Here is a 136,428-nt window from a genome sequence, read left to right as displayed (position 1 = left end):
GTCTTGATTACTCTTCCATGTGGACACACAGTCACCTACAGAGACCACAGACATTTAGATGCTGCTACTACTTTTCTAGTCCATGAGGAGTCCACTTGGAGGGCTCTGTTCCATACATGTATAGTAGGTTTGTATCTGAATATTTCCATACATGTGCACTATTGCCCTTTTGTAGTGTAGACACCACTTGGACACAAAGTTTGGGACATGGGAAGACGGCAAATTTTACGTCACAGAGGCCCTGGCAGACCCTCACACCTGCAGAAAGTGCCTTACCTGCCTTAAGTGTTGAATGTCTGTATTTTGTTTTCATTTGGAATACACAGATTATTTGTTTGGTCAATTATCAGATCAAATTTTCAATATTTTTACAAGAATTAATACCTATCTTTTTTGTCTTTTTAACCCGCCTATTACGTTTGGGATCAATCTGACCCCATTTAATGTTTAACGTCTCTAAATAAATGAGTGACATCACTTTTCTTTGCTTCATATTTAATGACTTTTCCTAATTTACTGAGGACAACGGGGTAAACATAAAATAAACATGATAATATGATTTCAATGTCCTGTACTCAGCTTGTATGCATCAGTGTTCTTTGAGGCTTTCAGCTGGAGAAAACAGGTAAGAAATATCAACATTTCACACAATTTTGTTTTGGTTGTTTTGAATGAAACTGAGGTCACTATAACATGCAATTTCATAGTCTTCAAAAAATTTTATGGCCCTAAACGTTTTGAAATTTTGCTCGTTTTTTTCTGGGGTCAAATTGACCCCAAACATAATACATGTTACTATTCTTGATAACAGAAATAGTTTTTCATTGCAAATGTTATAGATAACAAAAATATGTACTTTGAAAGAATATAAAGTCATTCAAATGCGAAAAAGAGATCTATTTCCTATTCTAGGTCAGTCAGTGGGATTTTACTGTGATCTGCAAATGTCTCAATAGTCACGTACGAAGTATTCTGGATGTATAAGGGGAGTGGGTGGGGGGTTGTTTTATTGAAAGGGTGTTTTCAATTAAACAAACAGACTTAGCGTACCGAAGACATAAACTTGAGGAACAATTTTAATTAATTTTCTGGATGTTTAAATTGCTGGGGTCAAGCTGACCCCAAGGATAAAACATGTTAGTAAATTTAAAGGTAAGAGGAGGGTTAAACTGATTTTCAAATTTAAAGAAGTCAGTTTTGAAAAGTGGTACTTTGGCTCTCATGCAGCTGCCTGTCTGTCTGTAATCACTCTGGTCTTGAGCCATGTCCCACCCTCAGCATGATATGATTTGTTACATGTCATAACAACGACAAATAAATGCTGGAAAGTTATTTTTTATATTAAACATGTTACACATAAATCGTGAAAGTCATTGCAACTAATTTTTGTGTTAGAGTTTATTTTATTCAGACTTTTAACACCAAGACTTTCAATTTTTGTATAAGGTTCAAATATTAGTTATTGATCCAGTTACTAATAATCAGCCCTGACAAAACATGCTGGTTTACCCCTTTTTTTTGATGATCTGTGACCACTGATGCTGAGCAGAATTTGTTTTAAACCCTGCCTCTGCTCACACAGAAAAGCAGACTGCAGTAGCAGTTGTGCATTAGGTTTTACAGACATATCAATAAAAAAGCCAGATGATATAAGAAACCAAGGTACAAAAGTTACTGGAGGACAGGCAATCTAAGTGACTTTACTGACTTTCTGCAGGTCAAAGGTGGGGCAGGCCATTCCAGTTCAGCTGAAAGTCATTTCTGGTCAGAGCCTGGGTCTGAATGGAGAGCATCAGGCCAGCAGGTTTGACCGGCTTCGGCCTTTACATTTAGTCGGTCAGACATAGTCCTGTCTGCCACAGCAGTCAGCTAGTGTGGGTTTATGCATTTGCAGAGAACAGAAAAATGAAGATGCACACCAGGTATTAGATTACTGACTGAGCCCTGACACTGAAACAAAAGACTAAGCCAGCCAGCTTTCGTAATCCAAGCAGGAAAATAACGCTAAACACACAAACGGCTAAAGTTAGCTAACATTAACAGAATACCACAACATTTGTGTGTTAGCTGCATCAGCAGCTGTGGCCTCAACTCAACTGGGAGACATGGCTCAGGTTAGCTCGCTGTTAGCACACCGCAAACTTGTAAAAACGATTCACCAAACGTCTAACATTACATTAATTCACCATGTTAAGCTGCCGTTCCTGCTTCGTTTTTAGAAAGAAATAGCTGATATCTAACCGCCTTAGCAAACAAGTTCAGTCGTACACGTTAACCGAACCCAGCTAACAGCGGCGACTCCCGTTAGCCAGCTTCGTAAAATATTAACAGGCAACTTTAACTGTACTAAACGTTCAAGTTAGCTGCCTTAGTTACTTATTTAATGCTGTGAAACGCTAAGGGTCAACTCACCCGAGTCTTCCCTCCTGTAACCGCTTTAATCAGCAGCCGTCGGTGTCGGTGTTGTCGGGTCTGTCCTCGGTGTCTCAGCCCATCTCCCCCTCTGATCCAGGACACACAGCTCAGACTGCTGCTGCTCGGCGCACCGCAGATCCTGTATCAGGAAGATGATTACTCTGAGCGGAAAAGGGTGGTCGATTGTGATAGATAGATAGATAGATAGATAGATAGATAGATAGATAGATAGATAGATAGATAGATAGATAGATAGATAGATAGATAGATAGATAGATAGATAGATAGATAGATAGATAGATAGATGCACATTTTTTTTTTTTAGTTTTGAATAGTAGTGTAGCAATATTTATACCAGTGATTTTGTAAAATAAATTAAAATATATACATTTTGACAGAAGCTATAGAAGTCCCTCAATGGACAACAATATTTTTTGACTTTTGATAAATTATGTACAATAACATAATAACTGGACAAGCTATCTAGCTTGAAGTTATCACTACTGCAGACTTATCATTCCTGGTGATTTCACATAATTTTTATGCCAGGAATTTAAATAAAGTTATGACAAAGTTATAACTTTAATCCTAGCAACACATGTTTTCAATTAACTGGCAATAATCAAGCTGTTACATGTTAAGGTAATAATGTTACAATGTGTTAGCTTGTAGCACTAGCTAGCTAACTTGAAGTCGTCACGACTGCAGGCTCGTCATTCCAGGTGATTTCACATTATTTTCGTGTCAGGAATTTAAATAAAGTTATACGAAAGTTATAACTTGTATCCTAAAACTATCAGTTTTTAATTATTTGGCAGTAATTTAGCCATCGTATATTGAGCTAATAATGTTGTGCTGTATTAGCTTGCTGTAGCACTAGCCAACTAGTTTGAAGTCCTACCTACTGCAAGTAATTACAGAAAATAAATGTAGCGATAATCAGGAAAATGCTGGCTATTGGATCCAACAATTTACTCAGGCCAACAACTGGTTAATCCCAAATGCTGATTTTTCAGTTGTATATATTTTGATCCTAATACTACTGCACGTTTACCTATATCAGAGTATTTTTGACTGTGGAATTGCTAGGTTTACTGAAGTACAAAATCAATGTACTTCTTCCACCACTGTATTTTACTATAAATCCTTTCATGTTATGATTATACTCTGCTACATCTTAATGAGAAATGTTGTACACATTATTTAACTAGTAAGTTACCCTATAGATAAGGAGTACAAAGTAAAATACTTCCTTCTAAAATGTAGTGGTGTAGAAGTAGCATTAATAGCAGTGGAAATACTCCAGTGAAGTACATGGGGTGGCATGGCTCAGTGGATAGAGTGGCCGTCTTGTAACTGGAAGGTTGCTGGTTCGATCCTTGGCCCATCGAGCTCATGTCAAGGTGTCCCTGAGCAAGACACCGAACCCCTAATTGCTCCTGGTTAGCGCCTTGCATGGCAGCTTCTGCCATCAGTGTGTGAATGTGATGTATCTTGTAAAGCGCTTTGGCTACCTTGCAGGTATAGTAGAGTGCTATATAAAATTACATCTACCTTAAAACTGTACAAGCACATTACAATAAGCAGTGTTTAGTTATGAGACCACACGCAAAAAAACTGTCAACATATTTTGGAAGACTCGACACAATGGACTGGCCTGATCCTGATATTTAATTTGGATCAAACCAGTTAGTTGTTTTTTTTTTTTTCTTTTTCTTTTAATTGCTCTGGATGCATAACAAACATTACCATTTTAAAAAGTTTGTCCAAATATTTCTGCTGCCTGGAAAAGGAGCTCAGAGTGAGGTTTCCTTTCTTTTATCCCCTCTCGGTGTAAAGTATGAAAGGAGCACTGGGTGTCAACCTGGTGTCAACAGAAGATGGAAAGCAGAAAATTCATGCCAGAGTGGTAATTTAGCGACATCTAATGTTTAAAAGCTGCAGCCACTTAGGCCCATTCATTTTCCATGATGCTACAGTGGCATTTTGTAATTGCGTAACTTTTATTTGGCAATCCACCTAACAAAGGAACTCTTTCTTCAAGGAAGCACCTTATTTTGCCTATTTATATATATTACCAAGATCATATTGTGATTGCTGCCTGTCCATAACATGACAAATATTCAATCTGACTCTGATTCTAAACACACTACTACATACTTTATTCTGATTTGGCTATGGGTATATGTAGCTTCTTTCTACTTTTTGGGCGGCGGGAGTTCTTAGAAAAAATACAGGCAACATGCCCAGCATTAAACATTTTACTTGTGTAGCAGAATTGTTGCAAATGTTCTTACTTCCTCAAGATTATACTTCTGCACAAAACAGATTAAAACATTGTATCAGAGATCTAGAATTTCTATTTAAAATTCACAAAAGGTATTCTTTTTGCATGCAAACAAAGCAGAAGTTGCAGCCAAGGCCTCTGTGATGCAAAATCACATTCATTTGAGGTTAAATCAGATCTTTGCAGCACTAATAAGGCTGTTTCTGTGCAAGTATAGATGCTTATATCCCACTTTATATTCCCAGAAATGTTAGAAACAGGTTTAGCAGTCAGCCAGACAATGGACATGTTGCTGCTACTGCCTGTCACAGTCTTTGTCAGGTCACATTTCAATCTGCCTTTCAGTGGCGGTGGGCGTCATCAACGACAGGAACACACACATGCAGCGTGTGTCTGCTGCAGAAGAAAAGTTTGCAGTGGAGGAGGAGGAGGGACGGCAGGCTGCTCTGATGAGGTTCATTTGAAGTTTCTTATCTTCTCGTCACTGTGACTCTGCTGTGACTCCTGTCCTGGCGACCATGGAAGAGGAGGAGGACACCCACCCAGAGATGAGGTCCTTTGCTCAGCTGTGGGCTCTCCCCAGGCTCCGCTCTCACAGTGACACCTCAGGATTTCGCTCCAGAGTGTTGTTCAGGCTCCGGGGAGCTCGATCAGGTAGGAGAAGGCACCACAAGAACACTTATTTATAGCGTCTGAAATCCAGCCAAAGTATCTTCACTGTGAGTAAGTTATGATGCTGCCTATATTAAATGAATACTCTCCTGCAGTATATTGTAATAACATCTGCTCTATCACTGACAGTATAAGCTTCCCATCTTTGCTTTTGGTTTTACAAGTTATACCAGTTGCTCCTTGCCAGACAGTATCTTCAAATGACTAATAACATGAGAGTGGCTTCCTGTCCTCCTACACAAAGAAGTCCTCCTCTCACTTTTTGCTCTTCATATCTCAAAGAGCAAACACACAAACCTCTTTTCTTCCTCTTTAAATTTTCATCTATGTCTAACCATATTGCCTTTACATTAAAGTTAATCATATAACACAATAATCCCACCAACAATAACTGCCTCATTATGACACCTCATTCATCTTTGGTGGTTTTTCAGTCAGTTGAATGGAGATCACTTGTGTGTAATTAAAGTGTCACAAGTGAGGTTAAATGTATCAAACTGTGCAGGAAACCTGTATGGTAGATTAGGTGTCTAGAGGTCTATGCACATTAACTGAAGGTGTAAAACAATGAAGCCAGGCTCCAGGAGGAGGGTGTAAATGATTTTTTTTGTATAAAGCATGCAGGCGCTGTGTGACCTCAGCCATTGTGTTAACCAACTATGCGTCCTCGGCGTCTTTTTGAAATGTCAGAGTCACAGTTTTTGCTGCCTGTAGCCCCTCGCTGCAGGCTTGTTTCAGTGGTTGGAACCGCATCCTATCAGACGTCCTCTGTGTTTTAGCCGTGTATTCAGCCTGCAGCTTTGCTCTCTGCCCGGTTCACACGCCTACGTCTACTCTGAACACAGACATGAAGTTTATTAATGCCCCGTCTTTTTCATGAGGGTGGTCACGTTCCACTAGTTTGATAAATTTATCATCAAATTACAGTAGTTCTTGAAGTTTCGGTTATTTTTCTTGTCTTCAGTTGCTACAGGAAATGTTCTGTGTTTGTGGGTATGTTGTAATTACAGGAAATGATTGTGGAGTGCAGCAGTTAGAAAAGTGGACGTTTAGGGTTATTTATGTCTCTTGCCAGTTTGGATTTTGGACCTCATGGCTTGTTTAAGAATATCTGGACTTGGAGTGAAAATTAAATACAAGAACTAACTGTTTGATCAGTGCTGTCAGGCAGAATCCTCACCTTTCTCTGTTGTTAAATGTGTTGTATGTCATTTGGATTGAGACTATAATTCTAGATTCTATGTAGATTCACTTTAATTTATGCTGTGATGCTCTGTTAACTGAACAATTTGTAAAGTCAGCAACAGGGGGAGCCGTTTCACTTTTCTAACAGAGATCCTAATGTATTTTAAAATAGCACCTCACACATATGACGTCACATTTTCAGCTCAGCTTCAAAAGCGCTGAGATGCAGCCCGAGTTAGAACATCTGAAAAAAAGACAGACAGTATGCCGCATTGAAATAATATCAGAATTTCAGGAGTGTTCTTTTTTAACTAGATGGGATAAAGTTGACTGCGCCGATGAGAAATATCTCTTCCCCACGGAAAATGATCCCTCTGGGGAATACAACCAGAAATGATGGCTAAAGGGAGGGACGACTTTTTCATCAGTTTTTCTTCACATGAGGCTGAAAAGGAAATGCAGCTTACAGACTTGAGAAAGTGCAAATCAACAGGAAGCACAAATAAACATAAAGTAGGTCATTTTAGGTAATAGTTAAGATTCTGATAAGCATCTACAATCTATCCCTACTTGAAGTGTTTTTACTCTTTGACTGTTCTTGTCGGGCGGATGTGAAGTCAATTCACAGATGAAAAATGGTGTCTTTTGGAAAGCCTTCCTGAAGCTAATAAACCCAGATGTGCCAGCAATCATCTCTGCTATACTCACAATATAGAGCATTTTAAGTTATTTGGTTGATTTTTAGAAGCAGCTCTTGCTTGTTTGAAATGTGCACATTTATTCCTGCCATCTAAGGTGTAGTAAAGACAAGCTATTGTTGTTTGATTTTGTTACAAGCTGAACCTGAAACAATCATCCAAACTTAAAAACAACCACCCTCTAATTAGCTAAACAACAATAAAATGTGCTTATTTAAAAAATGTTTTCATTGTATTCTTTTTATTAAGTTGAGATAATGTTACAAAAAGTCACGCAATTATATGTTGATCCTGTCGGAGTTGCAAGATGTTTTTTGTTGCGCGAAAGAACTTTATTGTTCTGTTTAATTCCCAAATGTCTGTAAAAGTTTAGGAAGATGGTAACAATCTTAAATTTTTTCTGCTTTATGTATGTGTTTGTGAAAAAAACAAACAATTGGGATAATGTATAGGCTGAGATGGTCCGTGCTGTTCTTTGTAAATAGCATGCTGTCCTCCAGATGGGTGCTGTCTCACTCTGGTAATTACAGGGGGGTAAAGGGGAGGAAGAGATAAAACAGCAGAAGAGGATGACAACGAGAGGAGACAGATGAAAAAAGAAAGGCCACAAACCATAAGGACAAGATATAGCAAGACAAAAGAGGACAATAATAGGCAAAAAGAGGAGAGAAAAGTGAGCCAAAGAGCATTAAGCTGGTTGGAGACAAGTGACAATTATAGACAGAACAAAGAGGAGCGAAGGCAAAAAAAAAGAAAAAAAAAGAAGCAAGGACAGGATGATTAAGGAGGCGGAGGGCACTGAAGAACAGGAAAGGACAACAGAGAAGCATCATCTTCTGGTACGCTCTGCTGCTTGCCGGTACTCTCCTTGAAATAACATTGATTAGAGACCCTTTTAGTCTGCAACAACCACTTGTTAAAATGTACTGTAATGCAAAGAGCTGCCCTTCCTCCTTCACTGCCCACACACAGTCTATTAACAGCCACCGCTGCGGCTCCTCTAACAGCCTCTGACTTACCTAAAAAGTAATGCTCAAGGTTTGTTTCAGTGAATACGTGACTTTAATTCTGTCAAGTGTTCACATATTATCAGCTGCTGCTTCAGGAATAAAATCTCTAATTATTGAAGCACTTACAGGATATTTAGCAGATGTCCCAGTTACAGACCTGAGATTTCTACCTTGTCGACTTGAAAGTTTCAAGAACATTTTTAAATTTAAACTGAATAAAAAATAACTGCAAATTTCAACAGGGAGCATAAAGAATCACTAACTACGGTGTAAAAACAATAACAATGGCCATCTGGCAGCATGGAGGGCAGAAAACATACTGGTAAAATGGTAGAAAAAAGACTTAAAAGACTGATAATAGAGACAAATATCCGTTACCGTAGCAATGTCTACAGTCAAATGTTGTGAAGAAACAACTTTAACATTTATTAGAATACAGATTTTTGATGTGGAATATATGTACAGATTTACCCTGATTTTTAAATGGTAACATGACATAAATTGATTTAATAGTTGTTATCTGTAATTAAAAAAAAATGGAAAAATCTGTGAAACAAAACAGTAAATTGCTCAAAGAATTACAATTAAGAACTGTTGAAAAAAGGCCATTTTTCAGCGTTGCTTTGGCCAAATGCTAATGTTCAGAATGCAGGCTCAGAATGACAACGGCATTTCAGTTTCTTGATTCACTGCGTTGTTTTCGGTGTTTGCCATTATGAATTAGCAGGCAAACATCAAGTAAAAAGGAGGGTGATGGAAATGCAGAAGGCTGTACATGGTCAATAAAGTAAAAAAAAAAAAAAAAAAAGATCTACATCTTAATCTGATGATGGCACTAAATGAAAAGTTAAGCGGTCAACAAACCTCAATAAAACCTCATGATGCAGCTCAACAGGAGACAGCAGAGAATCACCACAGAGAATAGTGTCAGGTCAGGAGTGTAGCTTAAGGCAACTGTATTTACTGTAGTTTTTTGGTTCAGAATTACATCTCTAATAATAATAATGGCATATATTTTACATAATACCAATAAGGATTGAATTTGAAGACCCTGCTGGGAGACTGTCTTCCCGAGAAAAACAACATCGTTTCAGCATAACCTCAAGTCACAACGACCTCTAAGGGTCATTAAAATTATGACTGTTTACTCTCAGAGCAGAGAAAAAAAGATATCAGCTGAAATTAAACTGTACTTTTTGGGTTCTGATCCAGTAATTAAAAAAAAAAACAATCTTTCCAAATGTTGATAAATAACCAAAAATAGCCACACTCATATGCCTCATTGTCCCACCTTCTGGTAGCTTTACAAAAAACAACATTTTTTTTCATTTTTGCTCTATGTTTTTATCAGGGCTGCACAGTGACTTGGTGGATAACACTTGGCCTTGCAGCTAGAAGATCCCCGATTCACCTCCTGGCCTTCCCAGGATCTTTCTGCATGGAGTTTGCATGTTCTTCCTGTGCATGTTCTCCCCTAGTTCAAAAACATGCAGAGGTTAACTGATGATTCTAAATTGCCCGTAGGTGTGAATGCAAGTGTGATTGTTTGTCTGGATATGTAGTCCTGTGATAGACCAGTGACCTGTCCAGAGTGTCCCTTATCTTTGCCCTGAGTCAGCTGGGATAGGCAGACCCCTGCGACCCTAATAAGGACCAAGCGGTGTACAGATAATGGATGGATATTTTTAGCAGCCTTGCATGAACTTGTAAGTCTCCATGAGGCTTATTAACTCAAGCCTGAATGAAAAGGGAGATTCCATGTATTTTTTCTTTTTCCCTACATTTTTTTCAAGTTTAAAAAGATCCCCTTTATCACAATTCAAGCTCAGAGGTCCTTTCCACACACACACACACACACACACATATATATATATATACTGTATGTATATAGAAGACTAAATAACGTCGAACCGGATGTAAAAGAACTAGACAGTTCAACAATCACATTTTTAAGGGACGTGCTGTACCACACTGTTTTCCCACTCAAGGTGTTAGTTTTTCTGTGGTCACAAATTGTTTAATTTTGTTCACAGATATCACTCTTACACAATAGTACCGTAAGTATTGTGGATGCAAATATTGCCTTAGAATGTGCAAAGAACACTCCAAGAACATGCTTTCTTTAACACAAAGGCTGATGAAAGAAACGTTAAATTTTGGTTCTGCATTTAGCGTGTGGAACAGATGCTGGTGTGAGCTCTCTTATGGAGACATGGAGGTGGGGGATGATGGATGGGTCTACTAAACATTTCACATTATTTTACCACAATGGTGTCAAATTATCAACATATTTAATTTTCGACAGTGATGTTTTAGAAGACATCGGTTCTGAGGGCGCTACTGTGTGCCGTTCTACAGATTAGTAACAAACATATTTTGAAGTTTTATTGATTGGACTTGTTGATTGGCCGCTGTTCCCTCACAAACAAGAGGTGACTGTAATCCAGTAATGAAACTGACTGATGGTACACAGCTGCGTTGTCTTGGTAGTTAATGCACAAGACATTTTTGTTCACCGCACTCCCTCAAGCCTTCATGAACCTGTGTGTATTGCACAGCCTTTGAAAACTGACTTCTTTCTTAGAATCACACTGAATCTCTGCTTGTTTTCGGGTGGACTGTTTTCACTGCTTGCAAATTCAACTGCACAAAAACATTATATAGACTTCTTTTTAAATACCAGTTGACCTTGTGGGGTACTGGCACTTTTACGCTGTGGATCTATGAGTTTGTTTTGTGTGCGATCACGTGTGTCTTTGTGTGGGTGGGTGTTGTTGGAGCTGATGAGCCAGTTGTTGTTGCTCTTCTCACTCGTCGTGCATCAAAAGACAAAGTCTCACTGTGTCTGTCTCTCTCCCCCTCCATCTGTCTATCAATAACTCTGTGTGGTTACTTGCTAAGCCTTTAACTCTATTAATATTTGTCGAAACGCCTCAGCAGCATATTAACAGGATGTCAACATTAGTCCGCACATCCTCTAATAACGCTAACATACAACTGGTGTGTGCGTTTCTGTGTAACGGAAATGTAATAATCTCTTAGTGGGCTAATTTTTAGAAAAAGCTAGAACAGAGAGACATTACTGAAGGGATAAAAACAACAGCTTCAAGATTTTTTTACATATTAGACAGTTAGGAGAAGGTTAAATGAGAAGGAGGATGCTGCTCTTATTACTCTGTCAAGGAAAGATGACGATCGGCTTATGTTTATCTTTCTGTGAATCTTTCTGTGCACAACATTACTCAAAAACAGACTAACAGATTTGGATGAAACTTTCAGGGAAGGTCAGAAATGACACAAGGACCAAGTGATTAGATTTTGGCAGTGATGCGCCTTATAGTCGGGATCCATGGATTTGCTGAAAATTACTGTATGTTTATTTTATTTTTAAAATGGTACAGTATGTATTAATGTACATTTCCACGTAAATACAAGAGATTTTAGCAGCATGGCTAATTACCATCTCGAGTCCCATTGGCAAATCAAAAATAAAGAAATTAAAAATAACATACCACAAAGAAAAAGAAAAACAAGGAAGAAGCGATAACACAGTGCACATAACAAACAAAAGCTGGGGGACCAGGCTAGCTACCAAGAAGTAATTAATTAACATTTACACATGATTATATTGCAAATATCTCTTTGTTGCTATTGCACATATCCCTCTATCATTATTGCACATTACTGTGCTACACTTATCCCTCGTCACTATAACATAAGATTCCACTACATACATCCCCCTGACACTGTTAAATATAATTGCATTGCACATTTCCAGTTGTCACTATTGCATGATAACATTGCGCATTTCTCTTAATGGCTATCCCTGTCTACATTGCACATAATTACCCTATACATGTCTCTTTTAACACTATTGCACATATCCCATTATCACTATCGATCATGATCCTTAAACACTATTACGTATGATTGCAAGAAAGCCCACCTCAACACATTTAAAACAAATTACACAGAGTCCTCAAGAACAAGCCCCATCAGCAGGCAAACAGATTTACAGAGTTATCACAGATCTGATTTTCCAATAGCTATACTTTGAGATGTTTAGTAAATGAGGGGAGATGTGGTTGTTAACGAATTGCACTTGGTATAGTACTGTAGGTGTGTGATGCACAAAAAGAGAGAATCATTGTGAAATAGTGGCATGGCGTCACTGTAACCATGACAACAAGTGAACACTACATCAGCTGCCTGCTGACGATCACATGATTGGGATCCTACTACAAGTCCACTGCTGCAGACTTATAGGGACCTATCCATTGGAAATGATAAAAGGAACAACTGATTAAGTTTAGGGGTGTTTTCAAGTCCCATCAATTCCCGCCATCTGCTACATATTTAGGTCACACAGTTTGGTATCCGTACAAAACGTACACATGCATAGCACACACCTGTGCTCAGGGCAAGGTCATTTTGTTTGTGAGTACATCTGTATTAAATAGCCACATTCTATGTTGCCATAATTTCTGATCATCAATAACAAATAAAAAAACGCTGCATTTTTACAAAAAATATGCTACATTTCTGACAATGCCATATGGGGGAATGGACAGCCTTGGTGGAGTACTGCACTCTCTAAAACCTAATGCTAGTGTGAACATTATGTCTGTTCTCAGTCCAGTTTACATGCATTTGTTACTTCTAGTCCATCCATTCATTCTCTATACACCGCTTTATCCTCACTGGGGTCGCGGGGGGTGCTTAAGTCTATCCCAGCTGACTCGGGCGAAGGCAGGGGACACCCTGGACAGGTCGCCAGTCTGTCACAGGGCTACATATACAGACAAACAGTCACACTCACATTCACACCTACGGACAATTTAGAGTAACCAATTAACCTCAGCATGTTTTTGGACTGTGGGAGGAAGCCGGAGTGCCCGGAGAAAACCCACGCATGCTCAGGGAGAACATGCAAACTCCATGCAGAAAGATCTCAGGCTCAGGCCGGGATTTGAACCAGGGATCTTCTTGCTGCAAGGCGAAAGTGCTAACCACTATACCTACTTCTCGTCATCAGTCTATTTTATCTCCAGCTTCACTTCCTCCTTTGACAGGTTGAATTCATAATATGCATTATCAGGAGCAGGAAATTAAAAAATTAACTCCAATATGATGCACACACATACACCCACGTGCACAAATATAGCAGCATGTGTGTGTGTGTTTATCCAAAGGGGACACGCAATGCCAGTCCTGATTTGTCTGCTGCTATACAGCGAGCGGCGACATCCAGCAGCAAAATCTCCGTCGGCGTACAGATGACATATTTACTGTGCTGCTTGACTTTTCATGACACTGGAGGGTTTTTATGTGACAGAAAGAAAGAAAGAAACCATCTGTCTGCTCCTTCTTGCACCCTTTGATTGCTTCCCATCTCTCCTTGTGCCTCAGTGTGAATTCATTTATCCTTGTGTTGTGATGTTACAGGTTTAATATCTGTGTTGTTTTTCAGTCGCTGTGGTGCCGTGGTCCTCAGGTGGTCTTAATCATTGGGCAATATGTGTTACTAAGCAACAACCACAAAAAAAATAGAGATGTTGCCCATTAAGAGGCAACACCCAACTAATGAGATAGATAGATAGATAGATAGATAGATATATAGATATATAGATAGATATATATATAGATAGATAGATAGATAGATAGATAGATAGATAGATAGATAGATAGATGAGACTAATTTCACATAGACAGAAGTTCTAATTATTTCAAGAAATGTATTTTAACCTATGTCATTGCCCATCAAGTCAAGTGAAAATATAAAGCAATAGAAAGACGGTTGTTTTAAATAATAATTTAGCTATATTGATACCAGTGATTTTTCATAAATTATATATATATATATATATATATATATATATATATATATATATATATATATATATATATATATAATTTCATGTATGTATTTTCATCATTTTTAACTATTTAACTTAATTTTTTTTTCTTTTTACAAAATCACTGGTATAAATATAGCCATATTACTATTTTCTTTAAGAACTGCTCATTAATAACACAATAAATAATAAAACTAATGAGCAAAATGAGCAAAAATAAAATGAGTAATGGGACTTTCCTTATCTTCCATTTGGCATTTATTATCATGTTTCATCACATATATGTATTTTCCTCACTTTTATCTGTGTACTTTAATTTATTTTTGATCATTTCACTGGTATTATTATTTTTCATGAGCAATTTTTAAAGAAAACATATCTGTCGATCAAAGGGTACAGTTTCCTGCATTGATCTCATTGTTATTCGGACATTTTTATTTCCTACAAAATTGTGATATATAAAATAATTACATGAATTGATAATCACAATAAATGTCTGTTGGAAACTGACTGAACAGAAGAGCTTAAAATGACTTCTATTGTTACTGCTCTTACTTATAATCAAGATGTCTCCCACTACATTGCTGTTAGGTCTGTTTGCACCTGCCTAAAAACATAAATAAAGAACAATAACAATATGACATCTCCTGTTAGTGGATACAGCTCCCTTTCCTTCTCCTTTCCTTTCTCTACATCCATCTCTGACCGTGAATCTCCTCTCCTCTCCTCTCCTTATTTTCTACGTCACTGTGGGAGCTCGGCACATGGGGGAGAGTTTTTAAAAAACATAATGGATGAGACTCGGTTGCCAGAAGAAGGAAGAAAAAAACTTGACAGGTAGCGAGATGGAGATGAACGTTAGGATGAGGCGCAGATTGGGAGGGAGGACGAGGACCTGAGATGGAAACAAACATTAACTTTTAATGCTTCTTCATTGGAGCGGGGTGATGCAGGAGGAGGGGAGGGAGAGGGGTGAAGATGGGAGGGGAGGGAGGGGCCAGAGAGCAGCAGACTGTGGAGACAGACTGAGGGGGGGTAAGGAGGGAGGAAGGGAGGAGTGATGAAGGAGGGGAGGTGCGTAGATGAAGAGAGAGAGAGATAGAGAGAGAATAGGAAAGGAAGGGAGACAGTGAGAAAGGGAGGAGGGGGAGTTATTGGGGGGAGGGAGGGAGCCAGAGAGGTTGTGTGTCGGGAAAAGGCAAGGATCAGCTCACACTGCTGATAATATTCCCTGGGTCAAGTCATGGAACATGACGGTGAGTTACCTCCTTATATAATAACAAGTACTTCCTCCTTTCTGTCTGTGCATGTGTCCATTGACTTTGTGTGTCTGTGTTAATGGAACAGAAGCCATGTTTGGCACAGAAACAGATTCTTTCCATCACTTCTTCTTCTTTCTTTCAAATGCTCATGTCCTTAGCTGCGGCTGTCACCTGTTAGCCAGCGGTAGCTTTACATGTCAGGCTGTAAATCCTGAACCTGAGCTCAGTGGTTGGTCTGAAGATATGTTTGTTAAGGAGGAGTCACTTTACAGATTAAAAGAGGGGGTCATAATACATTTAAATGTGCAGTATTTGTGCCTTTAATTGTTCTGTAGCACGAGTGTTTAACCAATTGTTGGCAGAGAGAAGTGTGGTTGAATAGCTGTCATCCATCTGGAGCAGGTTTTTCTACATGTTTCATAATCTAAAACAAATACACGACATATAGAAAAAACAAGGACCACTGCTTAAGAGACAGAAGCAACTCCTTTGTGCAATATTGATAAGATGCTAATGCTGCAAGTGGAACACTTAATGACATTAAGGTTTGCTATGCCCTCACTTAACCAGGCTTCTGCTGCGAGGCTCAGATTTGCTGATGACACTTGTATTAAAACATTCTTTGGCAGCGCTTATGAAGCAATCATAATTGTGTGTCTGACTTACAAAAGGAATTATCGGTTTTGTAAGTCCCCCTATAGTTACATTATTGCATTAGGGTTTTTGTCATATGACTAAGACAAAACTTATTCTAATGGGTTTAACTTTGTTATCATCTAACGTGGGGTACATTAGAGTAAATGACAACAGTACGTCGGTGCATCAGTCGGTGTCACACTGAGCCAGAGGGGCCAGGCGGGCTATATTAGGCTCGTGTTATATAATATAGTTTAATTACTGTTTGCTGAGGTTGTCATAACATGTCACGGTGCCTAATAGAGGAAGCCCCTGCTGTCATGCATCAATAAAGAATGGCTGAAATTTATGGCAGGGATGATCTTTAGACTCTGTTGTTACAAATCACAGCAATAAATCCGCCTTTACCTGGTCCTGTCTGAGGACTGAATGAACACAAGAGAAATCATCGCTGTTGTGAATTTGTTCAACAGCGTTTTGCAAGGCAAAGCAGCATCTGTGAGTGTGCACGCATGCATATGCACATGTGACATGAGTGCGCTTGCAGAAGACATTGTGGTTGGTCAGAATACTGTCTGTATTTCCTCTGCTTGTTAACCACGCCTGACGTGTACGTCAGCGGGGTTACTGCATTCGCTTTGGTATCTGGCTGGCTGGGTAAGTATGTATGTGTGTGTGTGTATGTCCGTTCAGATATCTCTGCAAGTGCTGAAGTCAGGATCATAAAACTTGGCACTGAAGATCAGTCTAAGGTCGACTGCTCAGTTGTGGAGTTAGAGGTCATCAGATCAAGGTCAAGGTCACAGGGGTCACTTAGCACATTTCTTGCAAATTGCATCATTTGTATAGGAAGGGATATACGTAGGATGATCAAAATTGATACAGAGTATCATGCATGGGCGTGGTTCTGCCATCTACTGAGGGCTCGTCTAGTTGATGAATGTAAAGTATGTGTCAACTTTGCGCCAGTGGGCTTAGGTAAGGGGTGCCTGAGTATGGAGATGTGCACTTAAGATAAAAACTATTTACGACTGCACAAGACAAAGACAGTTTAGCTGCAGGTGCTGCTGCTGTGTTTGTTTCATACATTAATATCATTTAATTTAACGCACAGAACTAGACCATGAACTATCCTTAAGTTGCTCTAATTACCCCCTTAATCACTTGTCTCAAAGTCAAGAAGAGATTAAGTAGTGGCCTCTTCTTTTATCCCGGCTGTTAAATCAAAATGATCTGCTCACGCTGCCTGTTTTATGGGACTTGGTATCTGCAAACCTGTAATTAATGTGTCAGATTAAAACCTCGACCGAGACCTTTAGACCCACACGGAGTCAGTAAAAGCTGGCTGGATAGTGGCCAGCGCAACCATCATCAACCAGTCTGCAAACCATACTGGGCCTCCAAAAGAGTTTTAATGTCCTGTCCAGCCACACAACACGTCTGAGCAAACTTGACTGACAGCTGTTTTCAGAATGAATATAGTAAATCTGTGCAAATATGGCTTTATATAGCTAAAATATGAAGGTGTAAAATAAATCCTGGCTGCGTTTTACTCCCTCCTCCCTTGTGGTGTCCTCTTACGGCCTCATATGACACATTTCTACAACACTCATGCCTTGTGTTTCCTTTGCGCGCCATTGCTGTTACATTTCCCTGCTGCTGTGGTTGTTTTTCTTTCCTTATTTTTGAAGAACCTGCAGTACAGTTTCAGTCTTCCTTGCAGCTCCTGTTGTCCCCATCTCCGTCTCTCTCGAGCTCGCTTTCTCTCGAGCTCTCTGGCTGCCTGTCTGGCAGGATGTCAACTATTGATTTATACGGGCAACATTTTAGCAGTGATGGCGGCTTATGGGTTGTGCCAAACAGAATACAACAAACAGGAGATCAGGTTTCAGACAAGCTGGCTGGCGGATGGGAATAGGAAGAGAAGTGACAGGAACCACTACTGTATTGTTACATTATAAGACTATACGGTTGATATTATCAGGTAAAATGCTCTTTAAAGCAGTCATAGGAGGTGAGAAAAGAGAACCTGTGTTTTTCCGACTGAGTGCTAAAAGCTGGATCATGTGCAGTACCAAATTTTCCAATATTAGATCATGATTTGCAGTCGAAGCCACTAGAATTGCCATTTATTCTCAAAGCAATTTCATGGCGGCACCAGTACACCATAAATGTCAGCTAGTGACTTATGTTTGGTGGCTACAATACAAAAACACCATGAAAGTCAGACCTGATAATGAAAGTGGAGGGACATCCCTTTTGAGTTGGTTTACTGATAGAAGCAAAGTGCATCAGAGGTCTATGGAAACAGATTTTATAAATATAAACTGCAGCACAGATGAAGCATGACATATAAATGTCCACTTAAGATGATAGAGGATAGCAGCAGGGGAAAACATCTGATCTGTGAGGAGCAAAGAGGAGACTGTAACTTTCCTCAAATTATGCATGAAGCAAAAGATGTTTCCACCAATTCTTTTGCACTATTTTTGTTACGGGTGTATTTGAGAGCAGTTGGCCTTTGTTCGAGGTTTGACTGGCACTTTTGTAACCAGCAATAGCATGACAGTCTTATTATGCTGTCAACTTCTGTAGTGTTTTAATGATATCCGCTGGGAAAATTTGTGCACAACTTCTAATTTTGATAACACCAATGGATGAGTTTGCACATGAATTTGTCTTGTTTTTTGTAGATTTTCAAGTGATTTGTTTAAATTAGAACTAAATTTGCACAGAGAAGCTGATTGAGATAATACATTTTCAGGAGTGTTGACAAGAAACGCTTATGAATGCTTACGTGGACAGTGAATTTTACAGGAAATTATTAACCTTAACAATGACATTCAATACACTGCATATTTTGACAATCATATGGGTCAATATAGAACCGAGGGACTGTTGAAGTCCATGGGATATTCCTTGCATACATTTTTATTTAAAATACAAAAATGAATATTTTTTATGTTCATTATTATCATGTCTTTACAAATTCCAGACTTATTTATTATGGAAACAATCACTTATTAATGAAAAAAAATGACTGGATATCACTAAAATGTCCACTAAATAACAGTCCAAATTTAGTTACAACCACTTTCTAATTGGTTAAACAATAATAAAATGAGCTTATTCAAAAAATGTTTTGATTGTGTTCTTTTTATTAAGTTTAGATAATCATGACAGATATTTATTTTATATGGAAAATAAGAGGTTGTATCTGTGTCTGAGAAATCACTTTAAACTAAGTTACCCATTTCCCTCTCCAGAAAGTGTGTTAATTCCAGATCACATGACCTGCTCCCCATGATGTCATCTTCTCCTGATGAAAAGACTGGCAAGACTCCAAGGCTTTCTGAGTTATTTAACATAAAATAGTGTGTGAATCAAGTGTGGATTTATGGCATGTCAACAGGTTTATTACAATATATGTTTAAATAACTTTCAAATTTAATTTTACTCAATAGTATATCCAATATTTTAGAAGAATCTTTCTGTAAAAATGCCATGTGGTGTTTGGTTAAAGGCTTCCATGTTGAATTTAGGCCTGAAAACAACGAAAATGTCAACTATGATGCCTGTCAACTGTGTTACAAAAAGCCCTGCCATTATATGTTGCCCCATATGCATTTGTGAGACACTTGTTTGAACCAGTGCAGAAATATGATGAGACTGCATTGGTTGTGTACGGACACAGTTTAGCTTCAGTTCCTCTTGGCTCAGCTTCTATAACAGAACTTGTTCCTTACTGACTCACTCTGGACTGTTATGACAGTTTGCCTTCTGATTCATGATCTCTGGTACAAAGATGACCCATAATTCACTTTTGAAAAGGTTAGATGGTCCACAACACAGAGCATCTAGGGCTCACATACATTTAAGAGGTAGCCAGCTTTGAAAGGTTTCCTTCATTTGCTCAGACAATCAAGGTCTCACAATCATCAAAGTACAAAATCATGCATGACTATGACCACACTATGAGACTGTGCCTGGGCAGAAACTGAGTTTAATAAATAAATCAAGGGGAGGGCAGAAAGGCTCTGAAAAGTAGCACTTAAACAATTATTATCCATGTTCTGCTGAGGCTACTACTTAATATTTGATGACTCTCTTCCTTCCTTCTGGCCCCTCTCCTCCCTCACCTCTCCTGTCTCTCATTTTGCTGTTCTGGTCAATGGAAAGGTCACGCTCTCTCAGTTGATCTCTGTTACATTCTGTCAGGACAAATGGGCCCCATTTCCTGAACAGTGTTACGCTGGCATACAAATTCCCAAAAGTGGCGTCTTCTTGACTTTGAATAGTTTCCCAAAGATCCCCATTTTGCACAGATTTACGGTAAAAGCATGACATTGATCTAAGAATAGTCCGGAGGGAGCTTTTTACCTTACATTTGATCAGTAATTGTCACTAAGGTTTAGAGCAGCAGGAAGGGTTTGAAGCTGTGGTAGCCAATCAGGAAATCATTTGCATGGTGCAGAAAAACAACTTTTTGGCTACACAGCAAGTCAAGAGTTCTCAAATACGATTCCTTGACAATAATGAGGTTGATGGTAGAGTTGTCTGTGAAGATTCTCAATCATCCAGGTCATAGTATATCCAAATTCTAAAACAAAGACGACTGCCAACTCGTCCAGTTGTTTTTGTTTTGTAAAATTTGGTTAAAATGTAGAACTGATGAATCTAAAATCAGCCTCATAGCAGCTCATGTGTGGTGCTTGTGTTATGATTGAGGCATTGGGGCTGGTACAGTGATGAGTTCACTGCTTACAGAAACAGAAACAGGGCAAATGCGAAGGTATAGAGAAGGATTGTCTGTGGTCAGTTTCAGCTAAATGCATCAAAACGCGTTCCGACAATTTCACGGTCAAAGCAACCGAAGAGCTTCTCAGAGAAAAATATTCTCAGCTGGCCATGTCAGGAACCTGATCTCAATCTGAAAAAGCAAGGACACCCCACAACAAGCTGAAGAACTAAAGGTGGCAGCAGCAACGGTCTGTAAGCAAATACAGTGTGTCTACTGGGCTTCTGAAAGGAGATTTATTAAGAAAAAAATACTCTGGTGTCATCATGATGCCACGTTTGCACTCGGGCTGGGTCAAGTGGGGTCTTGGGTGCGTGTTTCTAATACCTGAGTGTATGTGTGATCGCATTATAGGAGAAAATTGTGTTCTTTAAGGCAGATGGAGAGTTAAGTGTAAAGTAAGGAAAATGATTTAGCTTCAGCATCCCAGTACCAGGAGTAAACATGTCCTGCAGTCAGTAGAACACAGAACACGTGCTAAAGTGAACATAAAATGTAATAAAATACATTAAAACATACATTAAATATATGTGAATCTAATGCTAAGTCCCACAAGATAAGCTAAAAGTCATTAATTGTTAAAAACTGCATCACCATGATCCCCCTGGACAGACATGGACTTTGGTAATTTTAATTTTTTGGAGAGTCTGTTTGGGTCAAGTGCATGTCATGTTGGATCATATTATCAATAAAGCTTTTTTGCATTTTAAATGATTAGCATATAGATCTCTGGTTCTGGTGACTTTACACACCCGAGATAGATGCTGAGGACATGAAGTTTGAAAGACTTACAATCTAGTTATACTATGGAATCCCCTTGTAGCTAAGCATCAGTGCTGAGTCAGTAGTTGTTTGTTGATCACAGCAACATTTTCCTCCATCCTTTAACACATGCAGCCTCCAATAAAATTCATATGCATCACTGATCTGTAAATTATATTACCTCCCAGTCAATGCTAACACAGTCATATTTCTCTGCTAACCTCTCTAAGTACTCCCATCCTCCTTTTCTGTCCTTATCCTCCCACCTCTTCACTGACTTCCTTCCTGTTCAATTATCCACTTCGATCTTATTAACTAATGACAGTCCCGTAATGCCATGGTTGTCTTGGCAGCTCCTGAGTCGAATGTGTACTGAATGCCATTATTGTATACTAACAAGAAAACTGGATTTGGAGGTTAAGAAAAGGCTGTGTTGTCAAAAATGGTGGCTCAAATGTGGTATATTGTGCCCCTGTTTAGTAAATTAATGAAAGTTTCAGATGCTCCTGGTACTTGTCTTTACATTTTTCAGCTCAAAATACCAAAAAGATGGTTCAATTTACTATATGCCATTTTAGTTCTGTTCTTAACGAGCTGTTTTAATGTCTGTGGTTTTAAATGCAACTGTTCACACCCACTTCAGGAAGAAGATTCTCTCTGCATCTGTGGTTGACAACGCAAAACATTTGGCCACATGGTAGCTGACACATAAGAGCATGAGTGTGTGAGACCACTACTGTCCATTGCTTCTAACTTTCCATCAGAGCAATTATTTGACATGAGACAATAGCTAATTCACAGCACAACATTTTTTTGGTGAGATTTTCAGACTGTTACAACCCAACCACTAGGGTCAGCTGGGTGCAACAAAATAACCAGATGTAATTGATTCAGGTGAAGGAGTTTATTGGTCAGTAGCAAATTAACGCAAAAGTGATCACACTAAGAAAAACAAGGCTGGTGGATGTTTCCAAAGCCAAGAACCAAAGGCTTACAGAGTTGGTAAACTAAACACAAACAAAGCAACTAAACTCCTTAGCCAATACCAAAACACAGTAGCAACACCCACCACAAGTAACACAAACTAATTCAAAGAGTGCACAGAACTAGCTTCTTCACAAAGTTGACAAACTTGCTAACAGGAGCCACTGTCTCCACAAAGACTGGAGGCTCTACACCAAATTAGCAGCCACCAAAAGTAGCTCTAAATGTCCGTAGGCACCCCTCAGTGGCTACAGAACCGATGGACCACATCAGAATACACACAAAATACAGCAAGGCATCAAGGCGAGAAGGTTACACCAAACCAGCTGCCTCAACTGAGAGCTGGGTTGTAGTTTTATACCCGTGTGTGGTGATTGCTGGGGTCTTCTGGGAGGAGTTGTGGTGGTGGACCAATCCGATGTGTCGGGAGGCGGGGAGATCAAGGGCTGGAGTGCAGGCCTTCTACCCAGACTCATCAGCTGAGATGAGTGGCAGCTGGGGTTCCAGAGAGGCTCCCAAACCAGTCACAGCTGAACCCACACAGGACATCTCCCTATACAAAGGCCCAGAAGGAATCCACCCCAAGAACAAGACGGCCCACAATCACCTGTGACTGTAACACACACAATGTTGTGTTTACAAAATCAGTATTTTAGTGGTGCAGAGCAGCTGCTTGGAAATGGCTCTGAGGTGACTGCTGGTGAACATGTAGTCTCAATCAGCTGTATTTCAGTCACTATTTTATATCTTTTCTGTTGTCTGACAATCAAAACAGAAAAAATAAATGAGAATAGCTTTTCGGCTATATTAAAATGCAGCACACGTGCACTTTTACTCTACCACACAAGACAATAAAAATGGATTTTCACCAATGGGACCTTTCAGTTTGGTGACGTCATGCCATCTTAAGAGCCATGTTAGAACAACAAGATTCAAAGCAGCCACAGTCAAAGGGCTCATGTAAAACTAGAAGTGCTCCTGAGAGCACAGTCCTCTGCCAATGCATCAAAATTTAACAGGTTCTTCCTTTGTCACGCTCCATCTCTGCACTCAATTGCATGAAATTTGACTTGGACGTTTTTGCATAATCCTGCTGACAGACACAAACAAATTTACAAAATACACTGAAAACATGCCTCTGCCTTGCTAATTATATGATTCAGGTTACTATTAAGAGGCAGTGGGTGAGGCTTTGTAAAAATTTTAACAAGTTCAGTCTGCGCTTGCTGCAGCAGGATCTAAATACACTGTTTCCCTTTGTTTGCCCCATTTTTCCTGTCAGAACATGATAAATTTGTTTTCTTTAAAGTTTACTGCTTGCTTCTACAGCAGTGTGCTCTATTTTGAGATTATTTATGTCTTCTTACTCTTTAATGACTTAGGGAGAAAAGGTAGATGGGGGTGGGGGCACAGAACTGACACAGAGAAGCAGAAATAAAAGTTTTATATCTGCTATGAAGAAGTTTTACTTCATGATAAATCACCCTCAGTCTCCTAGTTAAGCTGAGTTTACTTGACATGCGTAGTTAACACTAGATGGCAGGCTTGGCCTTAATTGAGAGTCATTTCATTTCCCCATCAGCCAAGTTTGCTCAAGTTACACTGCATGTGTGTGTGTGTGTGTGTGTGTGTGTGTGTGTGTGTGTGTGTGTGTGTGTGTGTGTGTGTGTGTGTGTGTGTGTGTGCGCGCGCGCGTGCTTGTGTGTGTTTGCTAATGGCTCATTTCTGTTAAGTCATGCTCTGCAAAGTCTCAACTGACACCCTTTGGACAGTGATGACGGCTAAAGCTCTCTGTCAAACACACACTAGTTAGTTGCCTCCTGTGTTGAGAGTCTGAGGCAGGAGTGTTTGGTTTGGTTTAGTGAGCAGTGGTGTGAACTCTTATTACTTCTGTGTCCACCCTTAATGACCATGCTGACCACACACTTGACTGATTTTCTGCTCTTTTAACCCCTCTCACAGCTGGCCTCGGAGTTCACTGTCATCTCCTTTTTTTCATAATGAAATGCCTCCAGGGCAAAGCTCATAGTCCTGACCCTCCTCTGGAGCCACAGACACTGTCCAGACACTGAACTCATTTATTCATTACAGCCTGTAAGCTAAATATATTATCCATTCCCAAGCCTGTCCCACAGATATCGTTAAATGTTTTGGTGGAATGTCCATAAACCAACATTTAGAGCCAGAGACTAAACTTGTGGCTGAGGAGGACCTTGGAATTTGTAAACTATGTCTACCACAAGATATTGCATATCCTATTTTATAACTGATTGTCACTGTCACGTCTTTCTCACACAAACGGTAAAGTTCAAACTGCTTTTCAGTGGGTTTCTATAATAAGAAAACTAAAAATCTCGGCCTCCGAATTGCTGTTTTAACAAAACAAACAATTTATTGGCCTCATATTGAGCTTTATTTTGGAATTTTATGACCAAATCATTAAGTGAGACAAGAAAATTCAGATTAATCCATAGTTGTGGCTCTAACTGACCTGAATTGTTCCAGTACTGCTTTATACCACACTATAGCCACCATCCCACTGTTATAATCTGTGAGGTCTGTTTCTAGGTCTCTGTGATATCTATGTGCAGCTCTACACCACAGATTGTATAGTCTTTAGTCAGCACATACACAAACTTATTTGTACTTACTAAAAACTATGACAAATTCATTTACAGCTGTGGAAGAAGCAGTTACATCCTTTACTACTAGTGAAGAATGTCAAAATAAAAATACTGCAATTTACAAATAAGTCCTACATTTAAAGTCCGTCTTAAATAAAACTGAAAACTATACCTAAATTTACTTAAAAGTAGAAAGAAGTAGTTCTATGGTTAAACATTTGTGGTTTCCAAACTAGGCGTCAGGCCCTCATAAAGTTCCCCTGAAAAATGTAAGTTCCTGTGAGATACTGAATGGCTAAGAAAAAAGAAAAAGGAAATAAAACACAAAAAGGCCAGCTACTTTTTATTATTTGAAATATTCTATAATCATTTGAAGCCTTACAGTCGGTCACAATCTAAATGTCAGCCATCTGCTGATTTTAATCCTAATGTGTTGTGTTTTATGAGCTCATCATCTGTTTTTTTTTAACATTATATAATCTGTAAAGTACTTTAACAGGCAAATAAATGTGGTGGAGTCAAGTGAACAGTGTTTCCCACTGAAAAGTTCAAGAGAAGAACATCGACTGGATATGATCAAATTAAGGCTCACAGTGGTGGAAGAAATGCTGTGATTGTTTTTACCTAAGTAAATGTAGCAATACGACAGTGAAGAACACTCTGTTTTTGGTAAAAGTACAAAGATCAATCAAATATATCAAAATAGATTTAAAATTAGCAACAGTAGCACTACTCATTATGCAAAGTGGCCTATTTTTTATAATATTGACAGACGCATTAGAGTGCTTATCAAAGCAACTTTAAAGGAATGAATAATGTAGGATGTAAAACTGTTTACATTGGAATTATTTCAGTGCTCAGATTAGATCTCAAATACTATATGGGCACTGAAAGGCCATCTTTTAAAGAGTGGCTTGATTCTTTAAAATAGACATCTTATTAAAATAACGACAGCAAAAAGACAGAGTAAAGATACATCTGTGGATGCTTTAGGTCCTCTCCTTGGATTTAATCAGATCAAGATCTTGGGAGTTTGGGAGGTCGGGCCAACATCTTGGGGTCTTTGTGGTGCACTTCAAGATGTTCCTGAGCAGCCTCTGTTGTGTGGTAGAACAGATTATGCTGCTGGGGTAGGCCACTGATATTGGCGAGTGTTGCTTCAGCAGGGGGTCTGTGTGGATGCAGCAATGTTTAGGTGGGTGGAATATGTCAAAGCAACATCATTCTGAATGCCAGGAGCCAAGATTTCCCAACAGAACATGGCAAGTTAATGATGATGATGTCTGTGTAGGTTCTCATTCATCCAGGTCATGGTTATCCAAAATTGTTTAAATCAACCCACTGGACTTTAAGAAACTGCCTTGAAGACGTTTCACCTCTCATCCAAGAGGCTTCTTCAGTTCTGGTGGTGGTTGGTGTTGCCTCAGCTTTTAAACCTCTGTGAGGTGTGTTCAGGGCTTTTATTCCAACGACCAATACCAAGACTCGTCTGACTACTCAACTTGTCTTTTTTACCTAATTTTTATTGGAGGTTCTAGACTAAGGGCACATAACATGGAGGAGATGCGTAAACACTTGCTACAGTTGCTCACTTCCTGGATGTCCTTAACACTTATAAAAGTGAGTGATTTCTCTGTGGTAAAGCTACTTTGCATATTAGTTATAGCGCAGACAGCACACTTCGAACCGCAATCCTCGTACCATGTATGAAGTAAAGTCACGGTGGCAACAGTGTTGTACAAATATACATTGTGGCTTATACATAAAAGCGGATAATGATTATATGTCCAATACAGCAAATTAAATAAAGATCAAAAGCGAAACAGAGGTTACTAAACTTTAGCATCACCTGTAGTACCTGTGACCGTCTTTCAAGAAACCTGTTTTTTTTCAGCTTTAATATTTTACTTTCACTTTTCATTGTTTCAATGAGGCTGCTCAGTGGCGTAGTGGGGTTAGCACTTTTGCCTTGCAGCAAGAAGATCCCTGGTTCAAATCCCGGGATGGGCCTGGGATCTTTCTGCATGGAGTTTGCATGTTCTCCCTGAGCATGTGTGGGTTTCCTCCGGGCACTCCGGCTTCCTTCCACAGTCCAAAAATATGCTGCGGTTAATTGGTTACTCTAAATTGTCCGTAGGTGTGAATGCGAGTGTGATTGTTCGTCTGTGTATGTAGCCCTGCGACAGACTGGTGACCTGTCCAGGGTGTCCCCTGCCTTCGCCCGAGTCAGCTGGGATAGACTCCAGCACCTCCCATGACCCTAGTGAGGATAAAGCGGTGTATAGAGGATGGATGGATGGATTTTCTCCATGATAAAGGTATTCTGTCCATTATGTAAGTCCCTGTTTTATGACATCTCATATTGACAATAATTTACCAGAAAAAGTCTGTAAAAAAGTGGTATCAGTACATTTTGTATTTAAGATGGAGTCATCAGGTCTGTGTTTTATTCTTTATTTTGTTACAGCATTGTATAATGTAGTAAAGGGGGTTAATGTTTATAGATTTGTATGTAGTTGGGAGATGAGGAAGTGGAATGATTCTTGCTATGCAGACACACGACACATTAAAGATAAGACAAAACTTTATTAATTCTGAAGGAAATTTTTGTGCCAGATATTGCTGAGCAAAAACAAGTCACTTAGCATAAGAAATGTTCACATCTTTTTCAAAGGAGACAAAAAATAGTAACTTTTATTTATTTATTTTAAATTCTACAGCTAAGTTTCATCATTTAGTTGTCTTTCCATGTGTAAACTGGAGACAGCATCACCCTTTGACCTCAACAACTCCTGTAAAATTTCTTTTACTTAAATATTACCCAAGTAATGCAAGTTATGAAAAAAATGTATAAGATGTAGGAAAGTAATTGACAAAAAATTAATTTATTTGTCTTTGCATGTGTAAACCGGAGGCAGGCAGTGTCAGCCCCTTCACCCTTTGACCCCAGTAGCCCCTGGAAAAACCGAAATATTCTCCCTGAGAAATGGAAGTAACAAAAGATGTATTAAAAAATAGGTAATTATATAAAAAATTTTACAAAAAAAGTCTGTTTAATCGTCTTTACATGTGCAAACTGGAGGCAGGAGGTGTCAGACCCTTCACCCTTTGACTCCAACAGCCCCTGGAAAAAAAATATTACCCCTGACTGAGTAATGAAAGTTTTTTAAATAATAGAAAAAAAAAACTAATTTAGTTGTCTTTGCGTGTGTAAAGTGAAGGCTGGCTGGAGGTGTCAGACCTTTCACCCTTTGACCCCAGCAGCGCCTCTAATCTGCGTGGAGGAATGAGAGGCATTTTCGAGCCGCTCGCAGGAGGAGCAGCAGGAGGCGGTGGGAGGGAAGTTACGACGTAGTAGAGACCCAGTCAGTGAGTGAACCAACTTTCCAGCGACTCAGCCATCACAGTGCGAAACTTTTCTCTCCGTGCGTATGTTGAAATGAGCCCACTCGGCGGCCGCGGACGGGGTTTATGCGGGGATAGACGGCCGTGGTAGCGGGTTGAGGGGGGCCGCCGGTCCGACCCGGTGCCGGGAGCAGAATATGGGTCAGACCGCCGTGTCTGCCGTGTCTCAGCCTACGAGCGGTGAGTGTGTGTTTGTACATGTGTGTACAGAGTCTCCCTTCCTCTTGTGTGTCTCTCTCTCACTCACACAATCCGCTATCTTTATTCAGGAAGTCATCTTTTCAGTCGGACAACTTCGACTCACTAACAAAGCGCTAAGCTAAGTGGTTTATGCTAATAGGACGTTAGCTAACTGCGTTAAATTAATTCCAGCATCATTATACTCACTGTGCGTGTGTGTGCGTGTGTGTGCTGCTAAATTTATCGCTGGCTGTGCTACTCAGCTGTTGTAAAAGTAGTCAAACAGCGACTGTTACAGCAGCCCCACAGTGTTGTATAACCAAAGTGCTGTTTATAAGGCTGCATTGTTGAAGACTTTATGTATTTAGCAGCCAGTTTGACCCGAGTCCAGATGAGCTCAGGGGGAGAAGATTAGTTGTTGTTGTTGTTTTTTCACCGTTTGTTTTCCTACAGGAGGACTATGTGGGTGCATTTACATTTATTACACAATCATTGAATTGTTCAGCAGCACAAAATCATGTCTTAAATCAATAAGTGAACCTGGACAAGTTTGTGAAGGATTTATAGGAAAATCCATCAGTTATAGCTCAACTATAACTCTTCTCTCCTTGTTTTATCCACAGAAAGAGCTGCTAAACTCGTGATTATTGTCATTATTGATTCTTCTGTTATTCATTTTCTGATCACTTTTATTTATTTGCTTATTTTTGGGTTCAGCCAGCTAGAAATATTATAACGATTTAGCACTTTTCATTACAAGTGTCAGAAAAAGATGACAATAATGTAGTTTTGGGATGTTTGCTTTTGAGATTTTTGAAAATACATAAATGGAGAAGCAAAGAGAGAAACTGACAATTGATAACTTCACTGACAGTTATTATAACCAAGTTCATAATGGAACAGAAAAGTAGTGTTCATATATGATAATCTTCAATAGGGGCCTCAACAAATCAAATTAAAGGTTTTTTTCAATGTTGAATACAATGTGTTTAATTGTTCCCCTTACAGTTATTAAAAAGATTGTATTCAACATCAAAAAGGTAACCTTGTACCAAAAAATCCATGTAAAATGCATCTTAAAAGAGCACTTACTATTTCAGTGACAGAAGTATCGCAGAAATATTGAGTAAACTGTCAAAAATGAAGACTGTTAAAGGAGGTTATCCCTCACGTTGTGATTTCACTGGCAGCCCAGATTCTTCCTTGTCATCAATTAAGCTGCTGATTTTTTATTGAAATCAACTGATTAATCATTTTGGCCAGAAACTGTCATATTTGTTTGTTTGCTGTCATCTCAGGAAAAGATCTTTACTCGTATTGTTTCGTGACTAATCCCCAGTTTACTCCTCCTGTCATATACAGCAACAAAAAAAAATCATATCCTAGCATTTTTTAAATCATGAGCCATGAGCCATAAAAGTAAACTGTTCACATTGATTCACGTGTTTATGGGAACTCTTTGAGGCAGCGAGGTACAGGAAGGGACACATGACTCAGGATGAAAACAAAACTGGGCTTTTTTTATGATGTCGTCAGCATTTAAAGTAAGTCACAGACTGTTTTGTAGCACACTTAAGTCAAAATGCATAGGAACTTGAGGCCATAATGATGATCTATACGCTCTGCATGATTGCATTACCAGTTATATAATGATGTTGTGGTGTGCTTTAAATGCTGAATCTACAGCCCTAAGAGCAGAAGGGGAAGTATTTCTGTCGGGGTCTTATTGAAAGATCATTAACATAAAACTGATATGCTCTGAGCCTCCCTGCAGGAGTTATGACTGTACACTAAAACACAAGTGAGCTGCAGTTTCCGGTTTGCTTTCTTTTTGGTCTGTGAGTCCTACTTTGAGCCGCTTGGTCCTGTGAGTATCATGAGTTAAGCTGTGCTGTGCTTCTCCTGCCTTCACTGGCAAAAGAGTTGGAAGAAATGACCCAAGTGTTGAAACTGCAGCTAATGCCCAGCATCGCCCCTCCCTCCGCTCCCGTCCAGCACCTCTTTTTGCCTAGTATTCTTCATATTTCCTTCCCCTGTTCCTGCCTTTTTCTTTCCCACATTTTCTTCAGCCCCACTTTTTTCAGCCCCCTCTTTTCTCAGATTTTCCTCTTCGCCCTCTTTTGTCTCTTTTTGCCTCTTTCTCCCCTCCATCCCTCTTCCTCTGTTCATGACGTTTGCTTCTTCCCTCCCGGTTGACTACCAGTGAAGGAAGGAAGCCTCTCCCTTTCCCCTCCTCTTCAACACATGTTCCTGCTTGTAACGTCTGAAAAAAAAAACTGGCTGTCTTTGTCCCAATACACTGTTTTTACGCAATAATGTTGTACCACACATAAGCCATACCATGCCATGTAGAGAAAACTACAGTTTGGGGACTGAAATCCTAAAGTTTTGAATCCTAAAATACAGATTTTAGGATTTTAATACATATACTAGCATCATACTTACCCATAAACATCAATGCCTTTTGTGTCTTGGCAATGTAATTGTAGCCCTGAATGCATCCCGTGTGGGATTACTTCATACAGATGACTGCTGTGTCTCAAGTTGTGTTTCTAATTATTCCACCCATTTCCACAGCTGCTAAATCCTGACTCACCCATCTAGCATGACATTGCAAGTCATCTGTTTCAAAAATAAAATGCCTAAGTGTGAAATTCAACATGGAATAGTGGAGTCGAGTCAGCGGTTGTGATTGTAACACAATCCGTGAGTTCAGCTGAGGTGGATTTGAGCCATATTGTTGTAATTTAAATGCTGTAATTCATCGTATCCATCTTAAATGACTCGGATTTACTTCAGCATAACTGTGCTATTAATCAGCAGATTGATAAACTGAAGCCCTGATTTACCCTCATTTCATCTTTTCTTGTCACCCCATCAGCAGCGGCTTAGAATTGACTGTATATCTAATTTTCAGTAGTCATAGTGTATAGTTTCTCACAGTTTCTCGTGGTTTGTATTGCATTCTTTGGCTGTCTGTTTGCTAATAGAGGTTTATGGTGTCACTTTTCTTGTTGCTGACAGTTAATTTTAAAAGTAGTGATGCCTCAGTCAAGTTTTTTTGCCTCTGATCCTATAATTTAATATTTACTATCTGTCGATACCGTGTCCTAAGCTGATCGCATTTTCACAGATAATGCAAAGCAATTTGTTTTTGGCAAACAGAGAGCATTGTGGGGGTTTAACTAGTGAAAGGGCACCATGAAAAAGTTGTCTATGATGCTTTAAAACCTTCTGCCACTGCATATAATATTAAGTCAAGCCAGGATAATCTTGCATAGAGTTCTTGTTTGCTATATGTGACCTAAAATGTAGGATCAGCTCCTCCCTGTGTGAGTGACATGCCTTCCACTTTGGCTCCCATCATTATTACTACGGCTTCTCTTGGTTCTTTGGATGACAGTCTACTTCGTTTCAAAGGGGTTTAAACACTGGTTTCCAAAGACATTAAAACTGCTACACCTCTATGTAGCAACAAAATAAATGTTCAGTCACAAAACACATCTGCCGTTTAATGCTATATGTCTGTGTGTGTGTTTTGTTTTGGAGGGTTTTTTGCCAGCTGAAAATGCCCAGCTGGGAGCCCCTGTGAGCACTTACATTTGATATAAAATTGAATATCTGTGAAAATATTTTTGCAAGTTCTGATCAGCTGCCCACCCCAGCTGATTGTTGCTGACCTGATTAGACCCATGATGAACAAAATGTTCCTCCAAGCATTATTTGTAATGCCCGAACCCGGGAATGTCACCTGGTAGAGATGTGATACTCAGACACCAGTAGCATTAATTTCTCCATCAGTAAGCTGTTGGTCAGCGCTTGTACAAGCTGAATGTAATAGTTGCAGGGAGTCGTGTTTTTTCACACCAACTTGATTATGTTTGGACAGCTGGGAAAAAGTGATAGTGACAAGCACAGCGTTTTACTCAAATTTGACAAACTCACTCTACTTAGGTAAAAAGTGCTTTGGTGGTCATAACCCCATACGGCTCTGTTGTTGTGTGGATTTTGCACATGAATAGATAAAGATTGAACTCACTCCTGTGTACATATGATAAAACCTGCATTGCTAATTGGCTAACCCCTTTTGCCCAAGGCTTGTTTTCTTTTCAATTTGTCACACAAAAATACATCCCTAAATTCAGTCAGAAACCTCTCCACAAATGTATCGCCTACACAAATAGCATTGGGCTCTATAAATAAGAGACGATTGTAAGATTTTAAGTAAATGAAGTCCTTCACCCTTATCGTCAAATGGCATTTTTAACTTGAAAACCGTAAATTAGAATGAAGTAAAGACTCTAACAATGAGACTGCAACTCTGCCAAACATAAAACAACACAAATTAAGTACAGCAAATGCGACACCTGTGTTTCTTTAATTTGTTTTAAAAGTAGATATAACTTACTTATCAAGTGGTCATTGCTAATTTGATCTGTCCTGGAAATGTGTGAATATGTATGCAAAATCAAATTTTAAAAAAAAGTTGGCTGTTTTCTTTTTAGTCTGTTGCTCTTGATTTAATCCAGTAATTTCACCGCTTGTTGCTTCTATTTTGGTTTGTATGTAAATGTTGTATAAATGTAGCAGCAGTAAATTTCACATTATTTTTAAATGTGATGAAATGTTCAGTGAGTACAGGGAGTCCTCGGCTTATGTCGGAGGTTCCTACAGATCAACCTCAGTCGATTTTTGCCGTGAGTCAGAACTCCAGTGAAAATGTAAACAAAGCCGTTACGCACATCACGATACCATTCATCCATCCATTTTCTTCCGCTTATCCGGGGCCGGGTCGGGGATACCATTCAGTTCTTGGGAAATGTGATGCATACCAATGACTTTCATGCATGTATGAGTCATTTTACAAGAAGATAACACAATATGTTGCATTGCTTTTACAACTTTAGTGTTTTATTATATCTTATTTCACTTCCATGGAGATGGCTTTCCTTTTCTTTGAAGCACGGCCATCAGAAGAGTTGGACTTACGTTTGGGAGCCATAATGAAGGGAAAAAAGTTAGCAAACGTAGCACAATCCATGGTGGCGTACAACCATCGAATGTAAACAAAGCTGTTTTGTAGCACCGCATGACAACGTATTCTTCCACTCCACTCGCCAACTAGTTCCCCGCAACCAGTTCCGACGTAACGACGAAATGCTGTACACCGAGGACCTCCAGTATATAAATAAAGTACAGAAGTTATCATTTACTGCTCCATCCCTAAGGCTTCACTTTAGGAACCACTGGTCTAGTGGACATAATTACTGGATTTTCCATTTAGAAAAAAGAAAAATAAATATTGTTGTATCAAACACTGTAGAATGGGAGCAGGACAATAAATTGGCTGTACCCAGATATATTTCATTAGAAAAGTTGATGTTGCTCTGTGTGTCCTGCATGTGTCATAGGAATATAGGCTGTAGATTTCCTGAGTTGCTACACAACACATATGAGTGTCACATCTTCCATTTTTCTCAAACTAGACATTTCTGATAATTTTGTATCTAAAAAAAATGAAGTTCAAATAAGTCTTTTGCCTGGTTTAGGTTAAAGAATTTGTCACACCAATGAAGGAATTAGTTTAAACACAGAAAAAGCAGATCTCTCTCTATTCCTGTTTTCTGTTCTCTTTTCTCTAAACTAAACAATAAGCCTTGTTTCTCTCCTCTCTTTTTCTTTTCTCTGTTCTGCAAGTAATAAGTCCATCCATTGTCCCCGTTTGGTTCCCAGTAGAGGTTTGATAGTTGGCCTAATGGTGATGATAATCGCTGTTACTGATTTTCCCATCATTAGAGGCACAAAGCAGCTGCTGAAATGCACCTATTGTTGTGATTTGATATCAACACAGGAACAGGAAATGAGTGTGTGTGTGTGTGTGCGCGCGCGTTTGGATGTTTATGTGTGTCTGTGTGTGTATGTGAGAGAGAGAGAGAACTAAATTGGTGTTTAGGGAGGGCAAACACCGCTGCGCTTTTCCATGTCTTCACTCTTGGTTTTGTGCTCTTAATTGCTTTGTTGCATATGTTGTTTTTCGCTATATCCTTGAGCAGTCACGGTCATGAGGTGAGCAAAATCCAGTAGGGAGCAATAATACTGTGATTTTTACAATGCGTAATTTAACGAAAAGGAAAGTGCTTCTGTAATTACATCCTCTGGTCGTATTGCTTTTTACTGTTGGAGCCCCATTCTGCAGTTTTGGCTAATGAGACATCTGTCATTATAATTCTTCTTTATTCAGTCTAACGCTTGCTTTAACGCCGCTATAAAACACACGTATTTCTGTACAACTGCATTTACATGGACTGTAAGTTTCCTGTTTTTACGTTGCACATGCTGCCTTGTGCTGTTTTTTTAGAAACCCGATTATGCTGGTGGGAGAACTCAGAAAACAATAATACAGTGTACTGCTGCAAGTACACGTCTTACCTTGATTTCTGTCGGCAGCCAACGGGCTCGGCTTCAGCCAAGTGACGTAAAGGAAACGCAAACAACAAAAGTGACAGCAAAAGTTTCTCTCAAAGAAATTGAACTTTATCTCTCAGTAATAAAGGAATTGCATATGCCTGCCAGTTGAGGTGGATCTCTCCTATTGGTAGATGAGTTCAAGCTGTTGTTTCCTCTTTTTACACGATTATGTGAATACCAAACCGATTGGGAATTTTTCCTCTTCACTTGGGTGCTCTTCATCCACTGCTACCTTGTCCTAAGTGATGACAGTGTCAACCTCACACCAGTCAAAGTGGAGGAAATGATTAATATGTCCCATTGCTTTTGTTTCCCGCTGCTGGCAGTAAGGCGGATAAGCCAGACTTGCAGTGAGATGTTGGCATTCGATAGTGCTAAACCCACCATAAGCCAAATGGCCTCATTTTACAAAAGCCACAGTCAGATTAGTTTAAGGTTAGCAATTACAGGAATGTCAGATTAAATTATCAGTTTGTGTTGTAAACATCACAGACTCTTGCACAAACACCACAGGTAACCACAATGCTCGTATTTTGTCATCTTTATGGGGAGATGAATCACCAGATTTCTCAACGGCACATCCTGAAAATGATCAAAACCAGGATAAGACTAACAACCATGTAAAGAGAATCATACATTTCAAATACTAATGATAAAGTAAGAAGTTCAGGAAATGTGTATGAAGAGTTTATCAATCAGAAACTTGATGGAAATGTGGATTGATCAGATTTGATTGATAGTGAAACAACAAACATTATATGACTCCACCTTTTTCTAACTTGAAACTAAGTGATCAGAGCACAGAGGGAAAAAAAACACTTAAATCCCTCTGAAATGATCAAAGCTGGCAGACTGTCATTACTCACAGTGATTGACAAAATGAGCAAATAAACACGACATCACCAGTAAACATCAATCAGACAGTTTATGATCAGTGTCAGCTCATGTCCATCAGCGTCTATTGAGCTGCAGATGGCCACCGACGTCTGGTATTGACATCAACAATCTGTCAGCGCTGGTGAGAGCCAACCAATCAACAGTATTGATTGTGTTGAGGTGAACTGAAGGCTAGGATATGGATTTTACCCCTCAGATGTGCTCAAAGACAAGATATTAGAGATGGGTTAAAAACATGGTTTCCTGTATTTCAGCTGCATTCTTTATATTTACTTTTCAGGTAATAGTTTTAGTGCTATTGGGCAAATAGCTGCTTAACTAATAGGTTCTTTGTTGTCAAATGTGCTGAACATCTGGATCATCTGGCCAACTTAGCTGAGTGTTGTTTCAGCTTTGATCTGAGTGAAAAGCAGCACTTTTTTTTTGCTGACTGTGTTGCTGCATAAGCATCTTAAGTTGCATTGAAAAAACACTGTTGTTGCCTTTTCAAACAAGCTTTATTGTGTTTCTGTCAGCAGGTATTGAGATTGGCATGAGCTGAGCTGGACGGTGTTGTTCAAATCCATCAGCAGCTACACTGGCACACTGAACGTCTTATAAGCTGCACGTTTTCTTGCATTTTTAACTGAACGTCTTGTCCTTTTTCCTCCCTCTCGGGCTTTTAAGGATATGTGTGTGTGTGTTTGAGTGTGATATGACGTGTGTTAATAGATGAGATGAGAGCAGCTGAGCTTATCTCTGAGATAAGAGCATGACGCATTTACAATACAGTTATGCACACCACATCCTTATTAAAACAGAGTTGTAGTTATTTGAAAGAACAACTACTTTTTCCTTCAAGTTTTAAGCAGAAAACCTCTCGCACTAGTTAAAACTGCCAAATGATAGCCTAGCCGCGCTAGACCCATGCTCTGAAGACGCAAGGCACGCTCGACAGGGAGGGAGGCGGGCTAACAGGTTGTCTATCAAATCACTCTGCAGCAATTGGGTAGGTATACAACCAATCAGTGCAACGAATAGGCTCCTAGAGCGCCGGAAATCAGAGGATGCGGTAGTTCGGTGAAGCCTTATTTATACAGTCAATGGGTGAAGCTCAAGTATATTACAGACATGTTAACAGAAAGATTATTCAGAGTTGGTGCTAATGGAGCTCAACGACTGTTGTTGTTTTTGTTGTCGACCCTGGCAGAGAATTAAATTCGTTGCCGTGGGTTGTCTAGTGCGGCTAGGCTAGTTGTTTCCAGTTTTTTCTGTCAGAATCGTTGCGCCCCTGTCGTCACTTAGTTACGCCCGCCTTCTGACTCTACACTTCATGGTGATTGGTCCGGCCAGTTTTAGGAGCATCCAACCTTGAGCCTTATGGAGGGTAACTAGACCCACCCTGGCAGAGAATTAAATTCGTTGCCGTGGGTTGTCAAGTGCGGCTAGGCTAGCCAAATGACACATTGGGCAACAATTAGCCACAGTTGGTAAAATAATGTCATACTGTGTTAGCATGCAGATAGCTAAGCTGTCACTTACAGTTTCCCGTTCATTTGCCGGAGTCACTGTAGATTTTTGATAAGTGGCACTCGATATTTTGGGGGTCATCTTAACAAGTTTGGATTTAGCCACAAATCATAGACTATATCCAGATAACTGACCTTTTCAGCGTCTTCCTAGCGTCTTGCTAACACCTGATCACATCCCAGTGTCATTGCTGCTAATGTAAGATCTGTGATTGTTGCTCCACCAAGGAATGCGGTGGAGTTATGTGACGATCAGAGTAAGTGAATCCTTCCATCTGTGCACAACATTACTCAAAAACGGAATAATGGAGTTGGATAAACTTTTCAGGGAAGATCAGAAATGACACAACAACCACCTGATTAGATTTTGGCAGTGATGCGGCTCATAGTCTGGATCCACCGATTTGTTAAAGATTTCTGTATCATTGTGAGATAGCAGCATGGCGTCACTGTAACCATGACAACAAGTGAACACTACGTCAGCTGCCTGCTGTCGATCACATGATTGCGATCCTACTACAAATCCACCGCTCCGGACTTATCAGGACTTGTCCATCAGAAATGATACAAGGAATAATTGATTAAATTGTGGGGGAGTTTCTGAGTTCCATCAATTCCCGTCGCCCGCTACATATTTTGGTCACGCAATTCAGTATCCGTTCATAACGTACACATGCATAACACAGACCTGTGCTCAGCGCAAGGTCATTTTGTTTTGTGGGTACATCTATATGAAATGGTCACATTCTATGTTGGCATGATTTTTGATCATCAATCACTAATAAAAATGCAGCATTTCTATAAAAATATGCTCTATTTCTGTCAATGCCATATGGGGGAATGAGCAGCCTTGGCATAGTACTGTGCTCTCTGAGTGCTTTTCTTGTGATTAAATGTTCCTGTCTGAGGATAACTGATCATTTTTGTTGATGCATACTGAATAATGTTGAATTACCATTTCCTCTTTGATGTGTTTGAGGTTTTTGTGACAGTGCATGCATGCTGCTCATTTAGACATCAGTTGTAACTGCAACAGTTGAAACTCTAAAGAATTCAGGTCAGCTTTAGTAGATTTTTTTTACATGTTGCAAAGAGGACATGACATTTCAAAGCCATATATTCTAAGGTTTGATGAATGCTGATGATAAATTTTGCAAATCGAAATCAACACACAGGTTTTACAAATGTTCTCCACTTCCTCTCAAGACATTTTGCAGTTGTTGTTTTTTTTAGTTATTTGTGCATATGAATGAATAATTTGTCTGCATAAATTAGCAAAGCAGAGAAATCAGTTACACTGTAAAAGAAACTGTCAGTGTCAAAGATGGCTGCTTAAAGTGACATTTACAAATACCAGCATAACACCTCGGTCTTTGACTTAACTGCCATCGATTGAGTTGTATTGTGAGTAATGGAGGTGACAGAAGGAGGAAGAAGAATGGGTGGGATACAAAAGAAGACTGTTAGTGTCATTTGCTGTTTGAAGACACCTGCTGTTAACTCTTTACATGCTCCATCCTGACAAGCAATAACTTGAAATTTCTATTAGAGTACACGCATTCTTTTTTTTTTTTGCTTAAATTTCGTACACAGAATTGTAAACATTTGTTCCCTGCTGGGTTCCATACGGTCAGGAGTGATTTGGCAGTGTTATGTAGCTGTAAAAACAAAAACCTTCCTCTTCTTGAGCCTGAGGAATCACACACCACCTCTCTTTCCTCTGTAAGCTTCCTGTACACATGCACATAAACACACACACACACACACACACCATTCACACACTGTCTGCAGTTTTCCAGAAGGTTCACAGCACTTCTAATCTTTCAGCAGGAAGAGGAGGAGTTGTGGAAGGACAGGGATCTTGCCAAGACACACGCACACTGCAAATACTGTACAGAGTTAGAAATATTACCCATTGGCTGTTGAAAGCTGAGTTGCAGAGTGGGTGAGATATACGAGAACAATATAGGGCATGACAGTACTTCCTAGCATTTGTTTTCCCATCTTGTCTTTCAAAGCAACACTTGCTGATTTGTGTTTAGCTTTGACAGGAATACTCAATTAACAATTTACAGGAACAATCAATAACCAGACCTGTGAGTGATGGGTAAAAGTTAAAAAAAGCCAAAAAATTAAGGGACACTCTTGTAAGAACTGCATATTAGTCAAAAATGGAAACGCTGCTGTAATCCTGCACATGCAAAATACCATATAAAGTGTACTTTCTTGTAATAAACAGTGCATGTATGCAAGTGTTTTTCACATTATGAGACCCAGAGCTGCAATTGCTACATGAATAAAGATACAAAAAAGCACAATTTCCCTATTGCATGAGTCTAAGAACACTTCAAAGAGAGGCCTTCACATTATCATATAAGTTTAGATGAGTCATTATAAGGAAATAAAAATAAAAGTCATTGAAATTTGCTGAGACAATGATTAGAACAAAATCATAATAGTAAGCACAACGTTATTGAAAATGCATCCTGTGATGTTAATCTTGAATCTTGGGGGCGTAGAACACACACCTAAATTGTGATGTGCACTCATGATGTCTAGGCAAGATAATGCTGTCCTGTTGTATTGCGAATTACCCATTAATTTAAGCCATTCTAACTTTATCGAGTCAGATAATATTGAAACTAGTTTATGTTGTGCAGTATGAATGCCTGAAAAGATGTCCTTGTTTGTTTGGAACCGGTCGTACTATTCCCAAGCATATTTATGTCCGGTGTTAGGAGTCACCCGAGATTACATTTCTTGCTTATCTGTATAAATGAAGCCCTTTTCCGACATCCAATAAGTAACATTGCTGGCTTCATCAGTCTGGTAAAGGAAGCGACAAACTAAATGTCAGCTTCTGTTCATGTTCTGCCAAAACTCATATTTTGTATTTTTATGGACATTTTGCTCTCCACTTCCACTCTGTGATGTTTTTGAAACAATTTTGGTGCTGAAGTGTGTAAAAAAATAAAAATAAAAAAAAACTTCCCCAAATACCTTCACACTGCTTCAAATATGTTAATGCAATGGCGTGCAGTCCTGACTTATATTATGTAAAAACTGATACTGAAATTTTTCTAGATCTAATCTAGTGAGATTGCCATTGCAACTTTACAGAAAATAGCCAGCGTCTATGTCTAAAATGGCTTTAGTGTATAAATCAACATCAAACGTGTAATATTTCCACATATCAGAAGCCAGACCTTTATAATACTTTATAATGATGCTGATCTGTTTTTATCCGTTTATATTTAAGCAATTGTGCATGTGTGTCTTGCAGTTGATGGGCTGGAGAAATCATCGTCTCTGGCCAGCTGTGACGTGGTGGTGGACAGCGCCACCAATACCCAGAATGCCCCTGGATCACGGCAGCAGCGAGGCAAGCTGTCGTCGCTGGGAAAACTGTTCAAACCCTGGAAGTGGAGGAAGAAGAAGACCAGCGACAAGTTCCAGGATCTTTCCAAAGGTAGGACGTGTTGGTGTGGGCGTTAATGACATTATATGAACAAGGCGATAACTGGCTTCTGATTTGTTCTCCTCAATCAAGTGTCTGGACAGCATCACAGCTCGTGGTTTTGGATTTGTGTCGAACACGAGGTGTGAACAGGAGCAGTGTTGCTCTCAGAAGAGCTTTAAAAGGAAAAGAATGAACGGTTTGTTTGTAGATCTCACTGATTGATTCCTGAAGTCTTGACATGGAAAAAAATAGGAGCAGAAGTAAATACAAAAACCAGAGACTCTTTTCCTTCTTGGATGGCCGCTGTTATCTTTTGTTTGCTGTATATCTGTGTGTACGTTTTCTATCTCCATGTGTGTCTGCTTGGTTTTAGGGTGTCCTGGACAATTTACACATTGAGCAGTAGAAGTTGCCCCACAGAACTGGCTTTTAGTTTAGTGATTATTTTCCAAAGTTTTTGAACATCAGAGGTCAGGAGCAGCTCGAGATGAAGCCATCAGAGATTCAGTGCTTAAACCTCTGAACCCAGAGAGTGTTTCATGTTTCCTCCTTTCTGTTCTCATAGTCAATAAGTTAACATCCTCTTTTGTCAAGCACGTTTAGTTTTCTCATGGAGTTCATGTCAGTGTTTTCCCCTTTTGATTCTGATGTGTTCTGCAGGTGTTATTCCAGATGTCTTGTTAACTTTGAGTCCCAATAACTCGTTGCTATATTGGCTTGTAGGATTAAATTTGAATATGAATTGGATACTGGTGACCTAAGTATGTACATTTATTTGAAGCTATTTAAAACACAGATTTGGAAGTGAAATCAAAACAGCATGTTGGCCATTGTTCAGTCATATTCATATTTATGGAGTACGCTGTTTAAAAAAATCAAAGGTCTTTTTGTAGAGTTCCTTTCTGGCAGTCTAGCAAGTGTCAGAAAATGGCCATTATTGTTTTCCAAATATCAAGTTGGTAGTTTTAGATTCCTTATTTGATCCTACCGTCTGTCCACAATGCAAAGATATTCAGAAAAGAAATGAAGCAAGTCTTCACATTTGAGATGCTGACATCAGAAATATTCAGCCTCTTGGCAATAATAAGTGAGCTGCAGATTATTTTTTGTTGGTGGACCAATCAATTAACTAATCTTTTCAGCTGTGACTGAGCGATCGGTTCTCTGTGTGTGCTTGTTCTGTAGCCCAGCTGTGAACAGACCTCTTTATGAATGAAGCAGATTTATTCTTCATGATCCTGTTCTCAAGAATTTACAGAGAAAAACAGCAGGACGGTTGCAGCAGGGTGACGGAATTAGTTTAGTTCCTCATCTGTGACTCGAAGTGTGTCGCTGTTGTGGGGCGAGGGATTGCGGTGGCGTTTTCGCAATAAGCAGGGGAACATAGCTGTTGTGAAATGGTTTCATAGACTCTTGTGTAAATTAATTTCTGGAGCTAGAGCACAAGTTAAAGGAAGTCTGTTTAATTCACGGACGGAATCATTTATTGAATAGGGGTGAACAAATAATTAGCTATTTGTAAAGGCTGCGTTTTAGGATAATGGAGCACATCTGACCCAAAGGTTTAAGGTGTTGTGTCAATGGTTTTTGTAAAGTCAGATGCTCCATCACATGTTTTTACACAAATGGAATATTAAACTAAGACCTGACGTTGAAATTAGTTTTTGCTAATCACACTGCAACACAATGGTTGTCAGTAAAATTACAGTTAAACGTTTTCCCTCAAATCTTTCGGGCCTAAAATCGATGTTGATCTTGTTCATCTTTTAGTTCTAGAGAGGAAAATCTCCACCAGACAAACGAGGGAGGAGCTGATCAAGAAAGGAGTTCTCATTCCTGAGCAAGGTCTGTCTGATGGTTCATTCACACATTTCTGCTTTCTCTAGTTTATTTTCACCGTCTTTTATTGATCTTTGCCTTGATTTCGGAAAAAAAAAACAAACAAACGGTAAATCAATGTGCCCTTGAGGGAGCTGTGATTACAGCTTACTTCTAAGTCTCAGTGGAGATTTGTGAATTGGAAAATATGGCCTCTTAAATAGCTCCTAATGATTTGTTATTTCTATGCAAATTCAACTGTAGTACCGTTAAACGCATGCAACTAGTATGAATTTCTTCTCTCCTAGATGAAATGATCAGCAGTGAAAATCTGAATGGACATGCTACATCTAGTTCGACATCAGAGGAAGTCAAAGTGGACATCGAGTCTCCAGAAACGCTGCCGGAGGAACCGGTCGCTCTGCCGGTTAGCACTGAGGACAAAACAGGTAACTTCTTAATCAGTTGCTGTGTAACTTAACTAATACTGTGACCTGTAATCCGTTGCTAATAGGGGTCGTTAACGATAGGATTTCTGCACAGTTTTAGACTTTAGACCTGTAACAACAATCTTTCAGTGGCTTTTATTGAAAATGAGCTATGTCTGTGTTGTTTATTGAATAAAAAAGTGTGATACCTACACAGAGAAAGGAAAAATAAGGAGGAAAGAGATTGGAGAGCGAAGTATAAAAGTGGCAACCTTGTTATAAAGAGCCTGTTAGATTATATTATGCTGTAAGTTTATATATTTTTCCTCACACCTGGAGATATTATGAATCCATAGTGATATTATTGTACACAGTAGACCACAGTGCTTTTTCATAAACAGATGTTTTCCATAATGCTGTGATTCTAAATTCTGCAGGGGCTATAGTAAGTGAAGATTTTCGCATTTACATAAGAGAGAGCAACAGTTTATGTCATGGTTCACTGTAGAATGACTTGTGGGTTAATGAGCATGTAGTAGAAACACTATAAAGTACTATAAATGTTAGATTGTAATTGTTTATACGCATGGCTTCTCTCTTCCAAACAAAGTGTTAAGTCGGTCTGAAACATGTCATGTTACTCAGGAATGTGGCAATTTAATAGCCCTTTTAGCAGTTCCAGTTTCATACGCTCAAACTAAATGTTCCAGCTTTTTATAGATGCTTTGAAGTCTTCGCCCTCCTAGCTGTGGGCTGCATTTCTATCAGCAGCAGTTTTCTGGTTGACATTGAATTCTCTGTGGGATCTATGAGGGGGTCTAATGTGTTCAAATAGATATTCCCATTATATCGGCCGGCAGTAGGCATCCACACTCTGAACAGAGCAGTATCTCCTTCTCCTAATGCCTCCCTCTCTCTCAGGAGACATGCCGCCGGTCTTGTGTCTGATGCTGCTTAAGTGTTGTGCTGTTTTCATCTCAACCCTGTTAGCATTGAACTTGTAGCCATTTGTTTTTCGTTTGTCAATAGTGAGAAAGACTCAGGCAACAAACACTGCAAATACAGCAGCAGGACACGCATACCATCACACTGCAGGTTGGGAAGGTTAATGGGTACATCAATCTTATGGAAAAGCTGTGCAGCACTCCTTTATCATCATCAGCTCTGTCCAGCTGTCTCCATCTTTCAGCATCTTATCTGTCTCTATCTGCTTGTCTGCATGTCCAGTTGTGCATTTCTTTGCACAGATGAGCATCTTTCATCTTGCTTTTAACCTTCTAAATACTGCATTTGTCCTTCCTGCTTCCTCTGATCTGCTCAGAGACGTGTGATACTAAACCAACCGCCCGGGCTACTCAGGTGCGGCATCGGGACGCACAGGCTAAAAAACAGCAAAGTGCCACGCTGCCCTCCTCTTCCAAACCTGCCGGTGGCTCCGCAGCCACGACGAGGCACAAAGATGGTGCCACAGGGACTAAAAAGACAGCTAAAACCACAGCCAAGACTGGCTCAGCCACACAAACTAAAGCTAACCCTCGGAGTGCAAACACCATTAGTCGCGGTACTGGTAAGTTCAGCTAGATGGGACTGAAGCCAGTCAGTCTGTAAATGTTCTTCCCTGCCTGCCTTCCTGCATGGAAAATGCACTTTTATCACTGTTTGAAGGAAACAGGGCTCACTATAAAGCCATCTACACCTCCCAGCCATGGCTTCATATACACACCAACCTGTATTTAAAGTGTCAAGTGGGAAAATGGTGTTTCCCTGTTTCTCCCTTTTGATAGTGTCCTTTCCCCATTAAAAGGGATTTCCAGTCAAGTGAGTAACTGTAGAAGGGTTTCATTAATGATCTCTGTTTTCTGAGAAAGCAGAAGTGAAGATTCATTTGTGTCGCTCTGGAAACGCTTCTACAGTACAAGTGTGTGTGTTTGACGGAGCATGCGTGAAGTACGGTCAGTGTAGCATGGCCTCCATAACATGAGCTCTCACAAGCTTGTGTGGTTTTCATGGCATGATGCTAGCACATGATCATCACCCTTTATCCAGTGTGTGTGTGTGTGTTGTTGTTTAATGTACAGCATGGCTGAACAAAGTAACGCAAAGCCCAGACTACAGCATGTGATGCTCGTCCAGTTTTTCTAAAGACCTCTGTGTGTTTTGTATTGAGTTATAAAAATGGTACAATAGTTGTTTCATTGGAGACTGACTAAAATGTTATGTACAAACCTTTCCTCAGGCTACTTTTATCAAACAAAGACACTTTGTAGAAACCTGAAAAGCTGCTTCATTCAGTATTGCCTCAGGTATTCTGTATTAGCTGCCGTTTTCAAGAAGTGGTTATTTTATTCCTAAGATGTTTTTGCTGCCAGCTTGTTATAATAGAGCAGTTAGTGTTTCAGGATAGATGGATTGTGGAATGCTTATATATACTGTCTGCTTTATTAATCAATAGGACAGTGACATTAAACAGCTCGTGTGGAAACTACTAACTCTAACAATCGCTTTTTTCATTTTCCTGACGTTTTACAGTCTAAACAAAAAGTTAATTAAAAAATAATCACTAACTCTGATTTAAAAATGAAATCAATCATTATTTATTAGTTTTATTTTTTGTTACAGCATCAGTAGTTGTTCTAATCAGTTCAATGTCCTGTTTTCCCCTTGGGGTAAAACAAATTAACGTTATTTACACCGTGATGGCACCCCCATTAATTTTTCAATCCAGCCAGTCAAAATGCTTGATTTAAGCTGCATTTGGTTAGAGCAGTAATGCTGGTGTTCAGTCACAGGTAGATGGAAACACTGGCTAACATCCAGACAGCAGCTTCACTGGATCCAAGAGTTTAAACAGCAACTCACATTAAACAAACTCCTTCTGATCTATCTTACAGACATGAACACTAGTCATGTCCTACTTTAGCTTGTTGGACAAGCAACCAAACAAGCATTCATTGCAGGAAATCATCAGTTAGATAATTGAACAGCGTGTGCACGTACCTGCCAATAGATGTTTCTGTGATTCTTACTCTTCAACACGGCCAAGAACACATTGTCTGGCCACAGTTTAGTAGCTACAGCGCTAGTGTGTTAACTTTTGCTCGCAACCTGCTGGCTGTCAATCAAAGATGTGCCTATCCTGCTGACTGAGTCATTATGGAAGATTTGTTTTATTTCTTCACGTGCATTTTTTGCTTTTTAGTAATCAAAAATATAAAGTGTATATTTTAAAACAATGGCAATACCTGACTAAATGTAATTTCAGAATTTTATATTGCAACTACATGTATGACTTCAGACAGTTGACAGTTTTTGTTTGTGGCTTTCATGTCTTCAGAAAACTGAGTACTTAGAGTAAAAGAAAGTCTTTTTTTCTATTTTTCCACTTTTCACATTTGCTTGTTCCCACTTCTCCGTAGCCAAATACTCAAAGAAGACAGGAAACACAACAAAACCACCCCAACATCCACCTCCACTCCCCGTTCTCGTGTGTCTAAGGACGCCGGTGCTGCAGCACAGTCTAATGGAACCGATCCAAAGACCAACCGGAAATCAAATCCTCCCACCTCTTCCTCTGTACCTCAAAAAGCCTCTGCAGAGACTCCTAGCCAGCCTGGGGAGGTCAAATCCTCTCCCCTGTCTTCGGACACCAAGCCTCTCTCACCCAAAGCCTCGGGCAATGAGACAGAGGGAACTCAGGCTGCTTCTAAACCTGGTCTGGAGACTACATCTGCTCCCGATGCTTCTACCGCGAGTGATGAGACCCTCAAAAGTGTGTCTCCTGAAACCACAGTGCAGTCTTCTCATGTCAACACCGCTACCGAGGACACATCCTTCACAAAAGGGGAGACGAACAGCAGCTCACAGGAAGAGAAACAGGAGAGGACGGAGGGGGAGGGAGGAGAAGATGGAAAGAAGAGAGGAGAAGTGGAGAGTGGTAGAGAGAACAGCCCGAGGTAAAAATCTAGTTAGGACATGAAAGTTATTGATTCCTTACCTCCTCCTTCAATGTATCTAAGTTTTATGGAGTGCATTACGGTAGTCTTAGTGGACTCACATGAGAGGAATGAGTTGATTGACGACAAATCTATAATCTTAATTAATAATGCAATGATGTAGAATACGAATTTGTGGTGGCTAAAGCTTTGCAGATCTCAGAATATGTTCTATTTCACTAAACGCATGTGCTCATGTTTTCTTTATTATTGTTCCTTGCAGGTTAGCGGAGGGAACAGAAAAGCCGCAGGGCCTCAGCGTGAATACAGAGCAGGTTGAGGTCACGGTGATCCCTGATAGGCCGAGAGACAGCCAAGCTAGTGACTCGGACTCTGATGGACCAATCCTGTACCGGGATGAGGATGAAGAGGAGGAGGAGGATGAGTACACAAACAGTATGATTTAAGTTTTATAATACATCACACAACAGTGGATGAAAAGCCGCTATGCCACCAGCAGAAATCGTTTTAGGAAAGCACCTCAACTACACAACTCACTTGTGTCTATAATTATGTGAAGGTTGATTGTGTCAATTTATTTTGTAAATGGTTTAAAATTCTACCAGGTCTTCCTCCTGTACTTTCACACAATTTGTAGATTCCTGCAAGTCATAGTCGTGTGCACTTGCAGTTTGTGATGTAATTTGGGTACGCAAGGGCTTTAAGAATCACTTTGGGTTTACATGACTCAACTTTCAAAGAAGAAGTTTCCATAGTTACTTTTAAGATAGCGTCAGCATAGCTAAGGCTAAACAGGCGAGTTGTGGAATTTCCCTACTGATTTCTGAGGCTTCTAGAATCCAAATTGTTGGGGAGTTCTTGAATCTACCAGCAGATATTTTGGAGTTCTAAAATCTCTGCAAGTCCTTGATACTTCACCAATATCCCTGCAAATTGTTGAGACTTCTAGAATCTTGCTGCAGACATTCAAGAGTTCTAGATTAACTCAGAAGTTCTTTTTAAACATTCTGTTGTTATCCCAGCAAATTGCAGGGGCTTCAAGAATCTCCCTGTAGATTGTTGAGACTTCCAGAATGTATACGAAGAGTTTTCGGAGTTCAAGAATCGCCCTGGAATCGTCAGGATATTCTAGAATTACTCTGTAAATGTGTGGGAGTTCTGGAATCTCCTCGTGTGGGTGTCTGTGTGTGTGTTTGAGTTTCACAATCTCTGTAGATTTCGGGGAGTTGTAAAATCTCAGAGATTTTGAGAATTCTAGAATCTTATACGATCTCCCAGCAGATATTTGGAAGTTCTAGAAACTCCCTGCAGATTTTTAGACTTCTCAAATCTCTGCAAATTTTTGGTAGTTCAAGAACCTGAATGCATATTTTTGATAGTTCAAGCATCTTCCTGGTATTTTGTGAGACTTCTAGGACCTGACTGTAGATTCTCAGGACTTCTGCAGTGTCCTTGCAGATTTGTGGAAATGAGTGGTCAAATTTTGCCACAGATGTTTGGGAGTTCTGGAATCTCCTTGCAGATTTTTGAGAATTCCTTGAATCTGTAGGAGCTCTAGAATCTCCTTGTAGTCTTTTTTTGGACTCTACATTTACAGATTTTCTGTAGTTCTAAGATCTCCCTACCGGTTTTGAGAATTCTGCACTCTCACTACAGATTTTTAGAAATTGGCAAATCACCCCACAGACTTTTGGGAGTTCTGGAATCTCCCTGCAGGTTTTTTGGGAGTCCTAGAATATTCCTCAAGATTTTGGAGATTCTACAATCAACCTGTAAATGTGTGGGAGTTCTGGAATCTCCCTGCAGCTGTTTGGGGATTTTTACAGTTGAGCAACATTCTTCAGTTCTTTAGTAGTGGAATAATCTGGAATGGCAGCAAATGTAAACGTGCAGCATTGCTGTGGTGGCAGATCACTTGTGAATGTTATTTTTGAAATGGTTTTTGCAACAAATTGAATGTGTGTTCGTCCAAATGTTTAAGAGGAACAGTTGCTGAATATTCTAAAACTTTCTGAGACAGCAATAGATGTTGTGCATCTTTATTAATAATCATTAGTTTTACATTTCAGTCATGTCTGAGTTTGTATGTTCATAACTATTGAATAGAGCTTTCCAGCAAAATAGTGCATTATGTCACAAGGCACGTTTAATCACTGCATGGTTGCAGGGACACAGAACATTATCATTGCTTTTGCATTCTGCTCAGTACCAGATCTAACTGCTATCAGAGTGAAATGGAGATTTTTAAACTATCCGACATGCACTGACTGTGCCGCCTAGACTGTTTCGCTTAGTGTGAATTTCGTGCTTGGACAAAGTTATGCTGCTATGAATGCCAAATGATGCCTCAGCTTTAGCACAGATGATTTGGCCTCTTACTTGTTAGCGACTGTAGCTTGTAAACTGACCAGTGCTTCCATGCAACATGACTCATCTTTGTTGTAATGTTGGTAACTAAAGTGCTACATCAGCTAGATGCCATGTTGACATTTTAGATTTTTAGAGGCTTCGTTTAATTGTTGGTACATTGTTAACTGCGGCTGATCTCCATAGGGGTCTGATGCTAGTTACCTCTGTTGCGTGTCTGCTTTAGGCTCTCTGGCTATGAAGATCCGCCGACGAGACACCCTGAACATTAAGCTGGGAAACCGACCCAGCAAGAAGGAGCTGGAGGAGAAAAACATTCTGCCACGAAGCTCCGAGACAGAGAGACACGAGCTACGCCAGCAGATAGGCTGCAAACTAGTCAGGTACACACTCACACACAGTCACACACTCAAAGCATGCTGTGAAAATGTAGGTAGGTGTTACTTTTTATTATAGATTTGGCATGGGGTAATACGAGAGGCTGTTAATTATCGCTTGGTGTACTGTGGGTGGTGTGCTGGTACAAATGATGCACAGTAAAAATCTGTGCTGGAGTTTGGCCTTTTCTCCTTGATGAAGCAGACAGGCTGGTGGTAAACAGGTTTTAGATTGTCAACAACAAGCGGTGTCAAACAAAAATACTCGTGCTGTTTCTCAGTAGAAGTGAAATGTTTAAATCACTTCCTCTTTTTAGGCGTCTGAGCCAAAGACCCACCACAGAGGAGCTGGAGCAGAGAAACATCCTCAAGCGTAAGTTCCTGTAGAACCCTCTTAAACTGATAGTTGATCCACCACTTTTATGATCGTCATAAGGTTTGGAAACTAAAAATCATGTAATTTTCAAGCTATAATGATACCATGAGGAGTCAGCTTGAGCACATGGAAACTGATATCGGTCCAGCTGCCCAGTGGTAATGTGCTGCTTCCACATCCAGATCTTCAGATATGACCGTGTCTCATCAGTCAGATGGATAAAACAGATATGTGCGTCTAAATAATGTGTGGCTGTGTATTAGCAGCTTTGTGTCTCTTTCACACTGTGGTCTCTATTCCTGCAAAGACCTCAGCAACAGTTTCCTCAAACTTGTGTTTTCTTTTTTTTGGTCACAGTTGACCACATTGATAAGGGTTAGTTCAGTACTTTAAAGTACAAACTGCATGTTAGTTCTGATAGTAAAAAAATCTATTCTTTCAAGCAGTCAGAAATATTTGTTTGTCATGCTACCAAGCGGGACATAAATATTTCCACTCAAGGGTTTGTAGGCTCGCTTTTTGTGCTACATTAGTACTTCATACTGACTTTAAGAGGCATTGAGGAAAGATTTCAAGCAGTAATTTTGCTCCTGGCCTAACGGAGCTAATCCAGACTGTTTATTCTCTCCCTGACAAAGTCATTGTGCAATATCTGTCGCTTTATTCTAAGTGGAAAATAACAACGAACAGCCCATGATTGCCAGTTTATGACCACTGAGTGAGGCACAGGAAATTAAAATCAAAAACAAACTCAGATAACATCCAATACAAAAGTGTTAAATCCACAGTAACTGTGGCCCTCAGCGTTGCTTCTGAAGTTCATCCTGCCATGGCAACAATTTACCCTGAAAGAGACACTTGTTTAAGGTGCTAATTAGGTGTCATGATAATGATCTACTTGTCAAAAGGCTGCAGGAATGGTAAGGATTTGTGTGCTTTGTGCTGAGATTTTACAATAAGTCGGTTTGTAATTTCAGGGTGTGACATCCACCTGGAGATGCTGATGCTCAAAAATGTCTGAGTATAAATTACAGTGTCAGTTTTGTCCTAGCACAAGTGAAATAAAGCAAGGCTCGGATGTTTATAGCATGAGAACATAGACAACTGACATTTATTGTGTGACAGTTCATTTCGGAAGAAACAGGGAAAGAATAAAGCAGCTCCACTTGGCTGTTCTGGTACACGGAAAGACGAGTTCGGACATTGGTTTTAGTGCCATGAATCATAGACAGCTTGTGTTTCAATCTATGATGCATCCATTAGAGGTCAAGGAGTTTATGAGTGCACCAGTCCAAGTTGTTTACACACATTTATTCATGAAAACACCAAAGGAATATTTGCCATAAAGATTTAGCACAGATCTGATGATTTATCTACTTCTCCCTTTTTTTCTAATTCATATTTGGGCAATGACACTGCTACATAGCCATGACCGTGCTTTAATACAGCAAACCACATCTTGCAGTTATAAATAGATGCAGGAGCTTGTTGCAGACGTAGTAGGTGTGAAATAACTCTACTGATTCTCTACATGCAGAAAAGAATGAAGCAGAGGAGCAAGAAGCCAAGCAAGAGATTAAAAGGAGGCTCTCCAGAAAGGTACTGTAAACACCAACCGCACACAGACACATAAGATAGAACAGAAAGGACACAGCAGGTCTATATTTAGCTGCTAATATGTTTTGCTCCACCTTGTGAGTCACGGTAGAAGACAGGAAAGATGGTTTATGCAGAGAGAGAAGTCCATCTAGTGGATGCAGCTGGAAGTGAGACTCTTCAGCTGAGAAGTTGGTTGTTTTGATCAAAATTTTTACGTAGCTGAAAATTAAAGCGACCATTTGTGTTTCTTGCCTAATTTCTGTGGTCTTTCTCCTTGTGTTTGTGTAGCTGAGTGTGAGGCCTACAGTGGCAGAGCTCGTCGCTCGGAGGATCCTGCGTTTTAATGAGTACGTGGAGGTAACGGACGCCAAGGATTATGACCGACGGGCGGACAAACCCTGGACACGGCTTACTCCAGCTGACAAGGTACTGTTGATAGTACAATGTTCATTTTTCGTTTAATCATATGATCGGGGTTTCATCGGCTTCTTACCATTATTACACAATCTATGCATTTGTGACACTAGGGGGATGAATAGGTGAATAGCACAGCTCAAAGTACAGCTTATGGACACCTGAAGAGTAGCTCCATATGTGTCTGATTTGTATTTCACATCAAAACAATGGACAATAATTTGCTCCAGTAGAAGCCTCTGCTTACCTTTGAAGGATTTCTGAAAGATTTTGGAACATAACTACCGGAATTTGACCCCTTTCAGCTACAAGAGCATTACTGATGGTGCTTGGCTCGCAGTCGGTGTTCCAGTTCATCCCGAAGGTGTTGGATGGGATTGAGGTCAGGGTTCTGTGCAGGCTCTTTGAATTCTTCCACACCAAACCCAGAAAATCAGGACTTCATGGGCTTTGCTTTGTGCCAGGGGGGGGTTGTCATAGTCTCCTAATTGAAATTCAGTGTTTAATCCTAAACTAAACCGTGAAAAACACACCCAGACCGACACGATGTGTGTTTTTGTACATAAAATTCACCTCACATGAGTGATATTATGAAGATAAGTGCCTGTATGTACCAGTTCTATTGTACAAATGTCTTCCATGTCTTAAAAAACTCCTCATTGCTTAAGAAAGACCCTCAGGGTGTGCTTGAGGGCAGTTTCTGTGTCAAGCCTGCCCTCTGCTGTTGATGTTCAGAACTACACAGCTGAGAAATAATACACTAAAGTCACAGTAGGTGCTTTTCATGAGGTTATTTGTTCTTCCTTGTGTCCTCTTTACTCCTGTTACCTGGAAATCATTTCCTCTCCAACATCACGGAGGATCATCAAATTACTTAAATGCACCTTGAGGAGAGAGGAGGCTTCAGGAGGAAACACAGGTGGATCCTGTGCCAAAGTTTTGTCATGTCGTCAGTTTGATTGACAAGTGATACAGCTGTGCAGCACGTCATCAGTAAACGGTGTCACTTAGGATTGACTATGTAGAAAGAAGGATTTCTCATTTTGTCATCTCCTCCATCCTTGCTTCTCTCACTGCCTTAAATGTTAAACACTTAACCTTCACAGGCTTCAGGCCTCACTAATTTTTCATGTGTAGTTTATTATTCATGTTCTTTGATAAAAACAGACATAATCATGCTGCAAATGAGCACACTTGTTCCACTGAGTCACTTTTTAAATGTGAATAGTTCCCTGAAGCAAAACCTGCAGCTGTGCAGATTTATCACAATTATACATAAACAGATGAATAACTGTAAATGAGGGCCCTTAAGCACCTTCACATTTTACAGTGGAACAAACTGGATCCATTTTAAACTTGTGTTGGAAGCCAGAAGGCTCGTCACTGGGACACAGAGCTGAGTTTATGCTGCGATTTGATATTGTGTGTCTGTCTGAGGAACGACACAGTACACTAGAAGATGTTAGAGGTGTGTTCGAACCACTGTGTGTTGTGTTCCTCCAGGCTGCTATCCGTAAGGAGCTGAACGAGTTCAAGAGCCGAGAGATGGAGGTTCATGAAGACAGCAAACAGTTCACCAGGTACTCAAGCGGTCGATGGCCTCCACCATTTAACCCGACTCCAAGGCTTCATTAGTAATTTATCAGAGTAAATCCTCCTGTTTATTAGCTCACATTGATCAATATTATATTATTCTGGTCCCCTAAAGCCATTTCCACCATCCACATTAAAGTCATGATGTACACCTGGGTCAGCTCCCGTTCATTAGCCTCAGGCACTGATTGCCAATGAACTTAAGGTTCACTGGATTTATATCACTGTACAGAGTGCATGGAGAAGTCTACAAGAAGGAGCCAGCACTCCTTTTAAAAAAATTATATTACCAGAACGGCTACGTAATGATTTGGTAGAAATTTCTCAGCATTTGTTCACATCCACCGACGAAGTGAAAAGCAGTAAATGCAGCAAAGAGATCTTAATTATTCTTATTTCTTGTTACTTTTTATGTCACAATTATTAAAATAAGTCAGTAATTGTGATATCATGTGAAAAAGTTTGGCCACTCTTCTACTTGTAAAGTCTTAGAACTTTAACTTGACTTCTAAAGCAGGTTCATGAGTGGCACCACTGAGCACATGATTGAAGTTCCGAAAATGTCGGTAATGAATGACTACGGTACAGGGGAAGGCTATAAAAAGATATTAAAGTGCTTCCAGCTTGTAATTTCCATTGTCTGAAATGTCATTAAGAAATAGCACTTAAGGGGACCTGCAGGAGTCAAGACGAGGTCTAAGAGAGCAGCAGAAGTTTCATACAGAACTGCACGAAAGGCAAAGCAGCGTTTTTGTGGGGCAGCGTTGATGCACAAACATGGAAAAATCAACAGGAGGAAACTTAACCTGTAACCTCATGTCAGGCATCAATGTCTGGATAAGAACAGAGTGGTTTTGGAAACAACTGCTCTGGACAGATAAGTTCAAATTGAGCTCTGTAGACTCAATCACCAAAGAGAATGTAACGATTTGTCAGCTGTCAGGAGATGGAAACACAACAGTGTCGCTGTCAGGCTTGTATTTATTTCTTTTGACTTTAAAAATCAAGAAATTAATTAATTTCCCCTCTTAATTTAGCTTGTGTGTGTAATTTTAGTCTAAAGTACAATCCATTTTGTAATCATTATAACTAATGAAACTGGCAGCACCTGTAACTGTTTATGCGTCATTTATATCAGTTGTAAAAACACTCAGTAGCATTATGTCATTCTGTAAAGCCACTGGCTATGTCGAGGTGAACATTCCTTAGTGTTTTTGTCTAGTGAAGCTCCATATCACATGAAAGCGTGGCAGCAGTAAATGATCAGGTTCTGATTTGACCTCATATATATAGTTTCTGTGTTATTAGACAGCTGAATGCAGTATAAAATTATAACATTTTGTCAAATAGATTAATTTATGTGCTACGACTAGCGACATCAATCCTGTAGAAAGGTAATAATACTGTAAAGCGATTGCCTCGTACCATAATCTAGTGTTTTTTTCATCCTTTTATATCTAAAATGGTGCCTCACACCATTTGTTCTGCACAGCTCCGTACATTTTGTGTTATAAAAGACAATAATAGTCTGAATTGGTCTGACAGGACAGCAGAGCATGTGATTGGTCAGATGGACAAAACATTTTAAAAACACCTCCACTGAAGTAGAAGCCATGACCTTTTAAGCTTATTCATAGTGAGTTTTGGATTCTGAGAGTCTTGATTTTGGAGTAAAATTCTTTTTTTTTTTTTCCAAGTTTTAAACTAAAATTGCAGGTCTACCTCTAGTTTAGACTCATTTGTATGTTGTCTGTTATATTAAATGAACAATCATCAACTATTTTCATAATCAATTATTGGTTTGAGTTTATATTTATATAGGGGGAAAAAAAGAGTCTAAATTCTCCGATTCCAGTTTCTGAGGTGTAGATATTTTTTGCTTTCTTTCCTCCTCTGTGACAGTAAACGAGATATAAAGACATCACCTTGTGCTTTGGGAAAAACTAATCAAGATTTTTCATAATTTTCTGACCTTACATAGACTACAAAACTAGTCAATCACTCTGGAAAATTGTCAACAGATTAACCCACAATGAAAATAAGTTATCTGCAACCCTAATTGTATAAACGGGTGTAATATTTTCATGAACTAAGCCTGTGTGTTTGTTTTTTTTTCAGATTCCATCGGCCCTAAAGGCTCTCACTGCCACTTGGACGTCAGCACCACGAGCTCTCCGGTCCACAGCTCCCAGCAGTCTCCTGGCACTCCAGACCCCACAGCTCAGTTCACTTTGCTTTGGAATCAGCCTTTTTCCCAGCAGATATTTTGGCTTGTCGTAGTCTGATAACCTTAAACGGGGCTGCATTACATTTAGTAAAGCCAGTTACAGAGGCTTGTATGGCTTAGCGGGACGTTTCATGAAAATTAAGTCAAAATGTCTCCTGTGAAAACGTTCTGCCTCCCCTGATGGTATGTATTTATGTCTGTAACGACAGCTACAGGTGTGTCTTAAGGCACCGGTGAAACATTTGCACATATCTATAGTCAGAACAGTGGTGTGTATAGTGCTCTGATCAGAAACATTTATTTATTGTAGAGTATCAGAACCAGCTGGTGTTTTTTTTTTTTTTTTTTTTTTTTAAGTTTCTTTATTTTTCGGTTCACTTCAGGCATAATGAGAGGCTGCAGGGAGGCAAATATTCCCCCTGTGGTAGCGAATGTGGCTCAAGTGTACTTTAGAGTTTGTGTATTTGCCAAGCTATGCCTAAACTGACAAATGGCCATATATGGGCATCTACTTAGGAACAGGAAGTGGGGGTGATTGGATGGCCTCATGGTGATGTCAGTGCCTATGTCATGATCGGGGGGAGGTTGTTCTGCTCCGATGTGCCACTCTGAGTCGAATCGGAAATATCGCAGTTCATTTTTAGACATGCTTACAGTATATTGCCACTAGAGGGCGTTATATCACAAGAGTTATAGGGGATGATGATGGTTGTGGAGATGAAGAATTACCCGTAAGTGTTATATTTATAGCTGCTGAGGGAGGCTTTGATAGTTAAGTGCAATGGAAATCACCCCTATTCCAGCCAGTTCTCCTCCCTCAGCACACCTCTGATGATAAGTGATGATCATGTGCTGTCAAATATCCTGTGTTGACTTATTAAGTGCAAACCTCTGATCACAAAGTGCTCGACCTGCTCTTTAGAGGATCTCCTCTTTTAAATTTTTTTTTTAAACTACAGTTAGTCATTTCAGGCTTTTGGCCGGGGCTCGTCACACAGTGGTGCCAAAGAAAAAGCAGGAATTTGTACGTTTTCAACCGAAAGCTCACAGTGTTTGCTTTCATCGGGTGGACTTCTTATATAAATGTTTTTTGAACAGAGAACGGGCAGGGAAAGCTTAAACCACTCGCCTCATTTTCCATTTCCTTGAACATGCTTTTGCAATTTAGTCAAGGTGTAACCCTAACCCTAACCCTATAGAGCACATTTAAAAACAACAAATGCTGACCAGAGCACTTTAATCTTTTAGCCTGTCACAGTTGTATAAGAAGAGGTTTCCTACCTACTTTTACACCTTGCTTTAACGTGCGCCTTGAATCCAGCGATGTCAGTTTGTTTTAACCAACTTAATCTGTTTTGATTAAATTGATTAAATGTGTATTTTTTTAACTCTCAGAAAGATCTTTATAGGTTCAAAATCCTGAACTGAGGATTTCATTTTAACCCTCTGAAACTCTAAAAGCATTTTTTCCTCATGTCACATTTTTATTACTCACACTGGGCTCATTTTTTGTGCAGTATAAAGTCCTGCACTGCTATTGAAACAGCTCAACCATGGCGTTTGTGCAGTATGACATAGACACATTGCCATGAATCCTCAAAAAATAGTTGAAAATTTCAAAAAACCTCGTATAAACACATAGAAGTCAACACGTAAATTGTGACTCTGCAACTTAGAGATATTTTACTACTTAGTTTTTAACATTTTTTTCCATTTTGTCTCCTATCTGCTCTAAGCACAGTCTTCAGTTCAGCCTAATTTAGCCAACATTTCTCTGAATATTTTGTCATGAGACTGCTGGTTGAAGTGAATTACTTCTGGTTCCTCTGTTCTGCTGAGGAATGCTGAATTTTTTAGTTTTTTACAGAAACTGCTGAGGAATGCCGAATTTTTTTAGTTTTTTACAGAAACTGCTGAGGAATGCTGAATTTTGTAGTTTTTTACAGAAACTGCTGAGGAATTCTGAATTTTTTAGTTTTTTACAGAAACTGCTTAGAGCAAGGGGTTTATTTTTGTTTTAAATAAACGGATTTTGATGAAACATCACAATTTTAAGCTTAGATTTTATTATTTTTTCAGGCAGAACAACATGTCACAAATAAGCAGTTTAAGAAAAGATGAAAATCTTTTGTTTCCATGTGTTTGAACAATGTCACGCTGTGATAAATGCTGTAATTTTGGCAATTTTCTTTCAAACCTGCTGGTGCATTTGGGCTTTCAGAGGGTTAAATGTGCAGATACACATACATTTATTGTGTTTGTACGTTTCTAACTTGTTCGCACTGTGCCTGGTTTGGGTTGCTCTTCATTTTTGGTGCATTCACATATATTTTGCCTCTGAGTGCTTGTTAAGCTAAAATCCAAAAACTCAGGATGCACGTTAATGCAAAGTGTAAAGAGGATCAGGTAAAAATGTGTCTGTCTGTTAATGACAGATTGTTTGGGTGAACTTTAGTGACCTTTTATCCCCCGGCCCACTTCCACTCGAGCGGAGCTGCTGGTTGATGAGTGATTGACAGATCGAGCTCGCTGACCTCCAAAAGCCTGCGTTCTCATAATTGAGCCCCAACCTCCACAACACTCGTCATTCCTGCAAATAGTAGCTGAAAAGGGCAGATTAAGTCTTTCTGCTTCCGAATGTTGCGTGGGCTGTGAAAGGAAATGATGTACAGCGAAGGAAAAGAACCAACAGTATTCATTCATGTCGATGTTGTTATATATTGATTATTTTGTACAGAATGTATATCAAGCATGTGCATACATTGAAATCAGTTTTACTACCAATATGATACAGTACAACTTTGATGTGAATGTTTTAGGCTCTAAGTGTAATTTTTTATTTTGATTTTTTTTTAATCATCCCCACATACTGATTAAGATAGAAGCAGGGCAGCTCACATTTAGGTGTTGTTTCTGGGCAGCATATCAAGCACAGCCTCCACTAAACCCTGTTTCCTCGGCAGACCCTGGACAAGACATCGCATATGTAGAGATAACTCCCTCTGGTCATTCTGTATTCAGTTTTAAATCAATTTAAATTCCTATCTAGACATCAAGGTTAGAATTATTTCCCCAGATGTCCATAGTTTATTCTGCACAAACTAGAAATAATAGCCCGAAACTCTGCCATAATTGCCCAGTTTTAACCAGGTTTCATAAAATGTAGTTACATCAGTAATTAAGTCGTTGCTGACCGACCGTAATAACAGACTAGGAAGCTCTTTGGAGTTTTCAAGGCTCAGTAAACACAGAGCACCATTTTTAAGATGACAAATACGTAACTGGTGACATGGTAAAAACACTATTTAGTATTTCAGAGCAGCTCATAAATGGTATGGCAGCGCAGACAAGCAAATATAAGGACATTTTACGTGTTTTAAATGAATTTGATAACAGCTTTAACTTCTCTAAGAAGCATCCACAGCTGCTGTATTAATGAATACTTTGTAGCATATCTTGACATGATTGCAGTTTTATATAAAGACAAAGTTTTTATTCGGTTGTTGATTTTACCCCTAGAAAGTCATGTCTGTCTATCAAAATGGCAGATTTTGGGTGTTTTTTCATTGACGGTATTCCTTTACTGCCTTAAAATGACTTTGATGTAACTCTAAACCACTGATTCCTCTAGAATTTGTTCCTTCCTTTCGTAGCTGGAGCACTCCAGAGAAACTATGATACTGAAAGCCCCAACCTGAAAACTGATTTTTATCCTTTAAGCATAAACAAAAACATTAAATAAATACAATATGGAGATATTAACAAAGTAAAGAACTTAATTTTCGCCAAAGGAAGTCTTAAAAGACATTCATAAAGCTGTAAAGACTTTAAAACCTCCTTGTGAATGTAATGTTATGATTACACCATGGATGCTTCAAAGGAGAAGATATAATTACACTTGAAATGTCTTTACATCAGCTTCTATCTGCATTAACGTGTTATACACCATTTAGGAAATGTTTACATACTGCCTGTCAGTGCTAAATAGTCTGGGTGAAATAGTTTTACGTGCTTTCCAGGCAGCAGCTTGGTATTTTCTCTTCTAATTGTGCACCTACAGTCCTGGTCTGGGCCATTACAATGTTTACCCTGAAGGCACTGATGCATAACTCCATATTTTAAATCCCCAACTGGGTATGTCAGTGTTTAGTCTTAACCAGTCGATCACGAAGACCAGCTCCTGTAAAACAGCGTAAATGGCTGCAGTCTGTTTCATCTCATCGTTATTGGAAATGTAAACCAAACCGTAAATCTTCAGACAGTGAGACCCGAAGAAGCTTTAAAGCCGCCCCACGTTTCAACATTATCGCTCAGACTGAATTTCTAAAAGTATGTCTCTGAGATTCCAGTCGAGGCGCCGTAAAACGTGCACCATTAGGAAGAATTCACGATGCTGTCCAGTTCCACTAGGTAATAATAATGTTTACATTTGAGAAGGTCTGCTGTTGTAAAGGTGCTCGAGGATCCTTAATCATGTGTGAGTTAAAACACAATCCCTAACTTCAGACTCGAGCCGTAATCAGTCTGATGCTGCTGTCGTCTTGAATCTTTTCTCAGTCGTGGTAAAATTAACCGTAAGTTGCTGCACAGTGTCACGCTATACTCTTTAAATGTAGGAACTGTCAGAACAAATGGATTCATTTTGTGCTCAAAGCAGCAAAGACCCAGAACTGGATTTTTTTCTTTTTCACATGAGCTCTAAACACCTTTGACTGTATGTTTGACATAAACAATTCATCAAGTTATACAACGATGTTACACATTATATCTCCAGAACAGCTACTGTTAAAACTGTGTATAGTGGTTTTTTGTATATAAAGATTCCTGAAAAATCACCTATTTGTCGTTCTGTTTTCTCTTGTCATGTTATCAGCATTGAGTCTAAAGGAGGAATGTGTGAAAAACAACGTGTGGTTACAAACCGACTATTTAAAGACAAAGGCGGACCATTATGTCAATAAATTTAAACGGGAGGAAATTTTAACATTTAATCTTCTTTTCCTCACCTTATAGATACAGATAATGCTTTTGCACATGCAGTCAATCAGTCCAGTGCCATGCCATTCAGCATAGGCGATCATTTCCCTCCATCTAATCCGATCTTTTGCTTTCTAAATTGTGACTGTTGTCCGTTTCATGTGTATAATTTGTGTTTAGCATGCGTAAACTAACCGTGACGTCCCCCGTTGGTTTCAACGCCGAGAAAATGAAGCCCGGATTTTGCTACTTCCTGGTCGCCGTTTTGGATTTTTTGGAGCCAGTGACGTAAAAAGCGTCATCAAACAGACTGGACCGGAGAGCAACTAGGGGCAGGATTGGCTGAGGACTCTCTTATCCCGCCCACATTTTACTGCAGAGGCTTCTGTTGCCGTCTATCAAGTATAGCCACGCCCCCTGGCTCCGCCAACTTTAACGATTTATTTAAAATTCAGTATTGATTTATTTTAAGATCAACCACCTGATCTCTCATTTTGACCATGAAAACTAACGGGAAAAAAATCCTGAGCTGTAGAACATCAGTCTATCAAATTTTATTTTTTCCAAAAATGAATTGGGGTCTATGGAGAAAAAGCTTTTTGGAGCCAACCCTAGCGGACGGCGGGATATTGCAAGTTTTTGACACTTCCGGGTTGGCTTCAATTCTGGAGCCATATGCTACGTCCATCTTTATATACAGTCTATGGTGTTTAGTAATTTTAAAACATCCTTATTGCTTATTGTGTCCGTATAAGATGCACATGGCATGTAAAGCCACATCTCTGCTGGAGTGATTTTATTATTTATGTTCCCAGATTTACATCCGTACATCAGAACTGGTAGAAAGTAACAGCTGAAAGTCCTCATACAGATGCTAATTTCTATTTTCTTATTTGTCAGTGTATTTTTCATGTTCATAAATGCTGCAAATGTTGTTGCTGCTCCACATCTGATATGTTTCCCACCTCCCATCGGATGTCATCCATGAACCGAGATATTTGAAATGATGAGCCTGCTTCAGTATTTCTTGGTCTAAGTCTTTGTTAGAGGGTGGGAGGATATTTTTCTTTGAAATTACCATCACTTCTGTTTTCTTTTTAAGACAGGCCAAGTTTTTGTCCCTCTGTATTAATTATAGATACCATGGTTTGCAAGTTTTCTTCGCTGTTTTCTATCAGCACTGTGTCGTCTGCATAACGTTTGATATTTATGTTATAACCTCCGATGGATACTGCTGGTAGGCCTTGTATTTTCCTCATGATGCTTTCACTGTGCAAGAACAACAGGTCAGGTGTTTTCTTTCTTGCTTCCAGTCGGCCAACAGTTGCTGGATTATGCTCAGGGTTCACCTCCAGCACATGAACTTTCCTACCGGATGAGGCTCAGTGCACGCGCACATGCACAGCTAGCATAAAACGAACGTGAAATCTCATCGCTCCCCCTCCTCTCACTTCTATCGCTGTATTACTGCCTGCTGAACTCCCTGGAGTCAGTTCTAGGAAGCAGATTTCAGAGCTCATGATGACTATATTTCCTAATTTTCCCATTCAGAGATGTGAACAGGAAACGGCTAAACACTCGCCGGGGTTTTATTTTTAAGCACATTACCTCATTCCTTGCAGATTCCCTGAACTAATTAAAAACCGCGCCAGCACTTTTTTTTTCTTTGCAAATTTCCAGTGAGGTTATAAGACAGGCGATGAGAGAAATTTACAGCCTGTCTGGAAACTGAAAAGTGTAGCAGTTAGTGCCAATTAGGCCGTTCTTGGATGTCAGAAAAACATAGAAAGCCTTTAACTAGGCTTTTCTCAACACCTTCCTTGTGCCAAAGTGGCGCGGATGACAGCATAATTACTCAGGGAAGCTTTCATTGGGCTTCCCTGTGCTGTGTGGCTGTGGCTTTGGATGTATTTAGGTTACAAAAGGACAAATGATTCTGCAAAAAGAAAGATGACGCATGTATTTTAGTAGTAGTACTGTGGCTCAAAGGAACGTGGGTCCAAAGTATGACTGTAAGATACATCTGTTGTGTAGTTTCTAATGAAAACAAATGTTCTTGGTTGCCAAAAGATGAATCCAAATTAGTTTAGTGAGTCTCTGAACCTTCCTCTAGCGCCACCTTGATTGAAATATTAACTTTCAGATGAAGCTCCAAGAAAATTTGACCTTAAATTTGGCTTTAGAAAGACTATGAACATTCCGTAGTTAGAAAAAAACAACAGCAAGTATCGCTCTGTTGTGAATTTATTGACAAAATCTTATCATTAAGTCTTCATCTGAGCATTTACGACAACAGACAGCTCCGGCTTTGCAACAGCTGTTCGCCTGAGAGGACGCCCTCAACACCCAGAGCCACCAGTCCTTCACTGATAGCACTCAGAAAAACAGCCACAACCCAAACGAACACCTCTGAGCAAGTGTGTGTTGGTTTATATGTCAGCTTCCGATGTGAATGACCATTAAAATCAAATTTCAGTCCCACCAGAGAATGGGCTTTCAAGATTTTAAGACCATGTGGGCGTAATGGAGTCAGGTCTGAAGGAGAGCACAGGAAAATGAGAGCTGGAGATGGAAGGATGCTCGAGGAGAGGTGGAAGGAGATTGCAGAGACATAGATGGGAGGAAATGAGACTGTCAAAGACTTGAATCACTGGCGAGACCTCAGTTTCCACTTTAGAGGCCTCCTATAATCTGCTGGCCTCAGGATTGGTTTGGGGAAATTATTGTGCACCAGTTTGACCTCAGTGACAGGAAAAGGTGTAATATCTATATATGTGTATATAATTCTGGCAGTGGTGATCATCGGTTTTATAGAGCAAGGATGGACAGTAAGATAACTGCAGCAGCTGGTGCTCATTAAATGCCCTTCTGGGGCACAGTAATCATAAACCCGCTCTCGGCTCTTTTTCCCAGCCAACACTTCCACCTTAAATCCTCACCGTTATGTTGAACTTTACTCCATCGTTCTCCGCAGCCACATTTTTTCAACCTGAACCTTCTAATCTAAACTGATGTCTTTTTTTTAAAGGTGGTAAAAAGTAAAAAAAAAAAGCAACCAAGAGTTTCTGCTTTTTTGGCAAACCGGCTGTAAGCGCACACATCCATACAGACTTCAAGCTTTAATGAGGTTTCCTGGCGAGGATAGGAAGGCAGTTTAGTCTCTGGCACACTGCCTGGAGGCCTCGACTGTAATGCAGCACAGTTCGAAAAGAGTGGTGCTCCCTGCGGTTTCAAAAAGTGTGATTATTGGAGGTATTTTTCTGCCCTGTCATACTGTAGCATGTCATACATATTACAGTGAGTCCACTCGAGTTAAAGTTTTTGGGAGATTGCGTAAAAATCAGCCTTTATTTATCTGCATTTATTCTCATTGTTTAACTCCACGGAAGAGGTGTCAACACTTTATGAGATTAATGCATATTTTAGTCTTGCAGCCAAATATTTTATTATTTAGTGCATGCGTGTGACCATCACCAGCCCTCCCTGAAAGCTAAACTGACATTCTTTATTACAATTCCCTGTTAAGAGCCAGGGAGGGCAGTGCTACACCTCAGTGGTGACGTGCAGGGAAACAAAGGGTGGACAGGACGAAACAAGACGGACAGGGACAGGGACTAGCAAGCGGTGCTATTACAGGTGCTGTATTCCCGACTATTAATTACCCATCAATAAGACAAACAAACAAACGCACACAAAACAGAAAAACCAAAGAAACAAAAAAGATAAATGAATAAATAACCAAACGGTACTGAACACCATAGTTGTGGGTGTCATGTCAGTATAGAGTGGAATAGGCCAGAAGAAGATACTAGAGAAAAGGAGAGTGGGTTTAGTGTGAGTTTAGACTCTGGAGAGAGTCTCAGCACATTCTGGCGGGTCCCACCACTTCTCAACAGTGGAACTCGACAGGAACTGGTGGGACCTGAACAGACATGCACATGCAAGTGTGAAAGACCCCGAAGTCCAGAACAGCTATCAAGGCAAGGCAGAGTCAAGCTGACAGGGTGCCCCCCACACAGGCCGCAGGAGCCACGGGGCAGCACCCCCAGGGAGCATCCAGGGCCACCGTGTACCACACGGACCCCAAGGACAAGAGGGAGCAACTACCGACACCCCAAGCACGCCAGAACCGACCCAGGCAGCCCGGGGCAAGAGGACCCACCCGCCACCCATGCCCCAACCCCACCCGCCACCCATGTCCCAACCCCACCCGCCCCAGCCCCCACACCTCACCACCCCACTCGCTGTCCCAGTTTGTCACATAATACCACTTTTTGAGGCTGCTTGGCATCACATTTTAACACACCGGATGGTTTTGAACACAGGAGTCATTCTGCCTCATTTCACAGAATGCCCCACACCTGGCATTCTTCAGTTTGACAGATTTTTTTTTTAAATTGGTGAATATTATTTGACTTGACCATACTTAAGCCCTCCAGCGTGCTCTGGGTCTACCCCGGGGTCTCTTCTAGGCAGACGTGTTTGGAAGGGAAGTCTCCCAGAGGCATACGAATCAGACAGCCAAACCACCTCATCTGGCTCCTTTCAATGTGAAGGAGCAGCTGCTCTACTCTGAGCTCCCTCCGGATGTCCGAGCTTCTCACCTTATCTCTAAGGCTGAGCCCAGCCACCCTGTGGAGGAAGCTCATTTCAGCCGCTTGTATCCACGATCTTGTTCTTTTGGTCACTACTCAGAGCTCATGACCATAGGTGAGGGTTGGAACGTAGATGGACTGGTAAATTTAAAAGCTTCACCTTGAGACCCAGCTCCTTCTTCACCATGACGGCTTGGTACAGCACCCACATTACTGAATACCGCACCAATCCACCTGTCCATCTCACGCTCCATTTTCCCATTACTCCTGAACAAGGTCCCGAGATGCTTGAACTTCTTCGTTTGGGGAAGCAACTCTCCAAACAAAGGAGTTTAAAGTTCACCTTTAAATACTGAAATTTAAAGGTGAACTTTTATTGCACAAAGGTCTGCTCACTGGAACCCTATTACTGCATTCCCCAGGATCTCTGTTGCGTTTAGCTCTAGTAAATGATGCCAGACACGCACTCCTGCCCCCCCCCCCCACAAAAATATTCCTGTGTTGTTTCCTGCAGCAGAGTCATTATTTGTTGTGTTTTATCTCGGATGTTTCCACTCCGCTGCTGAGCCAATCTGAGCTGCTGAGACTGAAGCAGAAAGCAGGAGAGCAGGAAGAAGCGATGGGTTTCAGGAGGGGGTGTAAGCAGTAAAGAAGACGTGGGCAAAGAGTTTAATGGAGGAGAACAGTGGAGGAGCTGAGACAGATAGATGGATAAAACAAGTGGGTTGCCACGGGCGCCGGTAATTGAATTTTGGGGAACTTTTATATTTGATGAGGGTGACTGTGCTTCCTGGACCTGTGCACCGTTTGGCTGAGCTCCTGTGTAATCAGAGGAGAGGGCGGATGTGGACGAGTGGCCGCATCAGCATGAACACAGAAAGGCCAAGTGCTTATTAACAGGTGCCATTCAATGCTACCACCATTATAAATGCAAACACACTCCTCCTGCTGATGCAATTTCCAGTCTAATTATAGTTTTGAAGAGTGAGGAGAGAGAAATCATTTTCTCGAGCATCAAGACTCTGTGGTGCTCTGACTGGCCACAGAGACGAGGTGAGGCTACAGTGTGACATGAGACTGGATTGATTTATTGAGTGTTTAGTTGTTCTAGGAGACATATATTGACTTTAGTACAGTTGAACAGCTTCAAATGGAGCTGAATATAAATCGTAATTTGAAGTTTCATTTGACAAGGTCTGTATGATAGGTGGAGGTTGTAGAGAAATGTGAGGAGTCCTTGGCGACTGGATGGATGTGATTTAATGAGCTCAGATAAAGGCTCTGATGGAAACTGACAGTGAATGAAGTGGAGGAAGATTGACACTGAAACGACGGCTCACAGCTGCAGAGAAATGATCTGTTTTGAGATCTGACAGCAGTGAAATGACAAGAAATGAGATTGGTTTCTGCGAGGAGAACGTCTGCAGTCAGCCGATGTGATGAGTTTGAAGCAAGAAGAGAGAAACGATGTGATTACATCGTTAGAATCTAAATAGATTCCCTGATTGAATTTATGTGAAGCTTCATTTCTCTGCAGGTTTCAGCCTCAGTAACTGGAGATAATAAAAAAAACAACTGTAAAACAGTTCTAAAGTTACTGATTTACCTGTCGGTCAAAATATAATTGCTGGACTTTTTGTATCATAGTTGACATTTTTCCTGTTTTCAGACCTAAAACCAACACGGCCGCAAATAACCAAGCACCACATGGCATTTTTACACAAAGATTCTTCTAAATATTATATATTCAATTGAGTGAAATTGAAATTTATTTACAAATATATTGTAGTAAACTTATTGACATGTGATAAATTCACACTTGACTCACACGCTACTTTATATTAAATAACTCAGAAACCCTTGGAGTATTTCCAGTCTTTTCTTCAAGAGGAAATGACATCATGTGGAGCAGGTCATGTGATCTGGAATTAACACACTTCCTTGACAGGTGTTTTTGTAACGGGGAGCTTAGTTGGAAGTGATTTCTCGGACACGGATACAATTAGTTATTTTCCGTATAGAATGTGATACATTGCCAAAAAATAAATATCTGTCACTATTATCTCAACTTAATAAAAACAACGCAATCAAAATTATTTTTGAATGAACTCATTTTATTATTGCTGAGCTAATTAGAAGGTGGTTGTTATTAAATTCGGATGGTTATTTAGTTGACATTTTAGGATTTTAGTTTTCATTTTTTGTTAATAAATGATTGTTTCCATAATAAATAATTCTGGAATTTGTAAAGACATGGTCATAATAGCATAAAAACTTTTTTTTTTTTTGCTTGTAATGAAATTGTATGCAAGATATATCCCATGGACTCCAGAAGTCCCTTAATTATATATTGACCTATACAGCTGATGTGATGAGTTAGAAGCAGGGACGGATCCAGATTAACTTTAGTGGGGGGGCACAGGGGGTACAACAGATACTTTGGGGGGCCACCGAATAGTTGGAAGAACAAATGAAAGCTGCTGCCAACCTCTCGCTTTTACAAAGTATTTTTCATGGTTTTCTTTGGCTCTTTAACCCAAGGAAAGCTGTATATGACCTTTTCATTTTGGTCTGTTAACATTCAAATTGTGATGAACTTGCTTCCTTGTTTATGTGAATTACAGCATCATCAGCTGAAGCATCTGCCTGTTATGTAAAACCAGTAAGCTCAACAACAGAATCCTGAGGGCAATTAAGTGAAAAATATTGTGCAAGAACAGTTCTTCTGTCTCTCTGCAGTTTTCTTAGACTGAATATCAAGTTCCATCCTTCCATTCTCTATACACCGCTTTATCCTCACTAGGGTCGCGGGGGTGCTGGAGTCTATCCCAGCTGACTCGGGTGAAGGCAGGGGACACTCTGGACTAGATCTGTACTCCAGCCTTATTCCCCCCGCCTCCCGACTTGTTTGATTGGGCCACCACCCAGTTCTCTCCACCTTCAGCCATCCGGGTGCACACCTGAAGAATACATCCATCCTCTATACACCGCTTTATCCTCACCAGGGTCGCGGGGGGTGCTGGAGTCTATCCCAGCTGATTCCGGAGAAGGCAGGGGACACCCTGGACAGGTCACCAGTCTGTCACAGGGCTACATATACAGACAAACAATCACACTCACATTCACACCTACGGGCAATTTAGAGTAACCAATTAATCTCAGCATATTTTTGGACTGTGGGAGGAAGCCGGAGTGCCCGGAGAAAACCCACGCATGCTCAGGGAGAACATGCAAACTCCATGCAGAAAGATCCCAGGCCCATCCCGGGATTCGAACCGGGATCTTCTTGCTGCAAGGCGAAAGTGCTAACCGCTAACCACTGTGCAGCCCGTGATGTAAAATTCCAAAGAAATTTTTTTTATTTTTTTATTTTTTATTTTTTGGGGGGGGCACATGGGGTGGCCAATCAGATCAAAGGGGGGACCTCTGCCCACCCCACCCCACACCCCTTGGAAGATCAGCCACTGGTTAGAAGCAAGAAAAGAAAAAAATATGTAATTACAGCGTTAGAATCTTAAAGATTCCCTGACTGAGTTTTTGTGAAACTTCATTTCTCTGCAGGTTTCAGCCTCATTTACTGGAGATTTAAACAAAAAAAACGAAATAATTCTAAACTTACTGATTTAATTGTAATAAATTAGTCTGACGGTGAATTATCCCACTTTTCAAACCAACAAAGAAGCCGTTTTAATTATTCAAACTTTCAGTCTTGACTAGTGAATGATGAGAACATGAGCCATCAAAGTGCTCCTCTTCCTTCCTTTGAACATGCTTCATATACGGGACTTTAAGTGGCTGCTTTCATCTGTACTATATAGAGTGCACTCAGAAGAACAATACATGAAAAGGAAGCATTGGTAGAAACTGAAAAAGACTGGTGCCTGCAGACTGCAGTGCTTTGATTAGTGACAAGCTTAAAAAAAATAATGAGAAGTTTCAAGTTGCCTCAGAGTTTTATTCAAATTCTTTGATTGAAAAGACACACGCTCTCACATTTCCGCCAGCATGCCGACGTGTCTCTGCATACAATCTACACTGTTTCATTCCACAAGCTCATGTTGCTCGATTATAATTAAATCAAACCTTGAATAAGAAACTTACATCGAAGCAATTTATCTACAGTTGATGCTCCACTGATATCTTGACTGTTAACTTACGTGGGCATAGTGTTCAGGCAGGTTTTCTTTTAGGGCTTTGTCTGCATCAGCACAACTGAGCAGTTGAAGGTATCCAGCTGCTAAGTTTTTCCTTTTCATTTTGTGAACTGTTAGAGTTGAACTTGTACATACATTTATCATAATCAAGCCCTAGGGCATTAACTAACTGTACAGTGTTTTTATATAATAATTTTCACTAAATACCCACACACACACATATCTTGCTCTCCTAGTCTGTATATTTCCACTCTTTCAGCTTAGCACACCCACTTGTGTAACTCGAGCTATTTCTTATCTTATGCCATGTCTTCACTTCTGCTTGTGTATAAAATAAACCTTGTATGGGAGCAGTCCTTTGTAGTTCGCACTAACGTGTTACACTGTACTGCGTTACCCTTGCAAGTAAAATTACTGTCTCCGTGTGTGTTTCTGATTTGGTGAAGATCTTATGTGGGAGCTCTCAGTGGAGCTTCTCTCTGACATGAACTTAGGTCAATATTCAAATCTGTACTCTTACAAAGTCCCAGCACAAAACATTTCAAGGTTAAAGCTCAACTTAGACAAAACCAAAGACATGTTGTTCCAGAAGTATTACTCATCAGCTAGGAGCTCTAGAGGGCACTCAATATCTTTATTTACCTCATTTTATATCTAAACATTCAATTCCACAGCTTACAAACAGTTTTTACTGCAAATATAGAATGTATAAAATGAGTGTTCAATATTGTTGCAATGGCCTTGTTGTATGAAGGTTTTATAGTGTATTGTGCTGCTAGGCAACACTGTGTTTATAATGTTTATAGTCATTGTAAAGGCTTCCAGGAGGAATAGACAGCAGTGAACAAGCCGTTTCCCCTCTTTGCTATATTCATTTATTTAAACCTTGATTAAAAAAAACTGCTTTAGAAAATTGAATGTTACACAGAACTGCATTTATAACTTATACGATTAGTGCAAAAAAGCTTTGATAGTGTTCTCCCTGTACTTTTGAGGTGAAAGCTGTCGGTGGTGAAAGATCAAAAAGATCCTCATAATTTCTGATACATGCTGGTGGTTTTTCAGTAGATTAAAAAGGAAAACTGCAGTACAGTGGGTTTTTATCTAAAAAGGGGCCGTTATAGTTGTTCTTGTGAGGCTGTAATCAGATGACACCCACCTGTGAGCCTCATTACCTTTAACAAAAGTGGCTCGGTCTCAACTGTTGGAGCTCAAAACCGCAGAGTCGACATCTATTTATGGCCTCGGAGGGAGCAAGTCGAGCAGTTTATGAGAGTGTTTTATGTTTGTGCGTGACGGCAGACCGACCGGCCTCATGCTGCTCTACTGCATGACTTGGCAGCGCCATCCAACCGAGTCTCGCAGTGAAGACAGATGGCGAGGACTTACCCCACTAAGAAAGCCTCACAGCCAGCCACGACGCACAACACAAGAACTTCCTTGGCGCCCACTGACAAGCCTCTCAATCCAACAATGACTCATGCATAGCATCCTCTCCCACCAAGAGTCTGGAAAAAAAAAAAAAATCACCTTAAGTCAGCATCCACGTTGCCTGCCGCTCTTTTCTGGTCACACATCTCACACTTCAGGCCAAACAAGAGTCCTTAGCGCTCAGTCTTGAGGCAGTTTGCTCTCTAAAACATTATCTTGTATATCAAACCCACGCACAGGATCAAACTGGCTGATTTAGATTCAACACTGGAGTCATTTTTGCATGCATCTACCCCGAGCTGTGTTTCATGACACTTTTTTAAAATCGGTGCTTGAGAAGTTAATTTGCTCTTTGAAATCTAATTGCTATTAAATTTATTCAAATATGCAAATGTAAAGTGCCTAAAACAGGCAGTTTGCAGCCTCACTATCCATTACTATCTGATAGCTTCCAAATACAGCACAGCAAGGCAAGGCTATAAGTCATGATGAACTTCATGCTCTCACATGTGTGGGCGGACAGTTGAGTACAAATGTGTAAGTGTTCCTTAATGTGAGAGACTGTAGGTGGACAAGTGATTGTAGAACGCGCAAGGCCAAACAAATGCTGAAGTCTACTGTTGTGCAGCTGTTTGTGTCCTTTTATACATTGCAAATGTTCTCAATTCCTGTTTCAAATCCATTGTTATCATCATCATCTACCTACAGTGTAACTTACTGGCATGTATCATCACCTTTTTATCAGCACAAAATTTCACTGCCCCAAAACTACAAAAACAGAATTATGAACCCTCATGCAGTTGGAACCATTAATCGGCTGCAGCTCAGCTTTGATTTGAGTAGATTTAAATCAGCACTGAGAGCATCCTGTGGGAAATAGAATTATTTGGGTCAATATATAATTGCAGGACTTTTTGTAACATAGTTGACATTTTCGCTGTTTTCAGGCCTAAAATCAACATGGCTGCCTATAACCAAACACCACATGGCATTTTTACACAAAGATTCTTCTAAATATTTGAAATACAATTGAAATTTATTTGTAAAGATATTGTAGTAAACCTGTTGACATGCCATAAATCCACACTTGACTCACACACTACTTTATATTAAATAAGTCAGAAAGCCTTGGAGTCTTCCAGTCTTTTCTTCAGGAGGAAATGACATCATGTGAAGCAGGTCATGTGATCTGGAATTAGCACACTTCCTGGAGAGGTGTTTTTGTAACGAGTAACTTAATAGAAAGTGATACAATTTGTTATATTGCCAAAAATGAAATTTCTGTCATGATTATCTCAAGTTAATAAAAAGAACTCAATCAAAATTATTTCTGAATCAGCTCATTTTATTATTGTTTAGCTAATTAGAAGGTGGTTGTTATTAAATTGGGATGGTTATTTAGCTGACATTTTAGTGATATCCAGTCATTTCTTAAGTGATTGTTTCTTTTACAATTATGGAATTTGTAAAAATATAATCATAATGAATGCAAAAAACATTATTTTTTACTTTTAATACAAAAAAGGATGCAAGATATATCCCATGGGGTTCAAAATCTCTCAGTTATATATCGATCCATTTCAAAACATGCAGTCAAAACTTTGTGGAGCTACAGACATATTTTAGTCTTTGACCCATAGCTTTCTGGTTTATATTCTTTTCACTGCAGCCGTCAGCAGCTCTTTGGTTGCCCTGTTGAATGATTAAATGCCAGACAATGAGTTTTAATTCATTAAGCTGAATCTGAGCACACAGAAATGCTCTGGTTCCTCTGTGTTAAAGTCCTGTGGCTTCCATCTGCGGTGAAACTATCAACAAATACCAGTGTGCCAGTTCTGTTGGCAGCCATACATGCCCAAGCCATTCCAGAAGAACTATATTTAACATGAGCTCTTCCTTGGCCTGAGGAGATAAAACTGGCCGAATCAGTAACTTCTTTTAAATCACTTCTTGAAAGCCACTTTTATAGAGTCACATTCAAGTAAAATTCTTTCATCACTCTCTGCATTTTTATCGTTTTTAAAAATTTCACTGCTTGTCGTCCCTCTTTGTAAGCTGCTGATCTTAACCTATTTCTTCTATTTTCTCTTCAGCTTCTCTCTTAAACCCCTTGTGTGATGCCGTCCGTTTAACTAGCTTTTAATCAGCTATCCATTCTGTACATTTTTATAACTTTTTATGTTCTACATGTCAAAGCACTTTGAATGTTCTTAAAGGTGCTGTAAATAATAAAGTTGTTATTATTATTCCTCCCCCTTCCTACCATTTTGACTTTTGCTATTTAACTCCTCTGAAGTTGCAGCTTTGAAGTGTTATCTTCACTGTCAGCAAACTTGGAGTTCAAGTGAATATCTAAACTGGATTTCTTCACCATGCAAGTGATTTTCCAGGTCTTCTGAAATACTTCTGTTCCCTGATTTATGAACTTGATTGGCATTTTCAAGTTTCCCTGTACCCAGACATTTTGTCTTACCTTTCCCTTTTCCACAGCGGTGCTGAGCGGGAAGTAATCTAACAGGTGGCTGAGGTAAAACTGCTCAGTAAACTGAACTCATATAGGAACAATGCTTCTCATCCAGGGCTCTGTCTGGAGGTGTTTAGGGAGAGGACCTTCAGTCATAGATTAACTCCTCCTCAGTGTAGGTCTGAGGGAAGGAAGTCCTTCCAACCAGCTGCATTCACACTTTTCAATTCTTAGTGATTCTTATTAAATAATGTTTTTAACTTTATATCTATTTATTTTCTAACTCACATATATATATATGACTATTGTGTTTGTAGGTTGTCTGTGTATCAAATGCTGCTGTTATAAATAATTTCCTTGTTAGGATCAATAAAGTATAAATTCTATATTATTCTTTGATATCACTCAGATTCTAATATATTTGTGCCTTTTTTTTAAAAAAAATCCTCATTATTTGCTCACTTCATCTCTCATATTGGCAGGCAGCTCTTAATTAACTCTGCACCACCAATGAGCCCTGCTGTGAATTAATGTTGAAATGGCACACGGCCGCTCAAGAAAGATGTAGCAGCTGAACAGACAATTACTCTGGAGGCTTTGCATTTTCAGTACTTTGCGTAAAAAAATAAAAATAAAAAATAATAATAAATCTTTCAGACTTGACATGCTCAAATTAAAAGCAAGACTGAGTACTTTTTTCCCCCTTTAACACAGTATCTATTATTATTTTTAATTAAACGTGCTGAAGAAAGCGCCTATAGAAATAAATTGTCAGTCCAAATACTGCTCTCATTAGTTTTAACCTGTCTGATTACTTAATGTATTTTCTTCTTTGTGTACAGACTGTATTTGCTACAAATCTGTTTTTATATTGGCTTTATGGTGACCAAAGAGTTTCTTTTCAAATTTTTTCGGCAGGTCTTCAAGCGCAATTTCTTTTAGCACAGTCATAGCCAAAATTCTGAACAAATCCTTTAAAAATAAAAAAAAGGCATTAAAAACCGTGAATTGATTGGCTCCACGAGAATAACAAATTTTCAGTATTGGGTCATTTTTTTGTAAACAAAAAAATATCACGTGTATTGTATTTGTTTGCATCTCTCTAATGCTGCTACACCTTTTGAAACACAAAAGATTTTTCCACAAATATTTCATGACAATATTTAAGAAAATTTTAGGAGTGTCTGAAAATGTTTCCTCCTTTGTCTTTTAGTCCACTTTTCTCTCACGTTCAGGCTGAGACACCCGATGTCCTGGTCTACTGTTAATAATTCAGTCCAATATAATAATAATAAAGTTCCATGAGAGGACGTGGATTTAAGGTCAGCGGTGATGATGAGGCCTGTGTGACCGACCCAATCAAACAGAACATCTGTGAGACGTCTGGCTCAGACACGCACTCTGCTCTCCACCAAATGAGGAAATATATCTTAGATGAATGCTGCCAACTCCTCCTGTGCCACCACAGACTTGGCATCACTACACCAAGTAAGATTAATTAAAGTTGTTCTCTTTGTAGTGGCTGCAATAAATCACTTTTTGTTGGTTTTACTTCAATCTAGTACCCATCGGGGTGCAGTCTGGGTAGAAATTATGACTTGAAAAATGCATGAACGACTGACTGATATTAGCTATGAACTGTCAAATATAAGAGCATGGAAATCTAGCAATAATGTGAAGATGTCAGAATGGAAAAAGACAAATTTTTATTAAATCAAAACAGAATTTTCTATCAAAAACATCTTCATCGCTTCATACAAATACTTGACAGGTGACGGTGCGCCACTCTGGACAGGTTTTCTATTATCTTCTCTGGTGAATGTTGAGCTTGTGAAGCCCTCAGTCGTCTCCTCTTTGTTGGCAATTGTCCTCAAAGCTCCACACGCAAAGAATATGAAGATCTGGTTCAGTCAGTGATGACTGAGTCATGGAGGGATGTTGAAGTTCTAATTTTATGGTCAGGAATCTTTAACAGAATATATGCAGGAAGAAAGACAAAAAAAACATCCACAGCTCATTCTTGTTCTTCATCAGGCGTCGTCAGGTTTGTCTGCTGGCGGTCCGCATGGCTGAAGCATCTTCTCCATCAGGTTGAAGCGAACACGCGCTTTGCTCTCGTTCTCAGAGACGGAGAAGTAGTTGAGCAAGTCAAAGTGTCCCATGTAGGAGCAGTAAGAGTCACGGTGCTGGTTCACCAGCCATTCCCATTTGCTGGTGTCAGCGTGTCCCGTACCGATGTACTTTGACTGAAGATGCTCCAGCTGACTGTGGATGTTGTATCGGTCAGTCATTCTGGACGAGATGACAGTTCTGGAGACTTTTGTAGGACAGGGAGGGAAAAATAAAATATATCAGATGATGCAGAATTCATGCACAAGTAGGCAGTTGGCATACTAAAACACACTTTTATAGACTTACTTTCAAGTAAAGCTCTCTTTTATCACCCTCTGTCTTTTATCCCTTTTAAAATTTTCCCTGCTTATAGTCCCTCTTTCTAACCTCCTTATCTATTTCTATCTTTAATTTTCTCTTCAGCTTCTTTCTTAACCCTCTTGTGTGATGTCGTTTATTTAACAAACCTTTAATTAGTCATCAGTTATGTACATTTGTCTTTTTTTCTACCTGTCAAAGCACTTGGGAATGTTCTTCTTAGATGTGCTATACACATCAAGTTATTATTACAGTTAGTATACGGAGTTAAATGGAGATGAGCTTTTCAGTGTTTAAGTTATTATATTCGATCCTTTGAAAAACACCAACGTCAAAAAGAAAAATAAGAATTTCATCTTGCTTGAAATGGCTATTTGCTGATTACGACATTAAATAAAAGTAAAAAGCTCCTTCGACTTAAACTGCCTTCCTGCGCTTTTGTTATTAGCCGGCTAACCATGCTAACGGCTAGCTAGCCGAATAGCCCATTTAACGTCCCGTCGAGCCGCGACTTAAACTGCACTCTGGGCTAAATTTCCGTTTTAAAGTGAACATAAAGAGACAATCTGAGACAAAAACATACTTACAGGAAATATAAAGAGCTCAAGAGCGAGGACAGAAGCTGTGAATAACACCAAGGAACGTTCACGATGCTACACAACACCACCGAAAGGTCTCTTCCGGTTGGTTCGCCCCCTAAAATATACCGAGGAAGAACAAATTCCGGAACCTTTCTTTCCAATCTAATTTCTCTGCACCAGCAGCGTCGCTTGGCCTGAGCGTCTGAATCTATAACCTGTAGTGTTTTGGGAATAATCCCCGATTTTAGTTTTGCCTTAGAAAACACTTGAATCTCATAGCTGCTCTTCACAAATTCTAATGGCTCTGTTTATTTTGATTTCTTTTGGTTGGTTGACCATTAAAAACTCGAGTTATGTTTTAGAAGAGGAACCTTTTTCATAGTAGAATTTCTTTGGCAAGCCTGGGATAGAAGGCAGCATATTTTGTTTGAGAACTGAGCAGCAAAATAATGTTTGTTCTGGTTGTATTGCTGCAGTGTTAGTATACTGATGTCTTGTAAACCCATGAGGGTTGGGCATGCTTGTGTGCATGACACGAAAATAAAGAAATCAGATTATATCTAATGGCAGTACCGATTTGTTTTTATGATACTAAAGCCATAATAATATATGTGACGTATTTTTGTAGTTCTTTGTGGATTGACCTGGTTCTACTTTAATAACTGCTTAAGTCATTTTTAAGCAAAAAAGACAAAAAACAAACAAAAAACATCAAATGTAGCAATTTGCAGCACTTCTGAGCCCCTTCCATTATAAAACATTTAATATTTTGGGTTCAGATCTGTTGGGCAGACAAAAAATCATATTAAATGATGCCAGTTTGAAATTTGAGAAACTATGATGCAATTTTCAGTTTTCTGATGTTTTATGTGACAAAATAATCAATGACAAAAATCAATGAATTGAGTTCCAACCAAATAACTCAAAGAAATAAAAGAGAAAAGAATGACCCTTAGGACTTTGTTACATCCCAGCTCTTCTAGAGTCAAATGGCAGAACCAGGTGTTGTTAGTTTGGTAAAGCAATTTAATCGCTTAGTAACATAATTAATGGAAAATAGTTGATAAGAAGACAGGGCTGGTGGGTGCTGCTAAATCAACAAACGTAAATAACAAATGATGACTAGGGTTGCAAACCACTTTAACAGAATAAAAGAAGGCAACAAAACTCCTCCCCAAACTTAAAGATGAGGCAGCAACACCCCTGGCCAACAAAAGTAAGTAAACTAACTAATTAAATTCACTAAAAGGAGCTACGAGTAACCATTGGTGGCCACAGAAAACCCAGATTAATGCTTGATTCACAGTTGCAACCCTGTTAGCAGGAGCTACACATTTCTGCATCGATGACAGGCAGAAAGGTGAGCTGCTCACATTAGACCACAGCCAGCTGGACTGAGGGTTTTTGCTCCAGCTTTATACCAGGTGTAGGGAATTGCTGCAGCCTGATTGGAGGGGAACCTGGTGGTTGATGGTTCAATCTGTCAAAATGTCAAACAGGTGAGGTCTGGAGCTCTTCAACCAGCTCTAATCAAGAGTTCCACTACAAACAGCTTTAAAGAATCCCATAAAGTGCATAAAAAACATCCCATAAATAAACTGATTTTCATCTGGTGGCATTGAGGAGCATTAAGAGCTTATCAATGCAAGATAAAAAAAAAATTGGTGCAACTTTTACATGCGATCGTTCCTGTAAATATTCATAAATTAATCTCATTCCAAGGCACACAGTCAGAGAACCACTGGCCTGACAAGCCTGCACTCGCTTTGATATTAATGTTTGATGTTAATGTGGAACATAAGCATTAAAGCGGATTGGCCTCAGTTTGCCTGGAGGACTGTGTCTCATATTTTATCTTCATTTTATTCTGAACTTCAAAGTGGTGCAATGAAGAGGTCAAAGTATTTAAAGATTTGTGGTCTGGGCTGAGCATCTAGTGTTTCAAGATCCTAAATACACATTTGAATTGCAATGATTATGACTTAATTGGACTGCAAAATGAGCTTTGAGATGTGGCTGACTGTTTGCACATTTGTACTACAATAAAGAATTAATTTCAGATGATTCAGGAAGTAACACAATCAATGCCCCATTTTGCTCTTGTTTTCGGGGCATTTGTTTGTTAAATCATTAAGACTTCATCTGTCTCTATTGTCTGCTGTTGAAGTTTACGTTGTTTTCTGTCCTGTTTTCTGTTAATTGCCAAACTTGTCAGTGTCTGTCCATCAGTCTCAGCGGCTTTGGAGTTTCCGCTCACAGAGTTCATATAAACAGTGCAGTTTCAAGTTTTGTAGCTTTTGTTGGGTCCAGATTGTGGCGGAGCTGCTGAGGCTGTGAGCTGTTAGAGGAACCGAGGCTCATTATTGTGCAGCCGGCAGTAGGTTTCACTTGAACGCTCTGTTGCTAGTAGCAACCACGACTACCGCAGCTCCATGGCAGTGACACTTTAACTGCCAACTTCAAGCATTTTGTCAGATCCGTGACGAAAAACACCTTCTACCTGGTGTCTGAATGCCCATGTGGACCATTTTCTTTATGTTCTTTATTTCAGAACCGTAGTTTGGAATCTGAGCTGCAAAATTCAGTTTAGTTTAGTCTTCAGCAACTTAACCATTAATTCCCTGAGGCTAGTGTGTTGCAAAGTAACTTTTCATAAAACAACTTTGCGCTATTTTTATTTCGTTATTCAACAAAATGATGCCTTAGTGTTGGCTTGGCTTTTCAGGCCCAGAGGCTACGTCCATCTTTTATTTACAGTGTATAGCAGTCCAACATAAAACACAATAAGAAATGAGTCTGCTGGAGGGAAAACACATGAATATTTTGTGTGTAAAATGCATTACAGTGTTTCTGGCATCATTCTTTACACACTGAATGAAACAGAAATGCTGAATGAATACAGTAATAGCATTCAGAAGTATAGAGCGAGCAGGCATTGGATGTTTATGACCAAATACAGAGTGATTTTCTGGTCAGAACTGTTGTGGAAGCAGTTTTGTGAAATGAAAGGCCACCTTGAAGTACCCTGAGGTAACAAATGCGGTTTAACCACACATGAAACAAATGGCAAGCTTTTTGAAATAAAGGTCATCAGCCACCCTTTAAACCAAACAATTACCTTTTTATTCAGATTCTGAGCACACAAATTAAAGGACCAATGTGTGGAATATACAAGTGGTGAGGCTGCATATCGAATAATGGAATGTATATAAAAGAAGAAGTGAAATCAACATGGAAAAGCCTTAACTTAGTGCCTGCATTCTTTCTAATGGCCAGCAGGGGGAGACTCCTCTGGTTGTAGACATTCTATTAACTATTTCTCTGCTGATCTGTTCGCTCAGTAAACATCTTGTTAATGAGTTCATCATCTCAATTGCTAGTTTCCAGGCTTTTTGTTAATTTTGTAAACTATGGTCCCATTTAGAGGAAAATACACCTCAAAGCAGGGTGTGTTATAGGGCGGGTCTGCCTGGTGATTGACAGGTTGCTGCTATATTGCACGAGTCCTTGAGTTGTCAGTCAGATCCAGCTCTTGCTCATTGCATTGAAGTTTAAAAAACAAAGATGGCAACAACAAAATTCCACAGTCAAGGTCCAAACAGTAGTCCACAAACCAATGAGGGGTTACACCAGCACTCTGAGCTAGCTAAACACTAAAGTCAGGTATGCATACCAAGTTCACCGTAACAATTATCACTAAACACAAGGTACAGCTGAGGTCTGTGGGAACTGGAGTGTTTAGTCATAAACCAGAGCAGTGGACATTTTTTAAAAAAAAGTAAAACTTATGTTTTTATGTTGTTGTTCGATACTTTTATTGTTATTACTTCATCAAGGAATGTGGCAACGTTATGTGACAATCAGCATACGTTTGTACTTCTGTCTGTCTGTTTATCTGTCTGCAACATTACTCAAAAACAGATAAATGGATTTGGATGAAATTTTCATGGAAGGTCAGAAATGGAACAAGGACCACCTGATAAGATTCTGGCAGTGATGCAGCTTGTAGCCTGGATCCACCGATTTGTTGAAGATTTCTGTGTCGTTGCGAGATAGCAGCACGGCGTCACTGTAACCATGACAAGAAGTGAACACTACGTAAGCCACCTGCCGACAATTAAATGATTGCGATCCTACTACAAATCCACCACTTTGGACTTTTCTTGTGTTATTGTTGCGGTTGTTGTTATCGCAGCATGAAGACGTCTGTGTATGTGAGGGTTTGTCTTCCGGTTTCCTCTCATAGTCCAAAGACAGACATGATAGGTTGGTTGCTTCTAAACTGACTGCCTGGTTGTTTTCGCTCTCTATTAGCGCTGGGATGGACTGATGATCTGTCCAGGCTGGAATAGACTGCAGCTCCCTGCATCCTGCCATGAATAAAGCTAATAGATGGTTGCATGTCTGTTAGAGGCAATAAAGAATAGTCAGGGGATCAATAAAGTCAACAGGATTCAGATGTTCCTCAGTGAGCCATCATTGTCTAGTCCCCACTTTCACTGGAATGCATCCAGTAGTATGTTGTGCTGTAACTGAAAATTGCAAGATGGCTGCTGTCAAAAATCTGGTTTAAATCTGACATTTCTACAGAAAAGGACTACAGACAAGCTGTTTACTTTTCCGTGAATGACTCCTCTCCTGCTGTTGAGGTATATCGAGGTTTTGTTCCGCTTATTTATAGTGTGTTCATCCCTGAGCCACTAAAATAAAAAGAAAGGTGTGACTGTTTTACTGCAGGCATTTAAATGCAACTCAGAGCTGTTGCAAAAGCATCATCGTATGTGCTGAATATTTGTTCTTGCCGATGTTATTTCCACTTCCCATTTCTTTATGGTTGTACTTTGGATAAATATCTGAGCTGTGGAGAGTTTAAGAAAATACATTTTATATTCAGTTTGTGAATCCAAGTCGACCTCTTATTGTTGTTGTTTTCTATTAGAAACACAGGTACAATCATCTGGGCGCCTACATGAACCCCTCATGCATAAAACAACACAACCTTTTGCTGGCTTTACTCAAGAATGTTATTGCTTTTGTTCACACAAGATCCTCGCTGAAATATTTACAGGTGTTTTTACTAGATCCTGTTCTGGCTCTTTGTACATAGAAAAAGGAGAAAATTAAGTTGCGTTTACAAGGCATGGTGGAGCTGAATTATCCACAGATGTTGATGATAGTGCTGCTGTTCCTGTGATAAAAAGAAATAACTAGAAGGATTGAATAATTGATCAGTGAAATCTATAACAACAAAACAGCATCAGAAGTTAATTTCCACTGAAAGTCAGTCACGTATTAAAATCATTTCATTGAGGCTTCACGTGTGGTTTAACTACAGTCAACAATATTCCTGGTTCAGTTAGATTCCATGAGGACTGCTCTCTGTGACTATTGATTGTCTGTACTGCTGTGCACTCTCTGTAGAAAAATACCCAATGAAAGGTATGATGGGATAACACCGATAAAACAGGGAGGGCCATTTATCCACCTGCACCATGGAGATCCATGGGGACAGAGGTTACATTCTTGACTGCAGAAACCACAGCGAGTGAATCGGTCCACATTGTGTGTGGCTGGGATGTCGTCCATATGTCAACCAGAAGAAAATTAATCTAGTTTATATTAATCCGCACTAATCCAGCCATAATGCGGATTCCGCCCCGGTCATGGAACAATGGACCAACTCTTTACCCTTTTGGAGCTGCTGAGGGGAGTGTGGAAGTTTGACCTGCCAGTGCACATGTGCTTTGTGGATCTGGAGATACTGATAACGAGCCATTTGTTCCATGTACAACCAAAGTGAGAGCTGTATCCGCACACTTGGCACAAAGTCAGACACGTTTCCGGTGGGTGATGGACTTCGTCAGGGCTACTCTTGTCTCCGATTCTGTTTGTGGTGTTCATGGACAAAACCTCAAGGCAGAGCCGGCGTGAGGAGGGTGTCCGGTTCTGGACTTCAGGATTGCGTCTCTGCTTTTTGCAGATGACGTGTTTCTGTTGGCTTCCTGAGACTGTGACCTTCAGCACGCACTGGAGCAATTTGCAGCAGAGTGTGATGCGGAGCCATGATTCTCTGGTAGCCCATTCTCACCATGAGGCATACAGCCTTTACTGTGAAGCTAAACCTGCCTCTGGTCAGGTTTAATTTAAGTCTTGATTCAGACCATGGCCAAACCATTACAATAAGTCCTAGTTCACAATGTGATTTCATCTAGAGCTAGGGCTTAATCCCTGTACGGGAAACCAGGCAAAGGAGTTCAGTGTAGTTTGAGCAGTCAAAATGGACTGTGTCTCGAGTCTTCTGCATAAAATGAGCTGAATGTATAATCAAAGCAGCCTATTATACGTATGTCATTAGTCTTTTGATATCCACATGAAGCAGAAGAGATGAGATAGAAAAGGGTGCTAGAATAATAGATGCTGGTAATGCAGCCTTTTAGAATATGCCGCAACCATTAATGAATTTCTATTACACTTCACATTAATATATTCACAGTATGCATAGCTAGAGCACAGCGTTTTCAGTAGTGGACACTGTAGATGTTAATGAATAAATACAGTGTAAAACCACACAGTTCTGAAAGAGAACATAAATTGAATCTGGCCTCACTTAAGGACTACATTTGCAACTCGAAGAGCAATTTCATTGAAATATTACCAGCAAGAAGGGCTGATTTCCACAGCATTACCTTCAAGTTCTAGCAAGGATAACAAGAAACCCCTTTAATCTGATGAAGAACCTTTTAAGCCAATTCTAAAACCAAATAATGTCCCTATGAGGTAAAAAGTGAACTAAGACATAATGTTTTAAATGTAACATGCAGAAGATGTTTGGAAGATGTCAGATTATGTTTCATGATAACAAATGAAGAATATTTTCAAATCAACAATAAAAAATGTTTTCAGGATGTTATCAAGGCCCCAGATGGTAACATTTTTTAATAAAACTTTCCTATGATGTAATTTATTAACAAAGGTTGCATATTTTAGGGTGTTTTGGGATGTTGTTGAGGCATTATAGAACATTTTTATCACAAAACATTCTTGCAATGATAATAAATGATTCTCAATGTTGTCAATGCAGCATTTCCATTTTGGGAATGGAAAAAAAACTTTAGTAGAACTTACTGAAATGAGACAATCAAGGTGGGCAAAGGTTTTTTATAATTTCCTGGAAAGAAATTAATATTAACTCTAAATTTATAAGATGATTCTGTGAAAAAAGCATGTATTCTGTGTTTAACTTTTAGTAAAATTATTTTCAGTAAATGGCTTTTTGATAAGTGCAGATAAGCAGATCATGAAAAATGTGAAATTTTCGCTACATGAAGCAAAAAATTCAACATAAATGGACCAAAAAGGGTTTTCAATAATAATGGAGTTGTTTGTGAACGTTTGCTTTGGTTCAAATTAAACTTGTATTTGATGAAAATTCCTCAAAAATCTCCTTTGGAAAATTTAGGGGGCTGTAACTTCCTGAAAATGAAAGCTCTTTGCTAATGGAATATCTTTCTCTTCAAAAAATACAGGACAAATCTAGACCGTTGGGATCTTAGACACCTGTATTGACAAGCAGACTAGTAGCCCCAAGAATGACAAAAGTGATCCTACTGCATAAAATCAGTGAAGTGTTTCATTTAATTTTGAAAGGTTCCTCTTACAGTTAAATTTCAGATTTATCAAGTGCATTTTTATCAGTGCAACTCCACTGAGAGCCATTTTCCTTGTAGATTGTGTCTGAAAGCTCTTAAGAAAGGCCTTCAAGAGTGGAGCTGCCTCACAGTCTGTGGAAATAAACAGCCCATGTGTTTGTGTAGTCCACTCAGCCCTTAAAGAATATACGCTTTTCCTCCAGTTTTGGTTTTCTTGTCTGTCACAAGTAAAATACATGCTGCTTTATGTCATTTCTGCAGAAGCTGCACCTTTGGTTAAATAATAGTCACAGAGGCGCGATAATCAAACTCTGATAACCTATCTTTGAGTGGGCAGAGGTGGGAACCGCAGAGCAAAGCACTGGCAGGAGGGAGGGGCAATGAAATCAGCTGGATGGATGGGAATATTACCTGACTGGATGGCTCCTGCGCCCCACAGTCCTGTTGAGTGATAGCCTAGTAAAAATGGTGTCAGCAATATTTCTGGTAATTTAAACCCGCTGCTGAAGTCGGAGTCCATTCCCAACCACCGGGCGTTTGGGAGGAGATGGAGAGAGGAAGTAAAAACAAAGTACACTCTGTTGGGTTGTTAAAGCCGAGGCTGGTTGGCCGCCTGACAAACTGAGGCTGCTTATTGGTCAACTGACAAACTGTGGGTGTTTTTTTTATTTTATTTTATTTTTTTACCGGACTGCTTCTTTATTGGCAGTCAAACTGATGAGGTGTGTGGCAGGTTTGCAGGACTCGTTTGCTTACTGATACGTGAAGCTCGGCCAGCTGGCCGGGTTGTTTTGCTGCCCGTTTTTCTCGGGACAAACCGTGACTTTCATTCCCCCACAGAACCAGAGATGCAGTCGGCAGCTCTTACCCTCCTGCCGTGTCGTGAACCACGCCAGCAAAATGCAATGCTCCTCTCAGCGAGACGGTTAGCCATTCATCTGAGTGTGAAATAGCCTGAGGAAACCACTGCCCTGTGATAGTTTCTGGGGTTTCGAGGCCGAGGAGGGACTTAAATTGGATTTGGCGCCGCTCTGAACACATATCTCACTCCCTCTCGCTCCCGCTGCTGTCCAGGGTTTCATAACGGGTCTGTTTTCTGTAAAAAACTCATTATTTTCTCCATTGCTCACACGGTTTGATCAGTTAAGAGCCTGCTTGCGTGAAGCATTTGGTTATGACCTGAGAAAAGCCTCATGTAGCATGAACACAGATAAAAACCAAGACTCCGGCTTTTTCCATGGAGACGTCAGAGCAGAACAGAAATGCACAGAGTGAAGCAGATAAGATCTGAAGCTGTGCAGGATTTCCTCAAATACTTTTCCTAAACACGGACACGGTGCTGCATCTCAGATTTCATGATATTCTACACTTTATATCAATCAGCCACATTTTATTTATTTATATAACATTTTTCTTGGAAGTACAATACCACATAAAGTGATTTACACTAGAAATAAAAAAAAAAAAACTGAAGACAGAATGTTGTAATTTACAGACCCAATAAATATAAAGATTGAGGAACTGAGGAAATGCTATCATAAATAAATGTGATACGATACCATAAGATTAGTCATTATTAATCCCGCCGGGGGGCATTTACAGTGTTAGAGCAGCAAAGATAGTGTAAACATTCAGGATATGTAGGATAATAATAAGTACTAATTATAGCAACAACAATATTGAACCTGCCAGTGGTATTGGACAGATTATTTCATGAACAGGAATACTAACAGAAGTATTAATATTGCACAGATTATTATCTGTATTGTATCTATTTTATGATTTTAGGTAGAGAAATACCTATGTAGCGTATGTTGTAGTCCTGTAAAGTCTGGCCCACCAAAAAATTGTCAGAAAAAAAATTTTTTTTGGAACCGAGATGTTCATTATCCCTTTCAGCAAAATCGAAAAGAAAAAATTTGGTTTATAATATTTTTTTTGTATAGCATTTAAAATCTAGATGGCTAATGGCTAATGTAATTTTACCATTACTTCTTAAAAATTGGCAAACGTGTGGACGATTTCACGAGAGTAGCCATTTTGAAAAGGGGCAAAATACGACTTCAGCTTCCTGTAGTGTAATGATGATCCACAAGGGGGCAGAATACATGGCTCAGGTATAACAGGTTTTTAAGGAAACTGATTATCATGTTGATGAGACTGAAATCTCAGAAACTCATGGATCAAATTTGGTATCAAATATAGGGGTAGCATATGCAGAAAAAATAGAGATTTCACGTTTTTTTTAAAGTACACAATATTCCAGTTTTGAGGAACTACCAGAGTCAAGAGAAGTTAAAAAAAAATGTTAAAATAAGTGTTGAAAGGCAGTAGCCTAAAATCTGACAAAATAAAATAAATTTAAAAAAATAAAAGCCAGACTGAAAGGGTAGGTCTTGAGTTTGTTTTTAAAAATACCAACATTCTCTCTTTATCATTCAAATTAAGTCCAGGATGCTGTTTTGTGTATCAGTGCAATGATTGAAAATAAGTTAACACCAACTGCAAATAACACAACAAACACCGTAAGTCCAGTTTAGGGACAACATTCACCCAAAGCTACTTCATTATCCACCTATAAGCTCTTCCCTGCAGACAAAACAGTTCCCGACCAAGCGTAAACTAACCATGACGTCACCCGTTGGTTTCAACGACGAGAAAATGAAGCCCGGATTTTGCTACTTCCTGGTCGCCGTTTTGGATTTTTTGGAGCCAGTGACGTAAAACGTGTCATCAAACAGACTGAACCGGAGAGCAACTAGGGGCAGGATTGGCTGAGAACTCTCTTATCCCGCCCACATTTTACCACAGAGGCTTCTGTTGCTGTCAATCAAGTATAGCCACGGCCCCTGGCTCCGCCAACTTTAACGATTTATTTAAAATTCAGTATTGATTTATTTTAAGATCGGCCACCTGATCTCTCATTTTGACCATGAAAACTAACGGGAAAAAAATCCTGAGCTGTAGAACATCAGTCTATCAAATTTTATTTTTTCCAAAAATGAATTGGGGTCTATGGAGAAAAATTTTTTTGGAGCCAACCCTAGCGGACGGCGTGATATTGCAAGTTTTTGACACTTCCAGGTTGGCTTCAATTCTGGAGCCAGATGCTACGTCCACTATATATACAGTCTATGTTCCCGACAGGAGAATTAAACCTCAGCACCGCATTTCTCTTTCGATCTTCTCACTCGGACTCTTTTTTTTCTCCTCAAGACAAGGATTTGACCTTTCAGATTTGAGGACATTAAAGTTAGATTTGGTTGATTAGCTTTGGTTTGGTGGATGCTTCAAGGGCAGCTTTGCCACATCAGGTCTGATTTGGAGCTCAGGTGGAAGCTGCTTGGTAATACTTGCCATGACAGGACTAATCATGCTGCCAGCTCCGATAAGACGACGTCAGCAGACCCAAACATGACAAGACGGGACATAAATACACCTGTGTGGTTCTCAGAGCATGCTGATTGCATTTTCCCACTTGGTCACAGGCATCCACTCACAGTCATATCCTGTACGTTTGGTCTGCAGTTCATCAGATAAATTACAGTTCTGCGAGTTAAAGGTGATTGATGGGAGGGAGAAGTCTCCAGCCTCGCACTGAAGGCTGCTGAATTATGACTTATGTCTGCTCCACACAACAAAATATGTTCTGGAAACACAATCCATGTTCTCTCATAATTCACTTTTATGTTACTTGTGTTCTTTACCTCTGAAAGAAGGAAAGGCTGCTTGTGTTTTAGGGTTGAGAAATGGAAAATATTTCTAGAAACAGCAAACACAGACACTGCTGATGACACTTTATTCAGATACGAGAAAGAAGGCATTCAGTGAGATTCAGAATTACATTTTATTCCATAGGCAATGCACTGATTAACTGTATTCTTCTATGTACGGCGTCACAGAGTCGTGACCAGAAATTGTTGCTTATACATTAAATGACAAGAAGGCGTATTTCAAGACTAGAATAAATGGCAGAGTGAGTCATAACCGAGTCATATAAGCAGATAATAGAAAAGAGCATTGAATGGCATTAAAGTAATCTCACCTGTGCCATGGCCTCAGTTGCAAAACATGATTGCAGATGTCATGTCAAATATTTTCAATCCTCTGCTAAGCTCCGCCCCCTTGGTTACCGTTGCTATGCCTGCCAAGCTTTCCATTGTTGCACTTACACTAAAGGTAAAGGTGGCAGATTAACCCCTAGTTAGTTTAATTTCACACTGTTTTAGACAAAATATTGAGCAGTAAATTTCAACTTTGTGGGCTAAAACCACAATTTTTTTTGTGTGTTAAATTATTGTCAAAAAAGACAAATTATACTGACCACAATTCAACGTTAAAAGCAATAAAATGGGGAAAGTTCCACGGGGCGCACATACTTTTTATAGGCACTGTAAGCAGCAAACATAACACCAAATACGTCTTACTTTTGCTCTTGTGTTTTGTAAAAGCACGTCATTTAAAGCACAGAGAATCACACTGTGCAAATGGATAAAAAGCGTGGTTTTTGTAGACGCCTTGTTTGAAACATTTTTAGTCCTCGGTGTGTACAGAGAGGCCTCTAAAAAGCTCATCGATCCATGACACGGCTAACACATTTGCACAAACAACACATTCAGACTCACAGCTCTGGGTACTTTAAAGTGTCCATATTCTTCTGCACTGTGGGTGGAAACGAGGCCAGACTCACAACCAACACCTTCCCGTTGTTAGGTAACATTGTTTGCAACATTTTCTTCCTTCTCTTCATTATTGGCTTGAAATACATTTCACAGCATGGAAGGTGACATTTGGCTCCTTGACAATTAAAGAAACAAAACCACACAAAATAAAAATGTCGTGCATGAAGTATAGCATGGAACAGCTCATGCACCATACAGGAAACTCTACTGTGAGCATTTTACATTAAACCTTGTGTTCTGAAAGCCTAAAAAAGTCAATATGCACTGTATTTTCTTTTAAAATAGACTGAAAGCAATGATATCAACAATGAACCAATTGTATACATGGAGCATCTTTTTTTTGGTAAAATAAAATAAAGCAAAACATTCTGAAAATATATATTCAGTGCAAATTTTTAAATCCACAATTTAACACTTTACACACACTGTTTTCTGATTTTTACACACTTCTTCAGTGAACAAGGCAGATTTAAAATGACAAAATGTACATTAAGGAGCACAACGAGCTTCATGATTTCACATTTAAAAAAACAGGATAATTACAGTATTTTACACAGGAGATTAATACAATCATCTTCTTTATCTTTACAGATCCTTAGAAAAAATACTGGTACACAGAATAGAGCGAATTAAAAAGGCATCTGGCGAGTTTAGCGACACGGCACGACACGTAAGCACAAGCAATTCAAAGACTACAAGAGACGTACAATCCTGCTTGGCTCACTTGTTAAATCCGTCACAGGAGAAAAGTCTCCGTTTAAACCCAAACCTCGTGTAACGGCGGTTAAGCTGCGGTTAATCATACACGAGCACAACTGTACGTTTGCACTTTATGCCACAATAGCACACGCTGCGCTGTGCAAACACGCTGATGCATCTTCTCTGCTGGTTGGCGATAAACTCATGGTTTCCCTACATTCAGCAGTTTGTAGAGACAAAGCTCCACTATAAGTCTACTTTATGGTAAAATCTTTATGGGGAAGGATGGGTTTAGAAGAGAGAGCGTGGTTGTACAGCAACGCAGTCCATCTTCCTGAAGTGACCGAAGCCAAATCGGTGCTGAGCAGATGAGTCAGAGGAGAAAAGGTGTTAATGAAGTGTGAGGTCGATCCCTGTCGAGTTCAGGATGAGAAGCATGGTTGAATCTCTAAATGACTCTGAATAAGACCCACAGATGTCTTCATAGAGAGAAAGAGTAGCGGATCCTTTGAACGCTCAGAAGCAGAATGGGGTTGGATCCTTTTATCCCCTAAAATCTGCATTTCCAACAGAGTCCTCACACAACAGTTTTTGAGACAATTAAGCGATCTGTTTCATTATCTGAGGGCAAGAGCAGAAGGTTTGGATCAATGATGTCCTCACGCTGCGTACCTCACCTGTGCAAATTAGGTCAGCTCTCGTGTGTTTGTGTGTTTACCTACATGTCTGCAATGAGTTTGACTTTGATAACAGCCATCATTAATAGAATGTTTGACTTCGTTAAAGATGTAATCGATGTTTACCCTTGTTGAGAAGAAAATATCCTGAAATCCTGCCCTTACCTGATGTTCTGTTAACTTAATGACATAATATAATCACAGCGTACACTGGCTTCCTGCTATTATCAAACTGTCAACAAATATTGGCTTATTGGGCTTTCTGTTCATAATTCTGTACCTCGCTATGCTAAGCAAGGTGAGATGACATAAATAAAGTTGAACTGAATATGGCATTTTCTCTTTTGCAGTTGCTGAAATGGTTCATTTGTTTTCTATGTCTGTGACATATTCTGATCAGTTCTAGAAATAATGAAAGGTGTCAGTTATGTAATGCTACTGGTATGAAGTCAATATGGAATTCAACAGATCTATTCACTGTGTATTTTTGCTGAGAACCTCATAAGTAGGCTTCACTAACCTGCTAACATGAAATGAAAAGCTAAATCTTTTATGATCACAGCTGAGGTGAGGATGGCTTTTATACATCTACATCTGTGTGTGTTTACTGTACAAATTCAATCCATATTGTAATAATAATAATAATACTAGTGAAGACAACATTACATTTTTAATTACACTTTAGTGCAGCTACTTCAGTGGGAGGCTGTGGTTTTCTGTTCATTCTAACCAGTCCCAGTTCTGTATCTGTTCAGTTAAGGAGTAAAAGCTTTGCCACATATAACACAGTTAGCTACACTAGCTGGCAGGTTAATGGCCCGACATGATGAAGCGCTACAGTCAAACCTCCGACACGCCGTTTAAACGCTCTGTGCTGTCGAGTCGTGTCCCGGCTTTGCTGTGTGTGCATGCAGTATGAGTGTGTGCTCAGAGCCCCGTGGTGACCTGCGTGACTTCTGAGTTGAGATCGTCGTTGGCGACGCCGCCGCAGCAGCGAGAGTCCACCGACGACCTCTCCAAGGCTAGTCATACCTGCAGAGAGAGGACCATGTGGGTTCATGTGTACAGAGAACATTTAACTGCATCATTTTCTGACAGATATTGTGATTTGATTTGCAATAGTCAAGCTTCAGTCGTGTTATAGATTTAAAACATGATGGAGTGTTAGCACATAAGATGCTGTTACACATGGAGAACAGCATGCATTTGTGAAACCATTGATCTAACAGTTTAAACTCTTGGTCAGACACTCTGCATGTGTAACCCGAATTGCAGCCTTTGCAATCTGCTCAGTACGTTGCTTCAAATTACGATTTTGACTTAAAATCAATTTTTTGTCCAGTGCTAGTGCACAGTGAACTAAAATGTAAGGTTGCATGAAGCCACAGGCCACACACCTAATATTAATAAATGAAAAGTCTGATATTTGGGGAAATGCACAATCATTCAAAGGTTTGGGGTCATCCAGACAATTTCATGTTTTCCATGAAAACTCACACTTTTATCCATGTGCTAACATAACGGCACAGGGGTTTTCTAATCATCAATGAGCCTTTCAGCACCACTAGCTAACACAATGTAGCATTAGAACACAGGAGTGATGGTTGTTGGAAATGTTCCTCTGTACCCCTATGGAGATATGCCATTAAAAACCAGCCGTTTACAGCTAGAACAGTCATTTACCATAATGTCTAGACTGTGTTTCTGATTCATTTAATGTCATCTTCATTGAAAAGAACTGCTTTTCTTTCAAAAATAAGGACATTTCTAAGTGACCTCAAACTTCTGAATGGTAACGTGTAATTGTTTCTGTGCTGCAGGTCAGATAAGTCGTTTCTGTAAGGTGAATGTGACGCTGAAGCCAGAAGCAGGTTATCTTAGCTTAGTATTGAACTTCAGGTAGCTTCATTCTGTACAAAGGTGTCCCAGCACTGTGGGGCCACTGTGCTCCTTTTTTATTCTAATGTAATTAACCTTGTCCTGGTTCTACATGCAAATTATCGTTGCAGTTACAACTGTCGAGTCTCAATAGATCCAGACGTGCTGCTCCCTGTTGGAATTCTTCTTTGAGTAAGTAACCGTCAGCGGAAGATTTCCTTTAAGTTCTTGCCTTGACAAGATTTACCTATGCCCAGATATTTATTTCTTTGAAGCAATGGCCACTTAAATCTGAGCCATAATGCCAATGTCATAGAATACTCTTCTCAGTACTTTTTGCATTCTTACTTACCGTATCAAGAGTAATATTCATTTTCATGTACAGTATGTTGATGTAATGTGCAGTAGTTCAGTTTTTCAGGTGTGGCATTTCATTTTCATGTCCAGTATTCCATTTTTTCATGTGATATTACTTTACTACCTCAGAATCATTACTGTTATTACTTCTTACTTTTTCAATTCCAGATATTTTAGCTCACTTGTTTAATTTTTCAGTCATCAATCAAGCTTATTTCTTATTACTTTTCTGCTAGGCACTGCATTTCCTCCTTTTTTGTGCTGCCTTTTCTCAGCAAAGATAAATTAATAAAGTCTTATCTTATCTTGTGTCTTGTTCCTGTTTATGTCGTTACTTAAAAAAACACCCTAATAATTAGAATATAATCAACTTTGGTGCAGCAACGTCCATCTGGTTGTTTTAATATTAGTTATTTTTCTTCTTTTGAGCTGGGTTGTAAGTGAACCTAAATAAAAGCACTATTTTGTGGTTTAATGGCAGACACAGTGGCTTCTATACAGTCTCTGCTGGTTACAGGTCTTATGCTAAGCTAAGCTTTGGCTGCTGATTGGGGCTTCATAGTTTCTGTACAGACGTCACATTGATCTTCTCATCTAACAGAGCGAATGACACTATATACGCATTCACTCACACGGACACAAACTACCTGCTGATTGGATCTTTCTCCTGTGTTTGCAGTGATGTGTTCGCGCTGTGGGAGTTTGCGGCTGGTGGCTCCGGTCCTGGACGAGTTCTGCATCTCCAACACTGAGGGGCTCGGGGTGCAGAACTCACGGAAACAACGCTTGAAGTTCTCATCCAGGTAGCCATAAAGAACCGGGTTCAGACTGCTGCAGGTGGCAAAAAGTGGCAAAGTCAAGTTTTAACGCTAGAAAAATCAGCTTAATTCTAAAGTCACCAACATCTTTTACACTTTTATATTCAATGTTATGTAGAGTTTAAAAACCACAAACCACCTTTAATCCGTTATACCACTTGTTCTTGTCTGTAAACTCTCACAATTTTCTAATGATATCTTGATATCTACACTTAAAGAATTTCTTGCTAAAATAATTGAATTATCAGTCAAAAAATCATCCAAACTCTCCCGTTAAACTTGAATTATTTTACCTGGACTAACATTTTCACAGAGTAAAATGTATTTCCCTCTGCTGGGCGTGTACCAAAGCAGCCAGAAATCGCCTTCATGTTCAGTATTATGTAGAGTGTACAGTAAATACTACAAATACACAAGTTTTCTTTAACTATCCAGTTAAAAAAATAAGCCTTTCTCAAGCAAATCAAGCAAGTTCTCACATTAAAACTGAAGACCAACTTCAAATACTGTTCCAGACGTTTTAGGACCAACATTTTTAAATATTACAGTATTTGTATTTCCCTGTGCTGGGCGTGTACCTGTTGGTGTAGCCCAGAGCGATGCAGAAATGCCAGGTGATGGTTTGCAGGGTGGAGCTGGGGATATTGATCAGAGCTGTGATGATGACAAAGATGTGGATCGGAGTCCAGCAGACGATGAAGACGGCGACGACAACCAGAACCATGCGGGTGATCCGGCGCAGGTTTCTGTCCTTTTCCTGTGTGAGTGGACGATAGAGTACATCCCCTCTAAAACCACTGCACACACTGGACACTTTACAGCCTAAATGGTATTCATGACATCTGTAAACTTATCTGCACCTGTTGACCTTTATGTCATTTCCACATCTAAGAACTCTCATTTGTACATTCTGTTCAGTTGCACATTTCTGTATCACGCTTGTATATTATTATATTTTCCAGATTTTTATTTTATTTTATGTTACCTTCACTTTCTACCTGACCCTAATTTTCTGTGCTGTCTTAGTGTTTTACCCCATTAATTGAATATCCAGCTGCTGTCACAACAGAATTTCCTTCTGGGGATTAATAAAGTCAGCCTAAGTCTAAATACATCTTCATTACTAAGTGCACATTTTGCAGCAAGTATTTTGGGGATTATTCCCAAATAAGGAGTGTATAATGTTCTGCTGCTATTAGCACTTTAACATTCAACATAATTTTTTGAAAAAAAGACTCATAAAAATGGTAATTTCTGTAGTTTTCTTGTGCCAAAATATCATTATCTTAAAATAGTCGACAGTTTTATTTGTGAAGTTCTGCGCTCTGTGTATTTGTCAAATTTAATTGATCATGGGTCAATTCTTTTAAAATACAGCGGCTGACTTGTTTCCTTCTGCCCATATTTGAGCTGTTGAGTGTTTAACGGGTTAATTAAAACTACGCGACAGCCTCAGGCTTGAGTTGATTTTCCTTAATTGCTTTGTCTTGAGAGCATTAAGTGCAGCGTATTTACAAGCTTGCTCTGGGCAGTCTTCTATTGTGCTTCATTACTCGGAAATATCAAATCAATAGGCCAAGTACTGGGCACAAACAGGCCTGTAAATTTCACAGAATGCTCAGTTTTCATGTAATTAAAAGCTCCTTAGTGCTAAGTCCATTTAAATGTTTTTAAAAGTGAACAGATCGTTTCTAACCTGGGAGCCTGACAGCATGCGAACGCTCTTGAGTCTCAGGATCATGAGGCCGTAGCAGACGGTGATGATGAGGACGGGCATGATGAAGGCGAAGATGAAGACGCAGATCTTCAGCAGGGTGTCCCAGTACCAGGAGGGGTGAGGGAAGATCAGCTTACAGTCCACGATGCTGGAGGCTGAGCGGGAAACACAAACGCATGAACCGCATGTTCACCGGTAAAAAGAAACCCAAACGTTCATCACATGCACCCCGTTTTCCCTTCGACTGTGAATTTTCAAATCTGTGAAATGTGTTCGTTTAAAGTGTTTCCTCGCAACGCAACCAAATGCAACACTGAATAGTAAGCATGAGCATAATGAGGCTATTAAAGCAAACTTTTCCCTTGATTAACTGATTAATCATTTTGCTATTAAAATTGCAAAATTTAAAAGAACTGTACTGTATCAATGTGCTGTGTGTGTGTTTAATTATGACAGTGATTAAGGTGTCAGACATAACAGCTCATCCATCACTCTATCATCAAGCAGCTCAACAGATGTCTGCGCAGCTCCTCATCCTGACTCACTGAGATGTTTCTAACTGTGACAGAAACTCTTCCCTGAAAGCAGCATCACCTTTCTGCACTGTGATTCCCTCACAGCTTCACTTCAATCTTGCCTCGCTGTTTCCTCCAAACACAGCTCAGTAATTTCAGCTGCAGTGTTCTTTTCATCCCCTACACCTGATCAGAGAGGCCTGTTTTTGCAAACAGCTACACTGGTCAGTGGCCCGGCGTACAGCATTAAATAATTCTCTGTGCAATTATATAGAAAAACCTCTTCTGGCTTGTCTCCCCTTTTGGAGGCTGTTTGAGTGCTCTTTTAAAGCTGTAATGAATACCGAAAGTTTTTTTTAATGCTTTCTGCACTGCTGTTGAAAAAACGAAAAAAGAGTAACACCTTCTTCTATGCATTGCTGCAATTTGAAGGTTTTCATTTTCTCTATTCAGCTCTTGACAAAGACATATGATGGATGAATGGATGATGCAGACAGAAGATCTCTGGTTCACATGGAGTTTGCATGTTCTCCGTGTTCGGCGTGGGTTTTCTCCAGCTTCCTCCCACGGTCCAAAAACACGCTGAGGTTAACTGATAATTCTGAATTGTCCCTAAGTGTGAATGTGAGTGTGCTTGTTTGTCTCTGTGTGTAGTCCTGTGATAGACTGGTGACTTGTCCAGGGTGTCCCCTGCCTTCACGACCTTAATGAGGATTGAGTGATGAAAAGATAATGGATGGATGGATGGATGGATGGTATTCCTTCATTCTGCTTCTATGATGTTCCGTAGATAGCATCCTCACCCACAACATCTTAGTGTGGTACAGAAGCGGCTCTCAGGCTGACAAAAAGGCTCTGGAAAGAGTCAGGAAGTCAGCACAGAGCGTCATTAGAGCATCAGCTGTCCTCTCTGTCAGACATCTATAACACCAGATGTCTGTAAAGTGCCAGAAGCATCACCTCTGACAGTTCACATCCAGGACACGGCCTGTTCTCACTGCTGCCCTCAAAAAAGAGGTACAGATCAACAGTCAGTTGTCAACAGTGCAATATATCTCTGCAGCTTGTTGTTGTCATGCTTGTTCTTCTCACTGTCTTATCAGCTCCTTTTGTATATATATTTACACTTTTATCTATTTGGTCTTATTTGTACATGCACCGCAAGAGTTACCTCACCCCTGCATGCACAAACTCTGGTCAATAACCTCTGATCTGCACGGTAACAGCACATGGACTGTCCGACACGGAGTCATTTTATTGTTTAAAATGCCAATTTGCATTCTTGTCTTCCACAGACTAAATTTATGCCTTATGTAGATTAGGATTGTTGTTGTCTTTTTGTTTTCTCTTATGTTTGATTGTATAGCTTTTAGTTCTCGAGTTTTAGGGTTAGAGAGAAATGCATTTTTAGTTCTCTGTATGTGTACGCATGTAGTAGAACTGACAATAAAGCTGACTTTGAAGAGTTGTCTTTAATTTCATTGTACATTAGTGTGTGTATAATGACAATTAAAAGCAATCTATTCTATTCAGAGTAAACTTCTGTGTGTGCTCAGGCTTACGAGTGACCGTGGTGGAGGCCATGAACATGACCGGCAGCCCGATGGCCGAGGACAGAATCCAGTTGCAGACGTTGACAATCTTGGCGTTGCGAGGCGTCCGGAAGTCGAGCGCCTTGACGGGGTGGCAGACTGCGACGTAGCGGTCGATGCTCATGGTGGTGAGCGTGAAGATGGAGGTGAACATGTTGTAGTAGTCGATGGACATCACCGTCTTGCAGAGCATGTCGCCGAACGGCCACGTCCCCATCAGGTAGTTGACGCTCTGGAACGGCAGCGTGCTGGTGACCAGGGCGTCGGCCAGAGCCAGGTTAAAGATGTAGATGTTGGTGGCCGTCTTCATCTTGGTGTATCTGCACGGAAACATGGATTTAATATGAGAAAATGGGCATTTTGCACATCGTCATACCTCTTTCTAGTCGTTTTGTGTCTCTTTGTTGAAGCAGAAGACATGATCAGGGCACTTTTTTTTTACTCATTTCTAACAGCAGCTCAGGCATCAGGCCCTACTGACTTCTTTAATCCATGAATGACATTTCAAACTCACAGAATCAGCTTTATCTCATCTTCAAATGCAAACATCTGATAGCGACCCAGTTCTTTGATTGCAGAACATACACACCGCTTCCTGCAAAATGTGACATCGCATGCGAAAACACTGTCAATGTCTTCTTGTCTTTCTGAAAGAGGACCTCTATTTGCACTGTATTGTAACAATGTGGATAATATCCAGCGCACCGACAAAGATGCATCCTTTGTAGAAAAGCAAAAAATGCCACAGAGGTCTTTTTAACATCTTTGCAGACACTGAATGCACAGCTGATATCGTTTCCTCGTGTCTCAGAGTCTGTTGCAATCCAAGCAGAAGCTACCTGATGTGTTGTGGAATATTTGGTGAATAATTCGAGTCCCCTGTGTCAGCTACCGGAATTCTTGTTTAATCAGCTCTAATGGTTCAGTTTAATGAGTTGCCCACAAACAAAGCCCCGGTCCTTGAGGTTTTAAAAGATACCACAAAGAAAAGACTTACCTCACACTGTTTACAGAGGATTGCGTGCACGTTTCAATGCAAGCCAATTCATATTAAATTGAATTCTTGTGTTTTTCATGATATATTCATTGTATTTGTATCCCAGTCACAGCCTCCAAATAACAGACATTGTTGAGAACTGCTGAAAAGACTCAAACAGGCGTATGAAGGTCAGGTGCACTTTCCACAATATTCCACCAAAAGAGACCACCATCAGATAAACCTGCTTCTCAGTCTCCTGTAGCTATTTGCCAATGATCATAGCATTTCAAGGAGGCTTCCCTTTTATTCCCCGTTTTCCCAAAGATGTCCCCTTGGCCAGAATGGTGGAAAATTGAGCGAGGAAGAGAGGCAACACAAAGAGGAAGGACGTAGTGGAGTGTTTGTAGAAAGCAGAAGAAAGCACATGGATCCATTAGCACAGGGATGAGAGGATGGAACACAGAAGACTAAAATGTCTCATCTGCTTAGGAGCTCTTTTCAGCAAAGAAATACACAATGATTGGTATTTACTGTCCTCCAAGGGTGATGCTGGATCCCATCAGGAAAAATCCTAAACTCACCCACGACCAAAGTGAAAAACAAAACAACTCTCATGATATACTGAAGATTTCTAAGTGTTCATGTACCGAAGATAAATCAAATATGTTCACGGATGGAAACGGTGTGAAAAGTTCAGCCTCACCCTGCAGCTCGAGACCACATTTGAACATTTGACGAGTGAAGTCTGACATTTAATGAAACAGAAGGATGATGGTAAATGTGAGCGGTATTCCTACTGCCGAGTTCCCCAATGAGTCTATATGCCTGCGACCTACCACAGTAAAGAGCTCATCATCCTATATAATGAAGCTACGCATTATATATTGAACTGTTTCTTATTTCTGAAATGTTTTAACAGACAGACACGAGACGAAGCTAACGAGCACATTTCCCCAAAATGTCCAATTATTCCACCAATCTCATATCCAAATCACCACAGGGATTTCACTGATGCACTTCTCCATGTAAAAAAAACACCTCGACACATCCCTGTTGTGGTGTTGTGGAATTAATCAGAATACACAAAGTGACAATGATACACTACACCCACCGGTCTCCATGTTAATAAAACCCCAACTGTCAACGTACCGCAGAGATTATTTACATCTGTTCTGTTCGCTCCTCGATAATCCCCAATCCTCTTAGCAACCAGAAATGACAGCTAGTTCATTAAATTTTAATTAACTTTAACAGTGACAGCTTAGCATGTTGGTATTTCAGATTTTATTTGTGCTGGGATGGACGAGGCACCTCGCGATGCAGTTAAAGCTGTCACCTAACACTGAGACGTGTGATGGAGCTTTAGGTAATTTCACACATCCCCTTATTGACTCTGAGACAATCGTGAAGACTGTCATCGCCACATCATGTTTCTCCTGTGTGCTGTGGCTGAGGCTCGTGTATGGAGGTGAACGGCTTCATCTCGTCTAAATTAACTGAACGAGGTGTTTTATTAAAGAGGATTCAGCTTTAATTTATTCACTGCCCTTGAGGTTTGACATGCCGAGCCTCAATTTATTGTCAATAGGTCTTTTATTGTATAGCATTGCTTTAATGCACGAGTCGTGCATTAAAGCAGCTTTTGCAGCACTGACGCTTGTATAGATGTTCATGGAGGCCAGTTAATGAAAAAAGTGATGAAGAAAATTGCACAACTTTTGCTAGAGATGTGTTACTCCTTCATTCCCACAATTCTTTTATTTTACTGTCTGTCAGACCTCCTCTTACCTTTTGTTCTTACACCTTTTCTATCTGCAACTGTTTGCCAGACCCCTTATCTCCTACCTTTTGTTGTCTGCTAGACACCTTGATTCAACCACCTTTTGTTCTTTGTTGTATTACCTTCTGTTACTGATTAGCAACCATACGCAAACTGACCACTATTCACCTTGGCGTTTACATACAGCCCACTCCCTACCCTCTGACCATCTCTGTAAATTGGATACTCTGCAAATGCTCTTCACAGACTCATGTTCTGTGCTGGTAAGCCCAACGTATGCTGGAATACCAATAAACACCCAACTACAGCAAACTTCGAAGGACAAAGTGTGAAATTTCTTCAACACCTGAATCTACCTACCAGTCTTATACAAATATGTCAAAAATAGACTGAAATGTATGCTTTTTTTGCTTTTTAAGGCTTTAAAATTTGAAACCAACACTAGCTAACTTTAAATTTATACCATTCCTTGGCATTTCCTTGGCATCTAGTCTGGTGCAGATAAGTCTTTCACCTAGATCCCTGAAAGTTTTCGCTATCCATCCGAATGACCTTGTAAATGTGCCAGTTGAAGTGATGATGGTCAATACATCGTCTCCTTGAACGCTCCTCACCTCAGCCTTGTCACGTTGTCACACAAGCACTGCCAAACCACCACACTGCTGTTTCAATCTTCCCTCGCTCGTCTTTATCCACATTCCATATTTCATTTTAGAATCATCACTGAGAATCTGCTCGTTGCTCCACACTCATAAATGAACCAACATGTGGGTGGATTGTGAGGGTTTTGATGCTTTATTCCGAACAATTTGTGAATTATAAAACACTTTACACACTGTTTACCTTCTCTCTTAGCATTCAAGCGATTAAATTGGACGAATTAGAGTAAAATACATTGCACTCAGTCAAACATAATTATAAGAACTGTAAATCAGGCTTAAGTTAAAATGAATGAAAGAAAATAAATAAATCAATGTCATCGTGTGATTGCAACATGCATGTTTTCTCATTGTGATGACTAAGAATGTCATCAAACTGCCATTACATTTCAATTAGTCCCAACTAATCAGACCGTTCTCCAGCTCTGAAGCAGAGCTGTGTAGAATGGTCTGACTGCACCTTATTGTCATTCTGCTACAGGTGGGAAAAAATGCGCTCTGGTGTGTTGGTATTTCTTTAAACCAACCACAATCGTCTTCAGTGGGGCTGAGATCAGGATGCAACAATGGTATTCCCCTCAAAATAGTGACAGTTTTGGTGGAACATTTGCATGTAGAATGGTGAGCACTGTAATAAAAAATGGAAAATTCACCAAAAAAAGACTAGCAAGGCTGCCTTATTGCTTGATTTAAATCCACAGCAAAATCTGAAATTTCCACTTGGGTAGGTTGCTGCTCCGACATTGTTGTTATTGTTGTTTCCCATGGTGAAGGGGATTTTGAAAACAACAGAATATAGCGAATGGAAGGGGTGTGAAAAGTTGTCTGAAATGCATTGCCATTGGTGGCCTTCATCTGGCGAGTTTGACCTAATAAATACATACTTTCTGTTGCAAATACTGTAAGCGGCACCTTCTGATCACCTGCCCACTTTATGTAGGTTACTTTATGTTGACTAAACAAGACCGTTGAAGGTGCCCTATGTATCAACCACTATGAAGATAGCACCAGATCCTATAAGAAAAGGAAGATGTAGGTGGCACATCCCAAAGATGCACAATCAAATTAGCATCTAGGGGTTTGAATTGCCAAGTCGACACCTCCTGAACAATTTTTGTTGTGTGGAGGAAGCATGACTCTGCTGAAGATACCAATGCCATAAAAGGGTGTGTCCATGTGTATGCACGGTGCACAACAATAGAAGGTGGTGTTAAAGTAAGATCCTAATGGATGCCAGAACCCAAAGTTTCATAATATTTATCAGAGCATCACTCGGATGACTTGCTTTCGTCCCATAGTGCATCGAGCCGCCACCTCTTCCCCAGATAATCAAATACAGTTCCAAAGCTCATGTGCTGTTTGCAGACACTTGCAGTCATGGACACAGGTAAACATGGACACTCTGATGAGTTTGCAGCTACAAAAATTGAGATGTTCTGGTACCTTTCTATCAGAATCAAGTCGAGGTTTTCAGGAGATTGTGGTACAGCCGTTCTTTTGTAGGATTCAACCACCATCCAGCCTTTGATGTGCACCACGATGCATGCTGGTCCGGTTGCGATGTGTGTTGAGCTGCGTCACCTCGGAGCAGGCCGCAGCTAATTTCTATAAAGTAGACTTTACTTCCACTTCATGCAAATTCGATGCGGTGTACGGCAGTCCGACACATCGCGAAACTGTCAAACGTGTAAACTAGTCATCGTTGGACTAAAAAGATGACAGATTCAGTTACTGCATAGCTTATTTCTCACCTCAGAGGCTTTCAGAAATCTTTTTTGCTGAACTGTTTCCGTAATAAAAGAGAAAGTTTGTGGTCGACTCGCCATGTTTGTCTGGCTTGAAATCCAGGAGCAGACATCTCCCAAGTCGGTGCGTTTGTCCAATCAAGAGCAGGATGGTTGGAGAAGAAGGAGTTGAACACCGACTACAGGCCTCAAGTAAACACCCAGCAAGTGGAAGATTTTTAGATGTGGTGCATTTACATGCGGGAAAAACTCATCTCATGGACACGTCACATTAGGCACCCATGATCCTGTTGCCTGTTCACGCCTTGCCTTCCTTGGACCACTTTTGTTCGATACTAACCAAAGCAAACTGGAAACACCCCATAAGACCTGCCATTCTGGCAACGCTCTGGCATCTAATCATCACAGTCTAGCCCTTGTCAAGTCACTTAGATCTTCTGCTGCCCAGTTTTCCTTCTTCCAACAACCAACTATTCATTTCCTGCTTAATGTGTTGCACCTCTTCACAGGAGCCACTGTAATGAGATAATTAATGTAATTTACTTGACGTGTCTGGCTGATAGGTGTACAAAAAGGAAACAGCCATCAGTAGCTGTGCATTGTCTGCGCGACTTTTGTGTTGGCACCATAAAGTCACAAAATGGATACTTACCAGAGAAATTACATATTTTTAATGCATTTTAAAATAGATTTTCTTCCCAGCAGCAATTACTTGATAAGTATCATTTATAAACTTGATACAGATCTCCCGCTGATAGTTCCTCATTTTGAAAGGAAACTTTGACAGCTCACACAAACAGACGATAAGAAGATCGTCTTATTAAATGTCAGTAAACAGCCCACATAAAACAATGTTTACAGTAATTATTCCGTCTATTATTGACTGGAAGACAACGTGACAGTGAAGCCATAGAGCGACCAGACAGAAGTAATTATGTGCGAAGAGTAAACCTTCATTAGGCTGCTTCTGTTCGTAAACAACACTCGGCAACAGATGCTTTCCAGCTAGCTCTTCGCTGCATTAACTTGGTATTTTCCTGGATAACTAAAGCCCAGAGACAGCGAAAAGATTCAGAGATGGACCTTAAAATGAGCTAAAGCAGTCCTTTCAGCGAAAAATGTATAATTTATAGCCTTCCGTCAACACATTAGCTGTGGTTCCCACCTGGAGGGGAAGGAAATCATTTCATTTCTCCCGTTCCTTTTCCATCTTTACTTCTTCTCAGTTGAGAAAAAGCAGATTTCATAATCATGGCAAATTATCCGTGAAGACAGTTCTGACATAAAACGCATTGTGCCAGCTGTCCTTGAGGATTCATTATTCAAACACTCAAATCATTTGACAAATACGGAGCTATCCAGCTGTGTCAGTTCAACTAGTGAGTTCCTCATTTGAATAATTTTCCATAAAAGCCTCTTAAACAGGTGGCAGTTGAGGATCAGTTGCTTTAATATACATGAATTCAACTGAGCATAATATGGTCAATTTGAAATACTTTTGTATAATAAAGTACTTCGATTTTTATCCTTACTCTTCCTGAATAACTTACAATTAGTGAGCGTTTTATGACAAATTATTTAAAAGAAAATGAGAATAACCTCCAGCCTGGCTCCCTAATTAGCCTCATTTATTGCTCAAACTGTGAAGTAGAACCACAACAGCTACTTAATTGTTCATTATTCTTCTAAATGAGAATTTTATTTCTTGTTTTGTGCCCTCGTGGCACTGAAAGACTTGATCTGTAATCGCTGTACACATTTAATGGCAATCGCTCAAATGTTTCTTGAGATAATTCACTCTGGACCAAACCAACGATCACAAAAAGATGAGGAAATGTGCAAAGCAAGGGTTTGTTTCAATGCAAAACCCTTCCACTGGAGTTGATAATTGTTGCAGGAGCCGGCTGTGTAACTGGTCTGAATCAGGCTAACCCCAGGTGTTCAATAACACGGGATGAGCGTTGCCAATAACGCCTGAGCCTCGTTTCCTTCTGCTTCGATTAAAGAAGCTCCACCGTGTTGACAGATGTGAGCACATGTGGGATCAAGAGGGAGGACAGAAACGTGTTCTGTCCCCGCAGCATGTCCCCAGTTCATGAAAACTACTCAGCATGGAGCCGTTCACATGCTTCTGTATTCTAATTAGTTAATAACTGGGTGTTTGCACGTGTGAAGGTCGGTCTTCACCATGGCAACAGCTGTGACCAGGCAGGGGAGAACATTACAGCAAACACTGTTAAAATAAAATGACATAATAGGAAGCATGACATTTTCTGTAGCATTACTCGAGTCTTATGTTTCCGTGTGAATAAAACCCAGCTTAAATATAACCAGGCAGCAACTAGAGAAAGCTTTTAGTTCTTCCTGGCTGGAAAGCATGTGTCATGTGCTGGAGGTTTGTTTGCCTTTTTTCCTGCATTCGTACGTTTCTGGGTTCAGTGAACTTTACCTCCACTCATTTATAATTTACAGAATGTTACATCTTGATGGATTAAAATAAACCTCATCAGTTTTCTGTGTGTTTTGGATGCCTGGTGGTGCCTGATGTGTCGAACTGATTATTTTGGATTGGTAACAGATAATAAAATACTAATAACTTGGCATGCAGTTAAGGCTTCAGTATGAGCTTTGATTTGTGGCGAGTCTGCAGCGAATCAACAGTCTTGTCACCATATTTCAACAAATGTCAAAATGAAACCCACACACTCACAGTCAACAGTTTGGAACAGAAACTGATAACCGTTTATGGCTTTCGCTACACAGCAACCCAAACATAATTCATCATTAGCCAGGGAAGCTGGCCGCTGCGTTCGAAGCCTCGTGTATGATTCATGGCCTGCTGCTGGCTCCAGATAAACCATTAAGTCCCGGTTGCAGAAACAGGGGCAGCTCATGTGAACAGACATCTGTGTGCCTCTGGCTCGGACCGGTAACACTGTCCATGCATGCTGTGAAGAAACATGACGGATGAGGCAGCATGGGGAGGGACTGTCTGACTGCAGGGCCTGTGCTGAGCAGAGGGAGGATGTTGAGAATTATCTGTGCTTTTCCTGCATGTGTGCATGCTGGCAAAATAAAAAATACTGGATGACAAAAACAGCCTTAGATATCACTTCCTGCATAAAAATAGAGGAACTGACTCTTCAACCATTTAGGTTTGGAAAAACTTTCTGTCACTGTTTGGAAATCAATATATTATATAGACCACCCAAAAACAGCTTTTAGGATTCCATGTTTTCTTTTCTGTCTGTTTTAGTCCCATGATCCACACAGGAGTTAGTACTGATTCATAAACATTGTTTCTGATGACTGCAGCCGTGTGTCTTGACATGCTCTCCACCAGCTTATGACATTGTTCTGCTGTCACAGCAGCCCATTTCTGTTGCACAAATTCAAACAAATTTGCTTTGTTTTGGGGCTTCTGGTTCTCCATTTTGCGTCTGATGATTTTCCACAGGTTTTCAGTTGGATTTAGATCTGGTGTTTGAGCAGCCAAGGCATGGTTACAATGTTCTGGTTCTCCATCCAGGCTGTAACTGACCTTGCCGTGTGGTAAGGGGCATTGTCTTGTTAGGAAATCCAGTCATTGGAGGCAAGAAAGAGTTTTCCAGCTGATTGAAGAAGACAAGAGTAGCCCCAAACATGACTTGGTTCATTTGCTCTGTTCCACCCAGACTGAAACAACCCCAGATGGTCACTGATCCACCCCCATGTTTAACTGTAGGGGCAGACAGTCTGGTTTGTAGCTTCTCCAGCCTTCCTCCTAAACAGTAAGTTGGCTGGAGTGGGCATCAACAGAAAATTGGATTCATCACTGAAGAGAACCTTAGCCCAATCATCAACAGTCCAATCCTTGTGATCCCAGCAAAGAGTAACCAGGCTTTCCTCTGCCTTTCCTTGATGAAGAGCTTCTTCCAGCCCTGTGTGACTTCAGGTCAGCTTCAAGAAGTCAGTTTTCAGCTGTTCTTGCCGAACAAATCACATTTCTTTACAGTGCCCGCTCATTTTAAGGTCCCTGGAGGTCTAACCACGATTCCTGACACAGGAACAGATGAGTGACGGTCATCTTGTGGTGTAGAAAGACGTTTCCTGCCGTGACCAGCTAGAAGTTTGGTAGAACCATGTTGGGCTCGTTTTTTCTTGGTGTAATGCACAGCTGTCTTGGAGATCTTCAGTTTTTTCGCTACCTGTCTCTCACTCATGCCAGTTTCCTGCAGTGCTAAGATGGCTGACTTTGTGGCTTCACATAATTCTTTAGTTTTAGGCATTATGTGAGAGCTGAAAACTTCTGAGTTGTGCTACGGCTTGAATGTCAGCAGAAACCACTCTAGACCTTTGCATGTGCAGTGCTGCTGCTGATGTGAAATGTTCTCTTATAAACCCTGGGAATACAACTAAGTTTCACCATGTCAAATAGGACATAAACTGTTATGGAATCAGCTGCAATTATTGTCGTGTTCATTGTATTCTTCAGGTAATACACCTTTAGTGGTACCAGGCACAAAAATGAACAAGAAATTGAAGAAAACAAGAGTGGTCTAGTATTTTTTTTTCATGACTGTATATTAGAAAATCAGCATACCAACTCTAAGAAAATATTCTGACTGCAATATATGTTTTTTTTTTTATCCATAGGATGGTTCCAGCTTATTTCAACTTACTGTACTTTGTAAACAAACTGGGATTAATATACAGAGTCGCTAAAAGCCTGCTCCGGGTGACTAATTTCTTCATTTACTCTTAGTCAGGACTGAAAACAGCATTTTAAAATGATTCATGTAAAAATCTGAGGTTTTTCTGGAAATCTGCAGAGAGCTTATCCAATGTTTTTTTGCAGCATAGACGCATAGAGCAACCTTAATGAGAAATACGCCATCTTGAAATATTCTGGTCATAAACTTTAAATCTCTGAGTCGCAGCAGTGCATCATGTTGATGATCACAAATGATTTTAACTGGCACACGACTTTGGAATATCTGAATTAATAACACTAGTGTGCAGGCAAGCAGTGTCCTCCTTTTTAATTTAGAAGCAATTACTTTAGGAAAGGGCAAAATACATATAAAAATGTTGCATACTTGTAATAAAATGCAGTTTATGTATGTTTTTAAATCATCCTTATGATCCAGTGTAACTCACTATTCATCCAGCAGAAAGCCACCAAACACTGTGACTTAGGTCGGTCCTGTGTTTGTTGCCAAATCTTCTGTATTGGCTCCATTAGCATTTGCCGATTAAGGTTCAGTGAGCTGCACAATAATTAGATTTAAAGCAAAGTAAGCTCTTGTATGGACACCAGAGAGGTCGACAGCAGTGCAGGAAAGTTTAAAAACTGTGACTATAAAACAACTCGTAAGATATCTAATGAAAGATTAAGTATTTTATGCTCTATATAACATTTAATGTGATAAAAAAGCTTGATAAAAATGCATTAAAACTCTCGACTCGAAGTTTTCTCGAGCCATCTGTCCACTCTGACTCCTTCACATCTCCTGAGTTTTATATAAAGCCCAGATCGTTTTGGTTTGTCGGTTCTGATAACACAGACGATAAAGTGTCTGAAAGCTGTGAAAAGGTGCTGTTTATTGTAGCTTTCAGCACCAGCCTGCCCTTTACATAACCATTTATTATGTGTTAATAAAAAAGAAAAAAAAAAGCCTAACGTATCTTTCATATCAACTCCTGTTTTTCTCTCACTATTCAAGCCTTTCACTGCTTCTAGCTTTCCTCAACCATTTCAGAGGAGCCATTGTATCAGTGTCTGAATAAGCGCTACACCTCACTCAGCCTGTCACGGCCACTCACTACCAACACTTAAAGCTATTCTGGGACTTGTTTCTGCTGCAGCATATATCCAGTGACATAATCACTTCCATTTACCAAAATTACTTCCAAGAGAATTTAAAAAGTAACAACGATTTGAGCGTATTTCAATTCTGCTTGTGTCACAGGGGAAATGTGGTTCACAGACAGGATTAGGTCTTTAACAATTAAAGCTGCGGCATTTATTTTAGTCTCTGGGACTCAAAACTAAAGTGTGTTTATTAACTTGATTTTATCATTTTATTATTTTTGGCTTACATTGCTCTCAGGATACATGCATCCAAAAAAAAATGTAAAGCTTCACATTTTACAGCATTGCCATCATTGTTTCCTCACCTTTACAACAAATATTATGTCGACTATGAGAAAAAAGCTCCTCTGATCTTATTCAAATAGTACTTTATCCTAAATTAAACTCTAGATCTAAATCCAATTGAAAACCTGTGGGAAAATGATCAAATGCTAAACGGAGAACCACAAGCCCAAAAACAAAGCAAAAAACTGGTTTGAATATGTGCAGGAGGATTGGGCTGCTGTCATCAGAAGCTGGTGGAGAGCATGCCAAGACCCATGGCTGCAGTCATCAAAAACAATGTTTATTCAATCAAGTAATAACTCCTGTGTAGATCATGGGACTAAAACAGACAGAAAAGATAACATAGAATGCCTAAAAGCTGTTTTTTGGCAGTACAATGCCGTAGCTATCGATGGAAGAATTTCAGTGATTTTGGTTATCAAGAAAACCATAGAAAAATGTCTAGATATCAGCTCTTAAATGAAACTCTTATGAGCTATTTTTGTTGCCATCATATTTGTCCAATCAAATGTACCTTTAGTGATATCAAGGTCTAATCATTTTTTCCATGACTGTACGTCTGGACATATCGACCATCAGTTTTAAACGGACAAAAGAACCTGCTTGTCGTTCCAGCATTGATACTAATGGCCCCATTTTAGGATTCTGGAGAGGAAGGCCTAAAAGCAAGAGTCAAAGTCAAAGAGGCCCTTCTCTCGACTCCAGCAGCTTTTAAGGGGTTGGTGATAAATCTGTAGAGGCTGACAAAATGGATGAGGAGCAAGCAGGCAAGAATGAGGTTCAGCCAAGGTCAGAATCCATCTGAGCAAGAAACACAAAAACCCTGGAACACTATCAGTGCAAAGATGGCCTGGCAGCTGACAAGTGTCAAAGGGATGGTGTAGATAGACTAGAGGTGATGAGGGATTGAGCTGCAGATGATGCAGGAGGCGGAAACACAAACTGCAGGGAAGGTGGGAGTGGCTGGAGGTGAAACATTAGTGAAGTTTCTGACAGGAAAAGTAATAGAAAGTGAAGGAGATAACCTTTTGGGAGTGAAAGTGTACACAAGGTGAAGCAGCTGTAGGGTCACTGACAGTTTGTGAAGCACTGGAAAGTACTATCCGGCAGAAGAAGCTTGTTTTTCAACTTGTCTGCCAAAGTTCGCACAAAGGTTCTTGGTACTAGTGGAGCAGTTTCTCTTCTTATGACAGACTCTAACTCTTATTATTTTCTCAGTTTGTACATCATCAATCCCTTTCTTCACCTCCTCTCCTCCCACCTAGAGAAGACGAGGATGAAACAAGAGAAGAGTCGAAGCAACAAGTATGTAAAAAAATGAGACATCCTTTACTTGGAGTTGTCTTTTTAAAGCAACATAAATTAAATACAGTGTCTTCCAGGTCTGCATCATCTGTCCTAAACCTACCACTGTTTTTATGATCGCCAGTGTTCATGATAACTTACAGCATATATTTGCTTTTAATTCAATTGACAACATGGCATAATTACATAAAAAAGTATTGGTATTACACACACATCCCATGAACTATAAGTGATACAGAATTTATAGATGCACTGAACATAACATGTCTTGCTCCTGCAGCGGTTTGCATATTCCAGCTTGGTGTTTTATACATTACGGATGGAGTGGAGTTAAAGGATGTCCTTGTGCATCTTCGCTCCTCACAGCTCTTCCATCAAGCCTACTTTCTTCTCGCTCCTTGAGATTCATTTCAGGAATAGATGCGTTCTTCAAGATGCCACGCTAAGATCGATTTCACTGGAAGGAGGATGGAGGACACGAAGTAAAGAAGAGCTAGATGTGCACAACAACCTGCTAAATGTCTTCTACTGCGTTAGCCATGATGCTAATGAGCCACATGGTCAATTTGCAATAAGTTTGAGTCAAGAAACAGACGGACCAAACATTCCGGTCCTGCACGATGATTTATTTGTCTCCTCTCCATCGTAGGGTTTTTTTTAAAACTATCTTTAAACACAAGTTTTCTGTTTTTGATAAATGCTGCACTAGTGAATAATCTTGAATGAAAGGAAAAGTAATGACAGTATGGGAATATAAGCACGTAATTAAGTATTTGAAATGGGAAGCGTTGCTGAGGCACCATGCTGAGTAGCTGCTGATGTGCTATCATCAGTCTGATGTCCTTTTTTTTTTTTTTTTTTTTTTTTTTTTAAATTGTGACATTCAACACAAACATGCAGAGAGATTCATGGATTTTCAGTCATTAAGTAGCACTTCCACATCTGGGCCAGCCACTTCAATAAACACTTTCACCTTTTATCACTGCAAACACTGCGTTGTCATAGAAACTCCCGATGGGCGATGACGATTATGCCGAACCCGCTGTTTGAAATTATTTCGCCGAGGTTTTGTCACAGAGAGGGAAAGATGGTATTTAATGATTGATGACTTTATCTCGCCGGGGTCTGTTTTAGCGGAGCGATCAAAAAGACAACACAAAGCCGGAGATCACGTGTGCAAACTCAGAGAGAGCGTAGCCAAGCACCAGTGAAACGTGCACGAGGGTTGGTGGAAGTGACCCAAATACACGAGGGGGTTGGTATTTATTCTAGTCTCAGGAAAGAATAAAGCAACGGGCAAAGTGTATTTCAGGATCAGGAAAGTGGCGACGTGTCAGATTTCTTTTAAATCACTTCTGAAAAGCCACTTTTATAGACTTGCTTTTATGTGACGTTTACTTTTAGCTTTACTTAGTTTTAGTGTTCTATTTTGTATTGTGTCCTGTATTTTTTTTACATGTTCTCCTTTGTTTTATTTGACTTTTAGCTGCTTGGTTCTTCTGTGTGATGCCGTCTCTCTAATTTCATTTTTGATTTGTAGTTTTCTCTAACTTTAACCCTCCATCTTATTCTTTAATTTTTAAAACTGCCTAGTGCCTTTGTTTGTTATGATTGCTAATCAAGCTAATTATTCACTTAATTTATTATCATTTTTACTGTTTATTTTAATTGTCTGATCTGACTTGTCTCCTATGCTTGTTTGATTGTCTCTGCTGCATGTTTTCACAGTCAAAGCACTTTGTGAACACTGTTCTTAACCCTGGTGTTGTCCTGCAGGTCAGATTGACCCATTTTAAAGTTTGAAAATGTGGAAAAAATATATTTCTATGTCCACATTTTCAACATTTTCGGGAAACTTTTTGAACATTTTTTTGTGGAAAAAAAGCAATGTCAAAAAAATGTTTCTTTACGAACATTCACAAAAAGAATCAACCAAAATCAGGCGAAATTTGCCGGATTTTGGTTGAGTTTTTGTGAATGTTCTTAAAGAAAATATTAGAAGTTTTACTGATATGTCATCATTTTTGACATTTTTAGGATTTTTGGAAGATTTTTGCTTATTTTTTGAAAGTATTTACAAGAATTTTCATGCCAAATTTGGGGGATTTTTTTTAAATAAAATTTTTAAGAAATTATTGGAACTGTCTTTGTGAAGGTTTTACAAATTTTCAGAAATTTGGGGGATTTTTTGCTGAATTTAACATTTTTTTTCAGACAAGGAAACACTCATTTTTGGTGTCGGTAAATGAAGACAACAGGAGGGTTAAGGGTGCTGTATAAATAAAGATATTATTATCATTATTATTATGTTGAAATGGTTGCACTATTTTTTTTAAAATCTCACGTTCCTCTTTCCTGGATTGTTTCATCTCCAGTTTCGTGTCTCCACTGCTCTTCACCTTTGAGCTTAACAGAGCAGGCAAACAGTGATATCAAAGCACACATGAGATAAATCCACTGAATAAACTCATAAAAAGAAGAAAGCGCAATGGGTTTGCAGGGGATGATGTTTGTGTGCACGTGTGGTTTAGTGTATCCGTGGACCTGTCACCACGAAGCATACAGTCCACTCTGAAAGTGAATGACGAAGCCTCGATTCTGCTCGACAACTCGCGTTCTCCGAGCTGTCAGAGAGCATCTGCTTTGACTTACAACACACATATAAGCAGCTGGGAAAACACACACACGTGCAAAACTGACAGATGAATAGAAAAGATGAACAATTAGAGATCCATAAGTCGGAGGGACAAACGGCTCAGCAAGCTGTTTGTCAGAGACGGATGGATGGCGAGGTGACAGATGTTCCTGCTGGGGGTCGACACTCAGAAGCTCAACGTGACGCAAGAACACGAAAACATTCTTTACGAAAAGTTCCCCCAGATGTTTAGTACGATTTTCAAATTCGAAAAATAACAGTAAATCATTCACAGGATCTATCCCCACCGCTTATATAAATGCATAATCGCAAGATACTCATTCAAATTTTCTGATTTAGACGCACTTTTTTTTTAGATTGCAAACATTATTATTATGATTTGACATAATGATGGTAATTGCATCAATGTGCTTCATTTAGAACTAAATTTAAGTCGTAACTTGGCTGATAATTACATTTTTTCTTCAAGTTTCAGTTCAGGAGCTCAACTGTTCTCTCGTGCATATAAACAGGCCTGAACAATTTGAGAAGGTGAGGACTGTGTGTTAGGAAGCCTGTAGGCTAAAAAATATGACATAAAGGACATTTCAAGGAAAGTATTGTTTCTTTTAAAAGTTTTTTTGGTTAAGACCATAATGTAGAAAAACATATTCCTGTACATAAACAATAAGGCTGATATACCACCACTGGAATATTTAAATCTGCATTGGCCTTAAGATTCAAGTATCCATCAGGCTCTACTACTATCCTCAGAAAGGCTCTTTTTTTATGTCCGACAGCATAAATTGTTGCCCTACCGCATAAAACACACCACAAGGTGATGTGATTTGCTCCTTCTCGCTGTGTCCTCTGCAGACCTGTGCTGAGTGACGAAAACGTTTAATAAAAGCATCCGTCAACTGTGAGAGGTGAGGCATTGGAACGCTCCTGATTGGATCGACTGAAAGTGATGTAGAGATCAATATCCACGCACCCACAAAGACAAACTCCCATGGGCTTGGAAGCTCAGCAGATGTCCAACTCAGCCAATCTTCCAGCTGGTAAATCATTTACATTCAAATCATCTTCAGTTCCAACCACACAGACAGTGGAAAATGTCATTGAAAGAAAAGAATCTACTCACAGCATTTACGATTTACTGCAACACATCACTCCTCGGTGATTCTTAAAGCAATCACGACTCATCTGGTCTTTGTGCTGTTGGTTTCATTGTGTTCATGTGATTTCTCTCAACCTTGAGTGCAGAAGTAGTAAAGTTTCTCGTCCCTGAAAGCTGACTGTTCGGAAATTAAATCACTCCAAGGACTAAATCAGTCCGTGGAAACTTGGCAGCAGTAATGGGAAATATGTGCAATTTCAATATAACAGGCAAAAACACTGAAAATTGCCAATTAAGATAGCTGAAATTGTTGTCAAATTGTAGCTAAGCTGAAAATTAGCGTGAAATGTTGATATTTTGCCAATTTTATAAGGAATTAAGGGGGAAAAGTTCATTTTTTTAGGACACTGCTGCCAATCTTGCAGTGAAAACCACTTGGCCTACATGAAAAATGCTCAAATTTAGTTTACAAAGACTTGCAAATGGGGTTATCTAGACTGCAATAACATAAATCGCACACGCTGCATGTATTCAACAACCAGCGTATTGTGCTCTGCTCGTGGGTTCAACGATGTTTGTCCACTTCAGCGTGATTCAGCCCTGTAATGGTTTTCAGTCTCTGGAAATATGACAAATGGCAATAAAAAGAACAGGTTGAGGTCAAAGACAGATCTTCAGTTTGTTGCTTAGGAACATTTTTTTTTTTTAATCTGCAGAGGACCTTCTGCAAAGGGCCTTACTGTGCCCTTGAGGAGGCGCAACTGTGTTAGCAGTGAAAAAAGTGCGACGGCTGTCAAACTGATGGATTTCACTTCAGATGAGGTCATCATTTGACCTCTTTGGGATGCTTTGTTTGCTCATCTTTAAACAATTAGCTATTCTAAAGGAGGGGAAAAAAAGTGGTTTTCATGAAAAGATACAAAGATCTGCAGTTCTTTGTTGATACTCTGAAATGCCGTCGCTGATGAAGACAGACAATGTTTAACAGCACCTGTCATCAAACATAAAGAGCAGAATCAGTCCAAGTGTGTGAGTCACTTTGTAAATGACAGATGGACAAAAGAGCCAAGAGCTGCCATCAATCATCGAGCAGAAAGAGGCAAAAATCTGGCTTTTGTTCCTTTCTGTTTCAGTAATCATCGGTCTTTCTTAGCGTATACAGTAACATCGTCTGTCACTAAATCCCTCAAAATATTGCAATCACATTAGTGTTTTATTGTCTCAGAAGGAATAAATCATTTTCTTATTTGGCGATTTCAACATTTTTCTCCTGAATCTCCCCTCTTAGGAGAAATAAGCAGCAAAAATTTAATCAATAAAGGAAATTATCCTGTCTAGTTTGAAGATAACACGAGAAACACAAGCAAAGCTGGGGATCTTTAGCAGTGCTTGTAGGCTTCACTGAGTTTTCCCTTTTTTTTTTTTTTTTTTTTTACAACCTTATGGGGTAATAAATAGACAAATCCCAGCTGAAACTGGCCAAAAGGCAGGAAACACCCTAGAGAGGTTTCCAATCCATCACAGGACTAACACAGAGAGACAGACGGTCAATCACACTCACAAACGAGGAGCTTCAAACTCACAATCGTCTGGCTGTGAGGTGACAGTGCTAACCGCTGCATCACCATGCCAGCCCAAGAAGCTATCGCAATCCACAAAGTCTTTAATATTCCTAATGAAATCTGAATAAAATGTACATTCAGACAGATAAAATGAAACACAAGCTTCCCTTTTACACAGAAAATTAACAAAACTAGTGATGTCCTGTTGTCACAATCAGATTGGCATCAGCAAAGGTAGATGTCACCGTTTTCAGCCCTAAAATGGTCACTGTTGACACAAACAACTTTAAATTTGGCACTGCTCTTTCTTGGGTTGATAACAATAAACTCGGCAAGTTTCAAGAAGATTGGACATACGGCTGTCGAGATATGTGAAGAACATACACACGCACCACAAGACAAAATATTCCTTCATTTGTCTGTTAGATTCTTCACAAATCAGTGTAAAACTGAAGTTTATACATTGATCTTTAAGGTGGCAACAGAATTGATACATGAATCCAGTCAAGAAGGCAAATTTCTGACATGTGGAGGCTCATATTTCAAGTTTTCTTTTGGTCATCTCCAGAGCTGATTACTTCAAACAAGTAAAGATCAGTGCATCGAGAGACAAAAAGTAGCATTTACGGTATCAAATTGGGGATCAGGCTGAAACGCAAAATGCATACTGGTGTTAAACCACCTGGACATAGACAAAGCCTTATTTTGAACTTTCCTGTTCACTGTAATGTCTGGTTTCTTAGTGTCATTCTTTCTATGAGCTCAACAGAAACACCAGACTGATGGTGCTCCGACTCTGCAGCAGTGTCCAGCGGTTTTAGTGTTATCGAAGGCAGATATCACAAACAGTAAACTTCCTCTGAAAAAAATCAACCCTAAAACAGCCACTGCTCATCCAAACCACTTCAAAGTCCACACTGCATTTTCTTGAATCCAATGCAACACACTCGGCAAGTTTAAAGTAAATCAGATGTACGGTTGTCGAGATATGTGAAGGACAGACACACACACAACAAGGCAAAGATTCTTTCATTAATTAGTTAAATTTGTGACAAGTCAGTGCAAAACTCATCTTTATATGTAGCTCTTTGAGGTGGCAACTCTTAGATCAGATAAAAACACAGAGTTGAGACTTGAATTCAGTCACAAACACATTTCTGATATGCAAGGCTCATATTTAATGTTTTCTTTTGGTTATCTACGGAGCAGAATATTTCAAAGATCAGTGCAGTGAGAGACAAAAAGAGACATTTAGGGTGTCAAATTGAGGATCAAGCTAAAATGAGAGTAAGTTTTTCCCCCCAAGAAAATGGTCAAAATCACATATGGGTGTTAAATTGAGCTTAGTTGTGTCTCGAAGAAGGCCTTATATTGAACTTCCCTTTCTTCTGCGATGTCGGTTTTCTCAGATTCACTCTTTGAGCCGGACAGAAACACCTCCTGCTACAACCGGACTGTAATTCTCCAGCAGCGTCCAGTAACGTTAAAGAGCTCATTACTCCCGAACAGGAAGGACACTCTAATTAGCTTGCTGCACTCTCTACTCATAATTGTCTACTTAGCAAGAAAATAGGACTCTGTTCTCTCTTGTTATGTGTAGAAACACAAGTGTAGTAAAAAGCTGCATGCAGAGTTCCCTTCTCTTCCAGTCTGTCACTGTGCTGTCAGGCTCTGTCATACAGATAATAATGATCTGATGGCTTTATTGTTTCCGAGGCCGGAGGTTAGCGCACGAATACGTTTGTCTTGACTCGTTTCGCGGCAGGTGAGTTTGTCTGTACGCCAAAGCAAACACGGTAATTGCAGTGTAAAATCCTCATGCGAACTGTAATTATCGAGCTCGTCATTGATTAACGGTAACTGAGATGATGCACGATGGCTGCATGTTCAGACGTTACAAAACAGAGGTGAGGGCAGCAGGTTTCAGGGGCCAACGATGAAGTTTGTGTCAAGCACTTTACAGTAGAATACAAGCCTGAATGACAGATGTTACTCTGAACTGGTGGCAGGTTCGAAGCAGCTGGATGTACACGAGACCGTCCAGATGTTTCTGCACCCAACAGTCACATGAGCAGCACCCACATCCACCATCTAGCTATGAATTCACATGAAAGGTAAAGAGGCTTCCCAAGCAACATCAAAGGCACGGTTTAAAATGAAGTCAATGATCCCGAGAGCTCATGTTTTTGCTTTTTATTCCTCCACCCATGCGTACCTAATTTGTTTAAATGTGGGGAAAGTCTCTCTCTTTCATCCCACGCAACCCACCTCCTGTTTATTGCCGTCAATAACTGTAGTCTGCAGAACAATTTCAAGAATTCAAATGCAGGGGTCCAAAACTCCAGATCCTGTAGTGTAGAGCTGCAGCAGTTAATCTGCTTAATTGATGAAACCGAAAATACATTAATCAATACACTGAAAAAAATACCTGATTTTTTTTTAAATGCTAAAATGGTTGATTAGTTTAGATTAACATGAAAAAGAAACTGAAAAATGTATTAAAAAATTATTAGCAGATTAAAATGTAGTGAAACTGTAATTTTACAGTGACACATAGATTTAAATACTAATGTTTGATATGCACATGATTTACAGTTTTGCATCTAAATTAATATTTTTCTTCTGTAATATCACTTGATATTACCTGTAATTTAACATAACAAGGAACATTTGTAAAATAACTATTTTTAAAAAATCATTTCACATTTTTAAGTCCCTAGCATACATAATTTTTCTTTTGAATAATGATAAATATCTCTAAAGATATTTTGTAGCAGATTTAAATACAGTAAAACTAATTTAACCATGACACATATTAAGAGAACAAATTACTAATTGTAAAAATACAGATTTTTGATGTTCAATATGTGTAGTTTAGGCCTGTTTTGGGTTTTTTCGCTCTAAATTATTATTTTTCTGATATTTTGCTAGATATTTTCTGTAATTAAACATAAAGAACATTTGTAAAGTAATAGTTCTCAAAAAAAAACATTTTGCATTTTTCAGTTCCATGTATATACAAATTTTCTTTCAAATAAACAGCAAACATCAGTAAAATGATGACCGTTAAATGAACCGAAGGCACCGCTTGGAAAGGTAAAACCACCTTAAATATTGTCTGTTCATTAGTAGGGACCGTTTTTAAATGCCTTATGTTCTTGTAGCTGCATAATACACACTGAAGCAGAAAACTCATCAAATGGGATATTTTTTGGATGAAAATGTATCAACACTTAGATTAAATCAGTCTTTAGTAGCAGGTCTAATAAAATATAGCTGCTTTGAAGGGCAATCCTCGTATACATTAATGCGTTACAATCATTCCATCACAGACCTGTATGAGTTTGGATCCGCATTTTGTGCTTTCATTCTGGTCCAGATGTGGTCCCGTTCTGTTACCTCTGGTTCCAGGTCTGTTTAGCGTCATGTTTAGTACCGGAAGGAAACCTGCATGTAAGTGACCGACTCCCTGGGCTAAGAGGATGGATTATCTGAGGCACGGCCAGCCACAGGGGAGACGGCTACATTAGACATAACACAATTAGCCTGTTGATATAAATCAGCAGTGGAATCCCAGTCGATTGGGTTTATTTCTGGTATCTGATGCTACTCAGTTCTGCATGAGCCCAACTCCAACATTTCTCTTTTATTCCAGGCACAACTGTTTGGATCTATGGAGACCTCTCTCTTAAAGCCAAGACAAAATCCTCCAGCTTTGTTCCGTGTAAAAATGCACTGTTACATCAGGCCAAACCTAATCAGGCTTGGGCCGTCTGAGCCAGACGAATCAATCGGGGATCCTCCAGAAGTTGTGTTTTCAATGCAGCACTTCTTTTTCTGCAGGATTTTTCTGCTGAGGGTCATTAACAGAAAGAGAGGATTCTGAAAGACACCCACTTGACTGCTTAAACTCGTCTGTTGAAACATATAAACTTAAGATGAACTTCCAATTTCATACATACATGAAGTGATTTAGCTGTCCTGTCACTTATCGTGAGTAATAAACATTTCAATGTTCATTTAGGTAGGTCAGGATGGACCAGAAGAAATATGAATCTGTCCTTTAAAAAAAACACAAGGATTCCTACTTTGCCAGATGAACTTAAGCCTCAAAGTTACTTGTTATTGCCGCTCATTTTTACTCATTATTGACACATTTTTCACTGCAATATAGAATCCTGCACCACTATGGGAACAGTATAACCACGACCAGAGGCAGAGAAAACTCAAAAATGTCTTTTTGCACAAAATGACAAAGTTATGATTATTTAAAAACCTGGAATCAACACATCCAACATTTTCCAAGTTCCCACAGGTGTTAGCAGTGCTTGGAAAAAAAATGGTGACAAGCTACAGATATTTTACTATTCACATTTTAAGCTTGTTTCAGCGTTCATTTACTATTTACACATCCTGCAGTTCAGCCGAAAAATCTAAACTTTTGTCATTTGACTACTGGTCATTCATTACAGCTGGACCGAGAAGTGCAGTATTTTATTTTGTTTACACAATGTAGTTTGTACAAATGGCAAATTTTTAAATGAAATATATAGAATAAAGAAAATTTGAGCTATGGTTTCATTATTTTTTTCCAGACTGAGTGCCATGCCACAGACGAGTAGTTCAAGGACTGTCAGGACGTTTGAAAATCTGAGAGTTGTCTATAAACAGTTGAGCCATTTTGGCAGTTTTTTAGAAAACATCTTTGAAACCTGCTGGTGTGTGCTGGGGTTCAGTGGGTTCACCTGGCAGTCCAGTGACTGCAGGTTAGTCATCTGAAACTCAACATGAAACTCCATCAGAAGCTTCCAGAAACCCATTACCTCGACTCTGTCATTAAATTGGTGAGGCAGGATTGCAGTCATGACTTCATGTTCTGTGTTATTGGGTTCAAACTCATACGAACTGTTTAGAAGTTACTTTGTCACCAGGGAGCTGCTTAACAGCAAACAACTGAATTGTCCACCATCCCATTAGTTGTGCGGCTGCGGGTTGATGCAGGTCAGCGGGTGCAGATGCTTCCTGACCTCCTGAAACAAAAACATCCAAAGTTTTAGAAAACGCTTCAACTCCTCAATCGGACCAATTAGGTGCAGCTGCTGGTCTGGCTGGATTTGGGGAGGTGGGGGAGCCGCTTTGCACTCATCAGGAAAAAAACACCTCCCAGTGTTGCCGTGGCAACAGAAAGTACTCGGCACCGATGGCATATTCCTCGTGGAACCCAGCAGTTTCAGTTCAATAGATTTTTTTCCGTTTGAGCGTGCAGATCACTGTCTGTGTTTGCTCACAAGAAGTTTGCGGATGTTTGCAGAGTTTTGCGGAGCGGCAGAGAGAGGCAGTGAAAGGCCAGAGAGATAAGGAGCGAGAGAGAAGTGTTTTATGGCTTTAAGGTCATCATTAGTCAGACTGTATGGGAGGAAAAAAAAAACAGCTCGCATCCACTGCTGTCTCTGCTTAATCTAGCCAAACTGCATTCAAGGCCCCGACTGTAAAACGAGGACGGACAGTTCAAGACTGCATTTCCTTTTACGAGTGAATATCCACAGTGTGTCATTAGCTAAATGGCAGCTCACTCTCAATCTGTCAACAGAGAGAAAAGACCACAAGAGGTGCTACACAGGGACGGAAAGACAAAGAGGCTGATGCATGTTAATGACCCTGATGGATTGTGCTTTTCAGAGAAACAAGACGGATCCTTTACCTTCTTTTTAATTGCCTCAAAAGTCTCATTTTTTCCCAAAAGTTGCGCAAAACATCCAGACACTCCTTGTTGTGTGTCACTATAAAGCCTGATGCTCACTTCATTACCACGGACAAAAGGCAGGAGGATGGTTGGTTGTCCTGATCGTGCTCCCATGAAACTCCCCAGAGCTTAAGATCAAGTAGATCCCTGCACCACCCGTCATCTGCTTTATGGACAAACCCCTTGAAAACGCGTTATTCAAACCAGCTCATGCATCAGCCAAACATGGATGCATTAAATCGATGCTGGCGATTTTACTTTTTTTGCAGTGCTTCCTCTTCATTTTGTTGCTATGGAGTCACCGGGGAGCAGATCTGCTGCAAGTAATTTGGGGTCGACAACATCCGGCAATCGAATGTGCGTTCTTTAGCAAAACGGATGCATTTCAGGAAGCACCGAGACTCAGATTAATGTGGGATAATGTGCTCAGTCTGGCAAACGAACATTTATCTGCCCTGGAAACAGCGAGCTAAGTGAGAAGAATAACAAAGTAATCATGTAGTAGATCATTGTTGTAATAAAGAAGTAAATCAGCTGAGTAGTCTCCTCTTTAATTTCTCCAATAAAGAGGTGGCATTTCAATTATAACACCATTAAAACACCTGTCCGACAAGTTCAGCACAGCAAATCCTGCACTCGGCCACTTTATCAGACCAATAAAGTGGGTAATCACTGGGTGGAAAACTCATTTTTATCCTCCTCACATCTCAACTGTCCAATTGTCCCCTAAGCTGTCCAGCTCTTTTCCAAGTGCACTTGTTTTGTCCTCATTTTCCTCTACCACAGACTCATCTCCTCCACCAATGTAGTGCGCTCTAATACCTAAAAGAGCCTCATGTGAAACGACACATCTGCAGTTTAACCAACACACATGTCCGGTGTTGGTGTGCATTCAAAGACCAGCTTCTGCCTGTGGGAGTGCTTCGCTCAGCTGCCCAGCTGATCAACATTAATTTAGTTTGTGAAACAACTGAAATCTCATCTACTGAAGAGCAAGTGGGCGCTTGTCATGTGTGATTAGCCCATTAGACCAGTGATTGAAGAGGATAAAGGCTCATTCTGTGATGAGATCTTGACAGTGTGGCATTGGCTTCAAACACAGTTTTAAATATGAATGAGATGAGGTGAGAGAGGTGGAGATTTAAGAAGAAATTGATGTATTGGAACATATAGTGTGACTCTTACAAACCAAATCGTGTGCATAACATCAGGAATAGTTAGCCGAGTTTGGAGAAACATCTGGCAAACTTTCAGCACTTATCTGCTGTGCTTATACTCTAATGTAATGTCCATAGGGAGAGGACACTGCTGCCTTCATGTGCTCTGTGGCTTCAAAGGGGTTGACTGGCCCGCAGTGATTTGGACTCACATGGGAATAATATGGCCACATCAGCTGATTTATTAGTTTAGCTGTATGATGCAACCTGGATGAAAGCAGCCACAGATTTGGAGATAATAAGCGGTTGTTTTTTTTAGTGCAGCAGCTTTCCTTTCCTCCCTGTCCCTCTGCGTTCTGCGCACTGGAGCAATTTGCAGCGAGGTTGGAGGCATTTTACGCACGAACGGCAGCTGTACATGCAGCGCTGTCAGCATTCACATGGCTTCACTCGGCCACAAAACACACAAACACACTTCCACGTCCACTCTGCTCAACAGATCAACAGGTTACACACGTGCGTGGCTCGTTTTCAAAAGGTGTGAAAAGGTTTAATTATGCGCATCGAGGCTGAGGACACGCGTCCGCTCGCCTCAGCGTGGCAAAGAGTTCTCTCAGTCCTACCTGACGATGATGTACATGACCAGCACGTTGCCCACCAGCCCCACGACGCACACAATGGAGTACAGAGCCGTGATAACGATCGCGATGATCACCGGGTTGGCGTCGACGTCCAGGCTGCCGGTCAGTCCGCGCTCCACGTCGCACGGCGGCAGCGGCTCCGAGAAGCTCGTGTTGTCGGTGAAGTTCCGGCAGAAGCTGGTGTTGTTGTAAAACAACGGCAGCTGGCTCCGGTGGTCCGCGTCCGAGCCGTTCCCGGCGCTCTCCATGGTCCTCGATCGGTGCGTGCGTTTTTCTCCCTCCCTCTAGCTGCCCCTTTTCGGGTGTCTGTCGGCGGACTCGGAGCCCGCGGAGCCCCGCTGGGTTGCTGGTGTGTCGGTTGTTCGGTGAGCTTTGAGCGCCGGTACCGATGCCGCTGACCGTGTTGAAGAATGTGCTGCTGTGATGGAGGAGGGCGCACGGCGGCGAGCCTGCACGGGACAGAAGCGACGGCGTGAAAACGAATTAGTTCGTCCTTCCTCTCCTTCCATCCCCCCTTCACTTCACGTTTGTTTACTTCCGCCTTTCCTCCCTTCTTTTATTTATCCTTGTTTAGTCCATCCTTCCTTCATTTTCTCTTTCCAGTCCTTCCTTCTCGATTCCTTTCATCTTTCCTTTGCTTCATTTAATCCATCTGGCCGTTTGAGGATTTTCTTCATTCCTTCTCTGAACTTTAATCTCTCCTTTCTCTCATCCATCTCCATCCTTTCCTTTTTCTCTTCCCAGTCCATTTCTTTTTACTTTGATTTTGTCCACCTTTATCAGTTCTTTCCTCCACGTTTTCCTTTCTCCTTCAACTGTTTGCTTCTTTTCTTTTTGGCCTTATTTCCCCTTCTTTTTATCCGCCTCCATCCATGCTTTAATTTTTGTTTATTCCATCTTCATCTTTCAGTCTTGGCTAATTTTCTTGTGCTTGTTATCACTTTCCTTAATCCTTTCTTTTCTGACCTTTAGCCTCTCCTTTCTGTCTTCTCTCCATCCTCTTCCAGTCCCTCTGTGCTTCTTCCTTTTTTCTATTGCACACCTTCCTTTTTCATGTTATCTTCCTCTTTTCCATACATCTTTTTCCCTTTATTCTATTCTCCTTCTCTTCCCCGCTTCCTTCTTTTTGTTTTCTTCTCCTTTTTCCTACGCTTTCATTCCCGCTTATACCCATCTTAGCTCATTCTGATTTCCATATAGTATATCAATAGTCTCTCACTTATACATTGACCCATTTCTTAAACAGCCACTCATCCAAAAATACAGTAAAGTTAGATCATGTACAAGCTGTTGGACGGTAAAACACAGCGACAGCAGCACATCGTCTGAGTAACGGTTGAGGACACTAATGGAGGACTCCAGGGATTATCTGTCAAGTCTTCCATGCATGTACACGTAACACTTCGATAAGGCTTCGCACTTCTGATTTCTGTTTTCTCTGCTCTATTCTAATGAGCTGAGCCAAGCAGAGGAATGCAGCGCAGCGTAATCCAATAGGGATTGATTTTAATCAAGATAATGTCCCTGCTTGTCTCATTACTGTTTTACAGAGGCACAAAATGGGCAAAGATCATTTACTGAACGTGCTGGAGGGTTGTTTGGAGTGAAACTTTTCAGCATCACTAGTGTTCAAAGTCACTGATGTAATTTTGGTTTTAGCGGTTGCTTTAATCAAGAAAATCCACATAATTAAAGAAAAAAACTCCTTATTATGTCCTTGAGTTAGCTGAATAAAACAGAAAGGCTTTATTGCTTCTTCACTCAAACCTCAATCAGATGAGATGTGAAAACTTAAACCAAGTGTCTTACAAATTATGTTTACTTGTTTTCGTGATTGCACTGTGAAGAAAAATGTAATTGCTGATTGATTTTGTTTAGAGTCAGAACGTGGAGTTCTACCTACATCAGCGTGTATAAAGACGGAAAAAACAAAAGTCCATCCATTCATTTTCATCTGCTTGTACAAGATCAGGTCTTGAAAGCAGCAGGTCATTCCAGATGTCCTCCTCCTCAGCAATGCTTTGCCGTTCATCTTGGGGAATCTCAGGGTGTTTCTAGGCCAGATGAGAGACATCACTCCTTCACTTAGTTCTGGGTCTCATAGCTGAGCGTGCCCCAGAACTTCCAGAAGACACCTAGAAAGTATCCCAAGATGCCCTCAGCTAACTCTTATCAACCCAAAGGTCCGCCAAGTCTACTTCGACTTCCCTCCAGATGTTCTTCACCCCATTTTTTTAGGCTAAGCCCAGTCACTAAGTCTGTCAGAACTGCTGCATGATTGCTGGCTGCAGTTATTTCAGCTGATGTCAGAATTTTTCCATAATTGTTGAAATCCTTTTCATTCAACTGCAAACAAAAACATTTGAATGAAACAAACAGAAAAGTCATGTTTCAGTCACTGATTCCACAGTTTCCCACCATTGCATTCCGTTCTTCTTCTAAAGAAAGAAGAATGACACCTGCTATTTATCTGAAGGTGTATAACTTCTTTTATTCAAGTGATTGAATTTCTATGAGCCTCCATTGACATCTACATCATGGGTGCCTTTTGATTTTCTGATAAAAGAGGAGAGCCCAATAACTTAGATTTGCAGCCAATAGGGGCAAATACCAACCATCTAAACACAGCACAATAATCATCATTTGTTTGAAAATTATTTGTTAATAAAATGTCGTTATTGTAGCAAAAACCATAAGCAAGATTGAACTCTACAGCCACTACAAGGGGATACTGTACAGCAACCAATACATGCTGCTGCAACATTTCCCAATTACTGCATGTTAAACTGCTGAAAATTATGTAAATATAAAATCCTGGAGAATTCCAAGCATTGCTATTGCTGTCAGACTGCTTGTTTTTTCCAGGCGTAAACTAACCGTGACGTCACCCGCTGGTTTCAACGCCAAGAAAATGAAGCCCGGATTTTGCTACTTCCTGGTTGCCTTTTTGGATTTTTTGGAGCCAGTGACGTAAAAAGCGTCAACAGGCAGAACCGGAGAGCAACTAGGGGCAGGATTGGCTGAGGACTCTCTTATCCCGCCCACATTTTACTGCAGAGGCTTCTGTTGCTGTCTATCAAGTATAGCCACGCCCCCTTGCTCCGGCAACTTTAACGATTTATTTAAAATTCAGTATTGATTTATTTTAAGATCGGCCACCTGATCTCTCATTTTGACCATGAAAACTAACAGGAAAAAAATCCTGAGCTGTAGAAAATCAGTCTATCAAATTTTATTTTTTCCAAAAATGAATTGGGGTCTATGGAGCAAAAGCTTTTTGGAGCCAACCCTAGCGGACGGCGTGATATTGCAAGTTTTTGACACTTCGGGTTTGGCTTCAATTCTGGAGCCAGATGCTACGTCCACTATATATACACAGTCTATGGTTTTTTCACATTAAATTAAAAAAAAAAAAAGATACTGCCTTTCAGTTCTGACTTTGAGAGATTTTCCTCTTTAGCTAAAAGCTTTTTTTTTAGCTTATGGCTGAGCACCCTTTAGAAAAAGGTCAACTTTCATGCCGGCTGTGTTCGGTGCTGATAGGTGTTTGTTTCATCAGTGCAAGACGGAGAATCTTTTCAGAAGGGGCTCCGTTAGCATAAACAGAGCACAGATGGAAGCTAAGTTTTAAAGATAAGCTCACATTTGTGAAGGCAATCTAAATAGAAGAAAGAAAGTAGAAAAAAAAAAACTTTGAAAGAGGCCCACGTCATTTGTCTAATTCAGACTTCCCATGTGTTTACACTTTTGCCCTCCATCCCTTATTATAAAAGGCTGCTTTTAAGGAAACATGTCAAATTCATGTCTTCAGTCATGTCTCCAAATTTTTTTTTTTTTTTTTTTTTAGCATCTGGAGTGGAGTTATTATCTTACAAACTTAGAATTTTTAGACAAGATTTCAGTTTTTAGAGCCAGTATTTTTCCTCCAGGATCCAATGGAACCTTCATATAGAGAGTTTGAGTAATACCATATGGATCTGAAAGTTCCCTGGAAAATTTACTGAAAAAAATATGCCACTATAGTGTTAAATTAAGGTTTAGTATCTGAAAATAAATATTTGTAAGGATTTGAATAAAGTACAAAAAGATCACCTTTAAAAGATAAAAATGTTAATTATTCTCCAATAAAATACTAAAAATCAGTCTATTTGAGTGCATTTTAGTCAGAGTTTAGTTAGTTTTGATGATTTTACAAGCAGTTTAGAGAGTTTTATAAGAGCTGCTTTGTTTAAAATAAATAAGACACTATCTGTGGAGAAAAGTACATACAAAAGAGAAAAGATTTGAGATCAGTAATCCTTACGGTGAGTTTTGTTCAAAGACAAAGATTTAATAGCAAAGTAAGAATGAGAATACATTTCCAGTCTTTGTCAGAATAATTGATTAAAACTTTTCTGCTGCTTCTTCTTTTCCTGTCGGCTTTTCCCTTCAGGGGTCGCCACAGTGAATCATTTGCCTCCATCTAACCCTGTTTGCTGCATCCTCTTCTCTCACACCAACTACCTGCTGCTAAGCGTCATAAATAAATTTACAAGGTGCAGCCTCTGGTCGTTTCCCCTCAGAGACACTTGATTAAAGGATCTGAAGAGAGGTGCTGTTGATGTTGGAGCCGTTTGTAAAATTCTAACTCCGTAATGCTATAATTCCTTCGAAGCAACTCCACCTCGTCATGTGCCTCGACTGAAGCGCTCAGAGACGAGGGCTTCATCCTGTTGCCATGGTGAGGATGATCATGACAAGTTTGCCGGCGCTACAGGTGGTCACAGCATGTCGAATTTCCTTTAGTGACGCATAAAATTCACAGCACTTTATCTGCCCGCTTAAAAAGAAAGCCATGTGGAGGTGTAGAGTCAAAGATCTAATTATTGCCATTTGTATTTTTACAAGGACAGCCAACTGCAAAAAGTGCCTCCATTTAAGAAAATAAAGGATAAATCTGTCAAGGACAGAAAGCAAAGCAGAAATGTGCACCAAGTCATTGCCCGGGAAGCTGATGTTGAACATACTTTAGAAAACTAAAAATCAATAGTCAGTTGGACAAAAGACACCAGAGAGAGGTGACTGGGGTGTCCCGGTGCCTTCAGGTGTTAGAGGTTTCTACTGTAAGTGACAGTTCCCATCTCTCTCTCTCACTTCCTGCCATCGTTCTGCTTTGTGATAATTTTTCCTTTAAAAGGACATAAGATTTGGTGGAAAACCAAGAAAACAACTCAAGTTTATGGTCAGTTTTTCCCCAATCGTGAGCTGTCAAACAGAAATAATACAGAAATAATGTAATTTCTGCATTTAGCTCAGGTGAAAAGGTTTGTTTCAACAAGAAAAGTGTAGCAAAGTACCAAAGGAAGCAGACTTTGAATAAACCATGACAGTCGTGGGATTTCCTCAGTAGCAGATAAAACAATCAGATGTGTGGAGCAACAATAAAACTGCATCATTCCTGACATTAATGTAGGAGACAAACATAATTCAGATTATTGTCTCATTGTGCACTACATCTCTGCAGCAGTTTTTAAAATGGTATCTGAGTGGAGAATCAGCACCACCAACACTTTATCTCAACCAACCAGCTCCAAACATTCATTGATGTTTAAACTGGACGTAAATTTGCCACCAGTAATGGACAAACAGCTACAATCAGAATAAGAAGCCACACATTTCCCCCTCATTTCCTTCACATGTTCCATCGCACCTCACAAGCAACACTTTCTGCTGCAACATTAACACAACATAGGCCGTTTTTACACTCATAGGCCACCATAAAACCTTTTGATGCCCTTTAAATAAACCTTTCCCCTAAAATGTAACGTCACCTCATGAGTCTGGTGGATCCAACAGCGCTATGGATACAGAGAGGCTGGAAGGGCCAATTATACGGAGCTGTTTCTGTCAATATTTGTGACGAGTTCCTGCAGTCAAGAGCCACTTCAAGATCCACTTTGATATCTGACATGACGTCATGCAGAGAAAAGACACAATAAGACCCTATGTGACCCAGTTAGATGCTTGGACCAGCTCAGGCCTTCATTTCAGTCTTGGTTATAAGTGGACATTTGGAGAAAACCGCCTTAAACCGGTTGTGACGGTTAATTCAGCCAATGCAAAGACAGAGGAGTCTTAATGTTCCCTAGTGTCGCTCTTATGTTTGAGTTTCTTTCCCCTTGAGAAAACACTGAGCAAGTAGTCTGACTTCTAAAGCTGCTGTTATTACGCATATAGTCAATGAACTGTACACAGTTCATCAATTCACTCTAATTTCTTTGTTTATTCAATGGGAAATACAGACAGAAAACTTACTCTTCATTTTTCTGGACAATTCCAGTTCTTTTTTTCTATGTAGACAGTTGCATTAAATCTAATAACTTTTGTATGTAGTTTCCTGAAGAGTTATTAATGTGAAGAAGCCCCTAAATACCTTAAACCGGCCTCATACGACTCTTGAGCAGAGCACAACCGTCCTCCGACTGGTATCCGTTACTAAACACAGAAACAGACACATGCATCATCGGTTTGCCACAAGTTCTTTCTGAGGAGCCTCCAGTGTTTCGTCAGACTTCTTACGATACTCAGACTCATATCTATTTATACAAGACAAATATTTATTCATTCTAGCTGGCTACACCTATCTGTCATATTGAATCTGATGAAATAAGTCTCATTCAGGGAAGATTATGTAACCATCTTAAGGCATGCCAGTCTGCACACTGTGTGGTTTCTGTGATGTTATCTCAGCTGAGCGGTGAGTTCAGCTTCCAGAACAAAGGCCCAAGTTAAAATATGTTTGCTGGAAGTAACTACAAAAGCATCCTAATGGATGTTTAGAGAGCAGAAGATTTTCCTTTTGTCAGAAAGCGGATGGATAACACTGAAAATCAGAAGCTTTTTGGATGCAGAAGACAATATTTAGCAAAAAAAAAATTCAGCTCTACTTGCTTATTAGCAGTATTTGTCAGTCATTTAAAGCCTGACAATCAGCACAACGGAGTGTCACCTGTGCCTAAAAAGTGGGTCAAAACCTGCATTATGATTTAGTAGGTCAAGAAGAAAAGAATTGAAAATGGTGATTGCATGTGACAAAGGACAGAAATGATCACAACATGTGAACAAGGGGAGCATGTGAATGTTCTTTCCAGCATTTATATGGACGCACATTCATAAAAAACAGTACACGAAACTGTTTTCATGCTGTATGAATTGTAATCTAACAAAAAATTAGAAACACAAAGTAAACACCTGCTTTGCATGACGTGATATCTGGTTCTGGTCACAGTCCTGCTACCTGCAGAAGCTTTGCCGTCATGGGCTGTATCAGCAGGGACCAGGAGGCTGAGTACACGAGTGTGGTGGACAGGTTCATGGAGTAGTATGGACTGAACCACCTGCAGCTCAACGTCTCAAAGACGAAGGAGCTGGTGGTGAACTTAAGAGAGACAGAGGACTCATCCAGAACCAGTCACCATACAAGGATCACTGGTGGACATTGTGGACTACTACAAATACCTGGGTGTCCACATAGACAACAAACTAGACTGGACTATAAACACAGATGCTGTCCATAAGAAGGGTCAGAGCAGACTGTACCTTCTCAGGAGGCTCAGATCTTTCAACATGTACAGAAGCATGCTGCAGATGTTTTATAACTTGGTGGTCTCCATCTTCTACGCTGTAGTGTGCTGCAGGCTAAAGTCAGCTGACACTAACAGACTCAACAAGCTCATCAGGAGAGCTGGCTCTGTCCTGGGGGTTGAGCTGGAGTCTGTTTTGGAAGTGTCAGAGAGGAAGATGCTGAGGAAGCTGCTCAGCATCACGGACAACACTTCTCACCGCCTGCATGCCACACTGACGTCCTGTCAGAGCACCTTCAGCCGTAAACTGAGACCACCGAGGTTCAGCACAGAACGATACAGGAGGTCCTCTTTACCTGAAGCAATCAGACTGTACAATTCCTCCCTTCTGCAGAACAAATATATAGTCAAACTTTTCCATGTGCAATATCATCGGATTCTTTCCAGTAGACTCACAATCTGTATTATACTATTATTACTATTTAGAGCCGGGTTCTGCTCGAGGTTTCTTCCCTGTTAAAAGGGTGTTTTTCCTTGCCACTGTCGCCTTTGGGCTTGCTCTGGGGGTCAGGCATATGGGTTCTGTAAAGCGTCTTGAGACGATTTGACTGTAATTGACGCTATATAAATAAAATTGAATTGAATTGAATTGAATTGAATTGAATTATCATTGTTCAAGTGAAACGCATCTGTTAACTCTTACTTCAGTTCATTATACGTTAGTCTTTCTAGTTTTTAGTATCACCATGAGGTTTACATTTTGTACTTGTGTTTATTTTTTGTACACACTTTACAAACATTTTTCAAAACTTGCATTTTGTACTTTGCATTCTTTGTCATTTCTATTTTACTACTAACCTCTGTGTAATTGTGTATATTCCACTAACCTTTGTTTACTGTTTATTGTACTCTGCCAAATTAAATTCCTCCGGGATGAATAAAGTAGACCTTATACTGTTGCATATAAAATCACCCTTTACTGCCTTATCATTTTATGGCTTTAAACTGAACTATAGATTTATAAAAATTGCCTTAAAAACATGTAGAGGAAACACTATTAACAGACAATTGTGCATAAGCTCACATTAAGTTCAATGGCAGCATGGAAACTGCAGTTAGATTAGGGAAAGATCATGTTTACTGCAGATACAATAACTGAGCAGGCAGAACAGATGTCATTAGTGTTCGTTGTTTTGTTTTTTTTAACACTGCAGACTTTCCTCTGAGGATTCATACAGCTCTAGCCAACAAGCCAAATTAGTCAGCTTGTATGCAAAACAAAAGGGCAAGAAAAGCCACAAACGCTGGCAGCGATGCATAAAGATTATTGTTGTGAGTCCACAGTAATAACTGAAGGCGATCCAGATGAGTTCTGGGATTTTCAGCAGCTCCTCTCTTCTCTAATCTGGATAATAAACAATAATGATGCAGCAGAGTTTGGAGAGATTTTTGTTGAGTCACTAAAGCTGTATCTGGAAACTGAAGTTTGAAAAGTAAAGGATGGTGTGGAACCACCCGATTGGAGTGAACGCCAGATAACCGGGGGTTCTGACAGATTGCAGTTTATAGTTAGAAAGTAGCTTTGTACTTTTGTTTGGAAAATCAATTTTAATTAGAGGAAAATTAAGTTTGTTTTCATTCTTCCAAATGCTGAGTCTTTAGGGCGGGTGCCACATAATTGCAAATGTCTTTTAAACAATGAGTCCAGGGTTCGATTCCCGACTCGGCCGAACCTTTCACTCCCCTGTTTTTCTGTCTCACTGCAGTGATCAAATGAATGTGAAAACCCCTCGCTTCATCTACCCACACAATCCCACCCACACCACCTGTCACACTGCAGAAAATGTAATTGTCTTCATCAGATACACTCCATCTTTTCTTTTACATCTTACAGAAAGGATTTTCTCGGTAAATTTCCACAGAGGACTAAATATGAAGCGGTTCCTCTCATCTGTAACAGCATGTCCACAGTTTAACAGAAAATGTGTAGATGCTTCCATTTGAAAAGGGTCTTCTTAGTTGTAGTGATGACATCTGGACAAATCAAGATGTCAAGTTTACAGTTTTACAAAAAAAATATAAGTTGCGCACACTAATATTTTGTTGAACTGCCGTTAGCTTTGAGTATGGAACTCATTCGCTCATGATGAGGGCATCACTTCATCTGCCTCTCTTCTTACCCTGATGCCCCCCATCACTGTGGAACAGGGTAAATCTGGACTCTGATCACATGACCTTTCATTGCTCCAAAGTCTAATGTTTATGCTACCTAGCAAACCTTTTTCCCCCTTTACTGATCAGTGGTTTTCTTAGAGCTACAGCTGTTTAGTCCCAATCCTCTGAGTTCCCTTTGCATTGCACATGTGGGAATGCTCTTAGTTTCACTATCTAACATAGCTGTGAGTTCTAATGTTGATTTTTTACGAACATCTAAGAGTTTGCTCCAACCACATTTGTTCCTTGAAGATGATGGTTCCCCACTATCCTTCAGGTTTGAATAAAGCTTTTGACGGTTCCTAACCTGCTTTCAGTAGTTTCATCTCCTTAATTGTTTTCTTTGCTTGATGCAGGCCAATAATTTGACCCTTTTTGAAACAGATTAATATCCGCTCCACGACCACAGGATATGTCTTCCAACACGGTTGTTTAAGAAATGAGAAGCTCCTCACTGCATCAGCTAGGGTTAAAGAAGTTATAGCTGAAACCTTTTCATCACTGCAGTCATTGTCCAATGGAAGGCTCTTACCCATTTGCTTAGTTAAATCCAGGTGGTGTTTTTTATGGCCAGGCAGTGTTTTTTGTTTCGGTCTTCATTGACCTGGAAACTATTTTTATATGCATTTATATTTATCACTGTAATTATTTTTAATCTTAGCACCACTTTGTAGTTTCATAGGAGGGTATATGGTCTTATTTATGCTACAGTGAGCAAATGCAATGTAATATTGTTTGAACATGCACAGTCATACAGCATGAATGGCAACAATATTCATTTAAGTCTAAATCAGGTTAATTTCAGTTCACAGTAACAGGTTGCACAGCAGTGTTGATCTGTTGTAGCATCTCTCTACTGATAAGGAAATTTGCTAAAAGAAATTCTTCCCCTGAAGTTAAAGTCCTTTCTGAAGCTCTTCCTGTCTCACTGCTCCTCCCTCTATTCCAACAGATTTATGGGTTCTCACTTTGATGCGATATATTACCTCTTTAAATGGAGTGCAACAAAACATGTTGACATTGATAGACACTGATGGGGGGAAGCGCTATGAGTAAGGCTATGATAGAAGATAGTGAAAGGAAGAGAAAGGAACGCTGAATGTTAAAGGTGAAAAAAGGATATGCTTCATCTAAATGGCTTCCAGGAATGCAAATTCTAGTCCAGGAATCAGAGTTGTAATTAATCCTGACAGAAACAGGACTGCTAAAGTTTGCACCAACCCATCCAGTAAAGGTTAACGTATTTCACAGGACTTTGACCTGCTGGTGGTGCCGGAAGAAGAAACCAGTGGATCAATAAAGTCTGAAAGCTTTATCAGCCAAATCCAAATTTTCATATTCATAGCATCAGACTTGGAGGATTTACAGCTGTCTCAGTGTCAAAAGGTCAAGTGCATGATGGTCATCCAGCAGATAACTTCTTCGCAGTTACGCTCCTCTACTACCAAATTGTACTTGCATCTACATCTTGAAAGAACCCCAATTTTGTTACAAAATAATTGTATATGATGGCGGAAAAGCTCTTATTTTGAAGGAAATCCCTGTAAGGAGGCAACTCAGTGGAGGACTTTAACCTTCTGACCCTGAACCATTATTCTAAGTTTTGTTTTCACTCATTTGCCTTTGGTTTACAGGTTTGTTTTAGGCACCAAAACTACAAGTTTAGTTTCATGAATCCTTTGGCAATAACACTTTCACAGTAAGTGCATGTCAGGAGCTTGGTTAAATTTAGGCACTAAATTACTTTGTTAGGTTTAGAAAAATATCATGCTTTGGGTTCAAATTTGTGTTTTCAAAAGTTTAAATTTTTGATCAGATTAATCACAGGGTTGCATCATGATTAATTTCAATTAATCACAATTAAATATTCATTTTAAATCTATATTAATCACATTTCAATTTGCATTAGCAAACAGACTCAAAAGAAGGGAATATATACAAACACACACACCATTCACATTTCCCACCAAGATGGCAAATGTGCGGTTTAGAATCTTCCATTTCAAGCTCTTTGGTTCTGCCACTACCGGATCAATGGTCCATTTGCGTATGTGCGACAGTAAGCCTACTGAGACAAACTGCTCGAAATGCTTTGAGAGACATTTCAGGGATCTTGAGTCATTCTGTGCTAGAGATGGATTAATTGCGTACAAAATTTTAATCAGATTACACATGATGATGGGTTAATCCACATTAATGCGTTAATTTTGACAGCCCTAGCTAATACAATATTTTTTCACCACATCTTTGAAGCCTTCCCTTCATTTTCTGGATTTCCAGGCTGACGAGCCCCAACCCATTTAACATACTAGTACAATCTGTTGGTTAAAGCTTTAAAAATAATGCTAAAGATGTGTTGATCTAACATTTGTGGTACATCAGAAACACTCAAACATTTCTTCTGAAACTTTAAGAATGCAGTTTGTTTGTATATCTACAGACTTTGATGTGATATTAAGCAGGAGGTTACCAGGCAGGTCCAGAAATGTTTAAAAAAAAAAAAAAGTCAAACAAGTAATCAGTCCCAATCTGACAAGAAAAAAGAAGTTTACATGCAAGTATAAACACACAGCTCATTTGTGGTTCAGAGCCAGAACTGTGTGCTGCTGTTTGTACTGTAATGGAATAGTGATGAATTATAAATAACGCTTCCTTTCAGTGACCAGGCCACAAAGACACTTAAAAATACTTAGTTTCAAACTCACAACGGTATGAACCATGTTTTGGTATCATCAGTATGATTTTATATGCAGCAAAGTGATGTATTATTCCCATTTATAACATTTAAAGCCCCTGAAGCCTCTCATAGTTGCTCACCAGGTTATTACTGTCAGGATACAGGGCTTCACATGCAGACTGGACCATCCTCTAGTGACCGTTAATGGCCAACAAGATCAGTTTTCCATCCCCAGATCCACAACATGAGCAACCATAGTAATTTTATTCCAATTTCTGCATAATCTCTTGCACAAGCAGCCTCATAGAAGATCTGTGCCAAACATGAAAGTCAGTCAATCACAGTCAGAATCCCCATTTCTTCGTTTCCTGAGATCACACTGCTAGCGTCACATTCAGGAACACCACCTAACAAATGCTTTCAGCACGAGTAAACAAACGACATCCAGGTACTTATTTGTTCCCATCAGGAAGCAGCCGACATGAGCCTGTGTACAGTCTTCGTCTTTCTGTGGAGTAAATATTGTCAAACACAGCGAGGATCGCCGGAGGGGCAACCGGGGGGTTACGAATTACTCTTCCTTTTCTTTCTGTAAGAGCAGCACTACCGGTAAATCAGTAAAATAAAGCCATGCAGCCCATTTTCTCTCCCCTTTCCTGTTCATTCTTAGTTCAGAACAGCTTGACTCTTTATTTTAATACATTAATTTGCAGTTGAATTCAGTTTCAATTTCAGCTCGCCTCAATGGAAAACTTAATTCTTTCAGGTTAAACGTCCATTTTTCTCATTACAGGGTTTTTCCTCTTTCAAATTGGGGCTCTGAGGGCATTTGCTGCATCCTGAACAGACTATAAAACCCTCTGAAGCAAACCGGATTTTAATTTGTCTGATAAATTAACTGGCTCCAATTCGGTTTGCTTTATAAGGCAACAGTTTGCAACCACATGCTGTCTTGCAGGTTTTTCCACGGACTAAATTACAATCTAAAAATACATAATTACCTATATTGATATGAATTCAGGCAGCCTAAAGACTT

General features: G+C 39.8%; 3 protein-coding genes across 3 annotated transcripts; 1 reads left to right on the top strand and 2 right to left on the bottom strand.

Annotated features, from left to right (window-relative positions):
* Nucleotides 1-15,268: 15,268 nt before the first annotated feature.
* phactr2 (phosphatase and actin regulator 2) lies at nucleotides 15,269-61,093 on the top strand. Its single transcript, XM_051959492.1, is given in 14 exon segments — nucleotides 15,269-15,378; nucleotides 40,930-41,115; nucleotides 42,877-42,951; nucleotides 43,233-43,373; nucleotides 44,674-44,919; nucleotides 46,769-46,803; nucleotides 46,806-47,305; nucleotides 47,568-47,740; nucleotides 49,899-50,055; nucleotides 50,367-50,422; nucleotides 51,963-52,024; nucleotides 52,313-52,450; nucleotides 53,942-54,018; nucleotides 56,150-61,093. Coding segments are annotated over 14 exon segments (1,875 nt in total). The 5' UTR covers nucleotides 15,269-15,365; the 3' UTR covers nucleotides 56,166-61,093.
* Nucleotides 61,094-75,562: 14,469 nt separating this feature from the next.
* Nucleotides 75,563-77,031, bottom strand: sf3b5 (splicing factor 3b, subunit 5). The gene is made up of 2 exons (XM_022203792.2): nucleotides 76,897-77,031; nucleotides 75,563-76,196 (listed from the first exon to the last, which is right to left on the bottom strand). The coding sequence occupies exon 2, from the start codon at nucleotides 76,168-76,170 to the stop codon at nucleotides 75,910-75,912; it is 261 nt and encodes an 86-aa protein (XP_022059484.1). The 5' UTR covers nucleotides 76,171-76,196; nucleotides 76,897-77,031; the 3' UTR covers nucleotides 75,563-75,909.
* Nucleotides 77,032-88,324: 11,293 nt separating this feature from the next.
* oprm1 (opioid receptor, mu 1) lies at nucleotides 88,325-123,747 on the bottom strand. Its single transcript, XM_022203784.2, has 6 exons — nucleotides 122,922-123,747; nucleotides 97,445-97,794; nucleotides 95,347-95,522; nucleotides 94,229-94,407; nucleotides 93,480-93,663; nucleotides 88,325-91,629 (listed from the first exon to the last, which is right to left on the bottom strand). The coding sequence occupies exons 1-6, from the start codon at nucleotides 123,185-123,187 to the stop codon at nucleotides 91,624-91,626; spliced, it is 1,161 nt and encodes a 386-aa protein (XP_022059476.1). The 5' UTR covers nucleotides 123,188-123,747; the 3' UTR covers nucleotides 88,325-91,623.
* Between the last annotated feature and the right edge of the window lie 12,681 nt (nucleotides 123,748-136,428).

This window comes from Acanthochromis polyacanthus, chromosome 15 (genome assembly GCF_021347895.1).
Source record: "Acanthochromis polyacanthus isolate Apoly-LR-REF ecotype Palm Island chromosome 15, KAUST_Apoly_ChrSc, whole genome shotgun sequence".
Classification (NCBI taxonomy): domain Eukaryota; kingdom Metazoa; phylum Chordata; class Actinopteri; family Pomacentridae; genus Acanthochromis; species Acanthochromis polyacanthus.
This window is presented reverse-complemented; position numbering and strand designations above follow the sequence as displayed.

Bases quoted from the DNA above. Each gene is read 5' to 3' on its own strand.
- oprm1 (XM_022203784.2), bottom strand. From the start codon at position 123,187: ATGGAGAGCGCCGGGAACGGCTCGGACGCGGACCACCGGAGCCAGCTG. The intron at 95,523-97,444 runs GTAAGCCTGAGC...TTTCCCGCTCAG, and splicing joins GGCCTCCACCACGGTCACTC to CCTCCAGCATCGTGGACTGT. The intron at 93,664-94,228 runs GTACACGCCCAG...TGCCACCTGCAG, and splicing joins GCTCTGGGCTACACCAACAG to CAGTCTGAACCCGGTTCTTT.
- sf3b5 (XM_022203792.2), bottom strand. From the start codon at position 76,170: ATGACTGACCGATACAACATCCACAGTCAGCTGGAGCATCTTCAGTCA.